This window comes from Corvus kubaryi, unplaced genomic scaffold (genome assembly GCF_017639235.1).
Source record: "Corvus kubaryi isolate FWS band 111438036 unplaced genomic scaffold, C.kubaryi_AGA036_p1.0 37397, whole genome shotgun sequence".
NCBI classification, from domain to species: Eukaryota; Metazoa; Chordata; class Aves; order Passeriformes; family Corvidae; genus Corvus; species Corvus kubaryi.
In genome coordinates, this window is record NW_024581136.1 from 10,765,462 (window position 1) to 10,909,640 (window position 144,179).

The following is a 144,179-nucleotide window of genomic DNA, read 5'->3' on the forward strand; positions in this document are numbered from 1 at the left end:
GGATGGGCTACTTCCCATCTTCCTCCCACACTGGTCAGGATGCGAGGATCTGGTGTGTGATGAAGTTGCTATTGCCTAATGAGCTATTGCACATCCTCTGACATGGTGCAAGAGATTATGTCCTGGGCTTTGCCTGAAGCAAATGAAGCTTGGCTCTCTTTCCTCACGTTAAATGCAATTTGCTGCAATGTAGGTGTCTGTGTGTGTGCACTGTTACCATATGACAATGGGTATTGTTGAGCTGCTGTAAAGGGAACAGTGCCTGTGTCCTTTTCTAGGGAGCTGCATTTGACACAGTAGGCAAGAACTCAACCTCTTGAATGAAAACTCTGTAAAATGGTGTGGCTTTTAAAACAGGATTAATTTGGGCAAAAAAAGATAGGGAAGGAAAAGTCCTGAAAATCTGGACAACAATCAAAGAGGGATCTCCTGTCAACTGCTTGTGTATTGAGATTCTTTTTGAGTAAGGCACCTCTGTCTCTGCAACTCCATCAAGGAGTTGTGTGCCTAAAACTCAACAACGGGAGCCAGCATCACAGGTCCTTCTTAATCCCACCTGAGCCAATCCTTCATGATTTTGATCAAAGAAACGCAATCCTGCAAAGCATAGGCAAGAAAACCAGATGCATAAAGCAAAATAGAAGTTGAGTTGCAATTCCCCAGAGGCATTAAACTCCCAAATTCTTAGCTTTTTGCTTGTAAGATACTCTCCCTACAGAGAACAATATGGACTAAGCAGTGTCTCAGGATTGGGCAGTCTTCCAAACTCCATCTCACCTCTCCTGAGAGTGTCTGAAGAAGACCTGGCATTGCAGAACAAGGAATGTTTGAAAGCTGGTGCCTCTGGGTGCTTCTGTGAAGCCTTAGGTGCTTAAATACCTGCATCTGTGATCTTGAATAAATACTAGATTTCATGGAACAATTTTGCTCCAAGTGCATTCACTTCATGTACAATGGAGAGCATTTTTCCTTAAAAGAAAAAAACATAGTAGGGTCTTTTCCTTTGGCAAGGTCCTTGGAGAAAGGCAAGGAAGGTTCACAAACACTCTTCACCGAGGCACATTTACCCCGAAAGTGCTTGTGCAGGCATCGTGAAAGTGTTGTGGGCTTCAGCTCACTGGGGAGTGAGAGCTGTGCTCGTGAGGCAGGTGACCGATGAGACACCCCTGGGAGCAGCTGCTGACTGGTGCACAGTCAGAACAATCCCTGCACTGAAGAACATCTGAATAACCAGCAGGGCGGATACACAGCCAGCAAACGTGGGGCGAACAATTCCACACAAACAAATTTGTAAATCTGTCTGTTTGAACAACATGAGCCCAGACTGCAGGACAAAATTCAGTAATAAATTTTGAATGTTGAGGTGAGAAGTGGTGGTTGCACTGGATTTTGGAGACAAAAGGAGACATTTTGTAAGAGTCAATTTTTTATTTGAGGACCCCCTTTTCCTCTGCCAGGTCCTGACCTGATATACCTCAACCTCAGCAATGTTCTGACAGCTGTTGGGATGGGAAAGGCCGTGGTCTGCCAGGTAAGAGCCATATTCCAGGATCACATCCAGGAGGCAGAACATTAGGAAAAAAACAAGCAAGGTTCTGCCACACAGCGGCAGTGAGATGTGCAGCGTTGGACACTGAGGACCGGGGTCATCAGCTCAAGGAAAGGGCAGTTAGGTCACTAAAGGCTTAAACGAGTGGAAGAGGTGACCAAACACATTCATGGAATCTGCAGCTATTAAGTGTCATGAAAGTATCAGGATGGTCTGGGAAAGCACCTGGTTGCAAGCACCACAACGTGTCCTGTTTTCAGACTTATTCCGAGCCATAAATGGGTACAGCCAGAGGCAGTGCTTGGGTTACTCCAATCCTTAGCCTTTAGCAGAGCTCTGAGCTCCTGGAGTTCTCCTCTTGGAAGTAATTCCCTTCCCTATAAATGCTTAAATGTCCATTATAATAAAGTACACACATTATAGTTCACTGGCCAGGGCTGGCAGATGGTATGGAAAGCTTAAACACAAGTTCCCTAATTCTCTCCTGGGTTTCTGCATGTGAAAGCTCCTACTGTCATTGCAGTGGGAGACCAAATGACACCGTCTTGAGACTCCCCAAAATTTGATTCCCCCTCAGCAGCTACAATTCTATGAAATGCTGAGTTAGCAAAAGGTGCTGCAGTATTATAAGCTGATGAAATCACCCAAGAGACTGGCAAATGGCTCAAAGGTCCCAAGCCCTATTTGCTGGTAACCATGGCACTGCAAAATCTGTTTGCTAGATACTGGCCCTGAAGGGAAGGCAAAGGTGAGAGGCTTGCAGGAGGCAGGGTACAGTACATGTTGCTAAGCCACTGAGCAATAACATGTTGTGTGTTTCATGGGTGTGATGCCATCAGTCAGAGCAGGCATGTGACTCAGCCCCACCAACACTGAATCGAACCTTGTAAAGCACATGGCTAAATTCTCTTTTTATCTCCAGGGGATACCAGAAGAAGAAAATAAAAACCTGTCAAGAAAAACCTTTCAATTTACTTACGTTCACAGAAGTATCAAAAGATTAAACTGCTAAGCAGAGTAATTTTTCAAATGCTTGATTCTTCCTTGATGTAGGATAGCCAGGCCTTTTTGAGTTTATCCATCAATTCTCAGTCAGTGGGAGCAAAATTAAGTTCCCAGTCACCAGGAATAACCACTCTCAGCCATCCCAAGCTTTGGAGATGAGGCTGGTTTTGGATAGAAGAGCATGTAGTGAGCAGATCCTTGAACCCTTGGGGCCTTAGGAGCCTGGCTTCCATTAATGTCCCACTGAGAAGCAAAGAGCTTTGATGCTATGTAATAAAACTCAGCACAGAGATCTTGGAGTTCATGAAATAACCAGTGGGGAGTGGCCTGGCCAGGCTCTGGCAGTGCTGGAACCAGAGCCCAACAATGTGGTTCCTAAAACTCTGCACTGCTTCATGAGGAACGTCCTTTGGCCAAAGCCCCCTTATGTCCCCATTGGGACAATGTGGCTTTGAAAATACTACCTTGTCTATCCAACAGCCAAAATGTCAGCCAGGAAAAGAGAAGGAAGGAAAGCAAGGAGCCACCAAGTGTTGCAGAGTATATGGTCTCAGCTGCCACTCTGCTGAGCCATTCCTGTTCTCTCCAGCACTCTTGGGTTTTAGGGCAGGATAAGGCTCTCTCCATTCACCTTTCCTGGTCACCCTACGCAGGTGTTTCTTGCAAGTATGAGTGTTGAAGAGCCTCAAGTGCTTCTACAGACACTAAACTGTGTGTGGTTAGTCAAAATCATAATTTACTGATACCAGCTGACTCCTGGGATGAGCAGAAACATGCTGGGGTCAAGCTGTGCAAATTAACCCTATTAAATTATTCTTCAGTGGCTGCCTGTGCTCATGAATGCAGTGTGCACATAACTCATGAAGGGAGCTGTGGTGAGAGCAGGTGAAGGGGAGGATGAGGCTCCTGCTGCCCATGATTGCAGTGTGGTAAGTCTGGGAGGCACCATGGCAAGACCTTTGTTGAGGAGCAGCTCCTGCACTGATGCTCAGAGTGCAGGAGAAAACTCACATCAGGAGTTTCACTTCTGCCTTACAGCTGACAGCCGCTCAGAGAGACGAGGTCAAGGATGAGTGGGTGGATTGGGATGGAATAAAAGCAAATGCTTTTGATCCCTTCTCCCAGCTCCCCGTAGCACAGGAAACTGTGTTTTGGAAAAGTCTGAATTCCCACTCTCTAAATCTCTTGATTCCTACACGCATCAGCTCTTTCTCCAGCACTGTAACATAACCTCCAGAGACCTAGCTGGGTTTTTGGGTTTGGCTTGTTCTGGTTTTTGGGGATCTTTTTCAGAAATTCTATGCTCACAGCATTTTCAACTCAATTTAGGGCACCGACACAACCGGCTCCTCTTCCTGCACCCAAAATTATTAACCAGCAACCTTTCTACCCCACCTCTGTGACAGTTTCTGGGATAGGTCAGCACCAAACCTCTCATTTAGAAATTGAATTTTTCATAACATGTGGCTCAGACTCAAAGGCCTGCATACAGGATCGAAGTGAAGTTTGACCCCATTATGTCAGTGGCAGTATTCTCATGCTTCACAAAGATTCCCTGAGTCCTGAGCCTTCAAATGCACACGTACCACCCACAGCAGAAAACCTGTCCCGAGGCTCAATACTGTTACACACCCAGTGTCCAAGGTGCACTCACTGCATCTTCCATTGGGAAATCCTGGTTATGTATTACATGTACTGCTGCACATATGGGTGCTACCCACAGCTTTCCAACTCCACGTCTTCATTTCAGTCTCAGGAGAGGTCTTTAGCATCAATGAGTGATGCCCACAGATCTCTGTACCTTATAGATAATGCAGGTATTAAGCACAGTCTGGATGCCTTGAAATTACTATGAACTAGGAATGCTTTTTCAGAAGATGCTATACTAAAGTTTGGATAGAGGGAGAGCATGCCGTGGACATTAAAAAGATGGGAGGTAATTCTTCAAAGTGGCTGCGGGAGAGACCCCTGGGTGCTTCACCTTGTCATCACACCAGCAGCATTTTTTGTGACCACTGCTTGGTCACCTTCTTGCAAAGATCCACTTGGCAAATTGAGTGTTTACAGAGGTAAAGGTAGTGCAAAAGGAAAGTCCATACTCTTCTCTCCTAATTTTTTTTCAGGACCCAGTTCAACCATAATGCATATTACTTTGGATTTTAGGGAGAGAATTGGCACAAATTTGGCATATTTTTTAGTCTCCAGATCATCTCCACTCTTCATCAGATTGCACCCAGCATCTAGATCTGTACACTCTTTGGAGCAGGGGCTCATTGTTCACATACAGATGACAACTAGCAGACACTATCTCTTTAGAACTGCACTATCAGTAACAAAATCCAGCAACGGTTTTAAAAGAAGATCCATTAGAAACCTGCTTAGTTTTCCTGTGAGATTTTCACCACATTAGGACTGCAGGATCCAGTGTATCTTTTATTAACCACATTAAGCTCTTCAAAAAAGCAGTTCCTATATGACAAAAAGCCCTAATTGAGCACCCAGCAGCCGAGGCGAGCTCGTTGTGTTACCTTGTTGAGGGCACACTCAGTTAATCCTCGAGGAAAGTCCCCTCCAGTCCCCTGAAGTCATTGTAACATACACGCAAGTGTGCGTGCATGGGTATAAATAAAAAAATGCATCATGGACCTCGGTCACCAAATCTGGCCTTACTTGTAAGTGCTCCCCTTGCCACAGCCTTTTCTAGCCTTGACGTGAGGGGAGGAGGAAGGTATCACCTGTTGGTGTCCTTGACAGATGTAAGTGTGGGCATGCGAGGGGAGACATTTCAGAAACATGGAAGGAGGGAAAACCACTCTTGGCAGCAGCCAAGGGTCCAGCAGAGCCCCTGATGCACAGTTCATTCCTGAACAGGAATGAAAGGTACTCAGTGTGAAAGGGAATGAGAGGCTGGAGAAAATACCGAGCAGTGCATCTCTCCTCTGGGAACAACGGAGAGAGGTACTAAGGGCAAAGCATATTCATCCTAAAGCCCACCTCTACATAACCTGCTTAGTCTAGTGATGATCAGAGCTTGTTAAAAAGTTTCTAAGAAAACATGAGGGAAATATGGTTTTTGGACAACATTAATCACACAGTCACCCCTGTGATCATGACATCCATTCCATGTATCTCTCATGTAAGCTGCAAGGTCTGAGCTATCTTCTGGTGAAATTTTAAGATTTTATGGCAGTTTTGTACTTTGTTTATAATTGTGCTTTCCAAAAAAAAAGAAAACCCACCAAAAAAAACAAAAAAAAACCCAAAAAACCAAAAACCAAACCAAAACCAAACAAAATACCAATTGCTTATATGTAACATTTTCCCTGAAAATTTGAAACAGACAGAATAATTTGTTTCCTTGCTATGTTTCTTTTCATGCCTGAAATTATTGAGAAGAAGAACTCTTTTCACATCACTTTACAGATGCTGGTCTTATCCTTCACCCATTTCATCATCTTTTGTTCTCAGGCTTACATACGTGGGTAAACTTCACTATGCACAGGGGTGAACACAGAGCATACGGGTTTCTGGACACTGCTGTAGTGCAGCCATTAACAGGACTGAGCACGGTTCAGCATCTGGTGTCATGACATTAGAGCAAAGGAATGGTTCCATGAATTAGTTCCATGAGATATTAGTTGCTTATCTTTGGCTTTGGTTGCTTTAACCTGAAGTAATTGTATCCTGGAAAGAACACTGATTTAAAGTGTTCCTTTTTGCAGTCACACACGTGCCCGTGCACAGAGCCTCAAACAGACGGGCTCTGAGGGTGCACACAAACCCCGCTCTCTCATGTGTTAGTAGTGCCAGAAAGCCACAAGGAATGAAAAGCATTCCCTACTTATCTGAGCACTGGGAACCAGTATTTCAAGTCATTTCTGTTTGCAGAACTAAACTGAACTCCCCTGCAGCCCAGGTGGGAGGCAGAGCAGCCCTGGCTCCTGGCAGGAACACGAGCTGCAGAGCTCCTGGAGCCCCTGCTCTCACAGAGGGCAGCTGGTGGCACAGCCTGCCCCAAGAGGAAAACCTCCACAGCAGGCAAGGGCAGAGCAAGTGCCACTTCCCCAAAGACCTGGCCCTCAAAACATCAGAGACAGCAGCTCTGCTAGCCCTCCATGATCTGACGGTCAGGGAAACAGAAATTTGGGAAGCTGCCTCCTAGGTTCCAGGGAGCAGGGATGGATCCCTCATCCTCTGACCCCCCGGGAGGGTAAAAGGTGCCCAATACCTCATTGTTATTTGAACATCACTTGGGCAGTCCAGGATGATCCAGTGTGGAGCAAGTTTGGACAGAAAATTGCAAGTGCTCCCAACATGAGGGATGCCCCAGTTTCTACACAAGCACACAGCTGCCATACCAGAACTGGGCAGAACTGGAAAATTATACCATATATTAATGTGGCATGTGAGAGGGTTACGGTTTACCTTTTGTTCTTATTTAATGAGAGGGCGGGAGAGGAGGGGGTTAAGGGAGGGGTGAGATCATGATAGATGAAGAGAACTGGCTTGGCTAACTCTCCATAGCCTGTAGCTACTGCAATATTTATGAAAGGGAAGGTGCACCTTGGCAAGCTAACCTGCCTGAAATTGGAAGGTTTCAGATGAAAGGGAAACCCTGTAAAGTAAAACTGAGTGGTGCTTGAGAGGAGCATGATGGCAGGGAAAGAAAAGCTATCTCCTCACCAAGAGTTTCCATTTCTGAATGCTTTGCTTTGCCCAAAAAAAAAAAAAACCACCCACAAAGGAAAGCAACCTGGCCAGGCCTGCCCACTCCCAGAGCGCAGGAATCAAAGTGCCAACAAACATCAAACTCCCTTTTCGCAACTGGCAGAGGTCCTCTGGTATGTGCTAACACTGCACATTACCCTGCCTGTGAGGCTGGAAGGGTCCTGTCCGGAGAGTGGCTGATTTCTACTGCGTTTTCCTCAATTTTGAGGTTATTTGCACAGACAGGGCAGGGCCCTTGGGTGTCCATTACAGGTCTGCTTTTTCAAGAGGAAAAGCTTGAAGATTCTATCATGAATGGCATTTCCTGCTTCTCCTACAGTTCTTATTGACATAAAAAAAGGAAGAATTTTCTGTCAGTGTTACCAAGACCTCTTATTTACCAAACACTGTATCAGCACAGGGCTTGGACTTTTTAGAAGAAAAAAAGCATTTAGATGATAAAAGCAGGAATGTCAGGATCCTGCAAAATATTGCCTTGATTTCTTTTTAGCACCAAGACATGGAAACAACTTTGAAAAAATTCAGGAAAATATTTGATATCATATAGATAATTTTTAATTAAGATCTTGCCTGTGGGCAGACCCACAGCCCTGGCATCTCTTATCTGCCAGCACAAGGCACTCCCAGTATCCTGTACTCCTATGGAAGGAGCGAGCTCTGTGCATGCAGGGATGGGTTTCTTTTAGTTGCTTAACTGTCTCCTCCACAAAGATAGCTCCAAAGTGAGGTGACAAGCTGCTGCTGGAATTGCAGGAAGGTTTATGAAAAATATAGATCTTTCCCATTCTCTCCTTCCACCAAACAGAAGGATTTCAACCAGACTGGATGAGTGGCTGTGCTTTCTATTGCTTTCATTTTTTAAACTATAATTTCCCAAATTTTGATCTCAATCTATCACTAAAAACAAAAGAGTGGTCTGAAAGGTTCAAAAGAGAATGGTGTGATTTTTACAGCAGCTTTTCTTATTGTCCCTGCCTTCCCACGCCAGCCCTGGCGCAGGGACAGGGGAGGAGAGTGCTTGGCACTCTGGAGGTTCTCACACCCCTCTCCTGTCTAGACCAGGGCTACGTCTGATTTTCTATCACCCCAAGGCTACAATTTCCAGTGAAGAAAGCATTAAATTCAAAACCATCTGCCCATCTCAGCTCCTTCCAAAAAGTCAAAACCTGTCAGAGGCTGAATTCCCACGTCTGGCATCAGCAAACCTCCTGTCCAATTTGCAGCTTTAACATCGTCATTGTCCAACCCATGACGTTAAAGGCTCTCACAACGTGTTTGAGGCAGGGACAGACACTCATGTAAAGCCTGGATTTCATGAGGCTACTGAGAAAAGAGTGGGTACAGCATGGAACAAAGGTGCTGGGAGCTGAGCAGGATTTAACCCATTTAAATTTATTCCTTGTCTGACTCGTTCTGCTGTCCTCTGACTTTTCCCTGCAGAGACCTTTGGCTCAAGCTTGCTGCTGCCGACTGGGCCAGAATCTCATTTGCAGCATTAATCACGGGCAGCTCTCCCCGGGGCTCGGTGGCAAGCCGGGGTCAGCGCTGGGGTGCTGGGAGGGGAGGAGGAACAAGGCGAGTCACTCAATCTGCTGCCTGGTGTCACAAGTGATTTATGGCCCGCTTCAAACACAGCCATCGATCTGTTCTGCTTTCCCCAGCACGCTTGTCAGCATGTAATAAAGCCAATGGGAATTCCTGGGTGTTGAGTCAAAGAACTTAAGTATGCTCAGGTTTGCTTATTTAAAAAAACACACCTGAAGTCTCCCCATTTGGGAAACAGCTCAAGATTTACAATCCTGCAGAAATTTGCAAGGGTAAGAACAAGAAATACAACCCCAACCAGCCCTTCAGGCAGCTGGCCAATTAATCTTCCCTATGCTGTCTGCTGCTTGTTCTTCTTTCTGCCTTCAGCAATTTTGGAAGATCTAAGCCAAGCAGCAGCAGTGACTTCCTCACGCCTGGCCCGCAGTGAACCCCCGAGATCCATCCCAGAGGTGAACCCGGCCATTCCCTGGGATGCATCTCCCAGAAAGGCTGCTCTGGCAATCACCTGCTGCTTTCAGTGCAGGTGAGTTCTGAAGCCAGGCCAAGCACTGTGTGGGCACAGCAAGACAAGGGCTGTGCAGCCACCTGAGCTTACCAGCAAATGTCTGCTCAGCTCTGAGCTTGAGCTCAGAGGACCAGCTCTGGGACTTGGGGGCCTTTCTAAGAACGATTCTCTCCTTACCTGGGATTGCTGCAGGGAGGGAGGTGGTACAGGGATGAGCCAGGTCAGGCAAAACACGACTGTGCCATCGGCACTGCGGGATTGTGCGTGGTAAGGGACAGCACAAGGCACTGATTTCTCTCCCCACTGCTCCCAGGTCACCTGAAGCCACAGCCCACACACGGGTTTGCATCCATGCCATGTAGGATGAAGAAGAGCATGGACTGAACGACAAGAGAGACACCTTGCCCAGAAGGCAGCACAGATGTCACCAGGCAGGTCATACTGTTCTGCCCATGATTGTAGCATCAATGACTTCTCACTTCCGTCAAGAAGGAAACATTGCTCTACTGCCTAGCATGGGCTACACATTTAAAATACTGAAAGGGTAACACTTCTTCCCAGTAAAATGATGTAAGACATCTTATTCTCTTGCTTTGCTCTTGATTAAAAAACAAATAATAAAAATTCCCCAACAAAACAAATCCACATTTTCTTGTGCAACCTTTCAAAACAAAAAATTTGCATCTTACATTAGAAATGTGATGTCAGGAAACTCCCCAAATTCTACTTCTCAAAAGTAGTTTTCCTAAAAGTAGCATTTCCAATACATTCTTCTTTTTCTAATCAGAAACATTGACTGAGGAACCTAATAAGAAAGTAGTTGATAAGCCCCAGCAATTTTTATCCTGACAAGATATTCACTTTCTCTGCGAAGAAAATTCCCATTAACAATTACTAGGCAGTAGAATAATGAGATTTCAGGAGCTGCTCCACAGATCTCATTAAAACTGCCAACCTAGGATCACATCATGCTCTATTTCAGAGCACTCACGAATGCTCAGCTCCTCTGGAAAGGCAGGGGTGAACCATTTGCCACAGGTACCTAAAAAAATCACAGAATTCCCAATCAGTGGCCATTGAGAAGATGTGGGCCCCAGTTCAATGGATTTTAAATTTCAGCTACTGAAATTTCAACATGTCATAACAATCAAACTGTGTGAAACAGAGAGCAGCAGGTTCCTAAGAAATATTAACGCCAAGTCTGATTGAGTAATGAAGGAAAATGCACACCTATGGGACTTTCCATAATTCTTATCAGTTCTCAAAAAACCCCCAAGAGACACACACATCTTCCAGTCTCTTTTTTTTCTGGGATGAACTTCCCAGCACTCTGGGAAGGAGGGAGAGAAGTGGGTGGAATAGAAAATCCCTTTTGAATGAAACATTGAATTAAATGCCAATGAAAAGATGATATTTAAAACACCCACTCACATATGGACGATCTGGGAAGGTCAGCCCACAGTGGTGCTCGATTCCCAGCCCAGTGCATAGAACAGCTTCCAGTTTTTCCTATCTGAGCACTATTTTCAAGAAACTCAGTCCTCGTTATTGTATCTACCATTTCAACATTCCCTGTGACTCCCAAGGTACAGGGAGAGCTGGGAAGAGGTGATCTCCTAGGAAAAGAGGGAATATTGTGGCCGAAACCATAACTGCTAGGACAGAAAGAGGGATTCTTGCTTACTGCACTTCAGTTTTTATGTGCCCTCCCAAGTGACAGCAGAGCTGTCACTACAAGTGTGGCAGAGACATCGAATGCCCCAGCACTGGTAGTGCCAGCGTCTTTTGTGTAGATTAACACCACAAACTCCTTTGCTTTTCCAAGGCAGATTTTGTGACTTTTCTTGTCCAGAAGGCAAGTCCCAGGGTGATAAAAGCAGCCAGCTTGTCCTGCTAACAATCCAGACACTGCCCCATCTCTGTAGCAGAGGGAAGCTTTTTCCCAACAGGCCCTGCCTGGCTAAATCCTACTGTAGCAACCAGCTGGAGTCTGCATGTAAACAGCACACACATCTGAAAGCAGCTGGGCAGCTTGAGTAAAGGCTGGCATTCACAGCCAAGCCCTTGGAGCCCTGCTCAGGCGCAAAAATTGTCTGCAGTGCAATCCTTGCAGTATGGAGCTCTCAGCTTTGTGATTGAGCCCAGTAGTAGTTCCCCTGAAGAATCCTAGATTAAACTGGTTGTGATGAAAAGATTCTGCTGGTACACATCAATCCCTGACTTCAGTGTTAACATTCTCCCACCTGAGCAGAATTAGGTCAAGAAGTATATGGCATCACGTCAGAGGGAAAAGTGCAGGTTTATGGGGATTTGAGGACATTATTTTATACCGGCTGAAAATCTGGCCCCTAAATATCTTACAAAATTTGGTAGAAAACTGCACAGACTGCTGCCGAGAGGGATGCTCATTCCATGGCTTTAGAGGAAAGATAGAGGCAAATTTGGACCTGTAACTTCCCCAGAATCATACAGTAGGGACCCAGCAAGAGAAGTGCTGTATTTGAAATAGGCTCATACAGTGCGAAACACTCCCTCACACTCTCCCAGATAAAGTGAGAGGAGTTGCTCTTCCACCTCCCAGATCAAGCCTTTAACAAAGCAATTAATTTGAAAAGGGCAATTTGATTAGACTCAATTTTGCCTGGAGCAAAAAGCATCCATTAACAAACACCAGCTAATGAAAAGGTGCTCAGTTTCTCCTGGGCTTTCTGGCTATGTCAGTTGGGAGCATACATGGTAATGGATTCATCAGAGCTGAAGGTGACAAGTTGGGGTTTAACTCAAGACACCGTACACCTGGTATTTTTCAGACTTCACATAGGAAATAACCGGAAGATGCTCAGCTCTTGACAACACTGACAGCAAGAAGGGGTACATGGGGAAGTGACAGATACCTGTCTGTGTTCCTGCCACCCTGAACACTGTCCCAGTGCAGAAGCTGCCACACCAACAAAACCAGTGTTAAAGTCACCTCCAACAAACCAGGATAAAGCCATCAGTGGAAGCTGGGAGATACTGCCCTTGTGGGAGATACTCTCACAATCAGGCTACAACCAGATTGTCTCACTGGCTCAAATATCTAGAAAACTCACATCTCTACACTCAGGAATGACCTTACAGCCACAACTTCCTTTTACCTGTTTAAATGTGGTTTGTTAAATTTATTTGAGGAGCAGATGAGAGCCCTTCCTGGAGGACCACACAGACAGCTACAGAAACGGGGTGAAATGAAGAGACATCACTGCTCTGTGCTGTGCGTGCTCTCCATCAAGGGTGCTGGCAAGTGCTCTGTACGTTCTAGCTCAGTGACTGTGTGCATATCCACCCACCCACACGGGCTGGTACCCTGCTCTGCAGTATTTTCTAGGCACAATCTGGTGATGAACAGCCCACATTGACACAGCCTGAGGGGCACAGCCACCAGGCACATGCTTGCACATTTAATCTGGCAGCAGAAGCAGCAGTGCCTCTTGGGACACCCAATACAGGGCCACGGAGGGGAAAACCAGCTACCTAAATCACGCGGATGCCTTTGAGAGCATCTGTCAGTATTGCCATAGCACAGTATCTGCTGGTTGATGCACCAACAGACTCATTTAGCACTAAATGAGTAACATTTGGACTAACTCAAGCTGTCTGAGCCAAGCTTGCAAAGGACACCATTAACCATGGTACACACCACTGCTGCATGCCCCTATTGGGCTTGAGTTCACGGCAGCCCCCTTGGAAAAACCTGGAATATCTGCTTGTTGTGCAAATTGTAACAGTAGCCTTTGTGCCCTGCCTGTGTGGTAATGGAGCGTGTTTAAGCCACTGACAATGCTGAGTTCCTTGAAGTTGCTAATGGGTTAAAGCTGGGACATCTGGTGAAATACTAGCCTCAGCTGTTCCTCAAGTGACATCTTCTTGGGTCAAATTTATCTCTTCTTGCCAGTCCATCTGCTCACAGCCTGTCAATGATAAACACTTGAGAGCCACAGAGTGAGTGAGGCAGCAGACAGCAGTGAAGGACAGCATCTTGGACTCTAACTAGATAGTGATATGGGAGCAAAAATAGCCCCAGTGCTCCCTCCCTCCCAGTCATCTTCCTCCCGTTGTGCTCCAGGGTCAGGGTCAGGCCAGGGAAGCAGTGTGTGCCACGCTGAATACAGAGCCTCGAGCTGGCCACCTGAGGGCTAAGGACAGACTTGTTTGTTCCCTAAGGTAACAAGAAAAAAGCCAACACGCACAACTCAACACATTACTGTACTTGCTCGTCCTTCTAACGTCCCAGGGGAAAGGTTCGCACCCTTTCTTCCAGCTGGTGAATGTTCATTGCCTTCTGCAAGGCACTCCAGAGCCTCCCAGTCTTTGCTGGCTACCCCTGGGCTGTCCTGCCCACATAGAACCAGCCCAGAGCCATGCAGCAAGAGGCACAGGGGAGCTGAAGGCTACCAGGGAAGGCACAGGAGAAATGTGCTTCTCAGTTTCTGAGGAGTTTGTACGTTCAAGGTCCATTGCTTCCTTGCCCATGTCTCTAGGAAGGACACCTGTCTTCCAGAAAGCAATGACCCTCACTGTAGACATAACACACACACACACAACTCAAGAGCCCCAGGTCACCCTGCAGCCTGTAAAACAACAAGGTGGGGGTTGAACATGACCTCCCCCCACTGCTCCAAGGGGATTATGTATCTGAGACCAGAATGGTATAAAACCCATCCAAAAGGGGACGTACTGCAAGGATTCATGGAGGCTGTGTGTGTGTGTGTGAGAGAGAGTGGGCAAGGAGTCACTTCACATTAAAGTACTCTGGGAAAAACGGATTAAGCTTTCCTTGGTATCAGCTGACCATCAATGACCTCTGAAGATGCATTAACCTGATGGGTCTGGTGAACAAATATTTTGGTTTAAAATGGGCAGACACAGCACAGTTTTGCCCCATGAGTTGCAAGGGTATATCCACAGTTAAACAAGCACTCTGTGCTCTTATGTCTTGCTACCACAGTGGTGATGTCCTGCAGCTCGCGAGGATCAGTTTCAAGCTGGCCCTTTTCTACGCAATGAGAAACTTCTACCTTGAGTCACTTGGATTCTTTCACAGCAGTGTCATAACACTGCACTGTGCTATTGCAATGCACCTGCTCATGGCCCGATGCTGCCCCAAACACAGCAAGAAGACATCATCATGACCCCCATGAAGCAACAAGGCTTCTTGGCATGCTACGAATACCCTTGAAGAGAAAAAGCTCTTTCACACTGCCAGTGCTATGCAATTGCTCTAATGAGCCACACGACTCTAAGGAAAGCATTTGTCTTCTCCTTCACAGACTTCTCCATCCCTCCAATTAACTACATTACCATCATAACTAACCCCCTGTGCCTGGCGCGTGCTGGCAGCTGGCAGAGCCCACGTTTCAAGACGTGCTTGATGCGCTGCTGCACAGCAGATCGGGACACAGACATTTTAGTGTGCGTCAGACACCACATTTCTCCATCCTTGAAACTGATCCTGCCGGAGTGTGCTCTCTGCAGAGCCAGGACTTTAACCCGAGAGTGCAGCTGCATTTTTAAGTATCATGTTAATACAGTGTTGTGGTGGGGATTTTGTTCAAGGCAGGATGGCTCCACTCTGACCTTCGGCTCCAGAGGCACGCTTTAGAATTAAAACCTTTCTTCTTCTGTGACCCACCACTGATTTATCTCCCTTCATACAATAGTGTTATTCTAAAAACCATTTGCATTCTCATCTGCTAGTGTGCATGGCCCTTTGTACATGCCAGCAAAGGCCAAGAGAAGGACAGTGCATGCTCTGTTTTTAACCCAAGAAGTCTTTTATAGATGCATTAACTCAGAAAAGATAGGAAGACCTTGGTTTTGTCCATCTGGCATGGTGGTATCCCAGCTCTGAGCTTGGGGTCAGAGCCACAGATCAAGAAATTACATTAAACCAACAGTTGAGCCAAGCCAAAAGTTTCCTTGGGGACCCTGGATTCTGGTGAGGAGGGAGCAATGAGGATAGTGGCCAAGAAGAGCACCAGCAGCACTGGGAGCCTTCATCTGCTTCTGCTGCCACGTGTTCTTGATTCATCATGGCATCATGGCATGAGCTTGCTTCTGCTCCTGCACTGCCCCATCCAGCGGGCAGCAGGTAGCCTGGAAGCACTGTGTGTCCATGGGGCCTGCGTCGGTCTGACCATCCATCCCTGCTCTGCATCCTCGGCACAGCCAGATCCACTCTGAGAAATGAGACTTCCTTATGCTTTTAATTGTGCTACCCTCTAGTGGCCAATGCCATCCCCTTGGAGCTCGGATATCCACTCCCGGCAGAGGAGAGGCTTTGGACGGCAAACCTTGAAAACCAGAAGCGAGCTTAGAGCTGTGCAAGAGCGATTTGCACATTTGATAGGAGACAGAGACCTGGCAAGGCCAAACGCCAGCCCAGGCTCCACCACCCCGGCTCTGCTTTGGTCTTAGGAAGGGCAAGATCTCCCTGCTCAGGCTGAGAGGTCTTGACCAGAGCAGGGTGAAGCCAGCTCAGTATCAGGTGCTTGCAACTCGAAAAGCATCACTCTTGGCAGGCTCTCCCAGAGAATCCGCTTCCTTCCTTCTCCCTGCTGTCTCACACCAGGCACTCCAGCAGCTTGGATGGCAGCAGAAACACTCAACATGTCAATAAAAATGGGTTAGAATTCAAGGAACGTCCTTGCAATTACCGAGATAATTGCTACATTTCAGAACCAAACATTACTTAATGGCGCTCAATTATCTTGTGGCGGGGCCTGCAATGGCAGCAACTAACTGCTTAACTAAAGACTTTCTTCTTTCCACCCTGTGTCAACATGCATTCACGCAATTAGGCCACTGGTGCAGGGAGGAAAGGAGATACTTGTTGTGAAAAGAGGGGTTAAGTGGCAGCCACAGCCATGTTCCAAAGCTCAGAGGACAGGTGTCTTGACTCAGACTTTATAAGGATGTGAAGCAGAACCTCAAAGGCCCAGGAGGGAAAAGGATACAGGTTTTTGCTTCCTGTCTCTGAACAAAGACCTGAAATGACTGCTCAATGTGACTGGTGCCCCTCTTAGAGGCTTATAGGCCCCTCAGACTCAGCTGTGTGTCAGTAGCCTTTCCACAGTTTATCAGTCTGCAGAGTTCACAGACACTAACAAAAAGAAAAAACCCATCAGCTAGCCTAAAAGCTAATAGAAGACTTCCCCTTGTTTACTTTCAAGCTTGTTGAAAACCTGCTTGTTGTTAATCTCTTCGCTAAGCATCTCTCATATGAAAGAGAAGCAAAGGGAAAATAGGTGCACTTTCCTCATTATTTGCCATTTCACCACATCTTCACAATTCTCTATAGTATCTTCAGAACTCCCATGAGCAGAACCTTTCATTTTCCTTTGACACACAACTACTCCCTGTCCTTCAAGTTCCTGTCCCTTCTCCCTGGCTTTTTCAGCCTCTCTTTTACTTGAGGTGGAAACACAAGACCCCAGATCAGAGCATTACCCTTGTGAAAGCATCAGGTCCTGGTTTCTACCCCACACTGGTCATGTTTTGTTTGTTCCTCTGACCAGACAGGGCTCACCACAGAGCCAGCCCCAGGCCTTGTCTCCTGAACATTGGCTACCCTGGATCCAAGGTCTGTGCCTGTTCGGCTCGTCTCGTCCTTTCCAGACTCACATTTCTCAGACATGAATTCCCAAGGCTGTTTTCCTGTTCAGTTACCAGCTCAACTCCCTCCCTTTGAAGCCCCTCCTCAGTACTCCTAAGGACATTTTTTTTTCTACCATTCATCATAGTTTCCACAGAAGCAATAAACAAACTAGGGTTGACTGTCCAGCTCAGAGCCCTCTTTGGGGGCCTTCAGTTTGATGTAAAACTGTCTGTTCTCATCCTGGTTTTGTATATTTAACTGTTAAATTACAGTCACAGTTTACTTGCGTCCTTTCAGTTACTTAACAGCCCTATGAAGATTTGAGACAAAGGCTTCAGGGCCCCAGGTTTTATCTTTCAAATCTCTATTTTCCTCTTTGCTACATTAGCAGCTTCCACAAGCTAAAGGACACAGTCGTCTCTCCAGACCCCCACACTAGTTTGTCCTCATTTCTCCCCATCGTTTAAGTCCTGTGCGTGTTCTTAGGACTTGTATTCCAGTTACAAACCGAGAAAGGGGACAAGACCAGTAGGGTACTAAGATCCTGTGGACTCAAACTGGTCACTTGGAAGAATCACGACCCAGCAAGGGAATAGTTAACATTCCCTAAGACCGAGGCAGTTTCACAGCACACAGTTCAGTTTGCTAGCAACACACCCTCTCCATTTTCACACGCGCGCACATGGGCTAATTGTTTCACAGGAATAACCTCACCTGCAATTAGCCACTGTTTTAAGTCTTTGATCTCTATAACTCTCCAGAGGACAGCAAGATTCCCACATGAAAGTGCTTTATTATTTTATTCCACATTTGGGAGTGACCCTATGCTCCTGGATTTATTAAAAAAAGTCCTTACCTGATCTCAGAGATCCCCATTGAGCTGAGGGAGGCTGTTGCAAGGGGAAAAGCTCCCTTTGGGAGGTGGTTCTCCCAGGTGTTACGGCTAAGTAAGTACAGCCCCTACCTGATGGCCTTCACCTGCTCTCTGAGCAGACTGTTGCTCTGCCAGCATCAAACCCATCCCGGAGATGGACTTTCTGGGGACGTGTCTTGTCTTGCTGATTCACTTTCTAGGGTAAATTTATTTCTTTGAGCTATTGTCCAATTCACAGTTAAGAACCAGCACACAATGTCCCTTTCCAGGAAGCTTACCTTAGCCAACAGAGAGGAGACACCTATATCTGATCCTGTAGCTGAGGCCAGAGGGTGCACACAGCTCCTGAAGAGCTGGTTGCCAGATTCTGCCTGCCTGTTTTTCCAGGGAAAGGGATGGGGCAGAGCAGGTAGCTCAGAGGCCCAAGCCATAGGTCTGGTCCCAAAGAAAACAAAAAGTCCAGGCTTCAAGGCTCTTAATTAACTCTATTAGAGTGATAATCATGGCTTGCCCAACCCCAGGGGAATGGAAAAAACCCTCCTGTGTGAGATGCATATAAAGGTACTGGACTGAAACGTGAATATTTTTACCCACTGTCAGCGGTTAGAAGGCAGTGGGGGGTGGGAGGATGGTGAGAAGAAAAGATCCTCAGTTCAAGGAGATTCTGGTTTAGCACCAACACGTAGGAAACAGCCTAGAAGTCAAAGAGATTTCTGTGAAGTGTATTTGCTTTTTGCAGGGCTGCTTTCAAAACATCTGAAAAATTTAGAATGTATCCTTTACAGTTCATTAGTGCACAGTAAAATATGCCCCTAACCACTTCCTTTTTGTCTTTTTTTTTTTGAAATTAGATGTGGCTTAAAAATAAATCTCTCACATTTCCTTGCAAAAGAGCAGGTAGGACAGTGCTTTAAGAGAGCCAGCACTGCTTCCATGCCTCTGTGCAAGAGTTGGGCTCCAGTGATGGGGCTCTTTTCACCTCACAGGGATATGCTTCCAGAAACCGGTTCAAGGGAGTGGGAGAGGTGCCTGGTTCCCACAGCTACCAGAGTCCATTCAGTGGCTGGTACTGCAGCTTCATAGAATCATTGAATATACTAATGTGGAAAGGACTCAGGAGGATCATGAAAGTCCAGTTCCTGGCCCTGCACAGGATAGCCCCAAGTTCTGTCCCTTGGGAGCCTCCTCCTCCTCCTTTGGATATGAAGAGACCTTATGGGAGTCAGGGCAAAACCACCCCTCATGAGCAGCACTCCTGGGCTGGTGTGAAAGGACACAACATCTGGCAGGCAGCAAGAGGCAGGAGCTACTCTTACCACTCAAACTGTGTGGGTTTGGAGTTTCAGATGTAGCACCATGAAGATGCATAATTAGAGCACCCCAGAAGCTGCTTTAAATCATGAAATCAGCTTAATTTGCCTGCTGCCTTTGGAAGGAAGAGAAACTTCACACCACCTTTTTCCATCTGAGCCTGCAGGCAGGAGATTCTGACCCCAGCCAGTCAGTGGGATCAGGACAGCTTTTTCCCTGCCTCATGCAGTTGTGGACCCCCAGCACACGCTGATAAAGGAGGTTTTAGAAGACAGCCTAAAGTGCAGTGCTGTCAGGGTGCAGACCTACTGGGCTCCCCTGGCTCTGCATTTAGTAGCAGCTTCTCCTGCCAGCTTCCCACCGGTGCAGTGTTCTTGAGTCTAAGCACATGGCACATAAGTAGCACCAAATTCAAAAATCTTTTCCCCACTAAGCACCCAGCTCAACCCAGGGTCTCAGCCCTGAAATGTCTCTTTCATCTTCTTTGGTTGTAAAACCTACAGTGTCAGCTCATCACTTATAAAAGCCTCATATCACTCTGAAGTGTGGTTTACCCCAGTTATAAAAAACCCCACAATCACAAATAATGTATACTCAAAATGGTCAGTTAAAGGTTGGCTTTCCTTTCTGGCTTCTTCACTTTCAGGCAACACGCACTTCACCCTTTCAAACTCTTCTTTGCTAATCTGGGAACTAGAATTTCACTTTGATGTAAATGAACACTGAGATGAGGGCAGAGAAGTACACATGACTGACTGGCCCTGGCTTAATGAACAACCATTCCCCAGCTGAACCACAGGCTCATCACCCTCTCACCCTGACCTGACAGCTCAGTTCAGCTGATGGTCCAGCCACTCTGCACCAGGAGAAGCATGTTACTGCCACAGCCTGGACCCTCTGTCACACTTACAAAGCTAACATGCTAAGGGGGAAAGGAAGGAAAGGGTAAGTAATATGAATTTCCCAATTAAAAATCACTGCATCATGACACTCAAATGCAGACATTATTTCCAGCTTTAAGCCTAAAAAGCCTGTGGGATATGAACCCTTCTTCATTGATGTTACTGCATCTCACCGAGGGCAGACCTTGTCAGCGCTTTCATCATCTCCTTTCATCTCACAGGCCCCTTACCTTCCCACGTGACTGGAAAAAGTCAGGAAATCATGGTCTGTGCTGCTCTGGTACCTGCGGGTACCATTCAATAACAGGTGCTGCAAGCACAGGGCTGCTCCTGCCCTCAGTCTCATGCCAGAAGCCTGTCAGGCAGCTGCTCTGCCTAAACTGTACCCTGCTAACAGAGGACAGTGCTTACCTTTCTCCTCCTCCTCCTCCTCCACTGGGAGCTCTTATTTCTCACCTCCCACTGCAATACTTATCAGAGAGTATATCCTTCACCTCTAGCTCAGTGTCCCTTTCCCCAGACTGGAAAGTCACTGATGATGGGGGTGGGAGGTGGCAGCTTGTTCTCAGCTCATTAATCTATTACAAACCTCTGCACCAGGCTAGCTGCCTCCAGTCCTCATTCATTTTCAAGCACAAAGGATGTTTGTGTTTGATTGGATATGCTGGATAAATGATTCCAAGCTGTGAATTTCATTTCATGACTAATCACAGGCACGGGTTGAAATCCTGTGCATGAAGTTGACAAATAAACTTCCATTGACCTCCATGGCAAGGTGGGACACTGGTCACTGTGAAATAAATAATAATGTAAATTAGATCATAGCAGTCTCAGGGAGGGGATATGCAAGAAGACATCATTCACATCATCCTTATCTTTGCTCCTGGTCTGTGGATTCACATATGAAGGGGATACTTGCTTTCCTGTATTACTAGTATCTGTGGAACAGAAACACATAATTAAGGAGCCTCACAGTCCCAGCTCAGACAAACCCCAGAAGCTTCTAAACCAGCTCCAAGATGGTCTTAGAACATCAGTCAGACCTTTCAGCTTTGCTGGTAGCTTTGATATCCCTATGGATAAGGGATGCTTCTCCTCTGGGCACAGAGAAGTCTCTGCCTACCTCCAGCAGAAAGCTTTCCCATGGGGCTCACACCACCCCTGGAAGTGTCACTGCAGGGCTTAGGGCTGGTGGCACAGCTTCAGCACTCTTCATTTTCTAGCAGAGGAGATGACTCAGACTCCTTTTCCAAGGACGTAAAGGGTCACCCCTCCAAACTGGCAAATTAGTCAGGTGCTCAGCATGGAATTCCTCCCAGGAATCAGGAGAAGCAAAAACCCCATTTAATTTCTTATTCTTTTTTCTTAAATGCTAGGATTGTGCAGTAGGGTCTAGATGTGTATGCCTGGCTTTTTTTTCACAAAGACCCCAAATCCCAAAGTCAGACCAGGGATATCAGTAACAGATTTCAGAAAGTTTCTCTCAGCACCTCTACTGTGCCCAGGCAGGCTGGAGTGAGAGTTGTGTAGTCCTGTATGAAAAGAGCCGGCAGTTCCCAGCCCAGCCCTGTAGTACAGCATCCTCTTTGAACAAAGCCCCTATATCACATATAACATCACAAAGGAGAGACGGGGGAGAAAGAAAAGGGAGGTGAAACGCATGACGGGAGGAACAGAGAAGACAGAAGGACACACAGTCATGACCTGTGCTTGTTACTAGTGCAGCAGTACACATCTGCACTTCACAGCTTGTGGTCTGTGCTCTGGAGCTGCTGAAGGTCTAATGGCTTCTCCCACTGCTGTGCCATGATGTGACATGTCCTTGTCTGGGCATTACTGGCCTAGGAGGAAACTTTAAGGGAAAAGCTGCTCAGCATTAACTGTGCTCAGCAGGGCAGCCTGGGCATCACCTCCCTGACTGAATGATGAATGGCCTCAGCACTGCAACATCCACAAAAATGCACTTGTCTGAATCTCTCCACAGCACCTCACTGGCCTCCAGAACCTAATTCCTGAAATTAGGTACTAGGGCAGAGGTTTTTGGTTTCCAAACCAGACAATGTGCTGGAGAATGGCCAGAGGCTGTGGGTACACTGAGCGAGGGTGAGGTAATTTGGGGGGAAGCTTTCTGCCTACAGGGAGAGCAGGATGCGTGAGAGCAAGTCTACAGCTCTCAGCTGGAGCGAAAAATACCAGCAGATTATCATCTTGATAGCAAGATTTAGTGCAAGGAGGGCCAGGCCAGGTGAGTCACCCTGCTGCTGCTGCCAGTGGTTGGGGCTGCTGATGGCTGTGATAACCCAATGAGCACGGAGTGGGGACCGGCAGGGAGATTGCCAGGTTAGTTATGGAGCTGGGCACTCTGGAATGTCAGCAGCTGCTGCCTGTGCCCCTTCATGCCACCAGATACTGGAGAGGACAGAGCACAGGGCCTGAGACATGTCAGCTTTTGCCACTTGTTACTCGGGTGGGCTGCACCCTGCGCATGGCACAGCCCATCCTATCCCAGGAATTGGGTGCGGAAGCAGATTTCGCTCCACCGCAAGCTCCTCCTCTGGGGGTGCACATGAGGAGCTGAACATCTCCCAACCCCAACAAGGCAACAGCTGAACTTGGCTCACTGAACCATGGTCAAGCACCAGAGACTAAAACCTGTGGCCAAGCTTCTGGGCAAGCCCAGATCAAAGATCTTGAAGAACTAAAGCAGAAGGGAATAAATTCCCCAAAACAAGAAACAGCCTCTCTGGTCATCTCTGAGAGCACCAGGCCCTGATGAGACAGGAAGGTCTGGGCTCTGCCATCTTCAGTTCAGTCATTTGCCACAGCAGATGAATGAGCTCAGATACCTGTCCTTTACTTCAGAGTTTGCACACCCAGCACCCCACCCATCTCAGCAGGTAGTGTCACATCGGGTATCGTTTTGACACTGTGGTCTCTTACCCTTTCTCTGTGCAGGTCTAGTTTGAACGGGGATGGGCTCCCAAACAGTCCTGCTCAGTCTATTAGCCAGGGATCACGTTGCACCGGAGGGTGTGGAGAGGCCCTTGACACCAAAATGTTTTGACAATCAAACATCCCCAAGCAACTCTAGGCACAGCACAGCTGATGCATGGGTGGCCAAAGCAGCTTTGAGCTGTCTAGAGCCACAGACACATAACAGAGCTCAGCAAATCCTTCCTGAGAAGTGGTGTGAACTCTTGGGTTACTGCTACACACAAAGCCATCTCTGCACACCCAGTGCCACCTATGCTGATGGGAGCCCCAGTCTGTGCAAGCTGAGATGCTGGTGCACGCTGGTGCTGCTGACTGCTCAGTTTTTAGGAGCCACATACACCCTACAGAGCACAAGGAAAGCCATCACCCTCCACAGGCCCTTCCACACGGCCAGCACTGCACCTGCCAGCCCTTCCTGCAGCAGAGAGAAACAGAGACTGCAGATACTGCTGAACAGTCCCTGCAGGCATGAGGCTCCACAGGCTCACCACTGTAACCAGTAAGGGATGGAAGGTTCAGGCTCTCTGGCTAACACTACTGCATCTCCTGCTTAAGAGCAAAGATAGTGGCTGCCCCTGCTTTGCACTGGGGGGTCTCTCCCCCATGGATGCACTCTAAGCCCAAACGCATCATCCTCTTGCTGGGGCTCCCATCTTCCTGTTGCTCCAGGTGGAAGTGGTGACTGGATGTGATGAGGTGCTACTTGGCCTGAAAAACCTTTAGATGTTGCAATTCTTTGCTCAGGGGCTGCAGCTGGTCTAGATTAGATTATACTGGGCCAACCAGAGAGATTTTTGCTGCGTTTCTTCAGCACATGCTAACCACAAATCATGAAGCAGCAAGAAGACCTAAAAAATGTTCACATCTGAAATGCTTTCTCACAAAGCAAGTCCAATTAACAAAAAGTCCCATGAGGTCAAAAGAGAAATGAAAAGTAATCGCTGGGGTCGGAGGTCGTACAGTGCACTGAGTATTGAAATTACTCACCCTGCTACAGTCCAGCTGCAAGACTTTCTGTTTGCTTTGCCCTCATTTTTGGGTGGTTTACAGTGATTGGAATGATAAATTAAACTCCTACACTAAAAAATAGCTGGTGGCAATGGAAGTGGGGTAATTTCATGAGTTAACTGTGACAGACCAATATGAGAAACATTATGATCCAATTTTGGTTTAAATTTGGAGACAAAAGTACACCTCAGCGCTTATTTTGTCAAAATGGCTTATTAAGCTCAAGAACATATTTTGCATCCCTATTTCCCCTGCTGCACAGTGGAATATGATGCTGTGCACTCTGCTTGTCATAGCCCAGATTCTGTCTTACATTTCTGTAATGCCTTGCGTGCTGGAGAGTTTTGGCATGCTTCACAAACTGCTGTATACATGGCCAGAATCAGACACACAGCCACTTCTGGGGTGGAAGGCAGCAAGAACTGCGTGTGCTGGACTGGGGGGAATAAGATTCTGTCCCGGAAGAGATGCTTTTGCATAGCATGTCATTAATGTCAATCTCTGAACACCCAGCAAGCTCCTGGCTACAAGTTTAGCAGCATCTCAAGGACTGGAAATTTTACTGCTGGGATGTGAACCTGTAGTTCCAGGCAATCTATTTATGCCTAACCTGCTAGGCTGTCAGTAGCTGTTTTCATCACTTACATACACTACGGAACAATAATAGATAAATATCAATGTATATCTCAGCCTCCTGCACCTTTTGGAAGGGGTTATGTCTTCTCAAAGGATGCTTTTGAGAAAGGAAATGACACCAGGTGGAAAAGGAGACAAGTTGCCAGAAAAAGAGTAGTCATGTCTCTCCCACCTCTCATCATCTGCAGGTCTCTCTTCTTTTCACTGCCCTGCAGTGCAAAAAGGAGGCACATCATGAAGGTTAGGAGGGCAAAGGTGGAGAAGGAGGGAGGACATGGCTTGGGCTGTGATTCTCACTGAGCTGCATGAGCTGCGTGAGCTGCAGAGATTGAAGAGTGCATGGCAGCAAAGGTGGGACACAGGTTCTGTTCTCCCAGTGCCTCCTGCAGCACTCAGGGTCCTGCACATCCCTCCCTGGTTGAAGAGAGAGCAGTGTAACAACTCAACTGACTGTCAAACAGTGAGAGTTCAGTGCCTGGAGCTGACATGTCCCCACTGAACATGCTCCTTAATTTAGGCTCCTAATACTATTCCCATATTAAATGCCAGACTCCAGGCATCCTGCAGCTTCCATGACACCTACCTGGAGCCACTTGCCATAGCCTACCTGCTCATCTCCATCCCCTTTCCCAAAATCCTGGATGCCAAAAGCGTGTCCTGGCAGTCAGAGAGGTTCCAGCAAGGTTTTTCTTGAGGTACCTTCTTGTTGCCTTCCAGCACTTGGGAAGGCACCAGTGAAAAGGCAGGTGATGCTGAGCAGATTGGAAGTTGAACAAGGGCACCTGTGACCTGCCCACAGTGCTGCTACCAGCTTCTTCCTCAACTGGGTATTAGTTTACTTGTTTTGATTTTAAACAGGCCTAAAAATTGGCTACTCGTAAGGAAGGAGAGGAAAAACTCCCTTTTTCCATGCCACCGCTTTTTAACATCCTCCTGGAGCTACATGCGGAGAATGATGCCCCTTTCTTCCTGCACACTAAGGAGGTACAGAGGAAAGAGCAGTGCCTGTGGCCCTGAGCACTGCCTGGGGCACCAGCTGCAGCTGAAGGAGACCTGGTTTGCAGCCACACACCCAAGTGCTGTGGTGTGTGTCCTACCTCAGCCTGAATCACAGCTGCCAGCGGGAGTGAACACCTGGGTTTGCAGGGAGCGCTGCCTTCAGCTGCACCCAGCTCCTTGCGCATGGGAAACCACAGCCCTGGGTATGGTGTAGCTGAAACTTGGGTGAGCATCTTTAAGCAGTGGGCAGACTACTGCTATTTTTTAGAAGGCATTTCCATTTCAGTGGGGTAGAGGTTAACAAGTGGCTGGCTATAAAATGGGATCCAACATACTGAAAATTTGATTGCTGCTGACACACAATAGCCCTGAACCATTTGATCCATCCCTGGCTCCCAGTGGCCATGAGGGCACAACAGCCTCCCAAAACATTCAACTAAATATTCTGCATGCAGGGCCGCAGGGTGTTGGGTACCCCACTACCTGGAGTTTGCTGGAATGTTAACTTAATTTCCTAAGCACTGATGTAGGAATGAGAGGCTACTGGTGAGCCAATGGACCAGCCTGTCCGTAAACCTGTGTTTATAAGGTGCTATGGCTGAACAGGGCTGAGGCTTCACTTCCAAAGCCAGTGTCTGGATAATGAGCTTGAAATCAGCAAACAGAAGAAAAACAAACTCATTCCAGGCTCTGCCTTTCCTTGCCACCATGCACCATCCCAGCTGCTTCCTGTTCCTCAACAGCATCTTCCACCTTGAGACATTTGAGACAGCGTTTCCCTTCATCTCAAAAAGCAGCATGTGGGGCAGAGAGACAACAAAGCTCTGGTATCTCAGAGCCACATCTCTGCCTTGTGTATTTCTGTGCAGTGCCAAAAACCATCGGGATGGGCAGCCCTGGGGTAGCCGCTATCTCCAGCCCTGCCTCTTCTCCCCAACCACAGGCAAATGCAGCTCTACGTTGGACCAGGACCTCGTACCAGCCTCCAACGTCATTTGTTCCATCACCTGGACCTGTTGTTTTCAAATGAAGGGGCCAAGGGATATATTTGTTGATGGTATGTATGTTGGTTACTACCGGGACTGCGGTTTTAAGGATTTTCCACATATCGTGTGTCCTGTATCCGTCCACGTTGCAGTGCAGTGACCCAGACACAACACTGACAGCTGCAGGGTAAATAAATAAAAACAGAGTATTTTGATCTTGGAAGGGGAGGTGGTTTGGAGGGAAAGGGGGGCCACGGTGTCAGCAGCCAGAACAGGGTGGCCACAGCTGTGATGGGAACAGATGCGGCACAGGGAGCGGGAGCAGGGAATAAAGTTCTGCAAATGCAAGCAATGCTGGAGAGTCTTTGAGAATGGCATGCATATTTGGGACAGGTGGGAAGTGTTTACATTGAAATAAGAAGGATGATGGCCTGGCAGAATGCTGGTCATGTTACCTGTGACCCAAACTGACCGGCCACAGCTCTCATGGGCCCAGAACATCTGAGACCACCATTTGTCACAGCAGAGCCCACTGAATGCCTGTAGGGTCCCGTGCAGTGGTAGGGCTGCTGCTGCTTGTAGGTGTTTTGTCCCTCTCACAAGCAAGCTGATGTTGTCTCTAAGCCAGCCTTTATCCCAGCCTAGCTTGTGGTGGGTCTCTGTAGGACCCCTGTGGAAGCCTTGAACCAGGCAGGTACAAGGGAATATCAAGACCTGAGCCAGAAAACCTGCCAGTGTGGTCTCCAGCACAGCTGGAGCACAGATGGCAGTGCCCAAAGACACATATCTGACTCACCCCAAACAGCAGCTCTGCCATGGCCGGGTCCCAAGCTGGTTACATTGGTTTACTGGCTTTGGTGCTTGGTTTTTGTTTTGGTTGTTTTGCTTGTGTTTTTTTGGTTGGTTGTTTTTTTGTAAGTCTAGCAGAAGTTATTTCTCAACCAATATTTAAATGATGAGACAACTAGAGTTGCATACCTTTCAAACTCTCAGAAGCAGCCCAGCTGCCAGGAGGAGCTCAGTGAGGCTCTTGCAAAGCAGGTATCCTGCTGCTGGCTGCTGCCTGACTGAAGTGCCATCTGGGTATAAAGCAGGTGTGCTGTGTGCTCTCTCTGCTGATGGTCATTAAAGACAGAGGTTGTGGGGCTTGTTGCAGAGGATCTTTGCAATGCTTCACTGAATTTCGTCCATCCAAAAGACTCATCACAACAAATGATGTGAACAAAATCCTCCTTTTCTTCTGGCCCTTTATACCCTTTCCATAAAACATTAAGGGCTGGGTTTTTCAAGAACCCTAGAGGCACACGTGTCCCCATTTAAAGTTAGTGGAGGGCTGGGAACCCATCTCCCTAAGGTGCTCTTGAAACCCCAGCTAAAGGGGTTGAGCTGAGCCCAGTAAAGGCAGAGAGCATGGCTCTGTCACACCTGCATTACACAAGGATGGCAAGGAGACTTGTCCAAGGTCATTTTATGCAGTGCACTGAAGAGTAGAGGCCAGAGGATCCATCTCCTAAGCCTCCGGTCTGCCTCCAAGCTTCCCTTTTGCTCCTGGCTGCTCGCTGACTTGCGTGACCCACAGGAGAAGGAATCCTCCTGACTGCAGCTATGTCACAGGAGGATGCTCAAAGGCAGCTTGCAAGAAAGTTTGAGCATTTCCAGTCAAGCTTCAGAAAGGCTCACAAACACAAAGTCATGTTGAGAGACATTCCTTGCATTTATTCACACCCTAGCCCCTAGATAAAAATAGCTTTGTATGTTAAGTTTAGGACCAGTGGATAGCAAGGGATTATCACAAAAGGGCAGCAAGGCAGTCAAAAAGAGCCTGAGGGACATTTTGTACAATTTCCATGAAGAGAATAATTAATTCAAACTGTGTACAGACAGCTCTGGGAGTGTCCACTCTGGAGATGTTCAAAGAGTCCTTTGCTGCTTTGGGCTCACCTTAAATCGTGTCCTAAAAACCACTTCAGCTATGCATTTCTTTTCAGTTATACAGAGTGCTTGAATGCCAAGGGGATCAGAGAAAACTTTGTTATTAAAGAGCTGCAAGACTTTAACAAGGTACGCAGTCATTAGAAAGTTGTTGAGTCATGAAAATACTCTCAATAATTTGAAATTAATGTTTAGTGTGTGCTGTACTATAAAAATGCTTAGATGTTGTGGCCATGGATACTAAAGAAAAGCCTTAAGGCCATGACTACGCGAGCAAGTTACCGCAAGGTGAGCGAGGGTGTAATTTCAGAGAACACCACTTACAATAAGGTAACTTCCCTTTTTCCAGCTCTTGTCCTGGGACCAGGGGAGGTGGTTAAGTCCTTGCTGAACATGGCACAGGCTGCCTTTTGAAGGCTGTTGGCTGAGGGTGTGCACGTGGCTGGCTACAGCAGAACAGATATGGTGCAGTAAATCTGCGCAATAACTGATCTAATCTTTTAGTAACTTTGCTCTCCAGCACAGATGCAAGGATGGGTGGATGATGTGTAGTAGCCAATGCCATAGGAATACACACAATCAGATAATTAAGAAGGTAAATAGAAACAGCTGGAACTTAATGTGATGATTCTGTTTCATAAGAACCAATATATATATTAATAAATGCTTGCAAATAACGAGCAGGGCTCTAGTTTCCCTATACCAGTGGCTCTCTTGACAAGGCAGGGAAAAATGACAAACTAACAAGTGTTTCCTTCCCTCCTTTCTTTTCCAGAAAAACACAATTATCTGAATTCAGACTGCTTCTGGTAATCTGTCCTTTCTTTTCCATCTTTGGCAAAGCAAAGTTCCAGGGTACCCTGGAGATTTTTATCTTCAACACAGTAATGATCATTGCTTCTTTCTTTTCTTCTCATGTCAGTGTCTCAAGAGTTAAACTACCTGGAAGAAGGGGATTTTAGTAGAAGATCTGGAATGGTGAACATTATCAGCAGTGTTAATCTGTCACATCTTTCCTGGACTGTACATACCACGCTCCATCACTCTGGCATGTCATGGCCTGCATTGTTACAAGATGTGCTGAAGCTGTAGCCAGCCAGAGTTTGGCATCTCAGTGAACCTTCTGATCCAAGAAAATACAGGAAGGAGAAAATAATAGTGCCATTTTCAAAAAGAAAAAACCCTACAGAGACCAACCCACCTTATAAAAATCAACCAAAACTAACTCCTAGACTTCTAAGCAAGTACTAAAATAGAATTTTTCAAACACAACTTTAGAACAAACCAGTTTGAATTAAAGGTGAGCTAGACCCTTGCACATCACTAAGAGATGCCAGATGGCTCAAAATCTAGAGTTTTTCTCTGTCATTTTTCTCTCATATTCAGACACATACAAACTAAAAAAAAAAATAAAGTATTTGTTTTCCTGGTTCCCATTTCCCACTTCTGGAAAGAACCCGGCCAGCAGCCAGGCTGGCCTGAAAACATCCCATGTTATCTGAGCTTGGAAATGCAGCAGACTCAAGCTGGAGCAGTTCTTGGAGTTGACTTGGAGAGTCCACACCCCAGTGCAGACACTGGACTGCAGACACCAGATGAGAGGGAAGGCTCTTGGCGCTTTTGTTGTTGTTGAGCTCCTGCAAAGGAGCTAGTGAGAGGAAAAATGTTCTGGATAGCATAAAAAAACTCTCACAGGAATGGATGATCTCACTTGTCCACACACACACACCCAGATGCACAAATATATATAATTAACTGGAAAATACTGTGTGGTACAAAGGTTTCTTCAGCTTGGGATCATCACAGTTGGGTTAGTTAAGGTTGGTAGAGCCATAACAAAGATTACTTCCCACACATCTCCTGCTAAGAGCCCTTCTACCACATCACAGCATTTTAGTAGGCATTTATATCTGTTGATAGGTACCTCTATGCTTTTCACACAGAGAAAAGTAGGCATGTGATACAATTATTAAATGTATGTGTAATAGCCCATCTAGTCATTAGGAGAACAGATGGGCTCTATGCCCACACATGCTCTTATGTAGACAGACTGTGGACCCCTTTAAATGGTCACAGGGGTGTATAAGGGACAGGACACAAAGAGACTGTGCTGTTTGAATACCATGAAGAATAAAAACAAAAGAAGGAATAAAATCAAAAGAAGGAATGAAACCAAAAGCTACTGAAGGCAGATCCACAGGTTTTGCCCCTGTGCATGGCATCTGTGGTGAAACAAAGGGAGGGCCACTGGTGGTACTGTGGGATTTTGGGGTTTCTTAAGCAGCCCCATGACAACCTGGACACAGTTCCAAAAAGCAGCTCAACTTACAGACATAAGTTATCAGTTTCAAAGGTCACAAAACATCTTCTGCACCTCTTTCCCCATTTCCTAGACAGTGCTTTCTAAGGGACACAGCAGAGTGCTCCTCAGAGCATGGCTGAGACCTTCCCAGCTCACCAAAGCAGCAAAGGCATTGCCATGCATTGCTGGGCTGCCATATTACATGACAAACAAGTCCTTGCTCTATTCTGTTCCAAAGATGTTATACACATGTACATACATATATACACAAATATATATATATTTTAATCTGGGCTTGTTTTTATTTAAATGAAACACATATGCCTCTATTTGTTTTGTTGTTTGGTTGAGGGGTTTGGGTTTTTTTGCTGTTTTGGTTTTTTATGGGAGGGGGCAATTTGTTTAGGTTTTTGTTTTGTTTTAGGAAAAGCTATTAAGCATTCCCACATACTTTCCACTCATGCTGAAGATGAAATTGTGTCCTTGAATACAGTTAGTGGTACCCATTGTTTCCACCTCGGAGGTGCACGTGGGCATCCTCAGCTCTGTCCAGGCCATTCTTCATCCTCAGGAGCTGAAGCATGAGAGCAAAACCAAACCTTTTCCTTGCAAAAATCCCACACAACATCTCTTAGAATTTTGCAAGAACCAAAACTATCTTCATAAAACAAAGAACAAGAGGGAGAGCAAAAAAGGAGCTGTGTTACCTCCGCTTTGATAACTCCAGAAGCCACTTCATGCTTGTAGCATTAACTGGAAACAGTTGACTGCTTCTGTTGCTTGTCTCGCACTGAAGAAGTAGGACAGTGTTTCTCAGCAGGAAGGGCTGTCTGGATCCCAGGCAAAGAGGGCTCAGGAACACCAGCCCTCAAATGACCCAACCACTCGCTCATCCTGACCCTTCACACATTGAAGAAAACTCACCACCACAGCTGCAGATTTTCATCCAGCTTCCCCACAAAACAGTTAACGTAATCCCTAAGCAGAGATACTAATGTGAGAAGCCAAGAACGGTTATTTTTTAGGTAACAAGAATGCCCCAAATTTCACTGGTGTTACATAACTTTTAGCTTCTTGTTCCAAGCCCCAAGCTACTGAAAAGCTTCTCTGTTTTTTAAGACTACAGGTCATTCCTTTCTCTGTGTCCAAGCTGCTCTTCCAATATATTTTTAAACTGTATGTTTGTTTCCAGTGAGTGGACTCCAAGTGACAGGAAAAACTCTGTAAGAGAGATTGTCTTCTTGCCTATAAATCTTAATTTGAAAGGAGACAGTATTTTTGGAATTCAAGGCCTAAGGTTTTTTCTCTGCAATATTTTTCTTCTGCCACTTACAGAAACACTTTGTCTCTAGAAGGAAGTTGCTTGATCAACTCTAAACTGAAGCAGGAGGCACAAGGCAAAAATCTCCTGTCTAACCCACATTTCTTGGATGGAGGAGGTATTTTCTTTTAGACTGTTCAGGACTTTGTTCCTTTGTCTACATCCAGGTGTGCAGGATTCCTTGTAGGGATGCTACATCTTCCTAAATACAATACAGCACAAATTTTTGGTTGTCTGGTCTCACTCTAAAATGCCCTAGGATGTCAGTGCCTCACCTAATCCTAAATCAGGAGCAATGGCCCTCATGGTACAGACGACTCAGAGATGCTTTGAGGTTCACGTATCCATTTTAAGAGTCTTGACCAAAACATTATTTATTACAGGTTACTCAACAACAGCAACAAACATAAACTTGCAAGAATGGATTGGGAGTGTCAAAGGCAGAAAAGTTCTACCCCAAAGGCTTGTTCTTTATACAAACTGGACGGAAAGAAACAGCACAACACAATGATGAGAAGCTCAGAAAATGGCTTAACATCTCAGACAGTGGACAGATTTCAGATGGGTGAAAACATACTCCTAAAGCCAGCTTCTGACCCCAATGGTTTCTTGCCTCCATCCTCTGATTTATATACTGCTGCTCTGATGGACTGGCTGTTAGAGCTCCTGCTGAATGCCGTGCCTGTCACCAGGATCTGGAAGCAGCCCAGAACTGGAGAGCAGCTAGCAGGCCCCCAGCCACACAGTTGAAAGCCACTTAAAATCTCCCCTCTTTTTTGAAGCCTGGTGAAGTAGGCTTTTCTTTGCTGAGGGACCCAACTTACCCCCAGCACAGTAGGTGATATCATGGTCTCATGCTTGGGCAAAGGAGATACCAAGATATTTGGGGACTTTGTGTGTAACTGATGGTAGCTCTGACTTCCTAGAGAGAGGAGATACAATCTTTGCTCAGCACTGTGCCCAGCTGGTTGCACTGACCACACTGAGGCACACTTCCAGGTGTACAGTTCATTATAAGATGAAGAGGGATATATAAAAATTCAAGATGGAGCACTGACTTGATAGCTGGATGTTCCTTTCTCAACCCCAGAAGCAGCAGAAGACCTGGAAGACACAAAGACAAGTACAGAACAAATCAGCTTTCTCATCTGTTGATGCTTTACATGGCCATGGCCAACACAAAGACAGAGAGAGGGATTCAGCTTGCCTTACAGCCCAGGATCTCCATCCAACATGAGCACTCTGGGCTTGTGTCACAGCTGCTGGAAAAAAACTGGCATATTTTTAGGGAAGATTAGCCAGGCTTGTGTGGGATGTCAGGTTAAAGTGACTCAGCCCCTAGACACACCTCTTGCTTTTTGCTGTTAGAAGGGGTGTCTAGACAGTTCAGGTGTAGGCGTTGCCGTGTCCACATTCAGTGGGATTAATCCCCGTTGGAGGACCACAGGCTGTGCCAAGGCAGCCCTCTGACACCACCTTGGTAAGCAGGGCAGAGGGCTGCAAACAGGCAGAAGAAGCCTATACCCCCACGAGGATTTAGTGGCCTCACTCCTGGATGACTTGCACAGCCACATGTGGCTGCAAGCAAAAAAACAGTGCCCAAAGCCCAACTCTCCTCTTCTCCTGGGGTGATTTGGTAACCGAGTTGTTCCCCTCTGGGAGCTCTGCAGGGGCAGCAAGAAGCCACACAACAAGGAGGGCCGGTGCTGATGAAGCCCCCAATTAACCTGCCTGATGGACGGGCTTCTCCAAGCAACCCCCAGCATCTGGGTGAAAACAGGAATGCAGCCCTTGCTGCCCATGGTCTCCAAGGGGACACCCCCAGTGTGTACACAACAGGACCATCAGGTAGCTGTTTCTGTTTCACTGATCATCACAACCTTTTATTCCTGGCACAGGGCACAGAGAGATGAAGGAGACTGATATGAGAAATGGCACCACCCTGCTGTAATGGAGCTAATTCTTCAGTGTCATTCTCCAAAATTGTGTGTCCACATACACACCTCACTGCCCTTTGTTTCAGTATCCCTCGGTTGTACCAGCACTACTTACCTTAAAAGGCATCTTTTAATTTTTTTTTAAATTAATTTTCACTACTTGTGGTCCAATCTTAATGATGTCCACCTAGCAAAGGCAGGTAGCAAAGGGTATCAGTTATCATGTTTATTTTTGGGTGTGGACTCAAACGGTTTGACTGGATAGTGGTAAGTGAATAGTTTTCATAAAAATGTCTAAATGCAAACAGAACACTGGAGTCCAGCCCTCCTTCCATTTGCAGTCAATTCCTTCAACAGCCAGGTCCCAAAAGTAACTCAAGATATTTCCAGTGAGAGAATAAGCAAGGTATGGAAGATCCTGCAGACACATTGCCTGTTTTAAATGCAAAAAGAACTCCAAAGAGATGATGTAACAAATGAGATTTAGTGCCTCACACAGCCAACATTCATGTGAAGAATTTTACTTTCTATGAACCAGGTACAGTGATTTCACTGAGTGCCACAGTGCTCTTGTCTGATGCCCAGTAGGTTTCCAGTTGTCCAAACCTTGGGAAGCACTGTTCAACAGCTCCATTTAGTCTTGCCATATATATCAAAGTTCAAATAGCTGGACCCTGTTGGTACCCAAGCCTATGATGATGACCATGAACTTAATCAATCAAAGGACTTTTCAACCACTTCCCAGAGGCATGAAGAAAGGGCAGCCCTGGAAGCCAAGGAGCAATGAACACACTCACAAGTAGATATAGAGGGACTTCTGCAGAAATATCTGCACGTGCATGTGTGAGAGGAAAAGACAAGATGAACTAATCCCTCTCCATGGGGCTATGTCTTTACTCTTTCAGACTAGCACATGTCTCCTTTGTTTTTGATAATAAGAGGTAATTATATCTGAAATGTTGAACTGTAAATCCATCACGTAATTAAGGGAATTCAAACTGCACAGAACTATGGGAATATTTAAGGATGGATTAGGGACAGGGACTCCGAGAATCACACTCTGTGTTTTCCATTCCTTGACTCAAAGACTCAGGCAGTTTGCTGCTTTCCCCAGGGACTTTCTATCTCCCCACCACAAGATAAGGGAACCACATGCTGATTCCAGGGAGAATCACTAGTGTACTGTGGTGGAACAAAACAGCCTTCAGACAGGGGTTTATGGCTTGTGTTTCCTTTAATTTTTTTTGACCCTCCTTATCACTAAACAAAAGCTTGTGGTCTTTCCTAGATAATCACATTTAAGCTCTTATAAAACCACATGCCTGGATAAAGCAAGTCTTATGCAACTCAGATGAAGCTTGCTTCCCCCAGTGCAATTATTATTGAAGAAATCTATCATATTTTACAGCAAAGCCTAAAAGGCAAAGTGCTCAATTAAAAATACAGATGAAGCATATTTCCACATCCTCCCACCCTCTACTGCTTCTATTTGCAAACAAAAGAAGGAAGAAGAAAGGAGTACTAAAAAAGGAGACTCATTCTTTCCTCATAGGATCACCAGTGACACTCACCTCCCGTGGGCAGTGCAGGAGGGAGTGCCTGGGCTTATCCCACAGTACTGTGTGGAAGCCTCTCCAGGGCAATGCTGGAGCCATGGTGCTGGTGAAAAAGAGGGGATTCAAGCCACAGAGGGCTTAAATGCAGGGTCTGATGTCCTTCACATCTTTCTATATTGGTGTCTGCTGGCCAAGCTCAGGCCCAAGGCATCAGTCCTTGTTTAGAGTGAGCCTGGCCTTGCTGCTGCTGGGAAGGTGCACATCTGTGTACAGCTGGCCTGGGCTGCCACACCAGAAGAGCTCTTCCTTATAGAAAAGGAAGGTGAGGGTGGTTTGAGCACAGCCTCAGACATGGGCATCACCAGAAAAACAGGGGCAGACATCAGGAACTAGAGACTGCTTGGGTTCTGCTGGGTCTATTTTGTTCTTGGTGTCCAGGTGAACTGTATCTGACATTACGAGCAGAGGCAAGAGTCATTTGCACCTTTCTCTCCAACAGTTCTTTCCAAACATGAACAGAGAGTGATTTTTCGGGGGTGATCTTTGGGCAAGGAATGCCATTACTTACACCACAGTCACTTGGGATAATATTTATTACCGATAGGCTTTTGTGGGGCAAGCTCAGGCAAGGGAGATCAAATCACTGCTTCAGGGCAGCCCTTGACTTATAACTGCAGAAATGCCAACACCACAAAAAGTTAAATGCAAAATGGAATATGAGTGTACAGGGCTTGACTCAGAAACGGTAAGATTCGGTGAGGTACTTTTATTTTACTTTGGGATGTACATGGGTCATATTCTACATAAGTGTAAGGGCTAGAAACACATTTTGGGTTGTTTGGGGAGTTTGGTGGTTGGTTGGTTGTTTTTTATGGGAACTAAATTTCTTAGATGTAAACAGATTTATTTTTTTTTAATAAAAGCATCACAGTGCAAAATTCAGAATAAAATTATGAGAACTGGCTACACAGTAACTACTGCTTCCACTTCTGCATCCAGCGTTGCAAAAACCTTGATTAAAAGCTAGACAACTTTCTTCCACTCACCACATTTGGTTCATTAAACAACCCAAAGATCTTCATATTTTGAGTATCATCCAATATTAGTTGAAATCTTTTGACTGGCCTAGATTTGTTTCCTTGCTGGAATAAGTGAGACAAGTACTCCACCCTTTCTTTTAAATAGACTTAAGGTGTACCATGGAAGTTACTTGGAACAGGGTGCAGGGACCATCAGGGAAGGATTAACTGTAACAAAATCTTTGTGAGGTTAAAAACTGGGCAACCTGGTAATTTAAACTCTGCAACGGGTCATTTGCCTGCAACAAACCAGCTTCCCGAAAACCAGCCTAATTACATGTGTCTACCTTAAAGGTGTTGTGTGAGGGTTTCTGTTGTTACTGGAAGATGCCTCTATGGAAATGCCTCCATAAAGCTTTTAAGGAGCCACCAACTCTGACAGAGCGGACGGGTGGACTGCAGACTGGGATTTATTTAGTGAGAGGCGTGAAAAGCCAGCAATCCGGCCCAGCATTCCCTGGATTTCGTCTCTGGCACAGGAAGGGTTTGCATGTTTCCCGCTTGTGGCTTCTATTTTAGCCCATATTCATTGCTGGGATGCTTGGACACAGCTGTGCTGGTTCATTAACTGCCCAGCGTGTCACTCAGCCCAAGCAAATGGCTTTGGGGTAGTGTCTTCCAATGACTCAAAGGGAGGGTAGACCTTTCTGTGAGGAAAGGAAGGTGTTGGTCTAGGAGATATTTGATAATCTCCTGAGATACGTTTAAAATGAGGAAAAAAGAAGAAGACTCAGGCAGGAGCAAGGCAGATTCCCACAGCAAAAAGGCTGGGACTCAAACGAACATTTCAGGAATACACCTCAGCCACCAAGAAACCCGAATGAGATATGAACCAAGACCATGAAGTGATCAATGAACCAATATCTCCCTTTGTGTTACAGCCAGTATCTGTAATAGAGAGCTCACTGCTCCTGTGGCTTTCCCTGGAGGCTCAGGAGTGAACAGTTTGAGGGTACTAACTGGACACCAAGAATGAGGGAAATGGATCTACAGTATCCCCACCCTTTTCTGGTCATTGCGTCCTGCTCTCAGGCAAGAGCCATTCACAAAATTAGAGCATGCTCAAGCCTTGCCCTTGGGTGCTTCAGTCTGGAAGGTGCCCTGCCCTGTTCCAGAAGCTGTGTCACGGACGTGCTGAGCTGTGCAGCTGCTAGCTGGGTGCAGTTTCCAAAGAAACAGGGTCCACATCCTGCTGCAAGTGACTCATGCTGAGATTATCCCACTCAGGAAAAGACAGAAGGAGCTGTCCCACCTCTTCCTCCAGGGAGGATTTGCAGCACGGAGGAGCAAAGCAGGTGCTGCAAGTGGGGAGGTTTGGGGCTTTTTTGTGCAGAAGAAAAGAGACAGCCCCTAAGGAAGATGTTGTCTGCCAGCCCACACTGTGGCATCCATCACAGTGACAGCCCTTGGCCAGGGGCAGTCTGGAAGAAGCATCCCTGGCATGCTGGCATGCCTCCGCTCCTTCCCCCAGCCTGGCTGTAACCCCTGCACTGCCCTGCTTCCCTGCTCCTGCCTCCCCATGGGCATTAGGACAACCCCCTGGGGCTGCTCGCTTCATCCTTTCCATGGCTAGTCTCTGGAAGGCCACTGTGGGCCCAGGTAGATTTAGGGGCTGTGGATACTTGGCTTTAAAGGCAGGAAATCCACATGAAAACATGACAAGCACGAAGTCCCCGTGACTATTGCCATGCTGGTACTAACCCTGTCTCAATAACCAGCTGGGGAAGCCACTCATCTTAAGTATTTCCCAAGGTATCTAAAACTAGTTCTAGTTTAAAAATCAGATTCAGGCTTAGAAGGTCAGCAAGAAGTGAGCCCAGCAGCCCTAGAGCCATCAGTCCAGCCCCCTACTGTGGCACAGCATTTCTCAGCAGGAAACATTGAGAGGGCTATCATTTACACGCTCACATCTACATCTCTAGGAACACAGATGCTTAAGACAATATGGACTCTGTAGTGTTACTTCCCAATCCAACATGTTGTGCTTGTCACTGGGTTGTTCTAGCCTTTGACCTGCACCATTACAGTTCTTCCCAAGCAGCATCCTCTGTAGTCACTTCCATGCACATGCACTCACACATGCCTGCACCACACAGGCTGCTGACTCCTGCTCCTCCAGGCAGTCAGTGCTGTTCCAATTGCCCACTGGAAACCCAGCTTGGCCCAAAAACTAAAGAGATTGACAAAAACACATTTCACTGCTCTTCCTGCAAAACTCTTGAACTCGTGAAAGTTGAACACATGAAAGCAATCTGAGGTTAGCGTATAATACAAAAACCACATGAAAGAGATAATTTAGCATTAGACACATGTTACCAGAAGCAGGTTGAAACTAATACAGGTTTTGCATTCAGGTCATAAAATCCAGCCCTTACATCACCTTGTGAGGTGTCCCTACTTAGCGTGCCTTGATGGGGGAACAGCTACACATGCTTCAATGCTGATACAAGTTGAACACACAGAGCACCCTTCTCCTTCAGTCTTTTCACCCACTCTTTGAAAGAGATACTCACACCTGCAGGAGAGACTCTGAATAGTAACAGACAATCCAGGAGGAATAGGGGTCAAAACCATTTTCTGGTGCCATTACAAACCTACTGAAAGGCCAGACCAACAAGCTGAATCCAAGCACTACAGCAATCTTATAACGCTGTTTTTTATCATTGCCGTAACATACCTTAAAGACCTGGTGCCAGTGATCCAGCTGGAGCACTAGAAGGGAGAGTAAGTGGTCCCCAGCACTGCCCACCAACTGTGGCACTGGAACAGAGGGATGAGGCCAGAGATCAGTCTCCAAGCAGCATTAAGGAGCCTTTGTTTGATCTCTGTTCTAATCCTGGAGGAAATCACATACAACCTAATGTTAGAAACATCTGGCCATGGTTGACTCCTGCAGGAGTCAACCATGTTACCACTATTTTTACAGAACACAAAGCACTCGTGCTCACTTTAGGCCAGAAAAAACCCAACAAATTTCAAACAAGATGAAGTTCTGAAAACAGAGCTCTGTTGCACCTTTAAAAAGTGTGTTGGCAGAGGAACTGGGAACTGGATTTACTTTGAAAGTTAGTTTGGGATGAAAGAGCTACACAGCAAAATTCTAAATCCCTTTAGAGAACAGAATGAAATAAAAGCAGATATTTCATCTCTTAACACCTTGTCAGCAAAATTCTCCTTCTCAGGGAGGACTTTTTTCCTTTTGCAAAATTATTGTGCTAGTTTGCCAATGGAGCTTTTCTAAGAACAACATAGCTGCTTTCTCATCCTGCCTCTCCCAACACTTCAACACTCCCTTCTGTAGTCCAAGCGGAAAATTCTTTCCCTTGGGGCCTGCAATGAAGCTCATACAAGTTATTGGGAGAAAACACTGCACTGATGTAAAACCCACTTCCCTCTTTCGTCTGTCCCCCCCCTTTTAAGATCCTGACCTTGACTTTCAACTACTGTTCTAGCTGGAGCTTCAGAAATGGATATGATTTGAGATATTTCTACTGATGTGCTTTACACAAAAATAAACCTATCAAGGGGCACTAAAACTATGAAGATCAATCAACTCAGAGTTAGGTTGAAAAAAATTCCAGTGTGACGAATGGCCTGACTTGCTAATGATGTACTGGCAAACACAATTCAATTGATCTTGTGGGCTGCATTCAACTTACGCTTTTAAAGAAAATTCTGGATAGAACTGTGAATATTAATCAAAAGACACTATCACTGAGAAAGGTTCTATAAACATTCTGGGCTAGCAGTAAAGACCACAGAAGAGGACAGTCTATGTCCTATTTTTAACTCTTTATTCACCAGCTGCAAATAACTGGAAGAATAGCAAAGGTATCACACACTGACCTTAATTAAGACAGTGATTCACCCTTTGCTCTCTGCAGACAAATGGAACAGCTTGGAGCTAGAAGGCTGACATGGAAAGAGAGTTTGGGTGAAGACGTAATATTTACCATGCAGGGCATCTTTTGAGGGAGAATATAGGGTTTCTGATACACATTATCCCGGAGAACACACAGAGTCAATTCATCTGTTTTTCTGGAAACCTAGAGAAATACAAGTATGAAAGGTACTGAGTTTTGAAAGTGTGGAAATCACAAGTTAATTTATCACTTTATCCTGACCCTTATAGAAACAGGGCTTTCATCAATCTAATTATACAATGTATTTATTTTACAAAAAATCAGACCTTGCAACATCTAGGAAACTATTTTTTTTTTATTCCTTCTCACCTAATCTTATTGTTCCAGGTGAAATGTCCTTCGAGAACAGCTCCAGAAAGAATGTTTATCTTGTAAGAATCAACACTATTTCAGTGTTATTTTTGCTTTGACTAGATCTTCACAAAGTTAATTTCGACAGCAATCTTTTCTTGACTAAGGAGACCCAATATTGAAAGTATATTAAAGAAGGAGCAATTTCTTTCTAGTTTTATTATTAAATTGTTCCAGAGGTTTCCAACTGATCCAAACCAAAGCCACTTCTTTATAAAACAGAATGTATTTTAAAAGATATTATTCATGATATTACTACCATTGCTCCACAAAGGTATCAAATGTAATCATCCCACAACCTACCTTGAATGCCTATCAACTGCTGATAATGAAAGTATTTATATCACTTTACAGTCATGATACCAAATGCCTTCAGATGAAACAGGGAACTACATCTCTATCTACCACATTGATAAAGAGCTTTAAAGAGAAAAAATGAACCAGAAGTATCTCTTAGAGTTCTTGGGGGGTGGGATTTTAAAAGCCCAGCTTTGCATGAGTAATTGAATAACCACACCTGTTCTGATGCCCAAAAAAACCCAAGGGCCCTGTGTAGGTGTCAGCATGGAGAGCCCGGTGCAGGACCACAACCAACTGTGGGTCCTTGTGCTGGGCTGTCTCCACAGTCTGGGTAGGGATAAAAAAAAGGAAGTTTGTCCAATCAAAGTGGGAAAACTGAGAGTACAGAATCAACTTCAATCATAGCAGAGTCTGAGTCTTACAAAAGAACTTCTGGAGAAAGCTATATACAGACATGAAAGTAAGCAAAAAACCTCCGTTGAAATAAAATATTTCAGATCAAGGCTTCAGCAAAATTTCCTTGCTTCACATCATCCTGGTGACAATACTTTTCTGTAGGAGGAAGAAAAGTGGCCTCTGTTTGGTAAACCCAGGGCTCAGAAATCAAAGCAGCCCAGTAGGGAAGTGGGGAAAACCACAGATCTGGTTTCATTTGGAGAGTTTTGAGTGGTTCTAGAGAAGTACTACTTCTAAAATGTCAAGAACCCAAATTCAAGGCTCAGACATCCTCCAAACTTGAGGTTTGACCAAAGAATATTAGGATTCAATCCCAATTCAATGAACACTGAGATGTGCCATGCCCATTTCTGTTTTTAAGATTTCAGGGAAAGATTTCAGGCAGGCTTCATTCTCACAGGGCATGTACAGTGTAGGCAGCAGAAAGGCAGAATTTCTTGCTGTGCCATTGCCAATGTGCCTTTTTTGCTGCCCAAGAGGAATTGTCTCCTCAGAGAGGAAGGCAGGGTAACAGCCAAGGCCACAGGGTACCACAGAGACTGACTGGTAGTCAAAACTGCGAGGTCAGGCTTTGTTACAGGGAGCATCAGGGGTATGACCTGGCACCAGAGAGATGGTTCTTCTCTTCTCTGCTCTCCCTTGTCCATTTCACAAATGTTGGTGGATCCTTCTGCCAGACCATGACTTCAAGGCTTTGAGGAAAGAAGCCTGACTTTAACTGTTCATTCAAAACCTCCTGCCCTGCCCCCTGCCAAAGGCTGTGTGCTGATATGAGAATTGTAAACACAGATAAATGGTTTTAAAATGAACATTAGTCCCTCAGCTTTTCATATGGTCAAACAAAATCTCACGTACAAATTCTTCCAGAAATTCGCATTCTATCCAATCCTACAGTGAAACTGAAGAATGGAGCTTAAGATCAGACAGCAGAATTAGCATCTTGAAGGATTTTGTGTCTCTAGATCACAAACAGTTTGGAAGGAAAATCCTGATCTATAAGCTAACAGAGCCAGAGGGCAGCTGTGGTCAGCTAGGTTTGACTCCTGAAAGGATGCCAGCAACAAGGCTGCTCTGAATGAATATCCTGCATGAACCTGAGTGTAACTGATGGGAAAAGCATCCAATCTCTACTGCAAATGATGCAAATAAATCGTAGTTCTGACTTTTGCTCCAAGAACGGTTTCCGCTGTTAAAGTTGAAGACTTATATGCAGTATGAACTCATCCAACTTCTGACTATTAATTCTTATAATACTATTGCCCAAAGGAGCTTCTGTTTCTGAATTTGTCTTCCTTATATAGCATGCCTGAAAACCAGACTTCTCTTGACTTGTTGTTTGGTAAGCTAAGGAGATGGACTGCACTGTAAGGCGTTTGCCAATCCCCCAGTCATTTTTGTGGCTCCTCTCTGAAAGATTGCCAGGTTTTCAACATCCTTCTTTAATTGTGGGCACCACAGCTGGATGGACTGTTCCCAAAGTAGTTGCACCAATGCCAAACACAGCAGTAAAGCAATCCCTGAGTACAGAGACAGGGAATATCACGCAAGCATTAGAAAGGATCCAAAGATTGCTTTAGACCCTTTGGCCACAGCACTAGAGTGAGAGATGACACTCAGCCAATTATGCATTCAAGCCCTCAATCATTTTCCAGATCCCTGTTTCTCAGCCCGGTCTATTCCATCTGGTACATAGATCTCAGATTTTTAATTTCCTTTACCTGTAGGATCCTGAAAAGAAAAATTATTTGCTACTTCCATTCTACCAAGGGATCCAAACCATGCTAATCTGGCCCTTGTATCACCTGCTAACACCAGCAGAGTGGAGTTCACCCCTTCTCACAGTCACTGCCACACCATTAAGCAATTCAGTGCAACAAATGGATCCCACTAGGAACACAATTATTTGATGTATTTACACTTTAAACCTCTTTACAAATCCCACTTTAAAATTTGTAACTGAAACAGCTGGACTCCATCTGCTATTTCTTATTTGATACTGTAACATTTGAGTTGATGAAAGAATACGTATGGGAGCAAGTTTAAGGCATATAAGAGGTTCTCCCATCAACATTAGTGTAATAATCAACCAGAGGGACTTATTTTTTTTTAATCCAACTGAAGCTGACCAAAGTTAATTGCCAAAAACAGTAATAGATGTCTCCAAGTGATACACTGCTTTAGTATGTTATTCCTTATGTATTCCTTGCATATCCTTAAATTTCCTTGAATATTAAATTATTAATGATCATAGCAATCTACTTCAAATATTGATCTAAATTTAGATTTCTTTAGCCTCTAGAACTTCCTCAGTGTTTCTTATCAGAAATCAAAATAAAGACCTAGGAAGTTCTTCAGCTTTGTACCTCTAGGATTTGGAGTTAGAAAAACCCAGTGAGATTTGCATATGTAACTTTAAACCTGATTAATATTCTCCTGAGTACCAATGAAGTGAAAATTATTCCATTATCCAGAGAAAACATTCATCTTTTGTTTATTCATAAGATACAAAACAGGGTCTCTTTGTGCCACTATTATCAGTTTTATCACAACCAGTCAGCCAATTGATGGATTGGATGGATTAATCCTATGGATTATTTACTTTAAACTCTATTATCTTATTTATCTGATTTTCCAAGGGAGAATGTCCTAATCAGACCTTCCTTGACACACTAGCATTGAACTCTAATTGGGCATTAGTGAGCAAAGTAGCAGAAGCAGTTTTCACTCTTATGAAAACAAGGAATCCAAGCATCCTAAAAGAGATCTGGGACACAGCATTTTTTCAGGCCACAAATCTGCTGTGAGTATTCCAATATTTTCTTACTCTCAGAAAAGCTCTAGGTTATCTTCTGCCGCCCTGGGGGGCAGCCCCGCTCTGCACTGGTTTGGCTGCTGCCTCCCTGAATACTTCAGATTCCCAGCAGTCAGCTGCCGAGGGAGACGCTGTTCCAGAGTTAAGTTTGTGATTCTACTGAAGGTCATTTTCTCCCCGTGTGCAGGCGAGCACAGCCCGACTGGTGCATTAGAATAAACAGATGATATCAGCACCAGCAACAAATTATCTTCCTAGGCTCTGTAATTTCTGGAGAGTAGCAGGTTGCAGCAAGTCAATTTACATTGAGGATGAGAGAGGGAGGGAAGCAGAGGTTATACTGGCATTAGCAAGCAATTCAGTACAAGGGAAAAGGAACAGTGAATTGGAGCTGGACAACTACACTGTGAAAGAAGCCACTATCTGTGCACCCATATTGCTCCTAGTGAGATACACAGCAAACCAGAGGTGGGAATATGGAGGTTTCACACCTGAAAGGGATTTGAGTTTTATGCTCAAGTGCAAAAAAACCAGAGAGAACATGTGCATATGCATGTAAATGTTTTGGGACATGTAACTGACCACATGAAAAGCAGTTCCTTGCACCAGGACTTGGGGATATGCTGCAGCAGGAGGGGACAACCCACTCTTAGTTTGCTGTTTCCAGGAGAACATTTTTCTACGGCTGAGATTCCAGTCCCAAAATCAGAGTGGTGGCATAACCGCACTCAGGAATCCTTCCACTGCTTCTCTGCAAGAGTGGGAGAGCACATCTCCCTATATATTTTCAGATGCACAAATATTTTAGCCTGTAGTACTATGCATAAGTACCTACCAATAAGTTGGCAGAACTGGCAGAAAAACACGGAAAAACTTTATAACAAAATGAGGAATGGAGCTCCACACTCCTAAAACCCAACTTGGGGTCCCAGAGAAGATGACTTGCTCAATTTCTGTGACCCAGGCTAGTCTCTGCTATGTTCAGACAGAGCACACACACCTGTCTGTGCACAGAACTGCAAGATAAGCCCTGAAGTTTATGTAATTTCTCCAGATGAGGTACCCATTAAAGGCAAGTCTTACACCTCTGTTTTAGTCATAGTATCTCTACACCCATTTCACACCAGCCCAAAAAGCCTGCACTGCTTTTTCATAATATTTTCCTAAGTGTTTTAAGAAGAATGCGTATTTCTTATTGGGGCTGGGGAGCAACGAAACCCTCTGCTGCAATCTTATTTGCAGAAGACAGCAGACACTCATTTCAAAACTAGTCTGGCTTTATCACCACAGTGAAAGATGCTATTTCAGCATTCCTCTGCTGGGATGGAAAGACAAAGCTACCACACATCTCCGTGCAGGTAACTCTTCCTACCTCTAGACTCAAGGGAATTGTTCTTCCCTTCGCATATGTGCTGGCAAAAAAATATTCATTCCAGCACCCTGCAGCTCCAGCCCTGACATTTTCTACTGCTGTCAAGAAAATATCTGCAGATATTGATGAGTTTTGATGTTTCATTCATATCAATCCACAGCTGCCTACACTATCTGATATTAGTTTGCATTTACCCAACCAAAAAAGGAAACTAATCTTACCAGTCCTGAAAGACTTCAGTACAAATGTGAGGGGTAAGTCACTCAAGAAACTCAGAGATATAGAAATTCCTCTAGTTTTTCTATAAGAACACATTTATATTTTTCGTCTAGAGGAACACACAAAATTTAGATATCAGTAACCTTTGCAGGCTACATTAGAGCTAGAGGCAAAAAATTTAAAACCCCCAGCCACTTGCAAAGCATTACAAATATTACTCTATGTTCCCTACATCATCCTTTAGATACTTACAGGTTTCCACCTGCTGTCCTGATTCCTCATTTCCCTTACTTGAGAGAGTGCAATGAAAATTCTACTGCCATTCTTTGTCTGATGTTCACTAAAGGTCTCCTAGGGGACATCTGTAGACCCAGGGTTTCAGTGGAGCAGGACCAATCTTTCCTTCAAATGATTCAAGGGACTTCTCATGCCTTCTCCTTTCCCCTACTAAATAATCAATTCAGAACAAAGAAATACATTCAATAACGTGACTCAAAACTAAGAATTCTCAACAATTTCAAGTCAGTAGCATTTCAAATTATAGGTCAGCTATTCACACAGAGCTGAAAGCAATCAGTATAAATCTAGATTATTTTAGGAAGAGTCTGATGTCTCCTTTTCAAACTGCTGGGTGACTGTAGTACAAACAAAATCAGGCTGCTGATTCTCTGATTTAAGAGCTTGCAACATTAGAAATTAAAGAATCCAGTCTCCCGACTCATTTCCATGTCTTTGTACTGCTATCAAATCCGGGTGGGTGCAGCATCTTATCCTTCTAGCGCAATATTTACAATATCCTGCTATTCCTCTCTCAAGCCCTGTTGAGGTTTCTTGATTTTTCAATTCAGTTCAAAACAGGAACAGTACTTTTTCTCTCCTAATACCTGTTAATATTTTAGGCAAATCCAGTTGAAATGGCCTGTGATTAGCTTTCAAGGGGCCGATCCATATATTGTATTATAGGCAAATGACTACATTGCTCAACATTTTAAATGATGCTGAAAAAGAAATCTTAGCAGAGGGAGAAGTCCAAATATTCTCCCAAGGAAACTGGGCTAGCACATTCAAAGCACAAAAGTTTCCATAGCCAAAACATTCACATCTGGATGCTTTTAACTTAGTCAGCATGGCCAGACACCCACTTGTATCTGGGTGTTGTGCAATTCCAGCATGAAACTCAAACTCATATCATGAATCCAGAAGAAGCAGCCTAACACTCTGCCCTCACACCCCTTCTTGTAAATCTTTGATCCTAGAGAACTTCTTCCAGCTCTAGGGTTTGGAATAACTTGTTTTCAGACCAAAGTTGTCTTCTCCAAACCAAGTCCTGTATCCTGGCTGAGTTAGCTGGAGTTAAATCAGCATAAAACTAAAATAGCACAATGGAAAGTCAGGCTTACTATTAAATCATGCTCTATTTTTATCTGGCAAAGCACTTAAGTATGTGGTTGAGATGCACAGAACTTAAGCACATGAGTAAAGTTAGTCCTCTGTTTACACGCATTGTTAACTCAGGGCTTATAAATCAACTGATTTCATGAATCTGGCTGAAATATTGTGATTTTTAAAAGAAAACACACACTGCTGATCTCCAAATATAAAAAGGGATCCATAGGGTCAGGATGCAGAAGCTTGTACATCAAGCAGGAAAAGCTGAGTATTGGCAGTTGGGCTAAAAGTTCACACACACCTACAGAAAGGAAAAGGAGTGTTTCCAAGTGAATTACGGGACAACACAAAGGAGGAAACAAATTTTGGAGTTAAGCAGGTTCAACCTTAGCAGAATAGGGATACAAACATGGTGGTGCAGGTAAAGCCAAGCTTTATCTAGCCCAGCAGCCTACCAACAACTCTGTCCGAAAGCAGATACTTAACAAACACACAACACAGGCCATGCACAGAATGGCCACAGTCCTCCAGCTTCTGGCCCTTGGCAATTTAGGGACTAGAAGCAATCTCCAAGCCCACACAGGCCCTTGTGTTTGCAAGTCTCTGGTGAATGGATCCTACAGAATTTTGACTCATCCTCTCAAAGTTATTTCATTTTGCTATTTCCAGTATCTGTCATCACTTACACAATAAAATAATTTTAAAAGTACACGATTTATTCAATGCCCCTCTCGATCTAGTTTCTTTAGCACCCTTAGCTCTTATGTTGCAAGAAGAAAGGAATGGTCAGTTCCCACTCATCTCCTCCATATCACTCATGATTTTATGATCCTCTGTCAAATGCTTCTTCCATTTTCAAGGCTGAAAAGCATTACTTTATTTAGACTTCTCCATAAAAAAAAAAAAAAAAAAAAGAGAGATTTCATACTTCTAGCTATTTTTACTGCTCTTTGCTATGCTTTCTACTCCTAATACATCTTTTCTGAAATTGAGTGAACAGTCCTACATGCAGCAGCCAAGAATGCAGGAACACTACAGGAAGATCCACATCTCTGTCTCTCTCCTCTATATACTGCAGTGGCATAAGTTTTTTATTTTGCTGTCAATTATTAAAAAAACTCCAAAAATCTCTCTTTGACATTTATAGGACTTCTAGTACTTATCTGACATTTCAGGAAAATGAGCAACCATGACTTTATTAATCAATTTCCTAAGTACAGAAACCACAGAGAACATAGCAACCTAGAGGCATGAATGGTCAGGATTATTTTCCCCTGTGTTATTTATGTGTATTAACATTGACTTTTGTCTACCATTCTATTGCCCAGTCTCTCAAGACCCTTGAGAAAAGGACCAAAAAAAGTTTAGTTTTCACTGTGATAGTGATTTTTTGGCATGAATGACTTCCCTGCCCTCCCTACTAATGCTTTTTTCCAGATAGGGCTGTTGAAGAACATAGTTTCCCCTGCCCCAGAAACTCTACAAGAACTGCCCTCCCCTCCTCACCCCGAAAGGATCGCTAAAAGGAACATGAACATTTTCTAGTGTGAAAATTGGCTAGTTACAGGTATCTTTTTCTTCATACCTTGCTGAGACCTTTTCAAAATCCATTCAAAACCGCAACCACACTGTATTAGGTGTCACATGCTTTTCCAGATGCTTATTCACTCCTTTGAAGATCTCCAGGGTTTGCAGTGCATGCCTTTAGTTTACAAGGGTCGTGTTAGCACGCCCGCACTATATCGTATTTACGTATGCTGCCACTAAATCTGTTGTAATTTCCTTTCCATTTTTCCTGGTAGAGAAGCCAGACTTGAGGCACCTGCAGTTTTTTTCATCCCTGCAGGAGCACTTTTTAGGACTGGTGTTGCATTAGTTACCTCTGCTAGGATTGAGGCTGACTGAACCCAGAAGTTTCACCCCAGAGCAATTTAGAACATTTGAGTGAATATTGTTTGTCCTGGTGATTCGCTATTGTTCATTTCATTCACGTCTGTTTTAAAAGCTCTTCTGCCAACAATTCAATTAGATACCATTTGCTGGGCTCAAACCTTGGAGGACTTTCCTGCTGGCCGTGCAGGCAGTGCCTCTGCTGTCAGTGGGTTTGCTGACCTCCTTTCACACCTTGAGTATTGGCTGAACCTGTCAGTTCATGTCGTATTTGAAGGAAATTTGTTACGATTTCCATGGTTTTTGTGAGTCACTCCTCAGACCACTTTAGTTTGTGTTGCAATAAGTTTACATTTCTCCTGTAAGAAATTATATTCCTCTCTGATTTCTTTGTTTAGGTGTGATTTCCACTTTTTTAAAGACACCATTTTATTGTCCCCTTCCTCCATTGTTTAACTGTAGTAACTTTTTGGGGGGTTAGGTGAATTTTGGGAACAGGTATGTTTTCTCCACTATACAGGTACAGTACTTACACTCTTAGTTAATTTTTCTACTCATTAACGTTATTAAAATGAATTAAATTTCTTAATATTACAATGTTTTTGAAATAAAAACTGTCATGGTCTTTGGGTTTTTCCTAGTGTTGCTATTCCTACTAAAGTAATTTAACCGACCATGAATTGGTCAGTATTGTGAAGCCATTCTTCAGTGCAACAGCTATAATTTAAACAAGGTCTTAGCCAAAAATTAATTTTGTCTTTTATTGGTCTGTTTAGAAATATAAATTAAAATTTGCCCTTTATATCCTAAGTAGGATAAATCTTCTCCAGTCTATTTTCTTGCATACTGTCCATTGCCTCTGATCTTTTTAAAGTATTTCATAGATATTTTCACTGCCATGGTCAGCTGTTTAAAAGGGTAAGTTTATTATAATGTTTTTCTTGATTTGGCATGGCAACATCCAATCCATAGAGAGTGGGTGGCAAATGATGATACAGATAATTGATTTATCTTATTGCACTTTGCTTTCCAACCAACTGTGAGTCACTCCTCCAATGGCAAAATCTATTCCTGTTATTTCCACATCATGAGTATCCTGGTAGTGCAGTGTTGGTACTGATGAGCTTCATTCAGTAAGATTTCTGTGAGGCCACAACAGTGCAATTCACCCACATCCTTACCTTATATGCATTTAATATTTCTAGGAAAGCACAGATACTTTACGGTCTTAGTCTGTGAGTGCCTCATTTAACTGGGGATTTGCTTAGACTCTTGGATTATCTGAACATTACTGGTGTCTATTCTGTCCTGCCATGAAGGCACAGAAGGAAATTTGCCATCAGGACGAGTGTGTTCTTCTCCAGGATCTCTTCTCAAATAATTTTGAAGACCCTCCCAGTGTTTGTTTTCATTCCCAGTGCCACCAACCTGGCTGTCCCCATTTCAGAAGACATCATCCCTCCCATCCATTTTTGAGCATCTCTCCTGTTTCTAAGATATCTCTCCTCTTTCTTCCCACACCACTTGCTTAGACACACAATGGGGGTCTCTCATTGTCTGGGACAAGTATTTATTTAATGCTGTAATGGAGCTCCTGTTCTTTACCATTCTCCCCTATCAAAATGTTATGTTTTGCCTCCTGGACCTCTCCCTTGTGTTTCTTGCTCACACAACCATGACCAGACATGGTGCACAAGGAAGGTCATCAGCTCCTCTCCAGTACCCCCTCAAAGGCTGCCCAGACACCACAAGATACAATGCCTCCAGAGCACAGGCAAACCACTACATGCTCCCTTCCTGGCCTCATATTCCCAGTTATCCATCCCACACAGCACCACAGCCTGCCTCTTCCTCCTCAGCGGGACTGTGGTTCTTCCAGCATGTCTGGCTTAAGTGGATACACAAAGTTGCCTTCTGGCAAAATAGAGAGGGGTCACATGGACAGTATCTTTTGCACACATGTTTACTCATTCAGTCTGAAACACGATTTTATGATTTGCCTCATTGTCTCCTAACTGAAGCACCAACAGCAAGTCAAGCCAATTCTCCCAATCAAATCTCTTCTAAATGTTCATTGTACATTCAGCACCCAGAAAACAAAGCTTCTTTTACCACACACCTAAAACTAGCACAAAAACAGGCAAGCATGTGCTTTCCAGAGAGAAATCTTGGTGCTAATACCTCCTATCACCACAGTCTTCACTTTCCTGTGCTTAGGGAAGTTTTCTTCTATTTAGAAGCCAACCTTCTGGGGAACACAACTGTGGTTTTTGCAATATTTTTATTTTCTAAAGACTGACCCTGTGTTTAATTTGCAGAAATCACATGGTACAGAACAGATCAGGGATTTTGGCACAGAGGCAGGAGGTACCTTCAACCCTTGGTCAATTAAACATGAAATGTAAAACCTGGCAGGTATTGCATTTAATCCTCTTTGCACCCCTTAGCCCCCTGCCAAGGATCAAAAGTACTTCTCTTCTTAAAAAGAATAAAAGATTTCGGAACACATCATCAACTCCTCCCTTCAGCCCTCAATACTGACAGTGTTATCTCTATACACAAAGCTTCTCCCCCTTTCTCCAACTTGGCAACAAAACCCAAGCTCAATGAATATTTTATGTGTGTGTGGTTAATGGAGCATTCTGGCTCCAGTCCATTAGGAACCTTACACAACGGTGTATTAACTGCTTCTCAATGTAACATTTTGAGTCTGTCCAAAGGGGATGTGTGTTTGCCAGTTGAGCCAACACACTATTATTGTCCTGTCAGCCTAGTTCCTGTCTTTGGTTGAAGAGCAGGGTCCACTGCCACAGCAATTTGCCACCATTGTGCTCCCAGCAGCAACCCAAGAAGATTAGCTCGGCTCCAAGCTCTATGTTCCCCTTTGTATTTTAAGGTCTGTATCTCATGTGGGGTGGGGAATGCCTGCAGTCTTTCCCCTTCAAAGATATACACAGGGATAAGCAATCACATCACAGATTAACATAAGGGTGAATATAAAGCAGTTGAGATCTTCAGTTGTAATGGAAAGCAGGCCCCCATATTTTTTCATTAGCTCTGAAACTGGTAACCTTAAAATCCACTTGATTGATTGAAAACAAATGATAGCAGAATGACAACATTTGACAAAGTACTTATTACCTCCTCACTTTAAAAACCTCCTTTGCTCCTCTGGGCCACCACAGGCAGAACACCACCTCCATCAAAACCAAAATCAGCACAAAGATATCTCAACAGTCACTTGGGCACAGGTCACTCCCCTTAAAGCCAGGGACAGGGTAATTCCACCCTGCACACAGACAATATCCATGGTAAATAGTAAAAAGAAGCAGGTGCTGGATTTCTCAGATGAAGAGCCCTGTGAGAGTTAGGGGTCCAGATCTGAATGTTCCCCTATGCCTCCCAGACAGCTTGTGGAGTGCACGGGAGCTTCCAAAGAGTGAATCATCCCAACCTAAGGCAGACGTCTAGAGTGGGTAAGGTGAATGGCATGGGCTGTTTATCACTCCTCACTGAGCAAAGAGGGAGTCTAGATGACAATCTTAAACTTTATGTCTAAGTTTTAGATAACCAAAATCAGGTGAGACGATTCCCAGCCCCAAGGTTTGCAGACTCATTACCAGGTGAGCCACAGACCCTGACAGACTCAGGGCAGAAAACAACAAGATAAAGAAAAGTGCTGATGTGGAAAGACTGATCTCATTCCTTCCTGCCTGAAAGCAGAAAGAGATGATGTTTCAGAAGGCAAAGCCCATCCCTTGCTCTCACACTGTTGCTGAAACACAGTGGAAGAAAGGGACCACCATTGCTGGACTTGCCGGGGCACTGTCGTGCTTTCTACAACATCTGTATGAGGCAGTCACCACCCACAAGGGGCTTGGGTATTGCAGGCCAGTAAGCAAGGCCCAGAGGAGGTAGGGAGGGTCAACTGGCCAAAAAATACGTGAAGTGAAGGCTTTCAATAGGTAGGGATCACCTCTAGACAGATGGTTCCTCCTCAGCCAGCAGTGTCTGCACACCCATGACTTACCCAAAATGGGCAGTGGTGGAAGGGTCTGGAGCTGAAGGATGTGGGGAAATGTCTCAAAGACACACAACTAAGGGAAGCTCCATGCAAGCTTTGAAGTAATTTCCCATTGCAAGGATTTGGAAGAAAAAGCAGTGGTTTCCCCGAATGCCCTGACAGGATCACCACATCTCATGTCACTCTTGAGAAAGGACAGGCACAGCACAAATGCAATTAAAAGCCATAAATCTGACTGACCAGAAGCTGAGCTGCTCTGAATACAGCTCTGAAGTCAGGTTGTTTCTCTGTCCCAGAGGCACAGGCAGCAAATCAGTCATCCCACCAGTAGATAATCCAGTTACCAGCCCTCCCTCTTCTCCCTCCCAGATCCCTCAGCTCCCCCCAGCCCCTTAGCGCTATCATCAATGGAAAGTTTTAGAGAATTAGCTGAAAACAACCAAAGCACCTAATTGACTGAAGAAGGGAAATGGCAACTTCCATCATCTCAAAAAGCTGCACCTTTCTCCTACTCATCTCAAAGCAGAATAAAGGAATTAAAAACACAGCCTGGGGCAGCCAGCAGAGATTTACAAGAAGCAGACATTAGTTCTAACTCTAAAAGCTGGGTGTGTGCTTGAGCCAGGAGGAGCAAACAGAGAAACGGAGCAGAAACATACAGTCTTTGCATTTAAAGAGGAGGAAGGAGAAAGAAAAAAAAGAAAAAAAAAGAATCAACAACATTTAAGCCCTTCCTAATGAAACAAAGATCATCCTGGCAACATGAAATGCTACCCTACATTGTTTATTTATCGACACAAAGAAAGAAGCAAGTTGGCACCTCAGAGGGTATTAAATCCTGGTTTTTTGCTGACTGAATGACCTCAGCTGAAATATTTTCCATGACAAGAGCCCAGAAGACGCTGGCACAGTGTCAGACAATAAGATTTTCAGAGTGTATTTACATTCTATCCATGGCCCCAGGCTGTTCCAAACCCATAGGCAGGTGCTGCCTTTATCTGTTCTTTGCTCACCTGGCTCCCTAGCAAAATGTTCTGAGACCTGTGGCTCAGCTGCCTTAACTGTTTGCTGCCTGGTGCTCAGAAAGCTTCAGAGACATCTGAAATCCTGGCAAACAGAGATGGAGACACTGTTTGCCCCTCAAAGCAGACCACTGAGTGGTGTGTAAGGCACTCTTGCCAAAAAGTAGAGGGAAAACAATGGTGATGCAATGGTAAGAGACAGCTAAAAAACAGATTAATTCATGCTGAGAAAAGTGATGCTTTTTAAAAAAGGAAGGGAGAAGGTGGTTCTTTCAAGGATGCACTGCATTTTCCATGACTTGGGATCTTTAAACTAGGTCTGGATAGTTCTCTAACAAGCAACAGTCAAGATCCTGAAGAAAACCAGAGGAAGAGGGTCACAATTGTACAACTCGAAGCCTTGAAGTCTGTGCAGGACAATATTCCACTGTCAAGCAGAATCCCACATCCGTAAAGCAGTGGACAAAAGGGAGGGAAGCAGGCTAAGCCACAAAGAAGCACAGTGTTCTGCCTTTTGTCTCCATGGTGCAAGCTCCCTACATTGCAGGCTTCCAGCTACATTCTCCCCTGGACCAGCTCCTGACCTGGTCTTCAGCAAAACAATCTGTTCCATCCCTGCGGTGGAAACAGCCTCCTCTTTGCTCAGTTTAATTTGGCTTCTCGTGCACAGCTCCTCTCTCTTGAGTAATAAGCCTTCAGGAGATACTGTGAGAGGCTACGCCCTTCATACCGCCCAACCAGGAAGAATGATAATTGCACTTCTAACAGCACCATGTACAAGGCAGCCACCAAGGCAGAGGAAGCATGAATCAAAGCAGGATGAAAAGGAGGGGCTTTACCCTCTACCTAATAAGGTATTATTCATGCTTTTGGAAAGCTTCATTGCAGAGAGATAAAACTAGACATAATGGGTATTCATAAGCAACTGCCTCTGGAAAAGGAAAGGCCTGCTTGCCATCTCACCCCTATTGTCAAGCTGGACTCACCTTCAACCTTCCCAACCTTCAACTCCCCTTCCCTTTCCTACCTTCTTGCCATGTGTCCTTGTTTAACCTGTCTTGTACCCAAGTCAGCTCCCCCTTGCCCTCGTGCATGGCTCAGGTCTGACTCAAACACATCTTCCCACCAGTTCCTCCAGTCCCATCACCTTCACCCAATCAAGGAAAATTTATTTTTTCCTTTCTTTTTCCCTTTCTCTCGTTCCTGTCCTCCCCGCAAAGTTCTTCAACTCAAATTCACTCCAGGCCTCTCCTGTGTGCAAATCATTTCCCTTTTCATACTCCTCCTCCAGCCCACACCCATCATGTCACCCCACATCCGAAAGGATGCCGACATCTACTAACTGCGCTTGTAACTGTATTTCTGTATTTGTCTGGCCTCACTTTTCACCCAGGAAACAAAAATGTGACCTTACCCTCCAACAAATTTACCATAATAAACTTCCACTCATGAGCCCAAAACAATGGTGAGTTTTAAACATCTTCACAAAGTAAATTATCCACTGCTCACTTATATAACCTGTCACTGTCCTTTTCAATCCTGTCCAACAGGTTATCACAGTGCATGAGCACCCTTCAGCCTTTGCCATTTCTGAAGCTGTTCTATGCAGCAGGACTATGTTCTATGGGCAGGACTTGCCACATCGGGAAGTGCAGCTCCAGGCACAAAACCAACCAAACAAAAAACAAACCCTGATTAAACTTCACAAGGACTTTGGGTGCATGGCAAATGGACTCCTAGAGGAGTTTTCTAAGAATCCTGATAAAGGTAAACATAGCAATCTCATCAAAGTCACAGCAATTTGGATAGCCAATGAGCTAAGGCCCTTTGAAAGCTCTGTAGGCATCTTCAGGTACTAAAATGCCTTTGGAAACAAGACATGGAAACTGCAGCTAGTTATTAAATGTTTAACCAGGTCTGTGGACAGCTCTTTGGTGCCTATCCTGGGATAGGATCAATATGCACACACACACTAAGACCACCACACAAGTAGATGTACAGAGAACTTTTTAAAGCTGTCCCTTCCCTGGCTCTGCCCTCACAACCATCATTACAGACTTGTTTAAGAAACAAACCACAACAAACAAACAGACAAAAAAATCCCCCAACAACCAGTCAATCAATCTGCAGACCTCCTGGGATGAAATAAATAAGCAATGAAGAGCTCCTCTCAGCTGGAACAGCAAGGATAAAAATGAAAGAAAACAGAAGACTAACCAGGTATCTGCCACCTTCCATTCTCAGCAGGAGCTCTGAGTGCTGCTTGCACTCAATGTTGCTGCACTGTCCAACCCAAGGACATCTTTTAAACAATGTCTCACTGATAATCCTGTAAGGATTTTCAGCTCTGTCCTGCGCAGCATTTTAATTACTCACGCTGTTTCATGAGCTCAATCATTTACAGAAGGTATTTTCATCCCACTAACTGTAGGTTTCCCAGAGGACTCAGTACAGTATTTCATGTCCTTGGTGCTATTAAATGCATTAGGAAAGCATCCAGACTCCAGAAGTCAAATTTTTTTGTGCATGCATATGTTTTAGGAGAGGAAGAGGGCAAATCAGGTAAAGGAAAACTTTTAGGCGTTAAACAAAAAAGAAATTTCAACTGTCAACTTCCAATGGAAAAAAAAAATCCAACAGACAATATTTCAAATAATGTTACAAAAGACTCGTTGAAGTCAGCAGCAGGTCTGGAACCTGAAATCTCTAATGCTAATAGCATGCAGGTATACCCCTGCACTGGGAAAAGCAATTTCGTTAGTTAGTAGGTAAAGGTTATATCTGTATCTCTAATGGCACCCAGCCTAGGGAGCAATTCCCAGCCTCCCAGGACAGGTAATACAGAACATCTCCTGCTGAGACTGCCCAGGGCCAGCTTGGCTCTGGAGCAGAATGGCCATGCCCACAACGTGTGGCACTTGGCCTTGTGGCCATAAGACACAATAGTTGCTTGTGTGCGTGCTTGAAGTCAACACACCTAAAATAGTTTGGGAGTTTTGTGGCAGCTCACGAAGGCGATGATTTTCCTGCCTAGCACTGAAGGGCTGTGCTGCAAGGCCTGCAGGAGGAGGGTGGTGGCAGGATACAGCCAAGGGCACAAGGTCTAGGATGGCACAGAAGGGCTGCAAGGGGCACATGGAAGCCAAACACCAGTGTTGTGCTGCCCTATGGGAGCAGTCCTGCAAGCTGTTTTTTGGTGGAGTCTGGCTGGTTCACCCCAATGCCAGACACAGAAATGGGCTGGGAGGCTGAAATTTCTGGTATTGGTGAGCCATGACATTTACTGCAGGCTGTCACCTTAACAGGCAAACCATGAGAGTCAGAGACCCACAGCTTCCAAATGCAGTAACTAGAGCCAGGTATTTTTAAGGAAGGAAAGAATGGAGGTTTCCTAGTGTATCTGTATAGCATATCTGAAAGGTAATAATTCCACGGTACTGCATTCCCTGGAGCGGTGGTAACGTCAGCTCTTCCCTCCATGCCAAGGAAATTTAGACACAGCCCAAGGAGAAAACTGCAATTCTAGTGGAAAAAGGGCTGATATCTGCCAAGTCCTTGGAGCTCACCACATTGGGAGGGGTATGGAGATACAGCAAGTGGGGGATCTATAGCCCAAAGGAGAATCCCTTTTTCCAGCCCCTTCCTGTCTTGTACAAAGTGCTCTAAAGTGAAGATAACATTCAGCCTTGTGTTTCATGATGCTGCAATGGTGGAAAAGGCTCACAAGTGCTGTCCCACAGATGAAGGCACATTATATGAGCTGGGTAGAAGTAACCCTCAGTGCAAATGCTCTTAGTTATGTGAAAAGCAGGTTTGGCACTGTGGCTCATAGTGGGGGCTGTGAGCTGATCAGCAATAAATTATTGGATTGCTGTACCTCAGCTGTGACCTTGAGTCTTCAGGAAAAGAAGTCTCCACAATTGTGATCTCTGGGCTATTGTGGTATGTAGATCCCAGGAGGCAAGTCTGGTTTACTCTGGCTCTTAGCAAACAAGAATCTGCATCACAAAACCCAATATCACAGTTGGCATTAACCACCGAGCACCTTACTAGTTATCTCTGCAGACATACCCAGGTGAAATGGCCCAGTAAAGCCAGAAGACCCCTACCTGCATAAGAAATACCCATGCTGATGAGAATTGGCTGCTCATGACATGAGAACATGCAGCAGCTCTTCCAGTGCTGAAGAAGAGACATCCTCCAGCAGCTCCTTTTGTTGCTCTTTATAAGTGTTTTTCGATGTTAATTAAAGGTGATGGGTCTTTGCACTAGGTGGGAATTAAACTCAGTGGAGTTCCACTAGCCAGAAATAACAATAAGGACAACACAATCCATTGGGAATTTCTTTTGACTTCAGGTGTGTTTCCACTCAAAAAGGTGACATGGATTGCAAGGACAGGACCACCCAAACCAATTACCTCAAATACTGTCCTGTCCTGACAGCAATGGTATCCTGAGAGAATTCACTTTCACTACCCACAATCCTGCACCCTGGAACTCTCACCTGGCACATCTGACTGAGGTGGACCTAGGAATATTCTAAAAATGGAGCTTTTACATCCCCCGCAGGGGTACAAAGCACAGTGCAAACGGTGTGACTCAGATACTGCCTGGAACATGTAATGAGGATATTAAACTAGATCGTCGTTTTATAGGTTACCTTATTTTTAATTGGGGGAAAAAAAAAAAAAAAAAGAAAACACAGAAGCCAACCAACCTACATATTTGGCCTTCAGATGAATTTTTTTGTTTTACGTGACAGCTTTTTCCTCTACTTAAAAATTTGCATAAATACTGTCAAGACAGGACATGCATGGTAAAGAATATGCAAAATCCTGAGCTAAGCCCAGCTGCCTCTCCCACTGTGCTGTGCCAGGACAGAGCAGCGGGGCTAGTACTGGGAGCAACCCCTCTTTCTCCATGCCACTAGGTCAGGGACATGGTCCTGCTGGCACAGAGCCCTTCAGGGAGCCTTTCTTGACAGACCCCACACAGAGAGCCCAATTTGGGTTCACTCAGCCCTTTTCCTGTAAGGTCACCATGGTGGTGAAGGGGGATTAGCTTATTTTCCTGTGGAAATTGAAAATAAGAAGCTTCAATGTGACCTCCCCTGCCAAGAGGGGAGAGCAGGCAGGCAAAGCACAGCAGTGAAAGCCAAGGATGCTGGAAGGGACGTGAGGTTGTGTTTACCCACACAAGGGCACCCTGCAGAATTTCACGCAGAATTAATTCAGCTCGTGCAAACTCCCGTGCAGACACTTACTTGTGGTTCAGGGAGATTTATCTCTGCTAACAGGATTAGGAATGGTTTAAGCTAAACTAAAAAGAATACACACAAGCACATTCACAGCTTAGAAAACAAACAAATACTGAGCAAACCTGCCTTTAGACATGGCCAAAGAAACCAGAGCTCCCTTCCCAGAAGCCCTCGGCACAGAGAGCATGTTATCTAATGCCATCCCTCTTTGCTGCTTTTCCTGCTGCACCCCTACCTTACCACCCACTCAGAACAGAAAATTGCTGCACTTTACACCTACATGCTGCTAAATAACTTACCTCACTCCAGAATTTGGCCCAAGTAGCCACAGTGGAATATGAAGAGGTGTGCAAAACAGCTAAGAAAATTTTTTTGGTCCCTCTAAGAGGGCAGTGGACAGCAGAGTGTTCCTGTGCTGTGAGAGCCTAGCACTGTGCTGCAGTAGGAAAAGACAAAGGCAAAACAGAGCTCCAGCTGCTAGCCCACATGCAGCACAAGGAGGCTACTGCTCAAACCAGATATGACCAAGACTTCCAAAACCCCTATTGGTGGGGAAACACTTCCCATTTAAACAGTCGCTTTACAGTGAGGACATTTGCACACACTGAGAGGGCATTTGCTGTCTGCCCCAGTAGTACTGCTGCCATCTGTCCCAAGCTCTGCAGCGGTTCAGCTGGAGGTACAATGTGACCCAGCAGGGAAAGCAAAGTCTGCTGCATCCTCCTGAAAGGGCAGGGTGGATCTCCATCTGCATGGTGTGGTTGCTTTGAGATGGAATTTGGTTTGGACTTTGGGGTAATAGCAGGAGTCCCGTGATGTTCATTCTGGAAAGATGAGGGTGTTGGGCTTACATTTTTTCCAAAAGGTTAGGAGCTGTGGTGAGCCTAATAACTCTGGCATGTCAACCTGTGCTACCCAGGGGGAAGAGCACCACCTTCTGAATTACCAAGTCAAATTGACTGTAGCAATCAACTTCTCCTTCTAAGTCCCCATCCAAAAACAAACAGGCCCAACCCTGCTTAACTTATGAGATCATAGCCCAAGGCAGTGTAGCTCCCTGAGACATCACTGCCTCACCCATCATCTACAAACATCAGTTGTGCAGGGATGGTATGGATCTCTCCCAGATTTTACATACACAGAGATCTCTGACCAATGACATTAGCCCACTAGGAAGTGCCTGCAGCACCTCTCCAAGGTGGTAGGCAACCAGCAGAGCCATGGAAACAAGGACAGAGCAATGGAATCATCAGGAACATGTCCTTTGTGGATCTCTAATCTCTCCCGGCTGGCTCGGAGTGAAAGCCTCTTGCCCAAATTGGTGTTTGTCATTCAAAGTTGCCTTTTGTGAACCTTGCCACACCAATGCTTTGCTGCTGCTCCGTTCTACTCTGGGTAACATATTCATCTTCTCATCATCACCTTAGAACCTATTTGCATTGTTAAATTGCTAAAAGAAATTGGTTTTCCCTTGATACCTTCAAATCAAAGCTGCTGGAGCTGAAGATGTTTCTTCTGTTAAGTAATGTTACTAACCCTTAATGGGTTTCTCAAATGAATAATCCACACATTTCACTTCATAAATCATAGTCTTACTGTCCTACAATTCATGCCTGGCTCATCACTGAAGCAAAAATTTCTCATTGACATGTTCTTGAATCTGGCCTTTTCATAGCATTGGTTCTCTGACATCAATATAGGAACCTTCACCAATGCTAACAGAACTAACTTTATTGATCAACACCTTACACATGGCAAAACAGAGGTATGACAAGCTGCAGAGGTTTGTGACAGGTCAGGCTGTGACTCTACCTGTGCCTGATATCAGAAGGTCTGAACTCCGGACCCAAGACAGCTCTTTAACCACTACTTTCTACCAACTTTTTTTCATGAGATGCTTTGCAACACAAACCACATGAAACAGAAAGAATAGGAGAAGGAGAACTCTTAATCTCCTAAACAGAGCAAAAGTGTTGTAACTGGTACACTTGATAAGCATTCCATAAGTTGCATCGTCTTGAGTGTTCTGCTTGACAGCCTTGATCCTGGAAATTAGTTCCATTCAATAGTTTAATAAAGAAAATCACATTAATTAATTGACAATGTGTGTACCACTTTTGCAGGCTACACAAAGCTAAGATGAGCTGACATTATATAGAAGAGAAGACCAAAAGTCAAAATTATCTTGATCATTTGTGGACATTGGGGATGGGGGGGTTTAATTAGTAAAAATCAGTGCAAGATACTATGCTTGTAAAGGAATCCTTCCTGCCTGCTCAGCACAGGTAAGCTCTCGACTGGTGGATTGCCTGTAGCCTCACTCACCCTTCAAAAAATATGTGGACAGATCACAGAGTCCAGGGAAAAATCAGAAATATGGGAAACACCATCTCCAGCAAACACACGAGCTGGGGTGTTTAGGCAAGGGGAGAGCTGATTAAATGGAGCAAGCGGGATGTCCTCAACTGTGTAAAAGGCTATGCAAGAAAAGGCTTCCAATCAGCCCTTCTTCAGTGGCTGTATGAAAAATTCACTTTTGATTTCTAGACCTGTTTCTGTACCAATTGCATACTTTATGGTTAAGAAAGAAGCTTGAAATATAATTTAAGGGTAATCTAAAGGTTAAAAAAAGTTGAAGTTAAAAAAAAAAACCAAACTGAAAAACGTTTGTGTTATGTCATGATTTGGCTCATGCTGGATGGGAAGATCCAGGATTTTTGATCACCATTTGGCAATACTTACTTGCTTCCCTAAAGGGTTTTTAAATGGCACCAACATTTTATCAGCCCTGCTACCTCCTCCCATTGTCTATGTTTTCATTGACATGGGTATCTTGAGCCTTGAGCAGGTTTCCAAAGCACCCAGGCTGCACAGGAGACATGGAGCCCCTCTCCCTATTTTATGGCAACTCAGCATCAAATTCCTCCTTATCTCCCTGCAGCACTTTCTAAAACTCAATCTGACTTGCTCTGCAGTGACCTATGTAGGTCTTACAGTGCTCTTCACCTCCCAGATTTCACTCTCTGTGTCTTGCAAGCATCAATATCCAGAGTAAATTTTCCCTCCAGCTAGGAGCTTGGCTTTCTGTCAGAGCAGTCTCATTTTCCTACCTTCATGCGCACTTGTATTTCCTTACTCAAGAGCATGAACTTCCATTAAACAGGAGAGTCTAAATGACAAGTGTTAAAGCAGTTTTTTAACCTATTCTCATTCAGCAGGTGCCCTACTTCCCTGCAGACTGGGCACTGCCTCCAGCCTACTCACAAAATTGTGCCCTTACTGACACCAGGATCTCATTTTTATCCTGATTTCCAGCTCCTTGTAGACAAAATAAAAAAAATAGCAACTTGTGTGCATCACATCTAAAACCATGTGCATAAGTTCAAAGATAATTAGACTTTTAGCTGCTAAATGCTGTGCAAAGCACACATTTAGCAGCTAAAACTGATTTTAATCTTTGCTTAATTCTTTTGCCAGAGAGTCCCATTCATAGTGAGGCAGCTGTCTAAATATCTTGGCCCTTTGGGGTAAGGAGACAGGGAAGCCTCTTGCAGTGCTTGTGCATGACCTCAGCTGGCTTCTCCCACCAAGAGCTGATTCCAACTTATTTGGGGCAGAGGATGCCAATGGGGCTAGGCCCCCAAGGAAATAGTTTATCTGTGAAGGGCAAAAATTCTCTTTCCTTGGTTTGGATAGCCCGTTGTAACAGAAATTTGGGTAGAGAGAGTAGCCAGATTAATGCAAAGTAACAGCCATATTAGTAAGGAAGTACATGGATTTACACCCCATTGCCTTCACACTGGTCAGGCATGAAGCCCTCAATCACTGCATCCTTCACCCTCTATGACAGTAAAAAGAGTCTCCCCTTGAGTCAAAAAGGGGACTGAACAGCCAGAAGACAGCTGCAAACAGTGGGACAGTCACATGACTATACCCAAAACTCTGGGGTTTGACTGATATTTCTTCTTTCACAGCACCTTGTCTAAGCTTTACAGTCTTAGAAGTGCCTGCTGGCATTATAACTCCTTAAAAATAAGTAAACAGAACACTTTTTTTAATCATCTCAAATTATCTTCTGTGGAACATGATTAGACATTAGTGCTTTCTACATCCAGGAGTGTTCACACATACACACAAAGGGGTGAGGCCAGGACCCATCAACAAAAAATTAATGAATCTTCCCTCTGCAACAGGCAGTACCCTAGGCCAAGGTCCATTTACCTCAGTGTCTTAATATCCTCCAATATTTAGGGAACTAAGACATTACTCTGTAGTCAGATGATACTCGTGCATATGGGATATGTAAGGCACTGAGATAGGAAGGAACCAAACAAAAGAATATGCCTGTGCCGTGATGAGAAAATATCCTTTGCTCCTCCTCAAAAAGGCTGGTGCACTCCTCAGCTCCAGACCAAGGCTAATTATCATTTAAGGATTAAAATGCTCCTTATGTTTTGGATTTTTTTATTTTTCTTGACCAATTTCTCTCTTACTGGCCCTCAGCTTCTAAAATATAGGAAGTGGCATAAAAATTGCATTATTTTCAATATGTTCCTGACACCTAATCAGGCAAGGGTTTCCATTACAATTGCTGGCTAGTTCTTTTCGCCCTCAGAGCCTGGGAAACCACGGTCTTGTGCGAGGAAAGGAGATGAGAACCATGAAACAGAGCTGGGAGAGGACACAAATTGCAAGAGACATGTGGAAAGCAAACAGTCACTACAAGACAAGATTTTCCTTTCAGGCCTGTGTTCAGATGGTCTAAATTGTCAGCCAGTCCCTCTGCCAAGTATTTCCCAATGGGTGGCTCTCAGTGGCTCCCTGCTCGACACCATGCTGAGAGACTTACAAAAAATTCAAAAGCTTTACAGACAGCAGGGAGTTTTATTTACCTCCCATTTACCAGGGCTGCACAGTTAGCTGATAGACTGCACAGCACTTTGAACTGGGAAAGCTCTAGACAGAGGAGTATTAGAGTTAGTAATGAAAATTATCATGAAGAAAAGGCTTTTTAAATTTTCTTTCAGGGTCCCTATAAATGCAATGCCTCCAAGTCTAAAAGACTGCTAGCTCACACAAAAATTATAGAAGACTGCTCTTGAATAAAGAGTCAACAGGACTCAGAAATCACACCTAAGAAGAAATAATACAAAGGCTTGTCTAGAAACAGATATAAAAAACAACAACAAATCCATTTGGGATCCGTCAGGCTTGCCTGCACGCCTTACAGTCACCTTCCTAGGAGTTCACACCCACACTACGATTATAAAAGCCTGCTTCAAAATCAAACAAAACCCACAGTGTATCACAAGACAGGTATAAAAGCATGACAGTTTCATCCTCAATATTGTTACTTTTCCCAGTTTGATATACCTTCTCCCAGCTTGCTCATCCAAGAAATTCTACCCTTTCCTTCTGGAGTAAGGCTGGTGGTTGCTGAAGGCCTCCTACAGTTCACCAATGGTCTCAGCACTTGCAGGATACAGCTTCACATCAGTGTTCTTGGCTGGAAGGATGAAATTACAAATAAATCAAACCACAACCAAAAAACCCCCAATCCCTGGCAACTCAGAAGCTTACAGTCATTATATTCATCTGCAGGATGTGAACTTTCCGTGCGCTTACTGATTTCTCTTATTAAGCAATCATCAAACACTGATAGGAATTTTTTTGCAGGAAATGGGAGTACAATGTGTTCATAAAAAAAACCCCCAACACCAATAGAGCAGGCAGCCAGTACATGCCACTTGACATTTCAGGAAATTAAGTTATACTGTGGCCCCAGCTTATAAGTTCAGCAAGACCCACGAGAGAACTCCTTGGAGACCTGCTGTGCTTTCATTTCAACAGTGATAGCCACACAGGCTAATTGAGGGCAGGAGCCACGTGTGCTCTGTCACAGCCATCCTGCTGCCCTTCCTCTCTCCTGGCAGCTCCTACACTCCTCACAGTCTGCCTACTCCAGCCAGCTTTCTCCTTTAGCTGCTGAGCATGCTCTTCTGGGGGTGAGGAAAAGAAAAGAAAAAAGAGGAGTTGCCAGGTAAAAAAAATCCAGTGAAAACAATAAATAAAATTTCAGAGAAAACCTCATACCTCTGTCAAACAGACCTGACTGTATTTTTGGGGAGCGAAGTTCAAAGCCCAAAGCATCTCACCCCTGGATGGCAGATCACGTCGGAGTTGCAGGTATTGCAAGTACAGACTGGAGATCCAGGGTCAGGCACTGAAGCTCACAATCTGAACAGACTTACAGGCTGGTTTTGTCCACATCATTTCCAAAAGGGCAGAAAGGAGGAGGTTGAGCAACAGCAGCAGATGGGCCAGCTGTATGGGAGATGGAGAGACACCCATCCTGGAACAGCAGGAGCAGCCACCAAGGCTGGCGTGGCTCAGCCTATTCCTGGTGGAGTTTCTGCTGATAGAAAGGGAAAAACACTGAGTCACTTCATAAGGAAACATCCTCTTCCTTACCTGAGACAAGGCTGAAGCTGGGTGCAGAAGCTGTGAGCTGCCACCTGTGGGCCTGTGTCCCCACAGGCTTTCACCTGCTGTGGTAGCAAGAGAAACACAGCTATAGCAGAGACAACACACCCCTCCTTTATGGGGAGGACAGAGAAAAGGGATGGCTGGGAGCTCCTGGGGACTGGGTCCAGACAGCCTCTCTCTCAGGGGAGCAACACATGTACTCTGATGGTTGAAATTTGCTTTAAGCGACCAAGAGCTGCACAGGTACAACTCAGTTCAGGTCACCAATGCTCCTGGAGCTCTCCACACGTTCACATCCAAAAGGCTCAGATGATCTTTGAAAGCTTGCAGGGTTGCTGCCAGTACTGCTACTACTCCCAGTTAAAGGCACCTCTCAGGTGTCACATAGGGAGCCACATTCTCCTGTCCATTGTCCAACCTGTGCTGAGGGTTTCTTTCAGCCCACTGAAGCGATCAGCTCTTGCAGGATGCGGCTTTGTACTGATTTGGGAAGAGCAGCTGCCTCACTACTACACTGTGTAGACAGCCTGGCTAAGAACAACTTCCATACCCAGCTCAGCCTTCCATCTGTGTGTGACATCAGGCACACAGACAAAAGGAGTCCTAAGGAGCAAGCTACCTGTTTGAGATCACCCAGCTGGTCAAGGGAGGATCAGGAAGCAATCAGTGCCTCCCAGTCCCCATCATCCTGGCAGAGCCCTGCTCCTGAAAGAGGAATGGTCAGGGATGAATCAAACCCAGCACACACTGCCCAATGAAGAATTACGAGACTATAAAGCAACCCAGCTGCAGACCAGCCTAACAGAGGAGCAGCCAAAACCTTTTGTGGAAGGGCCACTGAGAATCCCATCATATTCCGACCCTGGTAATATCTGCTTCATCGCTTGCAATGTGATCATACAGAAAAGTCATGCGAAGGTAAAACACTTAATTAAAACACTAATGCTGCAAGCATTCACCTCCATGTAGGCGTGGAAACCTTCAAGTTTCCTTTTTATTATACGGATGGGATCCTGCTTTTCATTGGCACAATGGAAAAGAGCCACAAAAATTCCACATGCACAGCATCAGACCCCACGACCAGCCTCGACATGCAGAGCGTCAGTAATAAAACACACCCCTACAGGGATTTAGCACTTTGGCTTGTGCTCAGCTGGGGGACTTGGGCAGGACTTTCACTCTTCAGACATAAAAAAATATTAATTATAATCATCTCTGTCATTATTTCAACCCCCGCACCCCCCCCTTCCCTGTTACCAAAAGGAAGAGGAGCCATGTCCTAATGGGATTGTGGGTTTGCATGAAGAAGATGGGGCTCTGTGTGTGTGTACTGCATTTGCCCTGGAAATCAAACAGCAGTTTCAGCAAGGGCATCCTGGGAAGGGCCCTCAGGTGCCAAAAGAGAAATTCAGGGAAATGTTCCTTTATTAAAACAATTACAACAGCTGCTGCAGGTACTTCCTTATGCACACACGCAGGCACCCCTCCTTCCTGTCCATCACACACATCCCCTCTGCCCCAGACACTCTTGCACAACCAGATTACAAAGTAGTTTTCAACTTAAATCTATGCAGGACCCACAGCCTTCTCTTACCAACCTACCATACCTCCCTGGTGCGTTTGTCCTCCTCACCCCTACCCTTCCCAATAAACGTCTTGCCCTGTCCTGTCCGACCACAAGAGTCCCCAAAGTGCACACACCAGTGGTTTTACAGTGGCACCACAACAGGCACTGCAGCCAAAAGGACAGGCCAGAGAGTGCACAAGGTCTGAAATGGCCAGCCAAGGCAAGGACTTTCCAGGGATTCCTGAAATTATCTCCTTTCCTATAGACTACCTTTTACTCCCTTTCTAACTGTCTCTTCCCATGAAGAGCAGTGGTAGTGTCCTGCATCACTCACTAATCAGTGGTTAAGTGAGTGGTCATGCAACAAATTTTGAGAATTAGCTCTTTGCCAAACACCACCCCATAAAAGTGTGCAAAGCTGCTTCCACAACACCTGGAAACCTTCTCCCCTAGGGTCCTGGTTAGACTAGTTGCAAGGTGCCATTCCTGATTTTCCACTACATCCTTCCCCTGCACTGTCACTTTCTCCTTCCAGCTCTATTCCACCCATGAGCTATCCTGCTTTGGCCTTTTATATGGTATCTAGTCCCAAAACTTGACAGGGATGGTCTCCTTAGCTGTCTGTGTAGTGTCTACCAACACGGGGCTGTGATCCACATCTAAAATCTACAAGAGGGAAACTGCAAACCTATAATACCAAGGGGCATGCAACTATTTTGTCTTTCATTGAAAAGCCTGCAAAGAGGCAGGAAAATGCAGACACACTGGTGTACCCTCCTCCTCTTACACCTAGTCCCCTGTTTACAGTTTACCTGCATTGCAAATAGAGTTTGGGAAGAGCATAGGACTGCAGGCAGGACCACTGAGCAAGCCAGGCCATTCCTGGACATGCTGCATGGTGCCATACATCTATGCCTCCTACAGCTGGCTGCAGGACTTAATCTATAAATTGATCCAGGTGGACAATTATGAGAAAGATTGGGCTCCAACACAGGATGGGGGAAGAGTAAAGACACACAGGGCTGCAGCCCAGTAGAAAACCCTGTCAGTGTCATTTTCACCTTCAGTGCTGCTGCTGCTCACAGCTTCACCTGGCCATGCACCCTGCCATGGTCAAACAGGTACCAGATGCTGCTCTTCAGGTCTGTTCTGCCTTTGCTTTGTGCAGGTGTTGGCAACCACACTTACACACAAAGCCAGGCAAAATCCAGCCTATCCTGGAGAGCATGGCTCCGAGGTGCTGCCTGGAGGCTACATTTCACCTTGCAGGCACACCCTGCAACGGGGCACAGATGCTACACACGTATGGCAGAAGTCATCTTGCTCATTGACCTCTGTTATTCTCCATAGCTGGTTCATCCATGGCAACGGTTTGTTCCTGCTCCAACCAATTCTTTGTTCATTTTGGGCACACTAGGAGAAGGAAGACTGCATGCTCCTGGTAATTCCCATTTGGCCAGGATGCCCTCTCTTTTCACACAGATGCCAGCAGGCTCCACTACCAGAAACAGAAGGACATTCTGATCAAGAATCTGACTAATTAAAAAGAAATTTGAATTTCAAGCACTTTTTTAGTTAGACTTGCTTAGGACAAACCGCTGCAACTCGTTATGCCTCAACTTCTTCATATGGAAATTAGAGAGATATGAGACTTCCGAAGCTCATAAATATCTAAAAGGGACAAGGGTTAAATGGTTGCTAATAAAGCCCCCACTTGCCTCAGCAGCATCTGTAACCAATATCCATTTAGCCTTGGTAAAAACAAGGTCAATAAGCAGACAGAAAACTGTTTGACCTGCAAGACAGCCATCCTTCTGTCAGTGGAGGCTTGCAAAATGCTCAAGCACCTTTAACCACAGCCCTTCAGCTCTGAGATTTGAAGAAAGGTAAAAGCCTATACACTTGGGCTCATCCTGGGAAGCATAGAGGTCTCTCAGAAACATGACACCTAGATAGGCAAAGCATTAATGTCTGAGAAATATTTCTGTAGGGCCAGAAGATTGGATGAAGCTGTGAAAGATCCAGCTCAGCAGCTCAGTCCATTGCCCAAAATAACCAGGTGGTGGCATGTGGGCTCCACCCCCACCAAGCCCACCAGCAAATGCCCAGCAATCCCAGCGCATGCTCACCCCACCATCACGCTTTGCCAGGCATTGGTGGTGGACAGCACCCCACCCTGAGAAAACATGGGGCATTCTTGGCACTTTGCACTGCAGGCAAGGTCATCAGACACGATGACAGATTCTTTGCCTGCCAGATCCACGGAGGCATGCAGGGGAATATGATCCTGCCCTGAGCAAATGCCAAGTTTGATTGGGGCTGATCGCTCCAAGATCCTTCCTGTGAGGATCTTGAAAAGAGGGAGTTGCTTGCCACCTGTAACGAACCCAAAGACAAGAACATGAAGGCTTGAGAGGATTTTGGCCAAGCCTCCCCCAAACATGTAACGTGGAGTGGCAGAACCCACGAGAACAGACAACCTTTCTGTTAGGAAGTACAGAGGAAAGTGGCATTTCTCCCAATGGCCTACAGCCCAGCAAGCATAACCCACCACAAATGGACATGGCAGAGCTCCCAGGCATCCCTTGCAACTTGGCACTAATTTGGCCCTTGGAAAACAGAAACTTTGGCCTTTTACAAAACAACCCGCCTGACATGAGGCTCAAATAGTTGGCTGAGCAGAGCTGGGATCCGCCCTCATTCTCCTTCAGGCACCCTCTGTGGGACCTTGAATGGGCCCTGCCTCCTCTACTCTCTGCTTCAGTGCTCCACTGAGGACAACATCCATTTCTCACTTCAGCAGAGAGCTGTACCTAAATGCATTAATTGAAAGGACGCCCCAGTGTTATGGGGATGGCCTCACCCCACTCCAGCCAGTTCTGGGGCACACATCTCATGAAGATTTCCCTCCTTTTGCTCTGCAGCAGCACAGCAATGCTATCACAGATGCCTCAGAGCTCTGCTGAGGCCCATGGGACTCCAAAGGAGTCAGGAGAACAGAGCCAAGTCAATGTACAAGGCCTCCATGGTGCTTCTGTATCTCCACCAGCCCTAGAAACTGGGAGTTCCACTTTGTCAAAGATGCCCACAAAATGACAGCTCAAGTCCAAATTATATCTCTTTTTCCCTGTGTGCAAAATACATATCAGTTATTATGTGTTTCTTCTCCCTGTGATGGAAACCCATCCTTCTTCATCCAGCAAGCAACAAAGAAAACTACAGAGGCAGCAAATATTAACCAAATCCTGTCCCTAAAGCCTCCCCACACATACATTTTTCCCTCCACCATCTGTTTTGCAAATGCAACAAACTAAACAAGCTCCCAGTAGCTAAATTCCTTGCATCTCAGAAAGCACATGGATCCCTGTGCCAAAGTAAACAATCTCATAGATCATTTACATAAAACAATTAATTTCATCATAAACAAAGAACAACAAATTGGTTCAAAGCCTGCCATAGTACACTCTGTGGAAACATCACCCAGCAAGGAGAGGAGTAAAATAACCATAGTGGGACGTTCAGTGCATAGCCAGCCTGGCACCCTTACCTTCAAACCAGTGCAGGAAGCACAAACCTACTCTTCCTACAGCTCTCATACAGAATAATGCCAACCAGCTTCCCGCTGCTCCTGCGGGTTTAGTAGCAGTGCAATGCAAAAGGTAGAAAAGATCATCCATTCCAAAGATCAACACAGGGAAGGGATGATGTGGCCCTGTCACCCTGGTGCATGGGAGAACTGGTTATGGGCTGGATCAGGTGCAGGAAGCCATTGCAGCACAATGCCCATGCACCCATTCACAGCAACATGGTGATACACTGATGCGGGGGAAAAAAAAGAAGGGAAAGAAGTATGTTTCCCTCATATGGAGCTTCCTTTCTCCTTGGGTTCATGGGCATGCACTGAATTCTGGGATATGAACAAGTGTCAACAACCCAACACAAAACAAATCACCAGCCTGAGAGTAGAAAAGGCTGGAGAGTGGAAAGATGGGCTCCCACTTCCATACAGGACTGGAGCTGATCTGGCCTCGACTCCTTTGGGAAAAGTCCTAGAGTCACAGCTCCATCTGGAGTCTCAGATTTGGCTAGATGCAGGCTGAGGACATCCCCACACAGACTGGTCTAGAAATCCCACCTGGAGTTTGACTTCAGGGGCTCAGGACTGGAGATTCACTCTTTCAATAGATCAGCCACCAAATTCAGCTCTTTATAAAGATACACTCTGATGTGCCCTAGGTGAATTCAGATGAAACCGCAAGCTTACACTGAAAGAAGAGTACTCAGATAGCTTTTCCATTTGTTTAGAAACAGATTCTAATTAAACCTGTGCAATTTTCCCAAAGAGGCAGCACTGTGCAGCTCAAACTCAACAGCTTCTATCAGAGCCCAAAGCTGGGAGGTTCATCCAAGTGACACATTAACCTGCTCTATTATCAATTTCTTTCAAGTCATCCATGCTCATGGCATGTTTCCATTACCAGGACCCATAAAAAGATTATTTTTGATGCAGACTTTAAACAGCTGGACCCTAAATGCACGTCCCAGAGCATTCACTCACCCATATCACTACCAGGAGTGGAAAAAGTGCCTCCCTTGGAGGAAAGGAGCTGTGTGGTGGCACTTCACCCATGGATCAATACGGTGCTTTTGAAAAGCTGCTACCAAGAAAACAAAAAGCAAACAAAATATCCCTCCTTATCACTTCAAAGCACATTGATTTGGAGTCAAAACACAGCAAACAGATTATTCTCATGAGCCCCAGTTCCTGCAGAGACCCGTGGAAATCCGTGTGGCACTCCAAGTGCAGAAACTTGAGAAAGAGTCTGAATCCCAGTGGCCTTGCTAAGTATTACAGACAATTCTCCCTGGTACCAGTTACAGCAATGAATCAGGAAAGATGACACATTAAAAAAGGGCAATAGAAAAAAAGTGGTTTTTTTCTTCTCATTACACACTTCTGGAGGTGACATACTGTGGACAGCAACTGAAACAATAAAATGCATTCCAATGTTCTATATGTATTGATTATTTGATGGTCTCCTTTTAAATCAGCAGCTTTGAATGCTCTTACAAAAAAAAAAATTGCTGAAATAGATAGAGCTTGAGTTTGGATACAGTCTGTGCTGGCATAAATAAAAAACAAGTCCATGGATAAGAAGAGAATTAGAGTGGATATAAGTACACAAAAATTACTCAAATCAGCTTATGGATTTAATGCATTCTGCTGACGGGGTGGTAGGGGAGGTTGTTTATTTAATCAAGAGAGTTTTTGGGCATACTGAAAAACAAAAGTAGGGAAGGCTAACCCACTATTGCTAGATCCCACTCCAATCTGAGGTTTGCCTCTCTGTTTCTATGGCTCGGAACATTTGCTTCTGAATGCAAAATTCAAATAAACATTGCCCAGGTGACACTGTACAGCCCCCGCTTTGCTAATGTTCATATTGGAACAGACAACAAATGGGCAAAACTAGTTTGGAGAGCAGTCAGGGAGGGATGGAAGCAGCACACGGTTGCCTTGGAGTTATCCAGGTTTATCTACACATCACACTGTATGCTCCCTGGTTCTCATAATTAGAGTGTCTAGACAGGAGATGATGCCAGTGAAGTAGCAAACAAAAAAGGTTTTTGCAGAGTTTTTCAGAGGAGCCCATCTAAAGCAATGACTACAGAAAAAAGACAGACATCAGAGTTGCAGAACCTAGCTAAGATAAAATTTTGACCCAAGTGAAGGTCTTTTCATAGCCATTCACATCCCAAAAGCACTGATGGCTCAAGCACTCAGGAGGGCTCAGAGCTTTTGAACCAGCATCACACTAGAGGTTTCTGCAAAAGTGATTCCAGCTGCCTCAGCTTAATCCAAATACTGGCATTTAGCAGCCTCAACTTGTGTAAACCAGCTTCACTCCACTGAAGTCAATAACAATTGACACCAGCTGAGAATCTGGCTCTCAGTGTGGTTTAAATATAGTCTAAAGAAAGAACTTACAGAAGGATTGCCCAATCCTTCATGCCCATTTCCCCCTTGGGCTAGGACTGAATAAGATTGATTTTTTTTCTTTATAATTGAGCTCCTGTTATTTTTAACAACAACATTATGAGCTCACATTTATTGCAGCACCTTCCATCCTCCAGGAGCCAGACTGCCTTTCAGGCTTCACCAAGAATCACAGAGAGGGATGGACACAGCACCAGGATGGAACCACCTCTCGATGCAACATAGCAGATGTTCAGCATGCACAAAAGACTGGCCACAAACAATAAATCAGCGAGGGTACTAAGATAATTCAGCTTCAGCATTGAAAAAGTAAGCCTCAGCCATTTTCACAAAGAGGGAATTCAAGGAGTAGTTTCAAATCCTCCCTTGAGCTGGCCATGAGATGGACAGGATGTCTGTACAGCAGTGCAGGATGTCATGATCACACATTGTGACCCTACACGCACAACATGAAGGCAAATCACACAGTGCTGGGGAAAGGCAAGCACAAGTGCCTTTGAGAAAGAAAAAGTAGATGGGTCACTCCTAGTGTGACAAACCAGGGCTCTTTGGTATTGCCCCATCTCTTTGGCTCACATGTCCCTGCAAAGCCAAAGGATGAGGCTCTGAAGACATGGCAATCCCCATGCACAGAATGACCAGGCTGTGACCCTCCAGAACTTCAGCCACCACACACAGTGACCTGTGCACTGGTTGCCAGCCAAGGCAGGGAGGTGATGGGTTTCAGAAAGCTCAACGGTCTGACATCCCTAAGCAACCCTTTTTCAACATGAGAGAGAAGCTCAGAAAGTACAACAGGAAAAATAGGTTGTCTCACGGGCTTAAATCTGTGCAGTTAAGCTAGAGGTGGAGAGACACCAAGTTTTTTCAGAGGTGGTATAGTCCATTTTATCTGGGATCAGTGTAGGAAACCAGGGCCCACTCAGATCCTACCGTATGGGAATGGCTCAGAAACAACATCTTCCAGATGGTCCCCCTCAAACCACCACAGAGCAATGGAAACACAGCAAATAAGAGCTGTGGCCACCACTGAAATGATCCATCAAAGACATGAACTCTGGCCCCCTTAAAAAAAAAAAAAAAAAAAAAAAAAAAAAAAAGAGAGAAATAAAAAGAGGAAAAGAAAACCAATACAAACAAAAAAGCCCCAGGTCCATTAATGAAAACTAAAGCACAAGGCAAGGGATGATGAAAACAAATAAAACTAGGGCTGTAAAATGCCTGGTATGTAAGATGTGTTGAAACTTGCTGCTGACAGCAGCTTGAGCAGACATTCACATGCAGCCGTTCAGAAGATGCGCAGTAATTACCTTCTCCGGGAGGCTGCATTATGATGATTTCTTTAAGCAGAGCACAATATCTCCAGCAACAGGATATAATTACAGCAAAGGATATGCCTCTTAACCTTTTTCTACCCCCCAGCTGGTTCAGGGAGCAGATCTGGGAGCCAGGGGCTCTGTGGGGAGGGTGAAAGTAGTTTACCCTGTGCTGCTGTACTCTTTACCTAGAGCCAAGCACGCTTCTGATGTGAGCTTGCGGTGGTGTTGCTCTCAAAGGAACATGATTCTCTCCCCCTTGGCTCTGGGTGAAACACTCCCAGCACTGCAGGGCTTTGACAGAGCTGGCAGCAGCCACCAGGCCACCGAAGGAGTTCAGCACAGTCAGCCTGCTCTGGGCTGACGCCTCGGCGGTAAATAAATAAACACCAAAAACAAACAGGAGAGGGAATGACTCAGAACTGGAACAAGCTGGCAGCCCTGGGAGGCAGCAGGACTTCCCACCTCCAGACTGGGACCTTCCTGGTACCAATACCCCACACTACAGAGAGCTGAGGGGCTCTGAAGAAAAACAAGGCTCCCAGAAGAGGACTGGTACCATGACCAGCATGAGCCATGGTGTCTCCAGGGGACGGCTATCACTTCCTGGTGATTTCCTGGCTCACTTGCAGCAGCCAAAATGCCAGAGTTGGTCCTCCCAGGACAGTTCTCTGGAAATGGCTGCTCTGCTCCACTTCCACAGCCCTCCTGCAGAGAAGCACAGGAAATCTTATTGTTGCAGCTGTTGGAATAATTTATATAAGGTCCAGAAACAGCAAGATGCAGGCAAGGACAGAGCCCTAACAGCTGTGTGCTCAGCTGAAGGACTCAGCCTTTCACATTGCCTCCATCCATTCCCAGTACTCACTTCTCCAGATTCCTCTGCAACAGTGAAGCATCCAACACAGTCAGTGGTGGTCAGTGAGGTTTGCTGCACTGCAAAAGCATCTCATGGTGAGGGGTCCCACTTGCAGAGCAGCAGGTAGGAGGTTGTGAGCACCACAAATTTCTTTTATTTATTTCAGTCTTCAATCCTGGAGGGAAAAAGCAAAGAGTTAAATCTTGCCCCCATACTTCTCCACCCCAAACCAAAAATGTAGTGCTGCATCTGACCCTAGGCTCTGTCGTTAACAGCCTACACACCGATTATCTGAAAATCAACATCAGATTTTTTCCAAAACCAGCCACAGTAGTAGTGCTCAGTGGCTTGGACTCTCCATGCCAGATACTGAGACCTGAGGATCTGAGAAGCTTTCAGAGCCCTTTTTCAAGACCCAGACAGGTTTCCATTACAAGATAGAGGATGTTTTTTTGTCATTGAGAGACTGGAAATCTTTTCCTAATATGAAACAACTAAAATTAAAGAATAACCAACATTTTCCTCACTGGTCTGGAAACTGCATTACAAGTGAGAGTCAGCTTGGTGCAAGTTTGCAAGCTGTGATATCAGTAGGAGAATTTCCCTTCACATTTACAGAAGGAAATGAATTTTGCATCCGCCGGATGGCAGTGTAGGGAGAGCAATCATATTAGTCATAGTATTATTGTTTTCCCTTTAAGCATCTCAAAAGTCATTGCAGACACAGCAATTCATTGCTTATTAAGATCTCCCTGCATTACAACCAGGGGAAAAAAAAAATCTAGGTCTCATTAATAAACCATCTTCTAGGATCTCTACAAGACAGACTCTGATTAGCCAAGATCACTCAATAAATGATTTGGCTTGTCTGACAAAGTGAAATGATTGATTGGAAAGAGTGTGCTTTAAATAGTTCAGTCTTTATAATAAAAGCAAAGACCTCAGATAGAAATACAAATAGTAAAAAGGCAGTATTTCTGCTTCTAGAGAAGATCACTCCATGTATCAGGATGGTGGGTGCTGGCAGCATACACAAAGTTCACTTCAGAGTTTTGACTCTGCACATCTGAACTATTTTAAGCCTGAAACAGCAACATCTTGTGCAGTTTCCCTTGTAAAGCACGTTGATGAGCAGGGAAGTCTGTTCTACTCCCAGACATAGCAACACAGTTATCAATTGCAGAGAGCAGATCTTTGTTTCCTGCATAGCATAAAACTGAATAATGAGGCTGAATGTTAAAATCCATGTCAACAGTATTGCAACATCATTTAACCAAGAAGATGGTCCCAGAGCAATAAGACATGGGAAAAAACAGGGCTTGGGAAGCCAAGCCACCGGCCACCCTATTTCCACTAGAGGGCAATAGCAAATAAGCGACCGAAAACTGGAGCCAAGAAGTCGATTGCAAGAAACTGGTAAGAAATGGTCAAGTTGCGTTTCCGAGGCAGGAGCCGCGGCTGCCCGGTGCTCCCGGTCCCGGCGGTGCCGCACCTCTCCTGCAGCTCCAGCCCCGGCCCCCGGCGGCACAGCCTTGGTTCTTCGGGTTAGGCAGTAGAAAATATTCACAGATGGTTTTGGTCTAGAAAACAGCCAGAAGTAAAAGAAGTACCTTCAGCAGGATGTATTTAAGCATCATCAAATAGGTGCTCAGATGCCGCTCTGAACAGATGATTGATCCAACCTCCCATATTCAGTTCCAGATGTTGCAGAGAGCAAGAAAGATCAGGCTGCTGAAGTCTTTCCATCTCCCTCTTTGGTTTACCAAACAGAAGGTTTGGAGGTGATTTGATCTAAATCTGTTAACATTTCTCAGTGGGGGACTGTGAGAGATGCTAAAGGACTTCAAAAATATAATAAACAAAACTATAACCAGATCCAGCAGCTCAAAGTAAAAGCTGGAAAAAAAATCGAGCTGGAAATAATACAAGTATTTAAAAACTAAAACTTGCAATAATGTCAGTAATTTATCACTTAAACAAATGATGTAGGGGAGAGTTTTGTTCTCCACCCTTAGAGCTCTTAAAACAAGATGTGCTGTCTTCCCAAAACATGTGCTGCAGCTTAACAGTGAATTATTAGCCTTGATGCAGACATTACAGGTACAGGTCTCATCTGAATGAGGCAGAAGGTGAGACTAGATTAGCAGCATAGTCTCTTTGTGTAATTACAGTCTACAAATATCAAGGTTCTTGTCACAGAGAATTGTCTTTCAGCTGTAGGCACTGACTCCCACCTTGGCAAATTCACTTCATAGGCTGTGTCAACACAACAGTGACAGCAGCTCTGAGGACTGTCACATGGCCTTCAGCTAATGGGGCAGCTCCTGTTGCCCAGTCATTACCTGTCTCTACAAAGAAAAAGTCATGAGCCTCATCTACACCAAACTGTCCAGGGTCAACAGACAGACCATTCTGTACCCCAGCTGGAATGCTGGTTCCTGAGCTGTGGTACCAGCTGAGAAGAGACTTGGACAAGAGCTGATGCGTGAGAGTGATGGAGGTGTGGGCCAGTTTCAATGTTTTGAAGCTTCCAGAGAGGCTTTCAAAAGCATCATACCACTGAAGCACTACCAGCCTCAGCCCAGCCCTTGTGAGCTGCAGGACAGACAGCACCAACAAAAACAAAAGCTCAGCCTTTCCTATCTGACACATGGAGCAGTGCTATTCCAGTTGTAATTTGCTTCCAACCTAACCAAATGCCAGTGCTTTACAAGACTGGACAGTTATAAAACAAGCCAAGTGTGATGATAGTGTGTTGGCCTTTGCAATTACTCTGGGGCATTTCTCTGTGCAAGAAGCATGGGAAGGTGCAGGACTGAGGCAGACAGAAAGCAGAAGCCCACAGCACACAGTGTTCATGCTCTTCTGTGGAGGAAGGGCTTGCAGATGCTTCTGAGTGTTTTGTCAAGGCTGGAAGGTGTTGCCAGCAACCCAAGGAAGCACTCTGGGAGGCAGCACAGGCATGGCACACTGCACCAGCCAGGGCACAATGGCCTGCTGCACTGAAATGGGAGTGCTGCCCCAGGGGACTACACCTGCCTGGCCCCCAAAGGTCCCCTCCCAAGGGGACTACACCTGCCTGGCCCCCAAAGGTCCCCTCCCAAGGGGACTACACCCTGCCTTGAATAGCTCCACATGCTGGGCTGACGGCTCAGTTTTCTACTGGAAAAAAATAACACCAAATTGAAGCAAAAGGATTTGAGGGGTAAAGGAGTGTAGTAAGAATGTGTTCGGACATTGTACTATTGTGTAGAACAGGATATGCCCTAGTCCAATTTCCTCCAAGCATTGCCTCCATGACTTATCTGCAGCAAGTCTCCCCTCTCCTTCCTCTCACTAACCTCAGCCACCTGTAGGAACCCACAGATGTCTCCCACTGCTTTATTCAGGCTTCAGTTCTCATCTGTCTGCTCACATGTGATCTGTCTAATGTCTGCAGCCTACCCTTCATAAGGAAGCCACATCTGAGAGGCACTACTATTTATCCCAAGTGATCAGCAATTAAACCCAATCTCTTAGAATCAGTTTGCAACAAGAGAAATTCTACAAATCAACAGTTTGAACAACTTTTCTGGGCAGGTCATCTCCAAAGCAGAAGGTCTGGAGTGACTGTGGCTTTTCCCCTTCCCAGGGCTGAAAGGCTGTGAGATGTCCCTTTATCCACACACATATACAAAGCAAACACCATGATCCTGACAGTAAATGCTGGAACCAAGACCATGCTCCTGCTCTCTCCTACTCAATTTGCAGAACAGAAGAGAGGAGGTTATGGGGCAGCAAATCTGATACAGGCAGGTGTCAGACTAACACAGCGCTGGTGGAGGCAGGAAAGTGAAAGCATCTAGGTGGGAGTGGAAAGCCAAATTAGGGGTCAAAGGGTTAAGAGAAGAGAGCCCATTATTCATCACTACTACTGTGTTCCAGGCATAAGAAACATTTGGAGATAATTAGCGGGAGAACAGAACAATGCACTAGAGAAAGCAACAATGTCCTGGTTCAACCCAGCAGATGAGCTCTGTGCTCAGAGCAAATTGGTCTAAAATAAGTATTGCTCCATCTCAAAACCAGAAAGGTGTGACCTACTTCTCTGACCCTGGCATCAGCTGGCAGGAAGGGAATTGACAGAATGATTCTTCGTTCCCATCACTGGAAATCAAGCATATTCAGTTCCATTTCAGAAATAAAAGCCAACAGCTTTTCCAGCTGATTTGGGGTAACTAATAACACAGAACTGCACTCATTAATTAAGCTGGATTGTATTGTAAAGAGCTCCAAGGCAACAACTAAATGGACTCAATATTAACAGCTGTGATAGTGTCGGTGTTACTTAGAAGCCTTAACTAATAGCCTTAACATTTTCACATGTAAAGTATATTCTGTTTTTAAATTATTTCAAGGCCTTTTGTGAAATTATCCTCCCAAATAGTAGCACTTTTCAAAATTGCAAGTACAGCACCTAAATGCTAGGATCTATGCAAGATCTGGGAAGCACTTTGGTCCCTCTCAGATGAACATTCCCAGAGAATCAGTTACTCAGCTGTAGTTCTGAAAGTTATTTTCCAATGGTATTTAGAAGTTGCAGTGTCAAACTAGTTTGATTTTATTATGAACTGATTATTTGGGTATTGTCACTTAGTGAAGATACTCTTGGACAATGAGCTTGCTGATCACAGAGTTCGTTCTCCAAAGAAGAAATGAATATTTCAAGTTTCAGTGTTTGGGGAAGGAGGGAATATTTTGAAGTCTCAAAAGAAATTAATTTGTCAATGAACTTGTGGGCTACAATAATGTATTTTCATGTATCCTGATTCCCCAGTATTTGCCAACATAGAAAATCTTGAAAGCTCCTGGGTCCCAAAGTGTCTCAGTGAAAGTTGCATGGGCACTACCTTCATTTGGTAGGCACAAAAATTTCTGTCTATGGGCAGAAATTAAGGCATTAACATCTAATGAACAACTACTCTTTATAAGGGTACATCCCCCAAATATTTTCAAACCTTACACAAATCATAACCTTCAGCTGAACTGGCTTGAAAGCCACACTGTTTCATGTTGTGAAGATGTGCTGAAGTGCAGGACCAGCCTGGAAGGTGGCAGCAGCCTGTCCCAATGGGAGAATGGTCACATAAGCGAGCCTGACATCTCTAGGAACTTCACATACGGAGGAGCAGGTCCCACTGCATCTGCTCTGTGCCATCCTCCTTTGCTAGATGGTCTATTTGAAAATGAAAGCAAATATACGCGACTGCAAGGCCAGACAAGTGCTGACATGAGTATTGCTGCTAAAAGGAGGTATTACCTCTAGTCCAGGAAGAATGAAGAGGAGTTGACAGCAAAGAAGGGCAAGAAATAAAAGCAGGAGGCAAAACAGTGACAGGGACAATATTCCAAGCAAGAGAGCAGAAAACTAGTCCTTGTATTGGAGGACTCTACAGATCTGGATTCCTATTTGCTACCAGAAACTCCCTGCATGTCAGGGCCTATCTGGTACAATTTTATACATCCTGGGGAGAAGATAGTTGAAGAGATGACTGAGCTGAGGATACTGTGTTCCCAAAAGAAGTGGAAGAAGCCTATTGACAGTGTATCTTTCTGTTGCCAAATGGTCAAATCAGTAGTTGTAGAAACCTGGATATATTCACTGTGCTCTCCACATCAACTGGATAATAGTAATATTTTTGAGAGCAGCTTCCTCTGTGCCCATACCAGCTAAAAACTGCCTTTGGGAAAAGACCTTTGTCATCCCCACTTTGTCTGATGGTTCCAGTCACAAATTCTTTGGCGAAGGGACTGAGTAAGGCTCAGGACTTGTGTGAACATCACCCAGCACTTGGAAATACAGCATCAGTTTTGGCTTCTTGCAGCCGGCACCACATAAAATGCAGACTTAGCACCTTCAGCCTGGGATTTAGCAACAAGGTGTTTCAGTGACACCTGGAAAGAAGGCTGTCTGATCATGTAGTAAGGCTGGGTTGAAAGATTTTAATACTGTTTTAGCAAGTCCAGCCTCCCCAAGTGGGAAAGCTGTCAGTGATTGGAAAGCCATTTACTGAATCTCTTTTCCTCTTTTCTGCCTTTCCTGCTCCAACAAGATCAGTTGATGCTTCTTATGTGAAGTGTCCCTTCCTACAAAAGCAGAAAATTATTTTTGGTTATGGACTTGGCCTGAGTAACAGATCAGCTGCAAAATGGATTGGTCCTGAGGTCAGATTCAATCTTAGAAAACAGTGGGAAGCATTCACTGCCCAAACTTTGTGATGGAAATGGATACCTTGCAGTAATTCTGACCTAAAGTATCTCCTCCTTTCAACAGTCTTTTCAGGCACCTTGAATAACCTGTGAGTATATCAATGCCAGTTCTCTATCAGTGGTGTTGGCTCCACCAGCAGCTCTCCATTCTCTTACTGGTATAAATGGTCACTTTCCTTCCAGACATATTAATCTCCAATAACTCAAGATTAGGAAGGAACTTCTTTTCTTCTCCTCCTTAGCATGTCAAATAGGAACATGACAAGTTTTTCAGAAAGTACCAAGAAGGGAAATAGTACGTAAGAAAGAAGAAAAAATTTAAAAAGGTCTTTTCTCAATGGATGTCATTTTCTGGCTGACACCTCAGGCTGATATTCAGCTATTTTGTACACAATGGGTTTCCAAAGCACTTAAACCTGATCCTCCATGATCTACTTCTCCATTTTCAAATGGCTTTGTGAGACACAAGAATTGACAGGAATGGCAATAGATGTTATTCTTGTCTCTGCTAAATTGAGGGTGCCACCTGCAAAGACTCTTAAGTTCAGAACATTTACACTCCCAGACAAGCGTGCTGTGCCACCTATTAGACTGAAGAGTTGTCATTTGCCAAATGCTAGGATTCTCTTAACTCGAAATAGGCACTGCAGAGAAGCATCAAGTTACAGCAAAAAGAAGAGCTCTGGCATCAACCTTTATCTTTTCCTTTAAAGAAATAGCACAGACCTTTAAAGTGAAACCAATAATGATTCAAGTTCCCATCTCCCCTTGCCTGCTAGGAACAAATCAGATTCACTGATGTTGGATGTCTGTTATTACTATTATCTAAACAAAGAAAATAGTAATAACTTAAAAAATGCAGCCAGAATTTGTAATCAGTAAATGTCCGAGCACTTTTCAGAAAGGGCAGTATAATTATCTCAGTTCTATGAGTGATTATCTGCATTTTAATAGTGGGATAACTAAGGCACAGGAAGAGGAATTAACTTGCTCAGCTGGCCAATGAAATACCAAGAAACAGGGTGAGATATCCTGAATTCCCATCAAGTGCCCTCCAGATAACACTCTTGCTAATATAATCAATTAGAAACATTACATATCACCCATCTTCAAAGAATTTCAGAAACAGTGAACAGACATCATCAGTATTAAACCGCTCTGGATTTCAGTATCCCATTGCATCATCTGCTTTGATCATCTTTGCTCTGTGCCTATAACTCAAGTAATTAATAGCTACCATTCTAAGAGGAGTGAGATAATTGACTTATCTAGCAATCACTTCAGAAAGATTATTATTAGAAATAGGTCTGCATTCTAAATATACACATGCCTCTAGATGAGCTAGGCCAAATACCAGCTACATGTGAAGCAATGCTGGCACTGAGGCCAGCACAGTCCAGGTGTTTGGGCACCTGTCCTGAGTGCACAAAGCTCATGTGCACCACTCTGCTGCACCTCTCCCAGTCTGGACAAGGCTTCTTTCCAGCAGCCCACCACCACAGCCTGACCCCACAAGAACCTTCATGGTCTCTCAGTCAAATCCCAAGAGCTGGAGTAGTTTTCTCTGTACTCTTGACAGCACAGACCTTCCATGGCTTGGTCAAACACTCCTGGCTAAAATCAGGGAATGTTGCAAAAGAACAGTAAAGTAAACCTGACAATAGAAGACTACAGCTAAAATATAACTGCTTCAGCTTGATTTCCAGGTCATCAGTTAAATGGGTAGGTGGTGCCTTCATAGAAAGCCATTAACAGGAGCTTCCTTTACATCCTGTACTTCATAGCAGCCAAAAAAATTACTCAGACAGCCCTTCACCTATCTTCTATCTGGCTAAAACAAATTAAAAAAAAATAATAAATTTTTTTAAAATTCTGTGTCTCCACACATTTCATGTAGATGGCAATAAGGCAGCCATGACATCCTCACTGACATTCTGTCAGAGAATTCAGGACAGGGAAAGAGCAATTAGCTCTGAGCAAGCAATATTTCAGTCACCAAAAACAAAGCATTGAAAATTACTAAAGCAATCTCAAAGATCTTGAATTATTACAAGAGAACCTGAGGTGGAAGCACAGAAAGCCTCACAGATTATTACAGTCATCTGCTGGATTATAAATTTCTACCTTAAGTTGATTCCTTGTTGCGTGTGTGTTATTTCAGTAGGTTTCCTGTAACTACATCGAATTTAGAGCAATGCTAAATTAAAAAAAAAAAATTAAAGTTCAAAAAACCTGGCTGATTCTGCATGAAGCATTAGTATCAATAGCTGACACAAAAGGCAGAGCTGGAGGGGAAAGAAAGCATGGAGCTACTGCTTGTCTCTCCTGAGATATAAAAAGTGTGTAAAGGCCTCAGACCTCACACGTTCCTCTACCTAGAAAGCCAACAAGTTTCAACATTACTGTCTCCTCATGTCGGTAGCAAAACACAGAACAAGGGGCATTTTAGATTATCTCAGCCTCCCTAACATTCCTCCTGCACAGCTCTAATTTGACCGTATTGATGTCTTCCTCAGAGGAGATAAAGTTGCCTTCCACAGAAAAATGCAAAGCAAAGGATAAAGACAGAAAGGACTGTAATTAACAAAGTCAGATTTTTTTTCTGCTCAGCAAGTAGGACTCTGTTCTGCAAGTTACTGTCTATACCTTTATACCAAATCACCTCTGATCTGCCTCCCACCATTGGAATTCAAAGCCAGTAAATGATGACTTTCTCGCATAATCGTTATACTTGGGGTTTTAACCAACTGAATACTAACCTCTAAAATGAAAGCTCAGTTATGAGTGTGCCTATATGCCTGATTTCATACATTGCTGTTATTTGACTCACCTAGAGTATTATGCGGCTGAAATCTTCAGACTAGTTTTTGGGAGTATGTGGCAAGCCTGAATTGGTGAGATCCAAACCTAACCATAGGGAACTTGCCTTAGAGTGTGCTGCTCACAGCACAGTACAGGCTATGGCAAGAAAGAGCCATTAATTAGGCAGCACCAATCCCACGGGTTTAACTCTGTTCCTCTCTACATCACATGTTCTGAACTGTCAAATTCAGGGATAATTATTTCTGCCTCCCCTTTGTCTTTTGGGTACAGCAGCTAATGGACAGACACTGATGGCAGCTTATATCTTACAGTAGAATATCTCTACTGATGAGCATGGCTCTCCTGAGGTAGTGTTTTGGAACAGCAGTCTCCAACAGAACTAAAGAAAGATCGCGTTCACGCTGTGTCACAGATTAGTGACTTTCAATGCAGCATCTTTCCTTCCTGAAAGCCTCTCTGCCCATTCCTTAGCCTGGCACAGAAACTAAGGACACAGCCATGCAAGGTGCTTAGCAGCTTCTGCCTCAGTGAAGGTAGGAAGAGTTTAAGGCACTTAGAATTGAGTCCCTAAAATAATTGATTGGCACAATAAACGGTAGTGATTGATCAAGCACATCCTAATGCCATCTTTGTAATTCCTATATTACAATCACCACCACCAAAGAAGGTGTTTCAGTTGGTCACTGCAAGGTAATTTCAGGCTCCTCTACTGTACTCTGCTTCCAAAACATTAGGGCATAAGCCAGCACCAATATTACAAATTAGATGGCAGCATACGTTAGGAATTTGCTGTAACTCCAGCCCTCAGTGACTAGCACAGCTTCAAGTGTAAACAAACAAAAGCTGCAATTTGCACCAACTGTTTACTTTGATTATAAATCAGGATTAGCTTTGCCAGTACAAATTATGCCTCCCTTTGTCTTCAAGAAAGCTGGCCGTAGAGAAGAGGAAGGGAGGCAATTATTTTGTGTTAAATGATCTGTCTGATTGGATAGATCTTTTTAGCAGCTTTTACTTCTCCATCTATGACCAGGGATTTTACAGCATTTATTGTATCACCCACCTTCCGACATTACTCAAACATAGATTTAGTCTGTATCCTCACTAGAAGTTAGGAAGACAGAGATCGATGTGCTGCTGCAAATGACAGCATGAATGCCAGTGAATGAGATCAAACAACTGGGCACTTTTTTGCCCTATTAATGTAAGTCATGAAACTTCAATTCGGATTTAGGGTCATTAAAGCAGAGTGCTTATGATTTTCTTGGCCGTATAAAAGCTGAGCATTCCAGATGAGATTCCAGCTCCCAAATAATTCCCAGCATGGATGGACTAATGAACAGTGAAAATAAACTGCTACTGGCTTTGCTTACCGTACTAATGAAGAACTTCCTCATGGGATGCTGCTTTGCACAAGGGCTTGCACAGAGTGGGTTTGAAGCCACAGGTGGGGACTCCCAACCCCAAGCATGGGACTCCCAATCAAGTGTGAGTCTGAAGCTTTCCCACTACCATCTTTGTTGTGTTTTTTTTCCAGTTGCTCCATCTGGAAGTCTTGCTTGTTTTTGCCATCTGACATTTCAACAGCCTGAAAATAAGCAAAACAACTCCTCTAAACAACCAAAATGTTTGATCAGATCCTTTATATAAATGAAATGCTAGTGTATGCCAGGCATCTGAACTTGGTAAAAATAAATGAGTGCTTCAAACCCACTATTGTTCTCAAGGTCCCTGACCTTCAAAACATCATTCTATTCTATTTGTAAACAACACAGACATGACAGAACATGTGAATACCACTTCACCCTTTGGTAACAGTATCTATCCCAAGACCTCAAAGTGTTCTGCAAATATTAGCTAAGCTTCTTATACCTCTAAAGAACTCCTACTCTTCTACAAATATTAGCTGAATCTCAACCTGCACCACTCAGCTCATAGGAGACTAGTGCTGTTCTCCAAGTTCAGAAAGGTTGAATACTGTGGTGAAGGTTATTCAAGAGTTTGTAAAATACTCAGGCAACAAGTTTATAAGTCTTCTAAGTATGCCTGGACTTCTAGAAGTTTGTCCAGAGTATCATCCAAACCTGTATGCTGCTTTTGGCAGCTCTAATAATGTCAGACCCAAATCTAAACCAATCCAGATTTCACTTGAATAAGAAAAAGCAACCAGGAAAACCAAAACACTGTTTTAACCATACATCTTCCCACTACCTTTCCAAGTCCCATAGTCATTTATCCTTTTGTGTACACCCAGACTAAACCAAGGAATAGGAGGCCTCAACCTGCATTTAGCAAGGAACCAAACGAGGCACAGTGGCCGGGAGCAGCGCACACCACCCAGTTCAACACTGCGGGGATGAACGCAAGTTGAACTCAGCCAGGTTTCAGGCAAAGAGCAGCTCAGCACAGCTGCACTGGTACAGCTGGAATGGTTCCTAACCACAGATGCAGAAACACAAAGATAAGGCCATAGTAACTTCCATATGGTAAACAGCCTGAACTTCCTAGGAGGGCTCACTGGAGGCAATTCATTTCCAAGGCACAGAAAACGTGCTTGGCTTTGACTCATTGTCTCTCTTTTGCATCTTTTGCAAAACTGGTCATGGACATTTATGTAATGGAAGTTTTCAACACATCTTGTTAAAGTGCATCACTCCAAACTGAAGCTTACATTGATTTTGATTCCCTCTGGACTATGATTCCATCGGAGGGTAGGGACACCTTCCCTCTGTGTTGTTTTGGTCACCCAGACTTCCCAAGCAGCTCATCTACTTCAGTATTAACACAAGAAACTGGTAACAACAAATCTAGGAGCTCAGACCCTGCACACTGCAGAGTTGAAATACATAAAAAATTTCCAACTCTGCTTTCACTGGCTCTACATGACAATTTATTCCACCAGAGAATCAGTTATCTTCCTAAAGAAGGGATACTACTCTCTAGTAACATAAAATTTTACTCAGTCTAAGATAAATACAATGCCCAGTCTATAATTATAGATAACGTGTAAGGTTGGAGTTTTTCCTCCAGAATTTTCTCTTCTATATTTTATACAGTCTTCAATTGCACTGAACCTAAGTTGAAAGAGCTATTGATGACACAGGAGAAAGCAGTCAGTACGAGGTTAAAATTCTCCAGAGGTTACTCTTCTGTTGGCCAGAAGGGGCCAGTCTACACAGGTGTTGGCTTTTGGCCTTTTTACAACATATTGTTGACTCTTGGAGTGCACTGTGACCACTACACAACACCAATAATGAATATTCTGAGAGCCTTCTAAGCACTCTAGGAGCAAAATGAGAAGGTCAATGAACAGCTTCATGACAGCCTGGTTCCCTCGGGATGGAAAAGTATTTGTTACTACAGTGCACTCAAAGCCACAGGTAAAATGCAGAGCAAAAAGTGAGAGCTAGGAGCCTGAACCAGCCAGACAAATTCAGAAAGGAAACAAAACCTGCATCATTGCCTTGGGGCTGGGTGGGAAGGGTCAACACAAGTGAAGTGATGGATTGTATCCCTGAGTGTCTGCAGCCCAGGACTGGGTGCCTTTCTGGGGGTAGAACAGAGGTCCCCACTTTGGGCAGAAGGGGAACCAAGCAGATTTTGGTGGCTTCACTTACAGAGTTGATCAAACTAGAGCAGCCCATTTCAGCCTTCAAAGTGGGGAAGAAAAAAAAACCCAAGAGAGGCCTGACACACGCTTTCCTTATTCTGTGATTCAAACTGCTAGAAGGAGGAGAGAATTCTCCAATCAATAGAAGTGATTTTTCAATCAGCAGAACTGGCACACAGGCCAAAAGGGTTGAGGAACACTTCTGCTCTTTGTAAGAGTCCTGCAGGATTCTCTCTTCCAAGAGGTCTGCTGGAGGTCCTGCTCAGGCTGGTGCTGTGCTCACTTCCCAGGCACTGTTGGCTATTCTGGGCCCTACTCCCATCACTGCACCACCAATGTCATGAATCTGGGTATGTGGCTAAACACTGCACCCTGAACATGGTTACCAGTCTTCAGGCTCCCCAAGGCTTGAAATGCTTCTGAGGCAAGACAGTGGGGAAGAGCCTCACAATCCTGGAGAATTTCCTTTTCTTCAAAAGCAGGTTAGGAAAGTGAATCTGCCTCCTGTCTCAATAGGCTCCTCCAACTTTTCCCTGGCTAAAGAGCTGCTCTCAAATGTCTTCTTGGCCAGTATGATGGCAAGTGTTCATCTACTTGTGCTGCCCTACTGTAAATGGTATAGCTGAGTGCCCAGCTAGAATTACCCTGGCACAAGGCACAGGGAGAAGGACAGATAAGCTGATTGCTCTATTGCTCCCTTCTCATTGCACAGAGCCCCAGAGTCTACCCTGTGTGACTCCCTGAGCTGAACTGGCTCTGCAGGCTCCAAACTTGCCAGGTGAGTCCCTCCACCCTCCCATGCCCACAGGTTACAACCAGCAGTGCCAAGAGTCCCCCGTACCATGGGCAGATTCCCGTTCTGCAGAATACTCTATAAATGTAAGCTAAGACACTCCCTGCCCTGAAACACTTTATGTTTCAGCAAAAAAGAAAAATAAAAGATAACAAAAAAAGGGATGGCCTTAACAAGAGAATACAGTTAATCCAAAACCCTGGTCTTTTACTGCAGAGCAATGCACAGCTTACCACCAGTGCTGCCAGCGGTGTTTGTGACAGACCAGTGGAGTCACAACACACCTGATGTGTCTGGTGCTTCCCATGGGCATGTGTACATTCAGAGAGAGCTTGGAGCTAGGAAACCTCATCTTTGATGTTGGGTATCAGGATGAACAGGAGATCTGCTTTCAAAACGGTGTCTTCATACCTATCCACTTATGTCACACCAGAGACTGCTCTTGAAGCAAGAGCAATTGCATAACATTCTCATCTTCACTTTCCTGCTGCCCCATCCAGCCAGCCAGGAGGAGGTCACATCCCCTCTAAAATTTCTCTGCTTTGCAGCTCACTCCTACTTATTTCAGAAGAGCTGCCAGTGTTACATTCTTTTCATAGAACCCCAGGGAAGTTCTAACCTCAAAATTAAGCAAAGTCCTTTGAATATTTTCCAATTAACCTAAGATTGACACTAATGCTTTTCTCTTCATGTTTCCACTATTTGAACTGGATTTCTCCTGCACGCCTCAGTTTCCAGGCCTTTTGGACCATCAAAGATCTAAGTTATTCCTTTCCTAAAGATTACTCTGGTTTTAAAACCAAGAGACCCTTTTCTGCTAAGTTTGCTCTAGGTTGTGTCATTTAGTGAAAGAGATCAGAGAAGCCTCTCACCAGCAAAAATCCAGGGAAGATATCAATGAAGAGACAGCATGGCAGTTTTCTCATACACTAGCAATGAGGGCAAGATAACACTGCTGAAAGCCTTCAGGGTTGCATTCTGCTCCCAGTCTCACAGCATAAAATATCCAGAGAAACAGAGATGACAGAGGGCTAGTTCTGTGTGTCTAGAGCCACACAGAGAGTGTCTAGAGCAGAGAGCATGTCTAGAGCAGAGAGCATAAGGACAATGCCATAAAAAAGTCAGCATTCAGGCAAGAGGCTGGAGGTAGCAGGCACTGTCCCACTCTGGGGCTTGCAGAAGCATGTTGGCCTTCAGGGGCCTGCAGGCACCACAGCTCGTTAGCCAAACTTTCTCTGAGTTAATGGTGATGCCAAAACACAGGAACCTTTCATTTGGCTAAAAAAGCAGTTCTGCCAGCAAAATTGCAGGCAGCTTCTGTGCAACCTGGAACAGAGGGAGGAGAAGGCTTCTCTTAAGAGGAGTAAGAAGGCTTACTCCAACACGGAATGAAGGAGCAGCACTGCCCACAGACACACAGCATGCAGGGAGCAGCCCAGCACTTTAGAGACAAAGTGTTTATGTCCTTTGTCGCTCGTTGTTGCTTAGGTAAGGCATATCTAAAAGCTATTGGGCAGATTGCCAACGTGTCCCAACTGCAGAGGTGGGGAGTTCCTAAGCACTTTCTGTCCATTAGCTTGCAAATGTCCCCCTGAAGATGGTAAAATATTGTTGCCCACACTTTATAGAAAGGAATAGCTAGGCACAGAGGGCCAAGTATCCCAGTTCTCACTCTGTACTTTCTAAACCATAAACAACAGTAATTCTTCCCACAGTTACTGGAAGCAACAGGATCTTTCAGAAAAAGGGAAGCTGCCCCTTGCCTGGAACCAAGTAGCCAAGATCAGCTGGAGGTAGCAGCCTGCAGCCTATGCAGTGCCTGACATGGTTTTAACCCTGAGAACTTTTCCTCCAGCACATCTCTGGGGTCTTTTTCTGTACTCACAGAAACATTCTGTGCTCTGTATGCTCAAGGAGTTCACCTTCAATAAATAATCTGAACAAAGGGAGTTAGTGCTGGCACAGTTGCATGGGTTACTTCAGGGACAGTTTGCAGCAATGACAAACTCACCTTTGCTGGTGGCTACCTTCCTGGGAAGGAATCCAGCCCCCCAAAGAGGAACACTCAGTAATATCAGGAGACAAGAGCAATTTCATCCCCATTAGTTAATATCAAACATAAAGGACACATTCCAGTACATAGCAAGCAGTCTTTGCCTCCTTGACAGACAGTTAAGGAAGATCTGGGGTTTAGAATCCTTAAATGTCAAAACAGAAATATGTAAAAAGGAACATTTTTTCAGACTAATTGTAGGATAGCATTACTCAGACAGCATCAGGTTACTACCTGGAAAAATCCTGGGTCAGAGGCATATTATTGACCCAATCCAGAAAGCAAGCAGAGCGCCCCATGGGCAGTACTGATGAGGACGTTGAGCAAAGTGGCCAACAGCATCCTTTCTGGTTTCAATAAAATAAAGTGTCATTCATTCTTCCTGTTGTGGAAAAAAACCAGAGAAAACAAAGTGTCATTCTGAAGGAAGAGCAGACTTCTTTGTCTTGGGTCAATGGACCAGCCTGAAGCTGTGCAGAGATTGCTGTTTAGTCTGCAGGTGTACTACAATAGGCTTCAGCAGCAAAGGCACACCTTCCCAGCACTGAAGTTAAGAGGATGAAGGAAAAGATGCATTCACCTCACAGTCCTTGAGAAATGATTGCATCCCTATGGAAACATGGCAAAAGGAAAATGAAACTTAGTAAGAGTCATGAACTTCTACAAGAGCAGCAGTCAGCTTGTCTATGAATGCACGTTTCCAGCTGGGCTGGCCCAAAGCTGATGGCAAAGATCAGGCTCATCCAGTAACTCCTCAGGCCCTCCATGGCACACAGCTGTGCTAGAACCAGCCCTGGGACAGCACACAGCCTGCCTTCACTTGGGCCAGGTCAGAAAAGAGAAGCTGGTGGAGGGTACATGTAAGGATGGCGGATGTTCACAGAGCAGGGGTAAGGGAACCAGACAAGTCCTGTCTGACTTTGGCTCTCCCATAGATGCTCTGCATGGCCTTTTAACAAACATCTCCCTCACCTTCCCTTCTCTGCAAAGTCCTTTGTTTCTCCACGTGGAAAAAACTCAGGAATAAAAACTTTCCCCTCTACCATGAGCCAAATACACCAGTGATAGCAAAGCATATAATGGAAGTTATGCTGCCTAGAAGAGGCAAAAGTTCTCCCTTAAGATCCCCACCACCCCCGTGTTCCTGTGACATTTTCTGGTTCCTGGCAAAACCTGGATCAGAAAACAACTTCACTGCTAAATAAGTGCTAGTAGAAATAAGTAAACAGCCTTGCACTCTGTCATATTCCCTGAAAGACTGAGCACGCCAGCAAAGGCAGCACAGACTCTCACAGCAGTAAATAACCAAGCAGGCAGAGCAAACAAACTTTTAAAACCCCATATGTCAGAAAATCTCTCTGGAATGAAGAGGTGAAAACAGTTTCAGCAGAAAGGAGGAAGTTTTCACCTCTTCCTTTCTCCCCACTTCCCCAGCCCTTCCTTCCCTTGTTTACTTTGTTTCCCTCTTTTAAACCAAGTAAGAAAAGCTTTGGTATTTGTGGAACTGGGCTCTTTCTGTTTAACTCCAGCTGTGCCCACAGCCCACATACTGGTTTGGTAAAATTTGCCCAGTCTGACAAAGTGGTTTCTCAAGCTTGAAATAAAACCATAGTGATTTTTACACTACTAAAATGAATGGCCCTTGACAGGGCTAGCAATTATCTATGAATTCCAAAGAAAAGGCTTGTTGCATGGCACAGCAACATGCTCAGCACAGCACTGTGGCAGAGGGATACAGGGGCTTTCTGTGCTTTTGCTCTGGCATTTCAGCCTCTTTAGAAATATGACAGTGCTGGGAGATCCACAGCAAAAAAAAAACCCAAAAAAACAACAACAACAACAAAACAAAAACAAAAAACCAAAAAGAAACCCCCAAACATCCCACAGGAAAACAGCTCAGAGGATTTTTACCTGTCACAGGCATGGGGTTGGAAGGACTTCTTTGCTAGTCTCTGGTCAAGGAAGAAGCAGCACCCGAATTCAGAGGAAAAGCTCTTGCCAGGAGCACCAACCATAGGGCTCCTTGTGGAATGGGGCTGCTGTCATGATCCCCACCACGAGATATCTGTACCTCTTTCTTAATGGGGAATACTTGCATACATAGACCCAGAAATAAAGAAGAAAGCAATTGGTTTCCTTATATTTGATTTAGGAGTGTCTGCTTGGGGATCTAACACCCAGCTGTTATCAGAGAGGCTCTGTGGCCTGCAACTGTGTTATCAGGTATCAGAGAGCCCCTTGGGCAGGGACTGTGGGAACAGATGCTGACCTCAGCCAGGCAGCAGGAAAACAAACCTCAGCACAAAAGGGCAGGACGCCACGAAATAAGACTCCTTGAGAAAGGAAACAAGGAGAAACCAAAGCTGAAATCTTGATGCTTCTAGGAGAAATGGAGAGGGATAACTGAACAGGATGAGACATGGCCAGCACAGGGTTGCACAAGGACAGGTTGAGGGTCTGAGCAGTGCCAGCAGGCTGGGCCAGCTGGGGAAGGAGAAGCAACACCACTGCTGCAACCAAGGGCTGCTTCCAGCGCGGCAAGCAAAACCTGTGAGTGCCAGCCACGCTGCTGCTTTGTTTGTCTGCTCACTGAGGTCTGGCAGACAGACTCTCCCTTCCATGTGTGCCTGGTCAGTGCCCAGCACAGCACCAAGGGCCTCTCAGTCCCGCTTGAAGGGAGAGAACAAACCTTTGCCCTGGATGAGACCAAAACAGGGAAGGTAGGTGGCCAGCCCATCCTGCTTTCATGTCTTTTCAGACTGAACATTTCGGAAGGAAAGTTTGCCTCAGATTGAGCCTCTGTCTGGGATTAATTCAGCTCAAATTTGTAGTCACCACAGGCAGCAGGGGAAGCTGCAATAGCTATTAGAGAACAAGCCAAAGAAGTAAAAGCAAGCAGAGACAAAGAATAACCCTTGCCCTCCCCCCAAAACAGAGAGGAGGCACAGGGATCCAAATTAAAAAGCAACTACTAGTGGCTAGTGCTAGCAAATCACTGTGGGCTGGCCAGAGCCTGGGTGCCAGCAAGCAGCTCTGGCACAGGAGTGGGGCACACCCTGCTCTGGTGTCCAGGCCCCAGCCAAGCAGTCCAGAGCTGACTGGGAAGGCCAGTGGAGCTGGGAGCTGCTGTGAACTGCAGCAAGGGGGAAAAGGGAGAGGAGCCCTGCCCCTGCTTCCCACTGCTGCTCTGCCAGAGGGAAGCAAGCCAGCTCACCTCCTGATATTGCTGCTGGCCAGGTGCCTCCAAGCTGTTGGTATTGGTCATTCTTTGGCTGGGGGATCTGAGTGGCCAAGATACCCAGAAAGATCAAACTGTGAAAAGAAACGAGGTCATTGCACAGTGGAGATAGGAAAAAAGAGAGGTGAGACAGGTCAGCAGCCGGCAGTAGCACCCAGGATGGCTGAGATCCTCGCAGACCTTGTAGGCATAGGCACCACTGCCAGAACCTCAAGGAGACAGCAATCCTGTACCTGAAGGCTGGAGGTGGCATCCCCATCTGCTGCCCCATGCACCGCGCAGCAGCGCCGGGCGCCCGCGGTCCCTCCCCGCACGGCATCGCCCTTCAGATGGGAGGTGGCAGCAGATGGCCACCGACAGCATCTCCCGGGGACGCCCCAATACCCGCGGGAGAAACCCTCCCGGCTCCCAGCGACTGGGCAGGGACGGCAGGAGGTGCTCCCCAAGAGCATCCCTCCTCCCGGGATGCGCCGTCTCCCCCCTCCTGCCCGCTGGCTCCGAGCCCCCATCCGATTCCGCACACGCCACACCCTGGAAGTGCTTTGCCACAAGTTGAGTTGTTTTAAAAACAGCCTTTATCGAGAAAACAGATGGCAGCAGCTAGGAAGCTCTGATTATTATTGATTAATGCAGAATTACAGTTGGCAGTAGGATATACGGGGAGCAGCAGAAATGAGTGCAGATATTAACCAAGGGGGGGGGGGGGGGGAATCATGGAGTAAAAGGAATCATAGAATCATTCAGGTTAGAAAGGACCTCTGAGATCACGGAGTCCAACCTTGGACCTAATGCTGCCAAGTCCACCATTAAACCATGGCCCTAAGCACCACATGTACAGTTTTTTAAGAACAGTTCCAAGGAAAGAGGAAGACATGCTATCCAAGTCTCAACAGGCTCTCAACAGTCAAGAATTATGCTCAGATAACATAAGGATCCACAAATGTTTGGCCCCTGCATCATCTGTCAGCTTTCACCAGAATAAAACTTTCTGAAGTTAAAAAAAAATAGTAACTGGAATTATTTTCCAACAATCTGTAATTTCCATTTTCTTCTGCCATCTTGAGAAATACTAATGGGAAATCAGACCAGTCCAGCTGAAACAGGTAGTCCCAGAAACTAGTCCTTTCTGTATCCCTAGGGCTACCTTCCTCAGACCAATAAAACCTGAAAACCAGCTGGATTTTAGAGCTCCTACCAGTCATCTCTCCAGAGCCACACAGGAAGTTTGAGGGTTTGGTCATAGTGCACTGAAACAAAGACACAAAAGAGCATAGATGCCAGTACAAGGAATGGATTGGGACACCCTGTCAGGCAAGCCCCACCTTTCATCCCTTTTCCAGAGCCTTGTGCCTGGTCTCTCCAGTCTGTCCCCATTCAGATGCCTGTGTCACACAGCAACCTCCAGGCAATGCACCAGTGGTTTAATTGGCTCCTCTACACCAAGCAAAAGTTGAATTTGAAAGCAGTGATGTTTGAAGTCACTCCTTCAACCATCCTTTTTTATTTCCGTGTGCCAGACCTCACTTCTGTCACCTGGTATCTACCCTTCCAACAGGAGAGGTTCACTCACACACAGCTGTCTGCCAGAAGTGGCAACAGACAGAAACCAGCAGGCAGCTTTCATATCCTCTGCCTAGGAGAAACATACCTGCTTCCTAGGAGAGCCCCCTAGGAAATGTAAGGGATTGTGGAGTACAGTACTGAGTGGGAACTCAAAAAGTCACTGATAACCAAGCCTTGAGACACTGGGGATATAATATCTCCACTTAAAGAATTTCTGGTGTGGTTTGGGGGTTTTTTGGCAGGTGAAGTGTGTGTATCTGTTTTGTTTATTCTTTTTTAGATCTCAAGCAAGGAAAATTATATTGCCAAAAATCTATTAACTCCTCTTACCCTCAGAAAATACCATCACGTATCTAGGCCTGATCACATTTCCTGTCTCAAGGTAAGCTTAAGACTTTTGGCCCTATCCACAGTCAGTAGAAATGTTTTCACAGTATCTGTTTACGTGTTTATAGGCTATTCACAGTGCCCGTCTCTCCACCTGCAGAAGAACCCTTCAGATAGAGACTCCTTGATGGAACAGCAACTCACATGTGTTAAAATTTATTGGCTTTCACAAATCGTTTCAAATGTAACAAAGAAGGGGGAAGCAGAGGGACAGATCTTGAATCCAGTAGTAATAAAAGCCACAATCCAAAAGTGTGGTTTATTCTGTTTGCTTTTTTTAAAAAACAGATGTAAAATCTGTTTACTGAAGACTGTATTGAAGTGGAAGAAGTAGACTTGCCTGTTTTACTGGTTACTATGGAGATATCTTTCCCTTCATTACTCTGTAAACAGACCATGCTGCACAGAAGTGAGAAGTTCTTATTTTTGGCCATTCAAAAATTGCTTGTGATTAGAGCATTTCACGTGCTATGAACAAGTAAATATCTCTGGGTAATTCATTTTCTTAATCCCAAGTTTGGCCAAGGGAAACTGAACTCACCAAGAGATGAAAGTCAAAGATAAACATTTTACAGCACTACAATTCTACTTTTGAAGTCCCATCAGAGAACTGATGGCTTCACTTGCTACTAAGTTCCCAAAACCTTGGATATTTTTCCCCAGAATGACATAGGCAGATCCCATTAAGCATAAATAATCACAACCCTTTCTCCTCAAATATGTTTCTAAGAAATTGTGAATTACTGCGCACACCATCAGTATGAAGGATATCAAAAATTGGTTCTCAATTCCCAATGGCCTTCAGGTCTCACCTACTATATTATTTTTACTTTTTTTTTTTTCTTTTAGATCATTACAGGTAAACTAACATCCCTTTTCCCTAATCAACACCATGGCAACATTGTTATCTATGGTCCATGGAGCTCCAAAAATACGCCTTCAACTTCACCCTTTTTATTTCACCAGCACTCTCAAAATACCCAAGATGTAGCACCTGTCCATTTTGGCCCTTCATACAGCTTCCTCTGTACCAACTTCTTGACACTTCACTACAGTTTGCAGAAACTACAAGATTTTTTATCTATTTCCATTGCTGAAACTGCAGTTTTCTTCTTTCTGTAAAGCTTCCCCAGAAATCAGAACTAGAAATAGGACAGAAAAAGCTGCAGCAATGGGTGAGGATTGAAACCAAATGAGAAAAGGTAGCAAAAGATCTGCAAGGTAGAAGCAGACAACCCACTGTGAAGGTGGCTCTGGCAGGAAACTTACTTGAGTCAACCAAATCCCAAGTCCCAAGCCACGTATGCAGCATTCCTGTTGCATATGTGGACAAAAGGACAACCTCCTTTTGGAGGGACAGCCACAGAGAGTGCTCCCACATAACCTGGGGACATTCATGTCAAAGGAACACAAAGCCCAAGAACTTTTGGTCATTTGAAGTGCTCAGATCACCGAGCAGTGACAGGACAGAGGAGGTCTCTGTAAGACACCGTGAGGACACTACACATACAAATGAGACCTCTTGCTTTTCAAGACAGGAATAGCATTTGGGCAGATCTAAATCATCTGAAATGAACCCTGCCAGACCGAACCCGCAAGCACTGGAGGTCTGAGTGCTGCAGGTACTTCCCAGCAGACAGTGGCATCAGTGCCAACAGAGCCTTGTGCAGAACCTTACAGGTCTTGTCTGTCCTCGTCACGGGGCACCAAAGCACAGGAGCAGAGAGGAATGTTGCACAGCTTAAGGTCTCTGCTGATGGAACCTGAGGATATAGGTTAAACCCAAAGAAAATGCCTCTCCCAAAAAGAATCCTCCCTTCTCCCCTTTCCAGATGCATAGAGCATCTGCTCAGTTATTTACTTTGCAAAACCACAGTTATTCCAATGCCTTTTTTTTTCACATGGAAATATGGATGATTACCAGAAAAACAAATAATTGGGATGGAGCCCAGTTGGATATCATTGAGGCAACTAAGTGAGTATGCCACATGGAGGAGGAGAAGAGAGAGAGAGTTACACAGTTAGGGATTGTCTGTTGTCACATTTAGGATAAACATGACAAGTAATAGCTGCTTGTCCTCCCGCTACTGAGGACAAACTAACCACTCACAGTCAGGAAAAAATTGACATCCGGGTTTTCTCAGAAAGAGGTTTAAGAATCTGAAATAGGAAGTTACTTGAAAATACTCCCTTTTCTACAAATATTCATTTAAGCCCATAAACACACAAGTTTATTTTTCAATTCCATCATGTTTTTCAGATTTTAAACCTATGCTAAGATATTTTCTTAAAATGCATTTATATCTTCCTGGATTAGGTTTGGATTAGTCACCTCCTGGGGGAGATGAGATGTCTCTTGGTCTATTCAGCTCTTGTGAAGGAGATTACCCTCATTTTCACTAGCCACACAAAGCAAAAACTGCAGTAGCCTAAAGCTCAAAAATGAGACCCTGCCAGGTCAATACTCACATTTTAAATTGAAGTAAAGATGACCGAAAGATGAGGCTGGGTCAAGGCTAGGATGAGCATCTCTTTTCTGTCTCCATGTAAAGTACAAAGTTTCTCCACATGAGCACACGTGAAATATTCCAACCATCTGGAACTGAGAAAGGTCAAAGTCTACCTCATCTGCTCTCTGGTCCAGGTTTTTCTCCTGTCTAAAAGCATTCTCTGAGAAAAAAACCAAACTTCCTTAGCCAACAGCCTTTTTCTATTTTTCTCACAAATTTGTCCATAGCTGTCCCCATCTCAGATCATCACAGCATTGTGGGTCAGGACACTGAAGTGTTCACAAAGCAATATTGCAGATGTGAGAACCAGTGAAGGCCAGGGTCCAAGCCAGGTAATACACAGTGTCCTATGTCTTAGCTCTACCAAGAGGTAGAGAGAAGTGCAATAAAGAGACGCAGCAATGTCCAACAGGCACACTAGTCTTATTTAAACATAATACTGTTGGGAAGCACTTTGGGATGCTGCAGTCATTTATAGAGTGAAGCATACAGGGTTGAAGATTGCAGGATGGAAAAGTAGCCTTTGATCTACTGCCACTTTTCCCTCCTACCTCTCAGGATTCAAGGTTTTTGTAATCATACTCCTGGAGCTACCAATACTACTTCTGTCTCCAGTTCTTCTCAACAGCCACATACAGGCCTACACTGAAAGAACTTCCACTCATAGGCCATTTTCAGAGAAGTGTCTAAGAAAAACAGGTGTTCAGATCAAATGCACTCACTCAATAACTTACTTCTGGCCACAGCCCACATCTCTGAGATTCTTCACACATCAAAGACTCAGGGCACCAAACAAATTGGTCATTTTGCAAGTAACAAATAACACGGGCGTACATAAGTATAACAGATGCTTGTGGTATTCAGGGTGGGACTGACCAAAGAGAGCGATGAATAAGCAGCACTGTGAGCTCATGACTCAGATGCCATGTCCCCACTGGCCCACAGCAATAGACAACTTGCCTCAAACCCAATTCTCTTCAGATCCAGCTTGCATCTTTTTCACTAAGGCCAGTGCTCTGAGTGCCTCAGGGAAGAAGAGATGAGGACATCCAGAGCCGACAGTGAGAAAACACTCTGAATTATTCATATCACTCAAATAGCAAAATTAAAATTAAACTACCTTACATGACAATGGGAGATATGTTAAAACTGAAGAAATTCCACAGCTACTTTTAAGTGCTACCCAACGAACTAAAGCTGGAATAAAACTCTTAATGGTTAAAAGGCTCACCTGTTTGTTTCCTCTGTGGATGGATATATTTCTTGTTTTGCCTACATTTATATCAAGTCTTTACATAACTGCTGGCTTCATACCCAAGGCTATCTTCCTGAATCAAAATCTCTCCCATACTGGTAGCAGAAGAATAGACTGCCTCTAGCTTTTTAACTTGTTAATAATGAACTTGCTCTTGTCTGATTCTCCTTGTCCCCTTCTCCCTGTGCAATACCTGCCTGGGGAAGTACATGGCTTCTGCATCAGTGTTCAAGTCAGTTTTCTGTACTTGCTTGGATGGCTGTCAGGGCCAGTTTTTGAGGTACAGTCTCCTTTTGATAACTCCCGACAGGCTCTGCTAGAGGAGAGCTGGTTCCCAAAATACATTTCTCTCACAAGTGTCTCTCTCACACTTGTTTTTCAGGGCTTTCCACTCAACAGTGTGGTAACGAGAGGCACTCCAGACTGGGTTTAATGCTACCATATGCTAGACAGCATGAGAATCCATACTGCAGGAGAGCAGCCGGTACATTTCCACGTTAACAGAAGCCTGATTGCAAATTGCATTTAGTCTCAACAGCTCAGTTCACTGCCCACAGATACCACGGGGGACTGTAAAGTTAGCAAGATGTGGGGGAGTACGGCTAAATTTTTCAAAAAGAACCTTGGCTGATCTGATGCCACAGACATTTGGAGCTGATGCCATGGAAGAAAGTTGCTGCTGTATTTCTTCTGCCATAAATGAATAAGAATAATAATGTCATGAGCTGTTAGTCAAATTATGAACTCTTGCTAGGCTGGTGATTGTCTGCTGATACAAACAGCAGCGTTGGCACTGTCAAATGCTGCTCTTATAACTTGACAGCCAGCACATAAATGAAGTCAGAGAAGAGGAATTTACTCTTTCAAAATAGGTCAGCATGAGAGGAGATGGGTTTCCAGTCTGAGTGTGCTGTGTCTCCCTGGGCTGGCTGCAAAATGTACCTCAGCTCTTACAGCAGACTTCTCATAACTGAAGGTACAATAAGACTAAATGAATGAACTGAGAGAAAAACCGGCCCCATTGGATCCTCTCAGAACAGGTACAGGAGGAGAGCTCTCCCCTGCTTACTTGTGTATGACCAACCAAATCAACTTGGTAGCCTCTCTCCAAGGCCTTGCCACAAAAATACCCAGCTCAGCTCATGCTAATGAGCCTCCTAATAAGCAGACTGTGCAGGGAGGCCAAAGACTTCTCACTGCCTGGCCTGAGCCACAGGAGTACAGATCCAGGACAAGGTAAAGATGCCTGGCAATGTTTGTAGGGGTGGCACAGAGAGTTTCACTATGCAAAGCCCCTAGGCCAGTACTAATGCACAGATAACTTGAGCACTTTTAAATATTAAATGGAACCTGGATGCACAAGCACTGTGTGTAAACACAGCCCTTATACCACAGGATAAATGCTTTGCTTTATGTGAATCAGGTGAGGTCTTCTCCTCGCTTCTCTTTCTCTCACCAGAAGGCACCACACATTTCAGCTGCTTAGATCAGCATTGATAAACAAAATAGACAGCCTCTCAAGGCCTCCTTTCCAGTCTAGCATCTCTACAAAGCATTTGCACATCCCTCAAGAATTAGGAAAATCTTTCCCCACCCCCACTGTATAGCCAATCCATAAAATTCACTGTTAGTGAAGGTCACCAAGTCAAATACTGTAGCTGGGTCATTTTATAGATATTAACAATCCCTGTAGCTATGAGAATAAAGATAAAAGTCATCTAAATCCTGCTCTTTAGGACATGAGCCAAATGTACGTCACGATCAGGAAGGAATTGCTCCCACACATGCATCACATAAGGGACTGCACTGCCCATCAAGTTCATGGTGTCATTAATCCCCCACCCCTCCCACCATGTGTTACCAGAAGCCACAGGAGCAGGCAGCAGAGTGCTGCGTACCACACTTCTGTAGTTTCACAGAGAAGTGACCACCAGCCAGAAGACACAGGGCTCCAGGTTGCTCAGGCATGAAAGCAATGGCATGATTCCCTAAAGCTCTGTGTCAGTGAGGTGGCAGCAGCTTCCATGCTCTGAGCTGCCTCATGCAGTTCCAGGAATTAAATGCTATAGCTCAGCAGCCCCCTGTGGAATTGGCTTTACATTTCCAGGCAACAATGCCACTGCCAGGCAAAAGGCATTTTTCAGACTCTCCCTCTAAACACATTCCCAGGAGTCAAGCATCCAAATGAAAAGAGAGAAAGAAGAGCCATTTTCCCAGGAGGTCTCCTAATAAACCCCAAACAACAACAACAAAAATATCACAGACAAGCTCAGGATTTCAGACAGTAAGAAAAATAGAAGCTCTCTCCAGCTCTACTCACACCACAGGATGGGCACTACAAACTTGTTGGCAGGGGGCCCCATGCCTAGGGAGCTAGGAGGTTTTCATGAGGAGCTAGGATGATTCATATAGGGCCACCAAATATCAAGCTTCCACAAAGAAGGCTTCTTCCTACCTCCAAAGCACCTAAAGTGCATTAGTCCCTTGCCTACAGATGCTCAAGAGAACAAGACAAAGCTCTCAGTGAGAGCTCTCAATCCCAGACCAATAGGAATTGCTGGGAGAAGACAGCCAAGTGCCCCAAGTTGTTGGAACCATCAGCAAGAAGCTTTGTATGAGAAGCAATCCTACTCAAGCAGGCAGCTGCTGAGCTGGCTGAGAGTAAGCCATGGAGCTGACTGCTTCCTGGGTGTCCCATGAAGCATAACAAATCCATTTAGACCTGTAAAGTAGACATGAAAGTGGGGACCAGTTCCCAGCTGGAGCTAATTTCTCCCATGAAACTTCTTCCATGATTGCAGGCAACCGTGCTTCATAATATGAAGGTAGAAAATCCCCATCCTTTTATGCAGTTCTTGGCTTTCATTTTTCACTTCTTTTGTTATATAAATGGGTGGTTTAGTGTTTCTTTCCACTGCTTGGACTACTTTGTGAGGCCTCTGACTCCTTTTTGCCCTCCAGCATGGATGGTCATGTTGTGGTTCTGCTGCAGCCCACGTTGTGTGCTGAGCAAGCCAAGGCCTACAGTGATCCAAAAGCTGAGGGTGAGCAATACTGAGCTTAGTGGCCGACTCTCATAGTCAGCTCTTTCACTGAGTCACACCTCATTACTCAGTCTTAATCACAGCTATCAGAGCTCCAACAAGGCACCCAGAAATATCACAGTCATAGAATGGTTGGGTTAAAGCACGGTTAATGAACATCTCATTCCAGCCCCTCTGCTGTGGGCAGGGAACCTTCCAGCAAATCAGGCTATCCAGGGCCCCATCCAGCCTAGTCTTGAACATCCTCTAGGGATGGCAAGTCCATAGCCTTCCTGGGCAACCTGTGCCAGTGTCTCACCACCCATACAGCAAAGAATTCCTTCCTAATATCTAAATCTAATCTAAACCTACCCTCCATCTTACAGCCATTCCCCCTTGTCCTATCAGTACATGCCCTCTCCAGGGACTTTTCACCCTAAGTAATAACAGCATTCCCAGGAATAGCCCCATCCTGAATTCCAGAGGCATGAGGGGAAGTTAAGTGGATTCCTGAAGCTCACCAAAGAATTGTTGCTCCAAGCGAAGTTGTGAAGCTGCAATGAACTCTCAGAGTGTGCAAGATTGACTGTTTCCTTATGACTGTGAGCAGCAAAGACCAGGGCTCCATTAGCACTCTCTGTAGTATGGAGACTTACTTTAGGCATTATCAGTAAATAAAAAAACCTAAGAAATCTAATCCTAACCTCCACTGTGGAGATTCTCCTAGCAATGGGATCCATCATTATTTCCTGCACTGAGCCATGCTTCCTCTTCTTTCTCCCATTCACCAGTCTCACCTGTGTTTTTGATCAGTCTACCTCAGGCTTCTGCACATGACTTTCCTTAAGAACTTCAATTCTTGCTGTAGGTTTTACAGGTTTGGTCTGAGCAGCTAAACCAGGGACGTGTCTAATATGATCATAAAAGGGTAGAATTTTGGTTAATGCATATACTAGAAAAGAGAGAACTGTGTAGCCCATATTAATTCTTTTGGAGCAAGATGTTAAGACAAGTATTTTCCACACTTTGGAAAAAGGCCCTGAAATCAAATGTTGTGGTTGAGAATATCTGCCAGGCTCTAGTCATGTCCATCTGATTGACATTTCCCATTTCAATAAGCCCCTTCATCTGGGAGCAACAACACCAAAGACAAACCTGTTCAGCCTCACCCATATTCTCATCCCATTAGGGGAAATATCAGGAGGATTTGCTGGCAGATAATTAACACAATGAAACTGCTTTTCCTTTTTTTTTTTTTTTTTTGGAAGGAAGAAATGTATAATTTGGCAACACACACCCTCCCATAGACATGTCATGCAAGGCATCTCCTTAACACTATGGGGACCCTGTGAACTCATTGTCCTCTAAAGCCCAAGATCCTGCTCTAAAATATGGAACTTGAGGAGGATAATTAAGCTTATTTTTGTTATTAACAAACAATTTCCAGTCTCCTTTTCCAAAACAGCTGAACCACTTTAACTGGAACTTTCAAAAACACAAAGAAAGCAAAAACAAAACGAAGACCAAAATGAGAGAGAGGAATGACCTTTTGCATAGTAGGCATCAGCTGAAGCAGTGAAGCAGTTAAAGTCTGCAGCCTGGGAGCTCTTGCAAACACTGGCTATTCATGCAAAAGCCTTAACCTGGTTGGTGATCCTGACATCTCTACCTGTAATGCTATGCTGTAAGGACTGACACTCTGCTGAATGGCCTGTACCACAGAGAAGAATTACATACCCCTGCTGCATAAAGGGAATATCCCAGGCCTAAATTCAGCTGTTGGCTTAACTACAGATGCAAGGTTTCACTCAAATGAGAGCAATTCTGCCCTGGACAAGGTATTGCAACTTGTCTACTGCACCATCACCTCACCTCATTTCACACTGCACAGAGAAAGTCACTCTAAAGATTAGAGTAGGACTAATCTGGGTGCCAGCCAAGCTTCCTCAGCAGGAGACAGCTTTTTTCAGAATTAAACAAACAAACAAAAAACCCAAATCAACCAGACAAACAAGCAAAAAAAAAAAAAACAACCCACAAAAAAAGAAGTGTGACTGCCACTCTAGAACTCATGCCTTCTTAGCTCATTTACTGACCAGGAACCATGTTAACAGCTGTAACTCAATTAGTTCTTCAGAGCTTTTACTCGGCCTCTGCACCTAGTCTTTAAAACTTCCCCTCTGAGTTGAACTTACACTCCAAAGGAAAAAAAAAAAATCAAAAACTGAAAAAATAACAAACACTATGTATTACCTACAAAAGCTCTTGTATTGTCCAGCAAACAAAGGCTGCCTGCTTTGGGCTCTTGCTGTTTGGTACCTACAGACAGCAGCTGTTCTCCCTTTGCGTCATTCTGTCCACACCCAGACAGTTACAAAATACAGAGTGCAAATAATGACAAGTTGTACCTGGATATCTAGCAGAGATCAACTCAAAATGGATGTTTTCTGTGGCTTAAGGGTGATGTACCTGCCATGCTTCAACAGAACAACTCCTTGACATCCATTCTGGGAGCTTTTTCAATACCAAGGATGCTGTAGGAGGAAAACAGAAAACCCACAATGCAGAACTAATTTCATATTGTTCTGATTTAGGGACTGAACAGCTCTGTCCATGAGACATTTTAGTTCAGGTCTCATCCATAGCACTAGTTCAACTCCCCTTGGTGATGTCTGTGGCTTGGGACTTCACTCTTAGCTTACTGCTGTGTGAGCAGGCTACCAGATACAACCTCCATTACTAAAATGTTCTTATCTCAACCCATGAGGTTTACATTTTTTTTCTTCTATTTTCCTCTTCACCAGGGACAAGGGAATGAGGGCTGTGTGGTACTTGACTGCCAGGTGGGATTAAATCATTACACCCTCACAAACACAGGTTTTCCTGGGGCAAGCTGCCTGATCGTGTTCCAGAGCACCATGTACCTCTGCACAGAAAGTCACAGGCCATCCAAACCAAAAGCATGGAGCTCATGTCTCCTAAGTGGGCTAGACATACCTGGGGGTGGCAGAGGAGAGTCCTCCTGGGACAGCCTCTGGCAATGCCCCAAGACAACAGATCTGTGTTGGCCTTTACTGCACTGCGGACACATCACAAGCTCTAGACATAAAAGCAGCTAGCTGGAAACTCAATGGACGTCTAAGGGTTAACCTGCACTTGTTTGATTGTCAAGCACCTGAGATATGACGACAACACATTGGCACACTGTAATTGCAACATATTATTAAGTACCTTCAGTCCCCAAAGGCTAAGACACTTTTGAAAAAATAATAAAGCTAATGCACATAATAGCCTGTGCCTTGTTATTTAAGAAACCTCTTCCCGGCATCGGACGTCGACAGGACGTGTAAATGCACTTTCTCCAATAACTATGCACAAGGAGCAGTTTGATGGAGTGCCAGAAAGCACAATGAGTGTTCTACCTTAGCAATGTACTGAAGATGACATGTTCCCTTTAGAACTAATTGCTTTATTCAAAAAAAAAAAAAAAAAAAAAAAAAAAGCCATTTACTAGATCCTAGCCTGGTCTCTCCCCTCGATGAGCAATTTTAGACTGCACATCAGAGCTTTTGTTTGTTGCTAAAAGACAGGGAGAAAAGGCATGTTTTGTTAAGTAATTTTAATTTTTGTATTTAATGGAAAATAGTTCAGAAGGGTATTTTTCATTATACAATGTGAATATTTGCATTATATATTCTGCTGGGCCTTCCCTTATGTGACTTAAGGCTGACAAGTTCAGACTGTCAGAGACAACGCTTTGCATCTAATAAATTACCCTACACCAAGATCCAGTTATAACTATTGACACAGACCAAGCTATACCTCTGAAAGTCAGAAAATACTTATTATCCTTGTTCTGCATTCTCAAATGCAGAATAGGAAAGCACTTCAAGAACTGCTTCCAAAATTCACTGCATTCTTACTGTCAAACTGCTTCCCACTTCTCTACATTAATAAATAAATAAATCAGGAATTCTTCTTCTTGTGCCTTCAAGAGAGAAATGTAATGACTTCATAGACAAATCAATGCCATTTCCAACAGAACTATTTCTTTTTTTTTTCCTCCCTACTTAGAAAAATTAGAATAATTTCACAACGAGCCCTAGGGAACAAGCTCATGAAAATGCACAGAGAAAACAACATGAGGAAAAGTGTTTAGTTATATATTTCAGGAGGCAGGAAATAGGCCTATCTGCTGCTCTGCGAGCAGTGAGAATAATTATGCATGTATTTGCTGCATCCCATAATCATTATCACCATAAAGATGACATTTCATGGCTGAGTTGAGAATGTGTCTTTCCCAAAATTATTTTTTGTTTGGAAGGAGAAATTATTTGAAATAATGTCTAGGGAAGATTGATATAAGAAAGCATAGATTTGAGAGTCAGACACTCTAGAGTCAAAACTCTATCACCAGCTCTCTAAATAATTCTATTATATTGTTAATTCCACCTCAGCAAAATGGCAACACATCTGTCTGTAGCAGAGTCCCAGGCTACTGAGAATTTCTGTTAGATATTATAAACTGGTGCATTGATATAAACTACTCAGACTGTTTGCATAGGTGAGCTCCTCTGGGCTTTGTAAAACCTTGGTCAGATTTGGAAGGGGAAGACAACTCTCTTCATCATTTGATCCTGGTGAAACTGTCCAGGGCCCAGTCATTGCCTTGCTATGGAATGACAGGCACTAAGAACAGGAGAAACCACAAAGAAGTTGTGTTTCCCAGGTGCACCTCTCCCTCCCTCAGACAACCCAGAAGCAAAAAGCTCATCTCAGTGGTAAGGGATAGGACAGGAGGAAGAAGGACGAGCTTGAGGCACAGTAGGCCCAGCAGACATCCCTTCCCCAGGAGTATTTCCACCCACCAGCTCATGGCTAGTGCCAAAGATACACCAAAGCCCTGCTGTCAAGGGGATGACATACCCAGTTGCTCTGGCTGAACATGCTGCTGGATTCCTACAGCAGAGATTTGCTGCTCCAGAGCCAACCAGGCTCACAGACCTACCCATGTCTCCTCTGCAGTATCCCACTCTGCTTTTCTTGCTGGTTCTACATTAGACCATGATAATCAGTCACAGAACCATGTCTCATCACCTTTTCTTACTGTGATGGTGCTAAACCTAGCCCTATTCAGTACTGATTCTCCAGCTTGGGTGGAGTAAAGATCAGGACACAGCTGGACCTGTAGCAGTTTCTCCATGAGATAAACTGGACTGCCATGTAGGAAGTCATGGCTGTTTCTAACCATAAGACTTTAGGCGAATCACTTCATTTGTCTCCCTTTTTCTGGTAGTCCTAACAATTTCATGTTTTTCTTCAAAGGACTTGAACTCCAAAAAGTTTTTTAAAAAGCTAATTTCCATTTTCATGGAAAGACACTGGGGCCCTGTTTATGACAGATTTTAAAGATAAATGAGTGCACCTCATGAAGAGATGTATTGTCATATTAGGCATGAGGACCTCATTAATGGGTGCTCTGGATCACAACACTCCTTTGCCCAACATTCCAGTGGGACTCTGGCTTTCTGATCCACACCAGCTTCTCACAGCCAAGAGGTTTATACAGGCTGATTGGCCTGCTATGCAAGAGCTCAGAGCAAACCTTACTTTGGAAATGGTTCCTTGTGGCTAAGTAGTACCTAAATCTTAATGCTGGGAACAAGTGCCTGCAAAAGAGTAGTTTTCGATGCAATGAAGGCTCAAGATCTAAATTAGCCACAAGCCTGCCTTTATGTGCCTAGCACACACAGATCAGCAATCCTTGCTTCTCTGCTACATAAGTATGTAGCAACTACTTGCAAATGCAAAGCATATTTCTCCAGGTGTCCTGTGCAGTACAGTACACACTGTGCAGAGAACTGCTACCAAACTTCAAGCCAGGACAAACTGCTAGCTGGACAAGAAAGCAACATTTACCCAACAATATGATGTCACTTGTGCATTTGGGGGGAGGAAGAGAAAAATCTGGATTTGTTCTGGCCATAAATGAGGACGCAGCTTGAAATTAATTGATCGTGAGTCCATTCAAAGTAACAGCTTGATCCAGTTCCAGCAAAATCCTATGGCAAAACTCTGGTGCAAAACACTGAGCATACCAGACTTTCTTCCTAAAGACTTTAGCTCACACTTCACTGTTTAGAAGCAGTCAGACCCTTCCTGTCACATTGCTGGGGAAGTTTTGACCAGCCATTCAGACCTGGGCTCTCCTGCTGGTAGGGATTGGAAGAGGAAAAATAGGCTGATGAGTAAAAAGTTTTCTCTGTTTAAAGATTTAGATTAGAGAAACAAATTAATTAGGATGAAACCTGCATGAAGATCCTTCAGCCAGGAATCCACTCTACAGCTTGTTCTTTCCTTCTACCTGTATCATCTCTACAATCACAGCATTTCAGCATTTTAGAACCTCACATTATACCTAGTCTTTGAGGCACAAAGACATTTGCTTTCAAGAGATACATCTCTGCAGAATTACTTTAGGTGCCCTAAGAGTGGTATTCTGCAGGATAACCCTTTTCCTTGCATGTCCAGTCTTCATTTTCTGCAACACACTTTTTCCTACTCTTTGCTTTGCTTTTCCCCACTGATACCTTACACTCAGCTCACAAAGCAAAGCTCGGCCAGACTGTTTTACTGCCATTTACAATCAATTTAACTTCCTGGCTCTGGGGCACCTTTTGCTGGTCTTGTGACCACTGCCACACAGTTCTGTTTAAATCCAGAATAATTTGCTGAAGTGGAAATTAAACCATTGTTCTTTTGATGCCAATAAACCAAAGTGCTGACAATTGGAACAATCATTCCAGCAAAATGGTCAGGAGTATCCATGTTTGTCATCCAGATAAAGAGTGCTCAATTCATAAAAAGCCAAAAGATGAGTTCCCAAAGTATCAATATCACAAAACTGGAATGTGAATGTCTTTTCTTAGAGCTACTTAATAGAGAGAAGCACCTTTATTTAGCACCTGTCATTTCAAGCTCCCAAAATGCTCTCTCAAAAATTAAGTTTCCTAATAAGCCTTCCTAGCCAGACATCCGGCTCCAATTTACAAGGGGTAAACTTGTTTAAGGTCACCCAGCATGGGAAAGAAGAACTGGGAAGCAGCTCCAGGAATCCAGAGGACCACACCCCTCTCACTAGCCACTAGACCACACAACTGTCCCCATTTCACTTGAGTCATTATTAAGCAGGATAGAAGAACACTGTGGTTTTATTTTATGTCAGCTGAACTCTTGTATTAACATTTTACTGTCCCACTGATGTTTTGCCTAGAACATTCTGTAATCCACAAATTAATATGTGAAGAACATCCAGTACGGTTTGGAGGAATAAAAAAATTATCCAAATGGCAAAGAAGTTTTGATTTCCAGCAGTTTCATAAATCAGAAGTGCTGGAGAAGGAAGGTTCCTTATTTTATCACACATAGCCTTTTGTAATGCCAGCAAAACTGCTGCCCTTCCCAAAACCAAGCAGAAACCCTATTGTTGTGGCAAACCCCATCTGGTCACATGGAGAACTTAAAACCTCATGGCATTCTGTTTCACATAGACAGAAAGGGAGTTCTGCTCCAAATACACGACAAGAGCCAAAAATAATTTTGCTTTATCTATGCACAGTATCTGAAGTTTTTGTTGCCTGCTCTTATTCACCACTTCTTGTTTTCTGTGGTCTTGCCTTTAGTTTCTGGGATAAGAGTTTCTCTGTCCTGCAGATTCTGCCCTAGTATCACTTTTGTTAAATCACTTTGGTGAACAGTTCTTCTAGGTGGAAGCAGATCCTCCCCTTCTAAGAACAGATCCGTGCTGCACGCAATGCAGTGAGGTGCAAATCTAAGGCAAAACCCAATTCCAACTCAGAAAGTCTTTGAGCAAAATAGCAGGAAACTTGCCCAGGCTTGGATTGGGCACAGGTCCTGCTTGTTCAGAGTACAGCTGGGGAGGAGGCATCCAGTCACAGAGGTCAAGCAAAACCATCACTGCAGTCTGAGCTGGAGAGTCAGCATGGAGACGGGCAGAGCATAAACCCTGATCTGAACTGAATTATTTAAAATGCGTTTTATGCAAACTAATTAGTAACCATCCCCCACCAGCCGGATGCCATCGGCTGCTCCTCCCCAGCACCGCCAGGCGATGTCCCGCTGGAGCTCTCCCAGTGCTGAAGGCTCCGGGCACACAGCTCCGGGCGGGAGCAGAGCACGGCCGAGAGCGAACTCGGAGTGAAGCGGCGAGTAAAGCGCAGTTACAGGGCTGAAACGAGCCTTAGTAGGATCGACAGACACGGATGGAAGGGGGAATGCCAGCAGGGAACACCTGTATTGCTGGCATGAGAGAGCTGGAGGACAAGCGAGCTACATCATGTCAAGGTTTTGAGAAAAGCGCCTCCTTTTTACTCCCCCAGAGCCTTTGCTTAATAAAACGGTGCTCTCCCTCTCCTTGCAAACCTAAGAACAGCATACAAATCCCCATGATGATAACAGTTTAAGGGAAACAAAGTCTGGTCTCTCTGGTTATTAGTGATATTATACCATTTCACCCAAAAGCAGTTCACCTTAGCATCCTTGGCCAGCTTCCAGCTTGTGTTATCAGAGCCTGCACACCTAAATTCAACTCTCGGGAGTAATCACAGAGGCTGTCCAGCTTCATCCCTCACAAGTAAACACCATTCTGGATCACAATTCCAGTCAAAAGTGAATGTGACTGGACACGTGCCTGGACATTCAGCACCTTGGATGTGCTTCAGGCAGATCTAGAATGGAAGAAGCGAAAGTAAAGAACAAAAGGTCAAGAGCAGATAGTTTTAGCAAGGGTCTGGTAGGCATGAGCACAACACACCTGTCATGGCCTTACCCAGGGAACAGAGAGGGCTTGTGGGCCTCCTCTTGAACTCACCCAGAATGACAAAACTGAACTTTGATGTCCCAGTCTGAGGCAGCAACTTCCTTAGCACACACAAAATAGATTTTATTTTCTCGGTCAGCGTAACTTCTTGATCCTTTATGACCACCCACAGACTGATGTAGAAGTGATTACCCTGAGACTAGCTCTCGTTCTATGACATGGTTGGTATTTTTCCCAGTGTTATCATGTCTTTGAGGCTACTTCAAGGATCCAGCAGTGGTTGCACACTCAGTGCTGGGCTGCTGAAAGTTTGGATTCTGCCAGACTCTGTGTTACTCCAGAAACAGTGTTGGTAAATGCAGTAGCCAGTGGGCTAATGCTGGATTTGTGCTGCACAGGGTCCAACATCAGATCGTCAGGTATAATGTTGTTCTTACCAAGGAAAGCAAAAATATGTGGAGACAAGTTTTAGCACTCTTGAGCCCATACCAGGATATCTACAGTGGGATCAGGAGAGTGTAAACTAGTGTTATATGGGATTGCATCTGTAATCGCTTTTCCAAATAGGAAATCTCATAATAGAAACACTTTTAATAGGACAAGCACACTGCAAACATGCCCATTGCACCTATCAAAATATATGCTCAGGGAGAAGATAAAATATGACCTCCTCCATCTCTGGTTATTATGAGGTCTTAGAACACATGCAGCTACCCAAATTATTATGTATATTACTGTTGTGCTTAGAGGCCACACTGGAGACCTTGGCTGCCCTATAATTTGGCCTGCCTATTATAATCAAAGCTGTTCTGTGAGTGAAAGTTCAGGGGCTACTCCCCACCAAGAGACAAGCTGTGACTGAGTGTAGCAGGAGTGACACAGCTAAGCCCTTTCTCCAAAGGCTTACAGCCTGGACAGGCACGGCAGCCAGAGACTGATTGGCAGAACAAGGTAAGGCAGGAGGAACACTCTAAAGCAATGTAGTGTAAGTGATGGTGACGTCAGAAGACTCTGGGGACAAGCCATAAAGACCGATAAGGACATACCCCAGAGGAGTCAGCCTCAGGAGAGGATCAGCACTGTGGAGAGCATTACTGCAATCCATCGAGGTGACAGAGGTATCTGGCACTGAGGTAAGTGCCAGGGAAACCTGTGCCAATGACTTTGTAAGGACACAACACATTACCTAGATGAGCAACGGCTGCTTTGCTTATGATGCTGTCAAAGGGCAGCCAGCACTGGCAATAGCAGTAAAAAAAGTGCACAAATACTTAAACAGAAATGGGATGCTGCCTCTAAGCTCCTCTGCTGCTGTCTAGGGGCACAGGCCTTCCAAACATGCAGCTGGGTGCAAAGGAAGCTCCAGCAGAGGTAATGGATTTCTGCAGGCTAATGAGACATTTGAAACAGATGAGCTTGAGCTACTGCTTGTAGAACAGCAGCATCCAAAGGTTTGGCTCAGAAAGCAGATTCACAGCACTACATTCTGCAAATAGTCAGCAGTGGTGGACTCTGCTCAAAAGAGCTTAAGATTCAAGTAAATATGATAAAGACAAGGTGATAGACATGTTTTGTGGCTTGCCTGTAGTCACGTGTCATTGATAGCCTACCCAAAAATACAGCTAAAGTCTCTGGAGCTCCAGCCTAACATCTAATCCAAACACCTCACCTTCTCTTTAGCCAGTACTTCCTCCTCTTGAGGAAATCAGGCCACAGAGAAGACACTTCAAACCACAGCACAGCCTTTGCACTGGAAACAAATGCATTTAAAGACACCAACAACTCTGTTTCTTCATCTTCTCTCAACTGACAGCTAATTTTCTAGTTTTTTCCAAGTATCTATTTGCTAGTCAAACCTCCAAAAGTGCTGAAAATAATCGCACCTCCTTCTGCACATGAACATGTTCCTTCCCCATGGGACAAGACCTGTTTCCAACACGACAATGAAAACTGTGTCTGTAAAAGCTCAAAAGTACAATTCTTCTTGCTCTTGTCAGTGGCAATCAGTAAGGTCACTGCATCATGAGCTTCCACTGAATGTCTAAAAGCATTCAATTAATCTTTGCTGAGAACTCAGGGAATTTAAGTAATGTCAGAGAGTTAAAAGAGATCAGGAGATTCCACACTCCCATTCACACAATACTTCCTGAACATCTGACACAGACATACAAGTTACTCTACTGACAAAAAAACCCAGGTTTTTTTTGCAATCAACACCCTAAGCACATATACATTAAAGGACAGTAAAACATCTGGACAAGCCACCTCTGCTTGCTGACTCCTCCCATTATTGTCACAAGTTGTCTTTGTGCAGGAAAAGGCTCCAGCTCTTTTTTTGTTTACAGATCATTTGTTCTGTAGTTATCACGAGGTTACCCAGACACGCTTACCTGCTTCCTCAGGTGAAGACTGGACAGCCATGCATTGACTGCTCCAGTCCTGGGGACATCGCCAGTCTAAAATGCCTCTTTTTTAACTGCTGGGTGTGGGGTAGAGCTCTTGAAGAGCTGGGCAGTGTTCTCACACACCATAAAGTACAGATGAAACAAAAACAATAGGAAGGGTGCAGAAAATAATGCTGAAAATAGGGGAAGTCACATAACTCTAAGAGCACAAAAGCAGCCATGTGCGCCCAAACATCCCACAGATGTCACACAATTGAACTCTGTCCAGGCACATTAAGAGACCAGAGGCCTGAAAATTTTGCCCCTTCATCCAGCCTCTGCTCCTCAAGGAAGCTCACCACTGTAACCTTTATCCCTCTGTACAAGGGAAAGATCATAGAGCTATGGAGACGAAAAAAACAGGATAGAAACCAGGCAATCAGAGGCAGGATAAGGATTCCCACGAGAAGTGGGAAATAGTAGGTGCCACTTCGAGAAAGATCTGCAGAAATCATGGATTGTGCCCAGACACAGGCAGGTGACAGGAAAGCAGCCTCACTCAGAGACACACCAAACCCAGGTGCCCACGCATGAACGAGTCAATTCTCAGGCACAGCTGCCCTGCAGGCACTTACTTCAGCAAGTCTGAGTATGTGCTCAAAGTCCAAAGCTAGTGGCTCTCTCCTCAGTACTAGGGACAACATTTGGGATCTTGGATGAAGATACCACATTTAAGGTCTTCACCACACTGAAGGAGGCAGCACTGGAACAGCCCAGCCCAGCATGCCTGTCAACTATCCCAGGCAGGGCTGCTAATGGTACACACAGGGATCTGCAGTCCCCACCCAGGTCAAACCTCTATGTCCAAGAGCTAAGCAGGACAGCACTCAGCCCAACTTCAATCACCAAGATGTAGCTAAAAGGATCCTGACAGCCTTCCATCAGACACGTTTTCATTATTGCTGCTTGGACTGCCTCCATGACTTGCTAATGCAGAACAGATTAGAAGGTCTATCCATATATCATGAGATTCTTCCTGCTAGTGCAGGAATCCATTTCAGTATTTAGAGTAAGTAGCAGCCTCAAACACAGCTTTTCTGATCGTCTTACAATTGTACCCTTGTAAACAAGGAGACAGATGTTGCTCTGATCATCAGCAATGAGAAAACAGCTTCTAAATGGCACATTGAACACAAAGCTATGCTTGTGTCACCCCCACAGCTGCACACGTAGCAGGGGATTCCCAGCATTAGCCTACCAGGAAGGGCAAGCCACGGCAAGGATGAAGAGTGGCAGGAGTGTAATTTTGCCAGCAGTGTTAAAGCAGAGCAGCCTCCAGGCAGCTCTATGTTGAGCTAGGGTGAGGAAGCAAGGAGTCAATCATAGTGAATCCTTGCTCCAGCTTCTATTTCCTCTCTCCTCCAGTGAGCAGAGAAGCTGGATGAGAGACAAGACTGTCGTATTCCTGGGAACAAACCAGGAACACTTCTGGGGAGCTAAGTCACTCCAGTGACTACTCAGAGTGACAGCAAGAACTGTTAGTCTTCCAAAATAACCATACAGGGCATGCTTATAACACTGATTGCTACAAACAACATCCTCTCCCCTTCTCTTGGTCTGAAAAAAAAAAAAAAAAAATCACTCTGCAGACAGGGAGGATGGAGAAGAAGGTAAGCAAAATGGTCCTGGGAAAATAGCCCACTGAAAATATTTACAAGGGAAAACACACAACATTGGAGGCAGCCAGTACAGCTGGCAGACCAAGCAGAATAAATTCTTGCCTTCAAGATGAGTGCTAGGTTTTATAAGACCTTTGTCAGGAGACACCAGCATCCATAGCATATGGATTCACACAATTTCCCTCTTACAAATACAGAGCACCATGACCACCATCGCTGCATACCTGCCCTCTCTTCTGGGATAGCTGCATCTCTGGCAACATTAGCCAAGCACTGTTCCTCCATATGCCAGTGCAGAGCCTGGTAGGAAACAAGGACAGCTTTATTCAGGAAAAAACTGCAAAAATGAAACACCGTTTTGGGAGGACACAGCAATAATTCATCTGCTTAAATGATCAATAAAATACTTTCCCATGTCACCTTGGCAATCGCCTGACAGCAGTGTTCCATGACCAAGAGTGGTCCAATGGGCAAACATCCCTTTTCCACATTACCTCCCTCTCCCATCCACTAAACCGCACTCATGGTTTGGCATCAGTGGGTAGCAGCGACCTAGCACAGCAAGGTCACTCAGGGAACAGCTCTGTAGGGCATCTTGCAAATTATTTCTTGATTTGTGGTGAGAATTCACCACTGAGCCCAACTGCATGCCACAGTGTTGGGAAGGGACTCACTGGAATTAACTCTGCTCATTCCTCTGGCATCTCACCCAAAACTTCTGTTCAGAGAGCTGTTTCTGCTTCAGCATTTGTTGAAGATCGCCATTTAAATGCAAGTCTTCAAAGGGAAAGTCATTATTACATGAGAGTGGAGCAAAGACCTTGCTGCAGGGAATCCATGTCCCACTAGAAACTAAAAGCCAGTTCCCCAATCTGTAGTTCAGCTCCCACCACCCAAACTTTTTAAAGTCTGGGTCATACTACAGTGAATCCCAAGGCATCACAAGATTTGTGAGCATCTTATCTGTATTTCCTTATTTCCCAGAGCTTCTCTTTGCATCACTGTATATTAAAAACTTCTGTGGAAGAAGGGGTGCTGTGTTCATCCTTTTTGCTGTTCAAAAACACATGAGCAGAAACCTCTACTATCTTCTTCTGTGCCATCAGACTGAACATTATTACATGGCTATGCCATCTTATGGTGGGTCAAAGGCTGAATAGGAGTTTGCTCACTGACCTTCATACCACCATTTTTAACACCCTACATTTTGCAAAGCACATCCCAAATGGGAAAATCTCATTCATTATCTGGAAAGCCAACATTTCTCATCTGCATCCTACAGACAGAGAAGCTGAGTCATCAGCTGCTTAAGCAACTTCCACTTCTCCAGAAGAGAAACTGGCGTTTAGATAATGCTCCTCTCAAATCCACTTAAACATGAAGTTGACACAGATCCATCCCTGTTACCTCTAAAGTCTCCAAGAAGGAAGAGCACTTCTTTTACACCAGTCTGTGCAATATCAACACTGAAGATGCCTCTGTCCATGGGTGCTCCTTGAGATACTGCAGAGAAGCAATATCTTGCACATGCAAAGGCTACAGTTCAAGTGTGAGATTTATTTCAAGGGTGACCTTAAACCTGTTTAACAAGAAAGCTGTAGTCTCTCAGCCTGCTCAGAGAGGAGGGGCTGGTATGGGGCAGCTCCCACATTATTTGTTCTGCTGTAGGCAGACTAAATCCTTAAAGACAAGGAGAAAAGCAGCCTCTCCCACCCCAGGCATAGCCAGAGGGCTCCTACATGAGAGACCCTGCTCTCCAGGTTCCTGCTGCAGCACTGCCAATAGGCACACACAGCTTCAGGCTACCCTGGGTTGCTGAAACACAGGTCCAGACTCTCATTGCCTTCCACACAACCCAGAACCAGAAGCAAACCTCCTCCTCTCCCCCATTCACCAGTCCACTCCATGTGTTTTGGGGTGTTTTCCTTTTTATAGCTCACCTCACTTCACACCTGTGTCTTTAGCCTGAAGGCTGGGTCTAAGTTGGCAAAAGCTGAAGTTCAGAAAAGAACATACCTGACAAACAGGCCTTCCTTCTCTCACCAAACAAACCCAGCTTAAGGCAATTCCCTCCTTGCAGGCATCACACCCAAAGGACAACACAAATAGAAACAGCCTTGCAAGCAACAGCAAACAGGATTGAAAGGAGTGTGACTTGGCTTTCCTCAGTAGGAGAAGCCTTAACCTCCCCTGAGGTCAGATCCCACACAAACATGGGCTTTATTATCAAGGAACAGAAAGAGGCATTGAAGAGGCACCAGCATCTGACAAAAAGGTCTCATAGCCCAAACCACACACTTGGTTCTGTGTATCCACTTGTTCCTAGCTCTCTACCCAGTCCCAACATTCCTATACACCTAAAAGTGCCACCAGCCTCCTGCCAGGCAGCTACCCCTTGGATGTTACAGGTGCTCTTTGTTTCAGGAAATAAGCAGTGAGTTATTTACTGTGTTGATTCATTAATTTCTCCCTGATGGTTTTGGAAACAGCAGACTTCATTTGGCTTCCAGCAAGTCCCACAAGAAAAAAAACCATAACACAAAGAAGGATCCTTGTACTTACTACACAAATTTAGGATTTTGCTCACAAGCTGTTGATACAATGGCTATGGGGAGTCGTGCAGCATTAATGCCCACCTACAGAATCATTTGCTACCAGACTTGTATTCTAGGCCATGGCTCAAGTTCTCCTCAAATCCTATAATGAGTAGGTTAACATCAAAATAAGGCTTCCAGCTGGGAGAAATTTAATGGCACTGTTTTATACAGCACATCTCATTAATAATAAGCAGTGCATTGGACAGATGAAAAATACCTACCTTGCATATCCTGAACTAACAAGGTCACACGTTCAGATGTTAATATTGGTATGGCATCATGCTGAGCTAGAAAACCTCCTGGAGCAGCTTCTATCTGTGCATTACACAGATTTATAAGAAAGACAGCCAGAAGCTGAAGGACAGTACAGACTGATTAGACACAAACAAGACTCTAATGAAGCTGAGAGAAGCTAGAATAAAAACAAGATAGCCAAATCAGGCAAAAAAAAATAAATACTCAGGAGTACAGATCTACAAACCTAGAGAACAACAGCAAAGGTGCTCTGGTGGGTTCCATGACTTTGCCTTTCCCAAAAGGGAACACCAGAATAAACCAGGTTAGATCACTTCTCCGCATCTTAGAGTTACTTCAGATCCATTTCCATTTTATTCCCAGCCCTACGAAAAAAACCCCTACCATCAGCCTAAATTCTGACCTCTAATTGTACATGACTGATTCAGGAGTATTTGGAAGATTACAACAATCTTTTTTGACATGTGTATCAAGACCTTTGCTTAAAACTCTTCAGAGTTCAAGTATGTTTAGGTGCACACTCAGAAGTCACAGCAAGCCTACAGCCCTGCCCCTCAGCTGCTATCAGGAAAGGACCACTAAGAGCATGGTAAGTAGCATTGCTTGGTTAGCCATGATGATATTCAATCCTGTGTGCTTCAGAGTGGAGTATTCTGCATCAGAATAATAAGGAACGAAGCAAAACAAACAAAAATTTAAGCTGCTCTCTGAAAAGCTTTAAAAACAAAGTCAGATCATAGCAGACTGCGTGCCACTTGGAAAAAATACACTTAGAGCAGGGCTCTGGGTAAGTTCCTGAAGACGTATTTCCATAGGTAATGCAAAAGAACAGGCATTGCTACCTTCTGGACCAAAGAAGAGGTTTGAGACCTACGTTAGGCCAACACACAAGCAAAGGCACCATGCTCATTCCACTGCTGCCTCTCCTACAGGAGAGTGATGGAAATAACCCCCATTTAGCTGTTACAGATGTCATGTTGCCTTCTAAAAGCAAAACAGCAGGGAATCAGCTGAGATATCAGCACTTTGTCAGAGTGCCTGAGACTAACTGCTCGTCCACAGTTTTGTAATAAACTTTAACTACCAAATACAGGAATTTATGTGCCCAAGTCTATTTTGCTTTAGCATCACTGCTGCCAAATTGCAGACACAGCATACCTGAAAGCAGGAGTAGGATTAGATCCTACACCACTTCAGACCCTCCACTCAGAATATCTCAGCACTTCCTGCTCTTCCCAACTGTAGATCTCAAAACAAAAGCAATGCAAGGACACAATAAAACAGTGAAAAAATAGGAAACTCAACCCAGTTCAGATGCCCCAACTGAATGGAACTTCTTGTCTCCAAACCATACAGGACCCTACATTTTCCAGCACTTTGTCCAATTCACTTCTAAGTAGGTCCCAGAGGGAAAAATATTTCATGGTCTAATAAGCATCAGTTTTGGGAAAACCAGCTGACATTTCCCTCTGGGGCTAATGTGGGCTAAATATCATGAGAATTACATTTTGGCTAAGTAATTCTGCTTCCTCTTACATGATTTCAAAGCATCCATCTCAGCTGAGGTCTCAGGCCTCAACTCCTGGGTATCTTTGCCTGGTTTATTCTCTGTGGTATCTGCAAACACAATCCAAGATCTGCTGAAGTAAATGGAGGAGGCAGTTTAGCTTAAAACAAAGCTTTTTCTCTGTTCTAAGGTTTGCAAAGATAAGTGTGGCTAAGTTTCCCACAATTCAAAAAGCTTGAATTATGGATTAGACAGTTATTAGAAAGCATCCTAAGAAAATATTGGTCACTTCTGGTAAGTGAGCACAAGATATGTTTGGCTAACCTCACCTTAAAAACCTCTAGTGACAGGAACCCCATGACATTCCCAAATATTTCAAACTACTGCATCAGTGTCTCTACTACTGGGAAAGTTTCCTAAGCATCCAACCTGATTCTTCCTTGTTACAATTTAAGTGCATTATTTCCCAACCTGTCTCCATTGCTTTGGAGAACAGTGTCTTTCTCCCCCTCTCTGCATGAGTTTTTCTACATATTTTGAAAACTCTTTTTTTTACTTTATTTTAATCACAGTTAAGTCAGCTTTTCCCCCCTCCTTGTTCTGAGGTTATGCTTTCAAGATCTACAATTGTTCTCCGTGTTCTCCTTTGGCATCTCCCCATGTCCACATCTTCCCTGAAATGTGCTCAGCAAATTGTACACAATGCTCCAGCTGTTTCCCCAGGACTCTGTAGAGTAAAAGAATTACAGATGACTCTCCTGACACTGCATGAGTAACTAGCTCATGGTTCTTCAGAAATTTAAGATTTGTGCATTCTCCTGCTGCTACACAGCAGCTCAAGATATCCTCTGTTCTTCAAGATGTGGAACAAGCTGGCAAAGATCTTAAGAACTACAAGTAAGGGATGTAAAAAAGAATCCAAATGTAAAATAGAGTTTCATTAGAACTTATGACTACCTTTAGTTTAAAAGAAAAAATTTAAAAAGCCCCAAACCCTCTGTAGACTTTCATTAACTTATCTGTACTGTTGGTGCCAGATCTGTTTTGAAGTACACAAGCCTGACAATACCATTGGAAGAGAAAAAGAAATGAGCTATTCTCTGGAGGCATTATTATGAATAGCATGTGTTCCTGGCCTGTTTCCTCTGGGCCTATTTCATGAATCAGTCCCATGAAAAAAAAAAAAAAAAAAAAAAAAAAAAAATCAGTCTCACCATAAGGTCACTTATGAACTCAGCTTTTTATTTTAGCAGGACAGTAACTAACCTAAAAGCTCTGAGCTACTACTGGACTTGATCCTGAAATGAAATTATGCTACTGAAACAGAATTAAGCTGTCTTCTATGCTCCAGAGACAGCACCATGGATGTGTAGTTTGTGCTGGGGATGTTGACAGAGGAGCTGTCTCTCAGAAGGGAGAGCACCAAACCCAGAGTGATGACAGAGAGTAAACAGCTTTTTGATCTTTCCATATCAGCCTGGAAATGTTAGACCCAGAGCATCCCCAACAATGACAAGGTAACACACAGGACCTGCATCACTTCACCACAAAGCAATTGTTCAGCTGCTGTCTGGTGGAAAAGTGCACAAAACCATTGCTGGGCAGCTCACAACAGGGAAAATCAAAACAGATAAACAACCCAATGGGGGTTAAAACATGGAGGCCGGGACATAAGGCAAAACTAAAAGAAAGATGATTATTTGGAAGTTCCCCAAAGTACGTATTTCCACTGCTTCGATCCTGCAAGCATGTGAAGACAAGCTGTTTCCTCCCAGGTTGTCATGCTCTCTCTTTATAGGCTTCACTGGCCTTTGAGGAGGCTCATAATAGATTTTTAAAGAGGAAAGGCTTGTAGTGGACTATTATTAGTCAATGGAAGGAGTAGATAAAGGGAAATGAACTTATTTTTTGAGCTCAGTGCCCAGAATTATGATCTAGATTAATCTAATTGTACTTGGATCCAGAGAATTAGTTCCATCCATTGTAACAAATGGAACCAATTGCAAAATTTGGATGTGGGTCAGTATTTCGAATCCAAGCCAAAGGTTGACAGCAGGCTTTATTACAGTTCCTAATATTTAAAGAGTAAGGAAAGAAAGAAAGAAATGAGTAAAGAGACACTATTTGGCACAAAGTCCTCTGAAATGCTGAAGCTCTGGTTATCAGGATACCTGCTGATCACAAGACACAAAATGAGAAAGAAAAGGTGGCACCAGCCAATCTTCTACACGTGATTAATAATTGAATGTACTAGGAGGAGCATTAAAACACAATTCTTGGTCTGGGTGAACCTCTTTCAGTATTCTGATTGGATTTATTGCCTTAGAAATAATTAGGGAGAGCCTAATAGCAGGCCTAAAGACCTCTGGGGAAGGAAATGAACACCACCAATGCTTTGATGCCATTTAATCTACTGCTGTTTCCAAAATGGTCCCTCCGCCCCACTCACTACCCCAAACACCATTATTTTCATCTCCCAGTCTCACAGGGGCTGGAACAGCCACATAATTGTGCTGTGCTTCCAAATACTGCAAGTTGTAAAGTTGGGATATTCTGCTTCCAAAAATACGCACACAGGTTCTGGAGACTTCCAGGTGAGCTAACACATCTCAACAAAGCCCATTCTATGCTTCTGTTTCAAACTGTTTTCCAAGCTCACACCTAGTGGGTAGGAGAAGCAACAGTGGCCTACATTGGTGAACACCATGTGCTGATTCAGTTTCCGCTCATAAAACAGGCTGGTAACTGCAGGACAAGCAGTGCCTTTGTGAGGGGAGGCACAGAGTTGTCACATGCTTCAAGCATGGCAGCAGGAGCCAGGAACACCAGCACAGGGACAAACATGGGCAGTCAACCCCACCCTCGCTTCTTGTAGCCCCCTTTCTTAAGCAAGGGAAATCCTCCTCACCAAGCAGCCTTCTAGGGGCACCAAGAAGGCTTGTTGATGTCTGCATAGTATTGAAAGAACCTTGGAACCAACATCTTTTAGAAGCACAGACTAAAGCTGGAATGTGAGTCAGCCAGTTCAAACAGTAAACAGGACACTTGCTTTGAACAGGGAGCGGGTAATTGGCCCTTGGCACTGCTGAGACGCTCACTCTGGACAGAAGAGCTTTCTGCATGCCACGGTTCAGCTCAAACACCAGATACAGGCTTGTCTACAGGAGCAACTGTCTGCAGATCTCTGGCCTGTGCATATTAGTTAGTGCCATCCCCCCGAACCAGCTCTTTCTAGGCAGAACTACTTTAAAACTGACCTTAAAATCTCTTCTACAGAGCCAGCAGCAGGAGAAATCCTTGGTTAGACTAGAAACTGCTTGCTTCCACCACTCACCAGTATTTCCAAGCACTTGCAGAAGTAAATTGGCTGAAGAACTGGAAAAGATGAAGATTTCAAGAATCATTCAGACACAGGACTTCAGCACCAGTTTCTGTGCAGCTCAGGCAGCAAATGTTGAGAACACCAGGAGACTGCCCAGCTCTGTTCCACCACCCTTGTTGGATACAGGGAAAGAGTGGAGAAAAAAAACACAAGAATATTTCAGCTTGTTGAACATGCTACATCCCCAAACACTGGGTACAAGGGAAGGTTGGCCTCAACTTGCTGAAGAGGCATTTATAATCAGATGGGAGCAATGAGCAGGATTTAAATTCCAGCCCTACAGAGACAACTTTTGGTTTCTCTGAACAGGGCTATAAAAAAATGAAGCCCTCCAAAGTCTGAAAGAACCCTCACTTCTAAGGTTTGACACTTTGAGCCTCTTAATCCAGGATCACTTCCTCCCAGTGGGGCCCCACCCCAGTTCTGAGGTTGGGGGTTGAGACCTCGGGGAAAAAGTAAGTTGTCCTTGCTGCATATGTTTTGGAGGACTGGGAGCCCTGAAACACATGTTTACCCAGGACAAATTCAAAGTGAATTTGTCTTGAGTGACAATAGCAATGGTATAAACAGGCTGGTGAAAGTCAAAATCAATCCCTGTGTCTCCGGAACTACAGCAAGAAGATTAACACCCCACGCTCTCTCACCTGGCACTGCTCTAAAACGTTTTTGTCTTTTGAGTTTGATTGTCACCCTTGGTTTTGGTTTTTGGTTGTTTTGTTTGGGTTTATTTTTAATAGGTTGAAATTCTAAATTAGGCATGTAGCAGAGATCATTATCCACACCAAATTGTAACCAGTATCCCAAGTTAAGGGATGCTTACAGGGATAAGCCAGACCTGAATTTCTCCCTTTAAACACTAGGGTGGAATCCTGCCTCAGAGAAGGTCAGGCTCGCATCCATATTCCAAAGAGATCCATTCCAGGCCCAGTAAGTAATGCTGGGTGAGAATCAAGAGAGCTAGAAGGCATAAAACCACCTCCTTCTTTCGAAATTAATTCTGAAAAAAAAAACCAACTGACATAAACAAGGGGACTCAAATCTATAAAGAGGATAAAAAATTAAAACAAAATTATTTGCAAAGATATTTTTGGTCTGCTAACAGTGATTTTCCATGCCTGTCCCATGCTTTCTGCGAGGGCTATTTGGACTGAACTCCGGTGCGAGGGGAAGAAAAAAAGAAAAAAAAGAAAAAAAAACCATGATAAAACCGAACACCGCCATTGCTTGGAAGAGCAAGGAAAGCTGCTCCAGAGGAAGGGACGAGACTCACCTGTGCCGGGAGGGGGCGCGTGGTCCAGCGGAGCCGGAGCCCCCAGCCCCGGGAGCGGAGCGGCCGCCGGCGCCTCCACCTGCCGCGCTCGGCTCCTGCGCTCCCCATCCATCCCTTCATCCCTGTTTATCCCGCACAGCTGGTCATTCATCATCTCCGATCCCACAGGGGTTTTTTTCGCTCCGCTCGCCTGGCTCCATGTTAGCGCTCGGCTGCCTTACATGACACCGTGACCTACTTTATTTTTTTTAATTTTCCTCCCGGAGAATAGCAAAGCGCTGCTTCAGTGTGGCTTGCAAGGAGGAAAGGCAAAATTAAAGAGTGCTGGCAGAGCAAACCAAGGCCCTTTTCAAAAATTCGTGGCTGTTTGTGAGAGGTTAGGCAAGGAGAGCCAAGGCCAGTCCAGGCACTCCAGACTGCACAGCTGAAAACAGGGCAATAACAGGAAGAATAAGAGAAGGGTCTTGTGTTTTGAGTCTGAAAGACGATGCCTGTAATAACTTTACCAAAAATCGGAGCCCACCTGACTCCCACAGAGCTCAGATCAGCTGATTGAGAGGCAAGGGTAAGAAACACCATCACAGGCAGCAGCAGTGACTCAGGGAAGCAACTGAGGGAAGACTAGCTCAGGAGACACAGGCTCATTTCTGTCCTCCCCTACAGACATCATCTAAGGAAAATGCTTAGTACCAGAGCCTCCAAGATAATCAATTACATGCCCATGTACCAGAAAAGTCAATCAGCTTAACCATAACCCTGAGGAAATCCTGCTATCTCCACCACTTTCCAGCGCAAATTACAAATCTACATTCCTTTGAGGATGTGGATTTTAGTCTCCATATGTCTCATTTCCCTGGTGTTTGAGAAGAGATAAAATTTCCCTAATTCTTCAAGGTATTCTATGCAGCAGACTGTCAGGCATGCCTAATAATTCAGTGAAGGGGTACCTAAAAGAATAATCTGGAAATATCTACTGCTAAAATAGCTAGAATTCCATCTGTTCTGTGAGGACAAATATTCCTTCAAGAATTTTTGATTCTCTCATACATCCAGACTTCCTTAATTCTTGAGCTTTTGAAAGCTTGTCTAGCACGATTTTAAGGGTACATCTCTCTGGTTTACCATGGCTTTCTTGAAACACAAGGATGGTTGTCCTTGGCAGGCAAGCTCAGAGCGCAACAGCAGCAGGGCAAGCAGTATTAGTCTGCACTCTAGCAAGACTGGAGAGTCAAGACAAGCTATTTCCAGACTGGTATTTGCTTTCTTCATTGCTGGAGAGCTTGCAGGACAAACAGAATGTATTGCCATGCTTGCAGGTCAGGCCCAAAAGGGTTCCCATGATTTTCGCTCTTTTCCTTTCAGGACCTGGGTTGCAATGGGGCCAAGGCAGACATGGTTTGGCAAGGATGGCATGAACCCTGGCAGCATTCATGTGCCTTGGGATAACAGTGGGAATCACTGGCAGAATTGTAACCTTGTACCAGGCAGTGAATATCTGACCTAAGGAATGGCTCCAGCACCTGCAGGCATTTATATCCTCAGTCTCAGAGCTTTAATCATTACAGTGCCTGCTGCTAGGGAGGAGCTAAAAACCTCTAAGGTGTAGCACAAAGCTTTGAGAGCTTCTTATTACCAAGTTTAGGACTAGATTCAACTGGATATCTGCTGGAAGTTACTGCCACTGTACTCACCAGCCACTGATGCATAAGGCTACGTTGCTGCTGTTCAGGGAAAAGGATCTTATTTCACTCACCTCTGAACAATCCCTTGGGGTTTACTCTTGCTGAGCATGTCAGTAGCTGGGCAGGAGTTGCTGAATGTCCAGCATGTCATACTTCAGCAATATACAGACCCATCCACCTCAGTGGTGTCCCAGATTCACCACTTACCCTGTGCTGTGTCCAGCTGCAGCAGCCCACAGGGCTGGAGCAGGAGATGCTGCAGCTGGGAATGTTCCAAGTACCAAGCCCTGCTGGAGAGCCAGCTGCAGACTGCAGCTTCTCTGCTGCCACATATCATCCATGTCTCCTTCATATGACCCAGAGTGGGTCATATGTTAGGAGGAGGGGAAAATAAAGAGTGCTGACAAACTGATCTTCACTACAGAATGCATTTGTGAATAGAAAACAGGCTCCAGGGCTTAGAACCTAAATGCAGATCCCAGCAGTTCCTAAAAATACATCTTAAAAAAAAAAAAAAAAACCCACACCTGAAAACTGCCCCCGAGTGCAGGAGACACTGTTCCCTCTGAGCATCTTTTTTTTCCAGAGCCCTTCTGGAACCCAACTGCTCTGCATAATCCCTGCTTAGGGACAACACACAGCAGCCCAATACAAGCTGCTCTCAGTTTTCCACTGCAATTAGCATAGGTGGTACTTATCTTATTTTAGAGCGACCTGGCTCCTCTGGGGAAAACCCTTGTCTCCAGTTCACTCAGAAAGACACAGCAATTGCTTCTTTGCTTTCAGCATGAAGTGTCCTTGCAAATGGCTGGGATGGATGAGTAGAGGGTAAATGAGAGTCACTACCACCTAGGCACTGAGTACACAAAGGCTCACTGCTAAACACCTGCAATCCTTCCCCAGAGGCCACAGATAAGTTTCAGTGGCCTTGTCAAAGGTTCAGGGAGCTGCTTTCCAAAGGCCACGGATTCCCCGGGTTGCCCAAAACTTGCAGACAGAAGAATGAAACAATCCCCTGTCAGCTGACCCACATGCAAAGAATAAACACAAGAGGCAACTGGCAGCATTAAGGCACTCTGCACTCTCTCGGCCCAAACACGCTCTTGGGCTTTACAGATGTGCAGCTGGCATGCCCCAGGAGCTGCTTCCCTCCTCAGACATATGTCAGCATACCTAGAGCACACCAACACAAGCACCTGAATTCAGACAAACGGGGCCTTTAGAAACAGATCTCCAACTTGTCCCCATGTACTGCACTTTGGTTCACATCACAAGGTGATCTTGGAGGGTGCAAGGGCGACTCCTTTTAGATGAAGCCAGACAGAGATGCATGCCAGAGCACACCAAACACACTCCAGACACCCACATCCAATCCTAAGGACTGGAGAGCAGAGCTAATCCACAGGAAAACACCCCCAGAAATGCCAACTGACCTTGTGTTCTCAGCGCCATCTGATTTACTCTGCAGAGCCACTCAGTACTCAGAGACACAGAATCCCAGAACACTCTGAGCTGGAAGGAACCCACCCTCAGAGCCACTCCGGCTATGCTTTGCTCCCACCTGTCCGACTGCTTTCACCTGCTTCTCTTGCCTGGTGCTCCAATGATCAGCCCTCAGAGACAATCCCTCAGCCTTTATTACTTGCAATTGCAACAGCTATGCAAAGAGGGCCTTTGTTTGCCCTGCCCAAGATGTCTGAATAAAACAAAATTATTTCATTGCAGTTTTTACTGCTTCCAAATTTGCTTTCTACAGATGTTTCCCCCATTTCACCAGGAACCATTATACTTCAGTTTCAGCTGCAGAAACCATTAACCCATTATGAATGGGCAATAATGACCTATTTTGAAAAGCTGGTTCTAGTTCCTCCACCACAATAAACAATAGCAGCAAAGCTGCTTGGCACTAGCCATCTTCCGAGAGGCTATTCATATGCTGGTGTTTGTGCATGGTTTACGGCAGGGATTCTGCATTGTTGATTTTCTGTTTCTCTGCAGACAGTGGCATTGTTAAACAGCATGTGTCCGAGAGAATCCACCCTCTCCATGGGATCTCCTCCCAGCTATTACAGCACTTCCCAGAAACCTGCTGAGCTCTGGAATAAACAAGTCTCAATGGGGGGACTGAGCCCACACCCAAGAAATAGAGTGCCATGAAGCCTCCATAGCAATGAAAGTAACTTGGCCTTGCATGAAACCTTCCTTTTGCCTAATGAAAACCCTGTGCTGTCACCCTTCCTAATGATGCCCTCTTGTCCCTTACAGGCAGAAGACACAATAATGGACTTTTTTCTGACTTGCTCCAGCTACAATACGGGCCACAAGAGATTATGTTTTCCTTCTGACCCATGGACTTGGGCACCCAAAGCATTTCACCTTGGACAGAAAGGGCAGAGATCAACCTTTGGCACAGCTGAGCTGGGAAGGGGGATGAGGAAGTGGGGAATTCCTCACAGAGCTGAGAAGCCTCCCACATACTCAGTTTGTTTTTCCTCACCCATGCAAAGTTATACCAAATGACAGATTTGGGGTCAGGAAGGAAACCCCTCCAAGTCCAATTGCAATGACCATTATGTAATTAACTCTTGTTTTTTGGGTTCCGCCCCCTCCCCCCCCCACAGTCTGGGGCTTGATACAGCCTCAGTATCATCTACCCATTCTGCCCTGGCAAACACCCTCACAGCAGCACTGGAAAGCCTCTGCTGGCATTTTGCCTTGCACACATTCACTCATCTCTTGTCCTGGGATACAGAGATGCTCTGCAACATGTTATATTAGCAAAGGCCAGGAAGACCCTGCTGGTCTAAACATCTCATATGCAGTAAATTAGGATTGTGGCAACTTTGATTCATTGATTCAGACAGTGCATTTCATACTCACATTCCTAGGGTTTTGGGTTTTTTGCTGGCTGGCAACAGATGTCCAACATTTCTGCTGCACAAGGGAATCACTGAGCAATGAAGACATGGGCTCATTGTAGGATCTGTAGCTGGCAGCCCACCTTTTTTCTGGGCCAGAACAGGCCTAGGCTGACAAGCAGTATCAGTGATTGTTCTCCATATGGCATGAGAGGGAAATGCTCTCAAACAGTATGAGAAACACTCACTCTTGTATGTCAAAGATTTTGCTATCTGACCTCAGATTTGCTCTTTGTTTTGTATTGGCTTTGAAAAGCATTTACCCATCTATCTGGGTCTTACAACCTTACCATGTTTACAAGACATGCACATTTTGCTCCTCTTCATAATTCATTCCCACTATAGTCAAGCTCACACACAGTCAAAGCAGAAGCCCTTCAGAAGCACTAAACCCAGAACTAGGTTGCAAAAAATTGATAGTTCCCATATGTCCTTATAAACACCACGCTAAACCATATTGTGCTGTATTTACATTGTGTTAACATCTACCAAATTACCAAGCCAGCAGGAGAACATACACCCAATTCACATTTTTAAACAAGGCCTATAGTCTGGGTGAGCATTTAGTTTTGTGTTTTTGATTTTTTTTTAAAAAAGCGATGGCTATGAAAAAAAGAGAAAATTTTAATATAAACTTGGCCTGCAGTTTCATGCTACTTGCCAGAACTAAAACATCTGCATCCTGTGGTATCAGTCCACTTGGGGACTTTGTTAATTCAGAGGCAGCTAGAGTTCTGGATGGTATTACCACTGGGAGAGCTTCCTGTCCTCCTGATATTTCACGTGGTTTAAAAGAAAAGAATTTAAGCTACCATGACTAAATCCTCTCTCTTTTACATTTCAGTTTATTTTCAAGCATACAGTTCTACAAAAGAGGGATCCAGGTCCATTAATACAAACTGAGGATCTAAAACTACACTCTGGAAAGTTCCTTTCCTATCCAGGGATATTTCCTGGCTAGCAGCCGTCTGATTTTCCTGGACCTGGGCTTTCTTTATAGCTATTAGCTGATCAATCCCCATGCTTGTAATAAGAGACCCTCACCATAGTTTTTCAGATGAGGACCAAAATCACTCCCTAGTGAAACACAGAAAGTCAGAAGTCCCAAACAGATCAGAACAATGGTCTATTAAACCTTTCCCTCCCTAACAGCAGCAGAAGAGAGACAAATTAAGCTCTAGACCTTCTGCCCAGACTCATGAAATCTTTCCTGACCTGACTAACATTTGAAGGCAAAAGACTGGGAGCTTTCCTTTTAATTGATATGGTTACAGGCAATACCTCTCATTGCTTACAGTTGTAGACAGTAATCAGTAAGATTAATTCTAAGACCTCAGTGAGAAATACCAGCCCCCCCCAGCCCAGATTTGAAGCAGAGGCTGAAGTCAGCATACAGTAAAAGTTACCTGTCCTTTAGAGGTGGGTTCTGACTGCGCTGTAGCTTCAGGGGAATTATGGTTGCCTCTTCTGGTATAAAGAGATGTTCAGCAAGATTTAGGTCACAAAGTGCATTGGCACCCAGACCATTCAGAGCTGAACATTGGAGACCACAATGAGGAACAAACCTGAACCAGACCAGAGCTGGGCACAAGCAGCAAAATGGGTCTTACTAGAGTCTGTTGTACAGACAAGGTGCATGACCTCAGAGCACTGGTGTAACAAAAGGGTTCTCCCACTGAACCGCTCAGGCAAGTTTTGATCATAGACTGTTTTTCTTGCCATTTCCTCATAAGTCACTTTTCAGCTTCCCTCACACAGGTCAAAGGACAGTGGCTGCTTTCAGTCTGCTCTCTGGGGCTGATCTAAATGGACATGCAGGAAAGATAAAAGATCTTCTAAAGAGTTGCTCAGCTGTTCATTAAACCTGAACCACCAGTGTGGAGGGGTGGTAAGAGGCCTCAATTCTCCATGAACTCACTCTATACATCATTGCAGATGTATCAAAGTACAGATTCAAATTAATTCGTCATAGTACCAGTTTATAGCCATTATATTGATGGCAGAAGGCAAAGTACAAGAACTTTTGGAATTCATCATATATGCTGTATTACAACTTTGTTTATTCTTCGTGTTTGAGACATTTGTCAGATCTAGAACAAAAGGAACACTGATCACTACTTCCAGCCAACAAAACCAATGGAGATGATTTTTAGATATTTCTGTTTGAAACTACACATGCATTTGGTAGACAATGCAAGTGAAAAGCTTTGTAGTCAGCAGCTTGTGCATAAAACCCAAGGGAATTCCTGGGTGGTCACATCCAATTCTCCAGGCAACCATCTTTTAGACAGCATTTTGGATCATCTCTGCCAGCAAGTTCATGCTCAGGTCTTGGATTTCAACCAGGATTTTGTCCTACTTTTCTATCTGTGATGGTAATGCTGCTGCTCTCTTACTTTGCTCTTCTAGCAGCATACACTGACTATACAGGGTGACCAGAGGCAAGCTATGATTCAAGAAGGGAACTCATGCCTGAAGAAGGATTTAAGCATGTCCATCAATGTTTAAAAAAAGTCACTCATTTTTTCAGGAAAACTACTCTGCATCAAAACTTGTGGTCCTTTTGTGCTACTTCAGGCTTGAACTGAAAAAAATGGTAAGACACCCGTCATTTAATCCACACGTTTCCTTTCCCTTGTTTCTTTGAGGGACTCAGAATGTCATAAAAAAGGATTGCCACAGGAACAGGTAGCTGACACAGATCCTGACAGCCCCTGCCATGCAGGACAGTTGTGTTTCTAAGAACAAATTCATCCACTCTGGAAGGGAGGAAGCAAGAACAAGAATTTGCCTGTGGTCCACAACTTATTTATAGCCACAACTGCAGTTAGAGCTCAGGTCTTTCTGGCCACCAGAAAAGCACAGTCTGAGCTCCAGCCATCTGTTTGAAGGTTAGGCAGCCTCCATTCCTGCCAACTCCTAAACTTTAATGAAAATAGGGTTGCTCTTTTTTTTTTTCTTCCATTAAAGCTTCTCTCAAGCTTAGATTTAAGAGCCTAACAGTAACATTTCAAAAATGCTTCAGTGAATTGGGACCACAAGTCATGGTAATTTCATGGAGACACTGTGGTGAAGACTGACCACTGACCAACTCCTAGTATGGAAAAATTTTGGCCACCATCATTCTAAAAGATGGCAAGGAAAGGGCTCATCTCCAGAGATACAGGGCAGCCTTTGAAAAACATTTTAGTAATACTTTGTCATACACAGCACCAGTACTGGAGTTGCTAGAACTCATTCCTCTGGGACATAAATTCTTTTCCTCAAAATTATATTTAAACTATATAGTCATTGTTTTTGAGCACAGTTCAGGACATTCCTTTTCCCTTAGTATATATGCCTGTTTGACCTAAACCTACGAGTTGTGAGAACTCTGAAGGACTTTTGGTAAGTGAGCCAAACTGTATGTGAAGAAATGTAATTGAAGTCAGGGAATGTCCACTACCTAAACTTCACATTTCAGTTCGGGCAACAGAACATCTTAGAAAAATCCAAATTTAGCCTGGAAGGTACCCGCACCTTTTGTGATGAACTTATTTCCTAACGTCTGAGTAGCCCAGTTCTCTTAACATCTGCCCTGAAGTGGCCCTTCCTACATCATCTTACAAAAATAAGAAGGAAAAAAAAAAAGCAAACACTGTCTTCCCAGAGCATCGGTGGGATCTTTCAGCTGAAAAGGCCAACTGATGGGCTGTAAAATGTGGACATTTAATTTCAGTGTAGAAGAGAAACCCCACCCCTCCACCTTCCACAAAAGCTTCAGGAAAATGCTTCAAGACCAGTATTTGCTGCTAGCAAAAGGCTTATTGCACATAACCTCCCAGGGGAGGTCTCACAAGAGGAAAGGCTTTCCAAGACAAAGATCTCTTCCAACCAGCTGGACATTAATTTACTCAGGATACTGGGAATTTTGCAGAGCTATGCTACAGATTTGTGCAATACCCCATATTGCAGGCCTCTGGGTTCTAAGGAAAATATGAAAGAAGGGATGCATGGGAAAAGACTACTGTAGAGAGTTCTGATTTCTGGTCTTGCATCTTGCACCCTTATTAGGGCAGCATAGGGGAGGTCAGGACTCCGCAGCATCGTACACCTGCTGTGTCCAGGGATAAGCGAGCACCCAGCTGCTTCATTTTCCTACACATCTCCCGTTTCCTGAGAGGTGCTCTTGTTACTCCCTCACTGTCCACCTCAGGCAGCATTTGTCAGCCTCCAGCACACAGAGGTTGTCCCTCCCCAAATCAGCTCCCTGTCCTGATGACAGAAAACACAAGGTGCTCAGTGTTCACACAGCTGTTCACAGCCAAGAACAGAGCCCAGGAGCCCCGGCTGGTGATCAAAGCCCTTATCTGCCCCACATGCTTGTTATCAACAACTGACAGCATGTGATCAGATCCAGGGCTGAAAACAGACTTGCACCTGAACACATTTGCCTATCACAACAGAGCTGACTTTTCCTTCTTAGCACAAGTCTAACCTAGACCAAAACTGAACAAATTAAATGATCTCCAAGGACCACAGGAGAAATAAGTTCTGCTAACAAACTGTTTGAACAGTAAAGAAAAGGATTTGGTACCTCTGGGATAAAGGAAAAAAAATGTGGAATGTAAAAATGAATGGTCACAGAAGAGAGGCTTGGCAAGGACTCCATGAGCAGCTCTAACATCTGGGAGCCATGAGTGCCTCAGATCAGAGACTCTCAGGCACGCTCTTAACACCACAAAGTGTTTCAAAGCAAAGGGTAAGGTGGGGGCAAGGCTGCATTTACTTACTGGCAGCACCCAGACATGTGCTGGCAGAGGGGGCCAGGAAACCAAGGCAGTGGGAGAGGCCACCAGTCATGGCTCAGCAGGCAGGTAGGGAGCTCCCACAGCACATCAGCCAGCTCCATCATGGCCTCAGCACAGCCAGGTTTGCTGCCAGGAGCAAGCAGTGACCATCACTAAACTGCCACAAAGCTGTTCCCCTCAACCTACACCAAACCACAGTCCTTCCCCAGAGCCAGGAACACTGCAGCTTAACTTCCCTACTCACCACCACCTTGAAAAATAAGTAGGAAAACATGCCATCATCAGTTTTTCCTTTGTTGCTGGGTTGGACTTTGCCACTGCCTGTTTCTTGCTCCTCACCAACATCCTAGAAACAGCATATACTGAACAGACAGAGCCAGCACCAGGATAAGAAAAGGGCTAACACGGCCATGGGCCCCTTGAAAGACAAAGGACAATCACCAGGAGGATAAGCTACAAGTATCTTAACTTCCACATGCACAAACATCACATTAGAAAATACTCTGAAATCAAGAAAAAAAATCCCCAACTTCTCATGCTCTTTAAAAACTGCAAATACATCCAAGACAGGGAAAGGTGAGTGGAGGGTCAGTCAAACACCAAAAACCCAGAGTAATTTGAACGACACATATATATTTTGGCACATAAATTACCTCTCCAGACAGCTTCTACAAGGCCTAAGCAGCTTAGCAAGCTTATGAAGACCAAGAAAATTTGAAGTGGCAATGAACTATGATGCTCTGAATCAGGTCAACCTTTTCTAGAGTGGCTATTGCTGTTATCCCTGACTTTGGCTTTGCCTGCAGCCTATCACTGAAACCTTCCCTCAGGCTGCTTGTTTACCTGCAAGGAAAGATGGCTTTGGGATCAGATGTTAGTTTAGACTTCAGACAGGCTCCCATCCCAAATCCACCACTTGTTTCCTGTTGTCATCCCACACACCTTCACTTACATAGGCAGGCTGTAAATACATTAGCAACCTACACCATTCTGGCTCAGTTACTACAAGGGCCATAAAAAAAAAAAAATAGAAGTTATGAATGCATCAGGGTCTTCAAATCTCTCCCTTCCTCTCCATTCTGCCCTAGGCTTGTGTTTTTGGGGTTTTTTCCTCCCCCCTCTTTCCTGGGAAATGTGATGAAGGAGGGTGGAGTGGCTCGAGCTATGTACAAATATTCAGACAGTCTCTTAGCAATAAATGGATCTCGGTCAGTTCTATTATCCATCTGGCTGCGGCTCCTATTATCTGCTGTGAATTGTAGCAGTGATCTCTGGAACAGCATTCAGGCACCATCATTACTTCCACACCCTCCAAAGACTGCACTGTAACAAGGCATGCTGGATAATACTTGCCATTAGAAGAGGGAACATAAAGGATTCAAGCTATGACTAACACAGTAAAAGGCTCTGCATGGGGCTTTTACATTCATTGAGCGGGGTTTGTTATTAAAGAAAATTCTAGGTTCAAAGCCTAGACCTGCATTTTATACAGCGCATCAGCTGACTTACACAAAAAGGTGATTTCATCCTGTTCTTGCTCACTTCCCCACTCCCCTCAGCTAAATCCTCATGGAAGGCCACAGCTGGAGAGTGGGGAAGGCACAGCACAGGCCTGCCTGAAGCTCACAGTCCCCAAATGAGGACCATAAGCCCAAAACAGTGAATTTGTTCAGCCCTAAGTGCCTGGGAGCCTGCGAGTCACCACAGGGAGCATCCAGCAATCCAGAACTGAAAGCCTCCAAAGCAGCACTCACATGGCTCCTTGTTAGGAACAGGAGTTTTGGGATCCAAACCCACGTCTTGCTTCCTCGCATCTTTCACAAGCCCTCCTATTTGTTTGAGGCCCATCTGAAAAGCCTAGATTGAAATCCAATATCCTTGCCCAGGGCAGAATGAGGGTTTTAAGAGAAAAAACCTCTTAGGTCTCCCTCCCCTAGCCAGCAAGGCAAGGCCACAAACATGAGCTCCACCAAACTCATTTTTTTATGGGTTTCTACCTGGCAATGGATGGGTGTCAGCCTCCCAGGCACAGAGCCACTGGATGGAGGCTTTCCTGAAACTGGAATATTTCAGAAACCTCTCTCTCCTGCACAGCTTCCCTAATGCTTTTCTCACTTGGACACCTATTTCACAGCAGTGCTTAATATCTTACTATTTCCCATCATACAGCATGGCTGAAAAATTAGCCATCAACCTAAAAAGTTATTAAGAAACACTTGATACTATGATTGCTTTCCTGTGGAACAAAGCAAAGAGAAGAGGTAGGGGAGGGAAGGTGGGTGAAACCTTGCACTTACTTTCCCAGCACAGGAACAGGTCTCCTGGGGAACCTCAGCCCACAGGACAGCACCCAAAATCCAGCTTGGCACAGCCCCTTCAGTGCTGATAGCCCAGAGGCAGCTGGCAGAGGCTGCCTTAAGTAGAGCTGCTGCTCCCCGGCAGCACCACCCATGGCTAATGTGCTCCAGATGAAAGTTATTCCTTGGCCACAATTGCTCCCAGATCTCAGCTGGGAAATGCAGCCCTTCTCCCTGCTCTGCCTTTGGGCATTTGGGTCCAGGAGCTGGGCTAGCCACTCTCCCATCCATGCACAGAAGAGCAGCTTGGGGATGGGGACAGCAGCCAGCTCTGGAGCATCATGTTGTGGGCTGTGAAGCCAGGAAAAGATATGGTAGATGAGGGAAGGAGCACAAAATGAGCTCCACAGGGTTCACTCAGGTCAGGGAATTGCAGCTGCTGCCACCAGCAACATCTCTTACTGTATCTGTGTGTATCTCTGAGGCATTGCTTAGGCAGAGTGGCCTAGTGCTGTTTTCCTGCATATACAGATGGCTTCTGGCCACCCCAAAGTGGCCATCCTCTCCTCTTGCCACCACTCCTATCCAGTGTCCTGGGAGCTCCTCCAACTCTGCAGATGGTGTGATGTGTAAGCCTGAGCTGGAGACAGTGAATGGCACTAAAAAAAGGGAAAAGTTATAATGGGAAGATAAGGGGGACAACTGGGAGAAGTGAAAAAGGACATGGGATTGATCACAACCACAAAAGGCGGGGAAGAACAGAGCATCACACTTCTTCATGTCCATTTTCACACCATGCACAGTTGAACTCAAGGCATCTCGGGGGGAGGGAGAAGTAACCTGTTGAGGAAAAACAAGAACCAACAGCCTGTAAAAACATGGCATCTCCTTAGGCAAGATTTTTTTGTGAGGCGGAGCTCAGCCATTGTGTGTACCCACTCAACCCCACCACCCTTAGAAGGCATTTGCTGGGAAGGGGCTGCCACTGGCTAAGAGCCCTCGTGCCCACAGCATGGCTGGCTGGAACAGGCAGTCTGAAAAGCTGCATTTTAAGTGGCTTTCTGTCAGGCAGTGCCAAATATTTGTGAGGGTGTTTTGAGAAGGGAAAAATAAAGAAAGATTTCCCCCCATTTTTATGTTAATAAAAATATATTCGATTTGTGTACAGTTTATATGCATCATAAAAGTGCTAATTACTCTCCCAAACAGAGGAGAAACAGAACAATTTTTTTTTGCATCCCACCCTTCCTCCTGTCTAACCCTTTATACTTTTATGACGCAGCATTTATTTAAGTCGGAATTGTGCCCAGCTCATTCTGCCTTTTGCAAGGCGCATCCTCACCTCTCTTCCCAATCATAACAAAAATAATAATAACTTGCAAATTTATTTCAGTGGAAATTTGGAAAAACATTCTGAAGGGAAAAAAATTTCTCCAAACATAAAGCACACAAGGACTCCAACACTGCCCTCCCTTTCCACAACTTTTTCCTTTGGTGCATACATTTTTCCAAGGTCACCTCGGAGGCTTTTCCTAGTTGGCTATTAAAACAAACAAAAAAAACCTCCGCCTGCCCCAAGAAGCACATGAAGCCATCAGTGTGGCTTGGACTGTTTCCCTGAGTATGGATGCCATGGGAGAAGCAGCAGGGCGGGGGGGTGAGCTGATATTTTTCCAAGACTTTTTCTCTCACCAGAGGAGGATGAAGATGGAATGATGAGTGAGGTTCCATTTGTCTGGCAGCATGAGTCACTCAGCAGCAGTTTCCGATACATACTTTTTTTCTTTTTTTCTTTCCATTACAGAATTTGGTGTCATTTATTCCTTCCTCCTCCTCAAGAAAAAAAACAATAATAAATCCTGCTACCGTTATGTCTAATTTATTCTGGGAACTTGTCTGAGGACCCACCAAACCTGGGGGGAAGGGTGATTTGAAACACAATCCGAAATATAATCGGCTCTGGAAGCTTTTAAAGAGACTCCTTTAAGGCTGTGCCAAACCTTAAAGAAGGAAAATGCTTCCACTAAATCCCTCCCACCATGAATGGGATCCTGTATGTCTGAGGCTTTTTATTGGCTGGGTGGTTTTGGGTTGTTGGTTGGTTGTTTTTTTTATATCAAAGATGTTACTCTTTCAAATAGGGTTTGAGCTCTGCAGCTTTTCAGCAGGCAGTGAATTCTTGCTCCTGGGGCATGCAGCGATCCGACACAGCCCTCCCCCACACTGGGTCAGGTTCTCATGCTAAGACCTGGCTCCTGGAGCTTGAGCTGTTGTTTTTTTCTGGAAGCTGTTTTTTCCCCCTCTTCACCCTTTAAAAGCAAAACTAAACAGAACTAAGCTGTTAAAAAAAAAATAAAAATAAAAAGCCTCACAGGGCCCAGAAACCTAGCCTGACCTCCTTACTCCTGAAATATCAAAATACTCCCACTGTCTGCAGGCAAGGGCTGGTGCTGCCCGTGCTACCTCCATCAGCTCCTCTGCATCCAGCCAGCACCAGGGGTGAGGCAGGAGAAGGCCCCATCAGTGGGCAGAGAACATGCACAAGCCATCACAGTTGTAGTCAAGACCACAGAATCAAAGGTGTTGGGAGTAAAGTGTGAGCACACCCAGGCTTCCCCTTATTTCCCCCCAAAAGAAACCCCCTTAGGTCTTGCTCCAGGCCCCAAACTGACCAAACACAAGGTGTCCCCTTGCTGTGACTCCCCTGTGTGACAGAGCTGAGGCAGGCTTTAAGCGGGGACATTGCCTATCCCAATGCTAAACCAGTCCCCTGCATTGGTAGAGAGCAAGAATGATTGCAGAGCCTAAGTTTGTTTAGATGCAAAAGTATCTCAGGGAGTAATGGAAATACTGTTCCATTTTATTTAGACCTGGACGCCCTGCTGCCCTTTAGCTCTTTCCTTCCAGCTACGCGTACATCCAGGTGTGGAAATGCATACCACTGTAATTTCTGTTTTACAAGGAACTGTGAGAAAGAAACAAGCCTGACACTGCATAAAATTCCTGGGAAGCAGGGAAGAAAGTAGATTACACACTATCTGAGAACAGGAAAGGCGTCCCGTTTTCTTTGAAGCCTGCAGACCTTGAGGAAACGAACAAACTGTCAGGCCGACGGATTTATGACAGGCCTGCAACGGGGTTGTGTGCGAAGGGCTGAGCAGAGATTCTCACACTGAGTGTATAAGTACTGTCTTAACTCTGCAATAAACAGATTCATTTTGCTCTCAGCTTGTGAGTCTCACATTCGTATGCCACAAGGAACAGCATTAATTCAGCCCCACAGACTGTTTGTAACTTAATTGTGGTTGTTTATTCTCTCAGATGCCACATTTAACCTCTGATCCTCTGCCCAAGTCTCAGCTCTACCAGTCCACGCTGTGCTGAGAGGATAAAAGGAAAACTCTGCAGCAGGGGAAAGCAGTACTCTAGGAGCAGAAATCTCCTTCCTGAGCTCTAAAGGCATGGGGAAAAGGCTGCAGGAAAAATGACTGGATATTTGGCTGGAGTGAACCCCATTTTGTCTGAATGCAGGCATACAGCAAGGAAGGGTTCTTTCTCCATTGACTAGGAGGTCAGGGACCTCAAGGCATCCTGCCCACAACAACCTCATTCTTTACATGCCACAAGCAACTTCTCTTTGCATTTCAACTTCTCCTCTAGTGCAATCTCACCCAAAACTGGTATCAACCCATCCTTGTACCAGTGACTCTACTTCTAGTACAGACTGGAAGGCCAGAGAGGAGCTCTGGCACCCTGGCAGTGTTTCCTATTTAATTAACATGCTTCTCATAAGGGACAGCTGCAGTTCAAACATTTCATTGCTCTTCCTCCTCCGGCCCCTGGAGGAATGTGTGCTCTTGGACTGCCCCAGCACCAACCTGCAAATGCCTGCAGCAGAAGGAAGTGGCTGTATCCAGACCTTTCCCCTCTGGACACCGGGTGACTCCGGAGAGCTCGGCCTCCTGCCTACCCGGCTCTCCTCATGGCCCAGGTGGCTGTGTGTCCTCAGCTAGGCTTCGTGCCAGGCTGACCACCGACTCCCTGTTTTCTGCTTGGCCACTCTTGAAACAGTCGGCTGTTTGGGCCTGCAAAGTGTCTTGGAGACCCCACAAGAAATACTCCCCCTCAGTTCTGATTTCCTGTTTACAATGACATTTTGGGATGTGCTTCCAAGCCACTGTTTAATCCTTTTACTCTGTCACATTGATTTTGAATAATTCTAGTTTAAGTGTTATGAGTACCAAGTTGAATATTTTTTATGAGTCTCAAACCACAAATATCTTTTTTGACCTTATTTTTAATTTCATCACAAATAATCCCAAATTTAGCTTGATAGGATCCATCTTCCACAAGGTACCAGAGGCCGCCTGATTAAGACCCAGCCTCATGAAAGCAGCTATTTAATGAAATTTCAAGGCAACTCTGAAAGGAATAGGTTCAGACCTCCAACCCCACAGTAAAAAAGGTGCATAACCCCCTTTGGGAACGTAACACAAACTGTTCTGTAAGAAAATAGTGCTCATGCACATGAACTTTACTTTCCTTATGCATTAGGTTTCAGTAGCTGCCAAAACATGACTGGCATTTCCCAAACAGGCAAACATTATTTATTAAAGGAAATTGGAGTCCCCTCCCTGAACAGCCAGAGGGTCCTCAGTCTAGGGCACAATCCGAGAGAAATGCAGAGCACAGAAGCACTGTGGATTCCAAGCACTACCTTATCCATCTACGGATCTGTGGCTCCTTGCAGCTCAAGCTCAGTGGAAACTGAACGGTCAAGTCTCTATGCACAGGAAAACCGTGGCATTTTCTGTAAAGGCAGCTTGCAGCACAAAGCTCAGTGTGTTTTTCTTCCCCCTTTTGACCAGCATGACCCAGCAGAATGTGTTTGCTGAATCTGTGGGAGAACCCAACTTAAACACTGTAAGTTAAAGGAAAGAAAAAGAAGTCAACCTCACATCAGTTTTTTTTGTGCCAAACCTCAACATATAGAGATGTGCAATTATGGAATTTCCTGAAATACATTTTTGCTAGAAAGAGAAGTGGATAAAATTTACATGGGACTCTGAAGAGCCTCATGAAAGGCATACAGGATCATAACCAAATGACCCACTGAGTGGAGAAAGAAAACCACAGCATCAAATTTCAGGTGGCAATCAAAGTCTGAGCTCGCAAATACGTATGATAAAGGAGGTATCCACAAGCAGCATGTGCCAGCATGGGGTTTTTAAGCACTGATTATACCTGGAGGCAGTGGGCCCTCTGTGCCTTTCTGTAGATTGGAGTTGCTGGCATGAACCTGCTTATTCATTCCCAGGAAAAAATATGTTCTTTTAGAGCAGTGTGTTCTAATATAAATTTCTCTGTCCTTCTCCTAAAATGTCAGCACTTCTGGTCAACTGTTCAATACCATCAAGAGAGAGCTGGAACCTCTCCCAGCACAAGAGCCCACATCTCATCGCCCACTAGGCCCTGGGACAGGCAGGATTTCTTCAGCCTTCATTGCATTCCAATGTGCTCACTCACACAGGTTTGTGACCTTTTTAAGGGTCGTTTTTTAATTTTCTTTTTTTTTTTTTTTTGTCCTGGTCCTTGCAAACCCTAATTATGAATCCAAGGTCGTTATCAGTGATGTCAATTATGCAATGGCTGAGCAGCTGCTCCCCCTGTTGCTGGCCTAATAGTGCCATGTTGAAGGAGACAGCAGAATTTCTTGTGCCATTTAAAATTTGCTATATCATGAGTTTCCTTTCACTTGCAAAAGCAGAAAAACAGCTTGAGTACTTTTCCTCCTACATCTTTACTTCAAGCTGCTTTTACAGTCCTCAGTACATATTTCAGCATCTCATGCCTTAAATACATATCCCAAGGGTAACAAAGAGGAATTTAAAAAGATCAATTTTTCCCAGATGGTACCCAAAGTCCTCTATGAACACAATGATAGGAACTGCTTTAAAATAAACTCCACTGGAGAATTCTGGCTATGGAAATACAGGGCAAGTGGCCATTCACATGTTACGAAGTGCTGTACTGGGTACTAAAATGCAACTGCTTCAGGGTGCGAACGTGGAGGCAGCTCAGCAGAGAAGAGCAGTATTTAGCACGCCACTGAAATGAAAGGAGGCTGCCTTTCTTCACCTTCCTAGATTTTATAGCAGTTTAGATAACTAGAAGGAGGTAGCCCCAACAACAAACTATCAGTTATCAGAGATTTCCTCCTCTGTGTGCAGTGTGAGGAGTGTGGTGTGCCACATCCCACCACGTAGGAAGTGTTAATAAGCACTTGCTTTTTCATGGCAGGCATCTGGTTGCAAATATCAAAAGAGACCCAACTCTTCCCCTTTCACATACATTGAGTATTTTTTCCTTCTTCATCTCAGAAGAGGAAGGAAGGTGTCTGGATTCACACAGGGTAGCCTCCTCTGTGACTTGCGTCTCAATGTCACAAACAGCAACACCCATTTGCCAAATCTGAAGTTTGGCTTCAGAAGAAATCCATTTCAGTGCCTCTTTTATATAAAGCAATGCTAACAGGATGTTGTACAGAGGAGCACAGCTGTCTTTTAGTCTGCACATCACATGTTCATAAATGGGTATCTCTGTTACTGAGGAACTACTGGCCTCCTCTCCCTCTCACCTCCTTACTTACCACTCCCAATTTCTACCTTGCAAAATTCCTACTGGAGCCAAACTACAGCTGAGCTCTCCCTTGCTGAGTATTAATCCCAACAAAGAAAACCAGTGGTCCAATTTATTGTCTTGTTGATACTTACACAATCCTATCTCTGTCCCAGTGTTTGCTCTGCCCCTTCTTATTGCATTAGCAAGGTTGGAAAGCAAATTAAAAAACCCTGCCATTGTCAGTGCAGCCAGCAGCTATGACTCAGAACACACAGAGCCTGCAGATCTGGTGAGTAAGATGGAGCTTTTTCTCCCCACACTCCACACTTTTTTTTTTTTTAATAGTCTCATTAGAAAACAGAAAGACTTGAAAGAATTTGACTCTTTCTCAAAATTACTGTATGA

General features: G+C 44.7%; 1 long non-coding RNA gene across 5 annotated transcripts; it reads right to left on the reverse strand.

Moving 5' to 3' along the window:
- Positions 1 to 32,571: 32,571 nt before the first annotated feature.
- LOC121671115 lies at positions 32,572 to 94,977 on the reverse strand. Of its 5 annotated transcripts, XR_006018398.1 has the most exons (10): positions 94,792 to 94,977; positions 91,812 to 91,959; positions 86,495 to 86,709; positions 76,059 to 76,224; positions 65,917 to 75,898; positions 65,197 to 65,329; positions 46,494 to 46,688; positions 40,762 to 40,854; positions 39,486 to 39,644; positions 32,572 to 33,340 (listed from the first exon to the last, which is right to left on the reverse strand). It is a non-coding gene; the product is annotated as an uncharacterized LOC121671115 (long non-coding RNA). The 5 variants fall into 5 exon arrangements; XR_006018399.1 differs by lacking the exon at positions 46,494 to 46,688 and having other exon boundaries at positions 65,932 to 75,898; XR_006018397.1 differs by lacking the exon at positions 46,494 to 46,688.
- Between the last annotated feature and the right edge of the window lie 49,202 nt (positions 94,978 to 144,179).